This window comes from Lepidothrix coronata, unplaced genomic scaffold (assembly GCF_001604755.1).
Source record: "Lepidothrix coronata isolate B3197 unplaced genomic scaffold, Lepidothrix_coronata-1.0 Scaffold39, whole genome shotgun sequence".
In the NCBI taxonomy this organism is placed as follows: Eukaryota; Metazoa; Chordata; class Aves; order Passeriformes; family Pipridae; genus Lepidothrix; species Lepidothrix coronata.
This window is the reverse complement of record NW_016690219.1, coordinates 4,179,681-4,323,859: the sequence shown is the minus strand read 5'-3', so window position 1 is coordinate 4,323,859 and position 144,179 is coordinate 4,179,681. Positions and strand designations below refer to the sequence as shown.

At 40.9% G+C, this 144,179-nt stretch overlaps 4 protein-coding genes across 9 annotated transcripts in view; 1 reads left to right on the top strand and 3 right to left on the bottom strand.

The window, feature by feature from the left end:
- Positions 1-15,398, bottom strand: part of CLIC5 (chloride intracellular channel 5) — a 75,954-nt gene extending 60,556 nt beyond the window's left edge. Inside the window, exons 1-2 of the mRNA XM_017813083.1 lie at positions 15,390-15,398; positions 14,475-14,845 (exon numbers count right to left, since the gene is read on the bottom strand). Coding sequence (XP_017668572.1) covers positions 14,475-14,840 — 366 coding nt within the window. The 5' untranslated portion in view covers positions 14,841-14,845; positions 15,390-15,398. The remainder of the gene's footprint in view (positions 1-14,474; positions 14,846-15,389) is intronic.
- An 8,608-nt stretch (positions 15,399-24,006) lies between these two features.
- Positions 24,007-31,579, top strand: ENPP4 (ectonucleotide pyrophosphatase/phosphodiesterase 4 (putative)). Of its 2 annotated transcripts, none has more exons than XM_017813074.1 (4): positions 24,007-24,141; positions 25,865-26,723; positions 27,645-27,815; positions 30,351-31,579. In XM_017813074.1, exons 2-4 carry the CDS (start codon positions 25,907-25,909, stop codon positions 30,713-30,715), a joined length of 1,353 nt encoding a protein of 450 aa, XP_017668563.1. In that variant the 5' UTR covers positions 24,007-24,141; positions 25,865-25,906; the 3' UTR covers positions 30,716-31,579. The 2 variants fall into 2 exon arrangements, with proteins under 2 accessions (XP_017668563.1, XP_017668562.1); XM_017813073.1 differs by having other exon boundaries at positions 24,023-24,126.
- Positions 31,580-34,907: 3,328 nt separating this feature from the next.
- ENPP5 (ectonucleotide pyrophosphatase/phosphodiesterase 5 (putative)) lies at positions 34,908-45,990 on the bottom strand. 3 transcript variants are annotated; one of them, XM_017813070.1, is made up of 4 exons: positions 45,933-45,990; positions 43,078-43,929; positions 39,640-39,816; positions 34,908-38,297 (listed from the first exon to the last, which is right to left on the bottom strand). In XM_017813070.1, the coding sequence occupies exons 2-4, from the start codon at positions 43,922-43,924 to the stop codon at positions 37,927-37,929; spliced, it is 1,395 nt and encodes a 464-aa protein (XP_017668559.1). In that variant the 5' UTR covers positions 43,925-43,929; positions 45,933-45,990; the 3' UTR covers positions 34,908-37,926. The 3 variants fall into 3 exon arrangements, with proteins under 3 accessions (XP_017668559.1, XP_017668560.1, XP_017668561.1); XM_017813071.1 differs by having other exon boundaries at positions 43,078-43,932; positions 45,933-45,988; XM_017813072.1 differs by having other exon boundaries at positions 43,078-43,932; positions 45,937-45,986.
- A 1,874-nt stretch (positions 45,991-47,864) lies between these two features.
- RCAN2 (regulator of calcineurin 2) lies at positions 47,865-135,188 on the bottom strand. 3 transcript variants are annotated; one of them, XM_017813101.1, is made up of 5 exons: positions 135,087-135,188; positions 126,382-126,608; positions 64,848-65,021; positions 61,966-62,137; positions 47,865-54,347 (listed from the first exon to the last, which is right to left on the bottom strand). In XM_017813101.1, the coding sequence occupies exons 2-5, from the start codon at positions 126,604-126,606 to the stop codon at positions 54,187-54,189; spliced, it is 732 nt and encodes a 243-aa protein (XP_017668590.1). In that variant the 5' UTR covers positions 126,607-126,608; positions 135,087-135,188; the 3' UTR covers positions 47,865-54,186. The 3 variants fall into 3 exon arrangements, with proteins under 3 accessions (XP_017668590.1, XP_017668591.1, XP_017668593.1); XM_017813102.1 differs by lacking the exon at positions 135,087-135,188 and adding an exon at positions 130,471-130,617; XM_017813104.1 differs by lacking the exons at positions 126,382-126,608; positions 135,087-135,188 and adding an exon at positions 91,075-91,536.
- Between the last annotated feature and the right edge of the window lie 8,991 nt (positions 135,189-144,179).

The window sequence follows — 144,179 nt, the reverse complement described above, 5'->3', positions numbered from 1 at the left end:
ACTGTGCAATACAGAGAAAAGGAGCTAAGATACCCTGAAGCAGTTTCATCCTGACCCAGATATAAAATACTGCAGGGAAGGGTCAGATCACACCTGGTTCAAGGTGATTCTGGACAATGGTGCCCCTGGAAGACCCTTCCCCATCCATTTTCACCCATAAGGCATCACCTTGCTCTCATTCCTTGTCCCAGGACTTGATATGGGATGCTCAGAAGCTACAGAAGCTGTAGACTGAATACCACACATCTGGTGTTCCAGCTGTGCTTTTAGGTATCCATAGAGAGAATAACTCAGCCCACCTCAAAAAAATGCTAACTTTCAAAAATCTCCCTATGGAATTCCTAGAAGAGACCAAACAAGATAGAGTCCTTGTTCATATAGTGCTTTTTTAAAAAAAAAAAAAAAAAAAAAGAGATTCTGAAAGCTGAATTTAGGATAAACATTGTAGAAATCAGTGAGTAGGATATATATATATATATATATATATATATATATATGCACTACTTTAGGAATCTATTCATGCATTTACTGCTTTTCTGTCATATAAAACTGACTTATCGCTTACATCTGGGTGGAACCTCTTCGACTATAATGGTTTTTACTGCCTACACAGCTCTGTTTTGTATTAAGAAATCAGCTCTTTCTTTGGCCAAATTAAGGGTAAGATACTGATAAATAATTAGTACACTCTCATTTTACTGTAAAGAATAAGTCCCTTAGTTTGGGCTATCATTTTCTCACAAGTCAGAAGTAGCAGAGGCTTTGAGTTACACACGAGAACATTAGACACTGAATTATGAACTCCTCATAAGCCAAGTCATTATAGTTTGAGGTTTTATGAGATATATAAATGAATATGAGCACGTCATCCCATTAATAAAAAAAGAGAACAGCTTCGGAAAAGGAAAAGCGACATCTCCACATAAGGCCTATTGAACTGACGCACTATCAGCTTTCACGGGCCTGATCCAAGCTTCACTTCCAGCAAAGATTTGTCCCGAGGGGGTGAATCAGAGGCCAAGCATCCAGAATGTAATTCTATCATGCAGTTCTCCAGCAGGCCGCTAAGTTACCAAGACGGATCAAGGCACAAAGCATATCCATCTCCCAATGCTTCCATCCAGCTCATTCCATAAGAGCAGGGTATTACAAGTTTTATACAACACAGGCAATGTTTTTCATCGTTGTGATGAAAAGAAGTAAAAACTTGGTGCAGCTGCAGTAAATGGTATTTGGGGCTATGATTTTGCCTGGAAATTATTTAACTGCTTAGTTGCCAAAAACCCCACACCTAAGCATAACCAGGTACTAACCCAGCATGTTTGAGTGGGTTATGAAAATATCTTTCCCAGGTTCAGTTCTCAGTTACTGGCAATTTGCAATTGCATTTATTGCATTCTTGTAGCTTTGACATGCTAATTACTTAACAAGTTAAAAACTCCAATGAATCAATCCAATCATTTTAGTTTCCTTTTGAATTACAGTGTGTCACTATGAATTTCTTGATTGATCTTCAGAAAAATCAAAAGGATTTGTCTCAGATATTTGGGACCAGACAGAGTGTTCCCCTTCACAGATGTACAAGACATGCAAGGATGTACAAAGCCCTTCTCATCAGCCTCGTGCCAAGGTTGGGCAAGCAGATATTTTCCCTCAACTCCAGAGACATACAGTACCTCAAAGTCTGTTGGTTTGCTGGAAGAACTGGGATTTTTTTTCCTTCTTATAAATTGTCCCACACTCAAGGGCATAGAACAAAAGACATCAAGTGATACAACAGCTGTGCAGCCTGAATGTCCCAAGAGACGGGATGGGGTGGCAAAACCTAGGCCAGAAAACTTTGCAGTCCATTAACTGACAAATTGGAGATAACCCACTCTATAACCCAGACCTTAAGAATCCGTCACAGGCATGATCTGCAGCAGCTCTCCTTTATCTTATTATGAAAATGCATTATTTTAGCTCTAAAGGTCTCTGGCTGAAACTATTCTCTTTAACAAAAAGGCAGATCACTGGAATCAGCTCAGACTGGAGTTCTGCATAGTAAGTGCTATTCCAAAAGCATGAAGCTATTTTTAAATATAATTATGTTTTCCCATGGATGCAGTACCAGACTTTGCTGTAACATTAGTAAGCATTAACACTTTTAAGAGAAAAACCTGCTGCTGTTCAGTGTGAAAAGGGATTTCATTATGGATAATTATCTCAGTGCTTGCACTGAGACAGCCACAGGTATCCATTCATAAGGAAGTGGCACTAAAAAGGTACAAAATCATCTCCTAATGCTGCATTCAGTGAAGAGGCTTCTAGAGGGCAGCAGTGTATTCCTCTGTTTTACTATCATTCCAAAACTGCCATTTCAATTAAAAACAAAAGATACTTCCAACGAGGACTGAGACTGCTCTGGAAAGTGGTATTGTAGGGGATACAATGGAGAGCATTACAGACTGTCCCAAACTGTGGGCTATATGGATAATGTAACTGATAAAAGGAGGAATGTAGAAATCCTCACTTTTCAAAATAAATCCTCCATGCTGTTAAGCGTGATGAAGAAAAACAGCACCAGGTAAGGGTGATGTACTCATTATTGTTGACTCACTGCTGTCATAGAACTAAAATAACATGATTTTACTTACAAGTCTGCAACAGAGTAACTAGTGCCTATCTCTGTCTTAATTTGCAAGAGTTCATAGTGCAAGTCCCTATTTATATTATTTCTTTTCACTTCTTGGTATGCTTCTTGTCATAAACCAAGTCTAAATTAATTAGGATTTGAAGCATGTACATGCAAACTAGGATTAAATCCCCCCAAAGTAAAGACCAGCACACAACACACTACTCCAATCCCAATTTATGAATTATTATTTACAGAAAGTGTTCAAAATGACGTGTACAGCCCATGCAGATCTCAGGGTAGGTTTCAATTTCTCACAGTAAATAAGGCCAAATAATGCACAGTTGCTGCTGATTTCATTGGATACATTTGTGTTTCACACTCTTGTTTAGCAAACAATTTGGCTGAGAGCAGAAATTACTTTCTACATTCTGATGCACATTATGTCTAAAAGATGAAGCCTTTAACAACTCAGTTTGAAATTGCTCATGACTGAGGCTAATTCCCATGGGTTCACATATTGGCATCAGTACCTGCACAGCAGGTTATGTGCATGGATCTGCACACTGGATTTCAGGATCCTCTGTGGTGTATGCACTATTTGGCTTTAAAAAAGGGCCTCGGGCTTTTGGCTCCCTGATAAACTTATGCTTGATCAGTGTGAAATGGCAGGGATCAACATCCTTACATCTCTCTGTGGAGCAAAGTTTAACCTCTGCATATGGTCCACCTGGTCAGTGGCAGTGCTGTACTCTGGGTTAATGCAGCTGATTGACTCTGAGCCATACAGTGAACTGGAGAACTCTTTAGTTCTCCTTGGAAAATTGCCCTCATTCATTTTTCATTTTACCTTTTGGTATTTCTTCTGTGATAAAGTTTCCACAAAGTTTGCCAGCTCACTTACCTTAGTGCATCGCAGTAAGTTGTTATGAAATGAATAGTGAGTTGTTTGCTCTTTTTTTCCGTCTTATGAACTTCAACATAAGAGTTCAACGTCTTGAAGCATCTGATGTTGACTTGGTGATATCTCAGTTTTTCTTTGCTTGAGGACGCTTTTCACTGAAGAGGTAATTCAGACAACAAGGATGAATTGGAGGAAGGTGGTTAGTTAAGCACAGATGTGAACTCCTCTTACAGTGTCCTCTTACTCCTCCTTCACAGATGTGAATACTCTCACATTAGCAGATTTTTGCTGGTGACCACCATGCACAGGTTATTAGGATTTCACAGACCACAGAGAGAGATGGTAGTGACCATTTTTAGAGAGCTTGGCTTTAGACTGAAAGGAAATCTTAGTGTAAAATTCAGCTTTGAGCATAGTTTCAATAGCAGTGGGGTCTTGTTTAAGTCCATGAGAATTGGGAACACAGGGTAGTCTTAACTAGAAGGACATAAGGTTTTTTTCTTCTTAAATGGAAGATTTTCCAAAAATGTTTTATCTTTTCTCGTAGTCACAAAATTTTCACAGAGCATGTAGCAGGTATCACTTCTCTAAGGAAGGTGTGGACGCTTTGTCACTGACTGCAATACCTGGAGGCAACCTCATAAAACACTGGAATGTCAAAGCTCCAGGGTCCTCTTTGCAGTCTCAGTGTTCTGACCTTGATGATGACTATGGTACAATTCTGTAGCAAAGGGACTAGGACCTACATCAGTTAGAAAAGCGCTGATGAGACATGGAGCCCTTTACTCATTAGCAACTTCAGCCCCTTTCTAGCCAAGCATCAAGTAAGATTTGATGCCAGACTAATTAATAAATACATATAAAGGTATCTCATTATGTCGAGAGAGAGCCTAAATTCCCCTGCAGAGGATGGCACCAATAAGAGATTCTCCAGTTAGCTCTTTGCTACACGTAAACACAGCAAATTGACCTTCCAAGAGGAAAAGCAAAGAGTTCAGAAGGAGGAAGTTAAATGTGTTGTAAGGATTGACTCCTCTCAGCTCTGATATCCATCTATATCACACAGGTCAGTTGTGGGGGTTTCTGCCACCCCTGTCAATGCCAGGTCTCTGGACCAGAGAAAGGCTACAGAACTACCAAGCAACATGCTCTGCAATTACCTTGTTTGCCATGAGACATTGAGCAACTAAGACAATGAAATAAAAGGTAATTGAATGTCCTTATAAGTGAACTTTTCAGAAAATTAAGCATATAAAATCAAAACTGAAGGCAATTTAGCCAGGTCATCTGTCAATCTTGTAAGATATTATAAACCTTTCACTGTATTATTGTAAACCAGAAAAAAATAAAATACTGTAACTAAAATGAAGGGGAATCCACACATACAAACTTCACTGTGCAAAGCTTGACAAAATCACAGAGGAGGACTCAGAGCAACTCAAGTAATATATGTGGGAATAGTCTACTATTGATAGGGCTGATAATGCTGCTGATTTTTAAGACTTCCTAATGCTTTCCCTGATTACATCCTGTTTTCAATTCAGCGTAACTTTTGCCAGACTTTAAAAGGGGAGACTTCTTTATTCATCTGGAGTGCTTCAGATACCCAAAGGTTTATCTTGCAATGCACTCGGTCACTGAAGTCACTGATCCCCCAGCCTACAGCTTAAAGCAGAAGACAGGCAGTGCTTGAAAGGGAACAGAAATGCAAGGAAGTGACCCGATTTCCCCAGAATCAACAGCAAGCTAAGAATAGACTTCTGAACTCCTCAATGCCAGCTTAGTCAAGCCATTGTCAAATGAAAACATGTTTGTTTTTCCAAGTGTTCAGAATTCCAGAATTCGTCACAGAGTATGCTCCCCATACAGGTGATTATATTATGAGTATATTATAACATTCTTGTACACAAAACCACAGATATTCTGCAAGCACACTTCCAAAGACATTCCACCAGCCCACCTGCCATGCTGTGATTGGAAAACTTGCTTGGAAAATCTGACCTTCAATTTGTGTCTTTTATTTTTCCTATACCTTCGTTACTGTCCCCGTGAGTCACACAGTCCGGTGTGTCTTGACTTCATAAGTTAATTGTTAAGTGGGATTAGACAGCAGGGTGTTCTTTGGTCACATATTTTGCAGGGACTTGGAGAACACGGTCTCCTCCCTGGCTGGCAGTCGAGGAGGGAATGCCAGGGCAGCTGAGCCGCTGGCCAGGCTTTTATACCGGTGCTATTTTTAGCTGTTATCAGCCGTGGTGTCGGGGCCAATCCACGCTCGCTCGATGCCGGCAAGAAACTCTTGCTCCGTCCAAACTTCACTCTCAGCAATCTCGCAGGGAGGAGCCAAATGACTGAATTTGCTGCTCTGCACTTCTGCCGTTCATTATAAGGGCTCATTAAAGTGCAAACACCGAGTTACGTGAATAGTTCGGACCACAGTGAAGTTACTGATTTAACAGATAAGCATCCTGCCTATATCTGCTGAAAATCAGTAAATTTAAGGTGCCTCCTAAAATCCATTAAAGCATGCAGTCCTGCAGTGTGATATACATAAAACAATCTGTATGGTTTTTACAAAGGTGTTCTTTTTTTTCGTCACTGTGTAACTATGCATTATGTAACTTGAAACTACTTACTGCTGATATTTACAAATCCATGTGCTTGCCAAAGAAAGGGAGGACAGGCTGGTGCCTCCTGAAAATAGGCCACATGGTGTATAACAGATTTTTGATACTGGACTTTTCTCCAGTATATTTGTTTAGCATATTTTCATGGAAATATGACCTTGTAGTAACTTTAGGCTCTGAGCAATTGATGGTGGGGTTAGACTGTTCAGACACAGTCCTCAAGGGCCTTGTTAGATGCCCTGGGGTATCCTGCCAAACCTCCAACTGCTGCTTTTCTCAGGATCAGGCCTCTAACGTGTCCCAGCAGCTGAATCACTTCCACAAGTAAGAAAGATGCTTGTTCTCAGATGTTATCTGGCCAGATTTATCAGGTGATCAGAGTTCCCCATTAGCCAGGGTGACCTAATGGTGGTCTTCCAGTACCAGAGGGGCTACAAGAAAGATGGAGAGAGACTATTTACAAGAGCATGTAGTGACAGGACAAGGGGGAATGGCTTCAGCCTGACAGAGTAGGTTTAGATTAGATATTAGGAAGAAATTCTTTACTGTGAGGGTGGTGAGGCACTGGAACAGGTTGTCCAGGGAAGTTGTGGATGTCCCATCCTTGAAAGTGTTCAAGGCCTTGTTGGATGGGTCTTGGAGCAAACTGATCTAGTGAGAGGTGTCCCTTCCCATGACAGGGAGGTTGGAACTGGATGATCTTTCAGGTCCCTCCCAACAGAAACCATTCTATGATTCTATGATTTAACTTCCTCTTTAACTTAAACATTGTGATTCTTCCCTACTATGATTCTTCTGTAAAGATTCCCCAGCTTATTAAAAGAGAAGTTCTTTCTATTCCTCCTTACCCCAAAGCAATCAAGTATTTAATTAGAAACATAATTTTATTAATTTTAAATTATTGAGAAAAATGTGAGTTAAAGTTATTTTATGCTAAAACATTAGGCATGCGGTTTATTCGTTTCAGGGATAAGCATCAGAGCATTCAGCAGGCTGCAGCACTGAGCTCTTGGACAACTTACTTTTTTTTTTAAACAACTGGGATATGAGTGCTGTCTTCATTCTTAAGGGCACTTCTTGATGCCCTGTGGAAGAGCCCATGAAATGTGCAAGAAAGGCTACCCACCATGCCGGAGTCACAGTGTGGTATCAAAAAAAACAACAAAAAAACCAAACAAAAAGCTAAAAAAAGGACTCTTGGCTCAACAAATCTACTCTATGAAATTCAGTATTCCTGAATTATTTTCTCCAGTATTTATCTGGAAATTTCATAGCTAATAGATATTAAAATTAGGAAGAATTTCTAACGACATTTCTGGCTAACAAAGATAGGCAGCAGCACTGAAAGGACCTAGGATAGCTGAGGAAATCTGTAAATATGTACGAGAAAGGATCTATGGGAGACCTGTGGCCTTCTGCAGAGGCAGCTGGAGGCCAGGAAGGAAGCCTTAAGACATCTAAACCATCACTGGAAAACTGAGTTAGGCCCCTACTCCATACAATGAATGGAGTCTACTGAACAACTAACCTCACCCTACAGCTGATGCCTACACTTGGTCACCAGAATTAACATCCCATTGTGCTATTTTAAATAGATTTTTATTGCAAAAGGAGCCTAGACATCCTGCAGAGATGTAGTTAATGGCTTACAGACACACCTTAAGTTGGGTAAGTCAAATCTGACCCTTGATATCTGAAGAAAACAAAGAGCAGAGCAGAAAAGCTGCTTTCCTTTTGCAGACTCCAAAATAATTTCTATATATCATTACCAGTTGCTCTGCAGGGATTATGTATTATTTTGTGTATGTAAACATCAGTCTCAGTGGAGGTGCTTTTTAGGTACTTCTGCAATAAGCAATCAGAAATAATATATATTGCTCTGTATTGGACAGAATCCATTTAACAGATGACATAACAGTATTAACTACAGAGATAAGTTTTCATGGGCAGCAAGGAAGTAATCAATCCACAAATCCAAACATTTTCTAATCCTAAAATGTAGGCACTGAACATTCCAAGCTGGGATAACAGTCTTGTTTTCAGAACATCAAAGAAAGCATCACAAAAAGGAAAATACATGGAAAGAAATGAGTCAATAAATCCTGTTTTAATTTTTCCTAGGTATGACTTACATATATTTACATTGTATTTGCCATTGCTGCAATCACTGTGCAGGAGCAATTTCCTAGGTAATCCAGGTCTGTATTCTGAAGCTGTTGCTATGCTACTGCGCTGTGCCCGGCCACCGCCACGACTGGAGCCACACGCTGAGGGTGGCACGGGACTGTCACCTGAAAATTGATTCATGGACCTTCCCACAGGCAGAAAAGGTGCCTGAATGAGCCACAGACCCAGCAAGGGTCAGAAGCAAGACCTTTTGCCCTTTGTATCCAAAAGATTAAGCAAACTGTTCTGCCCTGCTGCTAAAACACATGTTCTGTTCATGACTGATAGTCGGGGAACTGGATGTTATCTGTAACCAAACGGCCACTCGCTAATCTTTACACACACACACACACACACACACACACACACACAGAGTAATTCGGGTGGGCAGAAATCCAGCTGTGAAGAGACCTACAACACAGTTTTTCTCCTCAGAAATAAGATTACATAACTATTAGGTTTATGACTTAAGAGATTACCAGTCTCCTATCCGTGACAGGGGGAGCCATAAAGCCACGCTGTGTCTGCACAGCATGTGGAGATGTGGAGATGTGGAGATGTATCTCTATTTTCTGAGTTAGCAGAGCAAAAGCAATGGTGTCCCTCACCTGGCAGTGGTGTCCCTCACACTGGATTTATATCACAGCACTTGTCTGACTCCAAACTCATGCTGTTTTCAGTGACGAGTCATCAGAGTCCAATCACACCACTAGGAGAAACCTAAATTCTCACAGGAGAATAACCTAATACTCTAAAAGTCAAACAACAGCTGCAAACTGTGCAATACTACTGCATTACACTTGCTTGCACATGGGCAAATAATAAATGGTCAACACCCTTACAGAAGCATTTATTGGGAAAACACCAGGGCTAGATGAACCTTAAATGTCAAAGAATTCAAAAATATGCTACAATACAGCAGATAAAGTGTCCTGACTAGAGAGTTGGACAAATGATGCATTAAAGATGCACTTGCTGTAGTAATTTTTATTGGCAATGCTATATACGCTACCTGTATCTGAAAACTGGAGCTTAAGATTTATATAAATTAACTGGAAAAAGACTAGAAAAGGTAAAAAAAAATCAAACCAAAACACAAAAACCAAACCAAACCAAAAAAACAACAAAAAACAACAACAAAACAGAACAAAAAAACAAAACCAAACAAACAAAACCCACCCCACCAAAAAAACCAAACAAAACCCTAAAACAAACCACAACACACCAAACCACACAACATTTAGAAATGATAACTCAAGCTTGAAGGAAAGCCGAAGGAACTGAAGGACTTTTGGTATCTGTGTTCTATAAATGTAAAGGAGCTATCTATTAAAAAGAAAAATGGCATAATTCAGAGCAGCAGAATTTTAATAAAGGAAAATGTTTTTCTCAGGACAACAATTAAGCACTGACAGAGGCTAATTGGCAGAAGCACTGAATTGGCATCACTGAATGTTTCCAAAGAAGAGTCTGTTAGGGATAGTCTGGATAAGATTGAGAGCAGGAGGACACGTCTTATCACTTGATATTCCAGATATATTTCTATACTTAATTGTACTTTTAAGATCTCTCAAGACTATTTGAAGGAATAATTAACCATTAATTTAATTATAATTATAAAAAAAGATATCACATTAGGAACATTGGCTCTCCATGAGTCATTTCCTGCTGTGCAGGTGTCAACTTCAGCATGTTGCATCTTGGTCTGTAAATCTGCCAAGACTGGAAAACTCCAAAAATAGTTCTTGGATCTTTTCCTTGCTGAAGTTGCTCAGTTAAAACTATTTAAAAGGTGGATTATGAATCATTCAACCTTTCTCTAAGCCTATTCATAAGACCAAAATAATATTTGCTTACTTCCATTAGATTTGTTATAAAAAATATTTTGAAAAGCTAAAATGTCCTAAAAGCCAAACTACTATAATTTTATGTACATATAGAGAGTTACACCTGCCACCTGGCTTCAGCCTGAACTCATTTTACTACCTGCAAACCTCATTGCAGAAGAAATGGCTTAATACTATCCTTATGTGCTCTATTGGAGTCAATTAAAATACCACCTGGTTTGCATTGCTAAAAGGTATTTGGACACCCAGTTGTGCTTGCAAATATCTACCAGCCCAAAATTGCAAATACGGTTGTTTTACTCTGTAGATTATGAGTGTAGTCGTGGAAAATTTGAAAAACTTATACTCTCATCATCACCCTTTATCTGACCCCCCCCCCTGCAGGTTGTCCTACTGGAAGCTACAAAAGTTCATCTATGCTGGGGATTCTTTTACTTTTCATCTTCTACAAAATGCTCAATTCTGCTCAGCAAAGCACCAGTTTAACCACTAACTTATGACTGGACATCCATGTGGTTCTGCTCTCTGCAAATAATACATGCTAAAAATTATCTGTGTTCTGTAACTTCATGTTCTAACCTACTAATACACACTTCTTGACAAAATTTTCTCAACAGATACCAACAGGCTCCATAAAACAAGAGGAAAGCCAACTCAATGGGAAGGAGAGTGATTTTTGCAGTGATACAATAATTAATCCTACGAAGAACATGGTCTGTCATTCAGCTCCACTTTGTGTGTCAGTGGGGAGCTAGAACAGGGTTGTGCCAGCAAGTTAGAACCCTCAGATCTTCCTGACTTGGAAACAAGGGAGTGGGAAGCATCTTGTTGGAAAACCAGAAATGTCCTTTCTTTCCCTAGCATTGACCTAAAGAAATTCTACTAAAGCATGCAATAATCCCAGTGGAAACCCCTAAAAGTTTAATTTCTGATGTAGACAGAAGTTAAAAGCAATATCTTTCTTAAAACAGCATTCTTAAGCACTGGTATCCACGGAAAGGACAGGAGGCAATGAGCACAAATTGACGTATGAGAAATTCCGCTTAGACATAGGAAAACACATCTTTACCATAAGGCTAGGACACTGTAATGGCTCCACAGAGAAACTCTGGATTCTTCATCTTTGGAAATGTTGAAAACTTGCCCAGACATAGCCCTGAGCAACCTGCTCTGGGTGATCCTGCTCTGAGTAAGGGGCTGGACCAGATGATCTCCAGACGTGCCCTCCAGCATCCATAACTATGTTACCCCAGTGCAGTGATCCAACATGCAGGTTCATGATGCTGAACCACTGTAATACATTAGTATTTTTGCATAGCACAAGTTGTTTATTGCTCAGGTAAAGAATTACCTCCGTTTGCTTGGGAACCCTGCTCTTATGGCACAAATGAGTACATTTGTACAAACCTGTAGTCAGTCTCAGGTCATCAATAAACCAGAAGGGCAATAATTTTCTTCTGAAAAGAAAATAGGAGGACGATTGTTTAAATAACAACTCAAGCTTCAGGAAAAAAAAGTTAAAATTTTTAAAGAAATTTAATCCTTCAGAACAAACATGCTGCTCAACAGGGAAACAGAGTGTACAAGTGAGAAGGCTGGACCTCAGAGCTCTGATTAGGCCAGGCTGTCCTGTGCACTCAGGAGCACAGCCTGTGTGTCCGTCATATTTCTGCTCAAATTGCAAAGGCTTTTGTTTGAAGAAATTACAGTGTTATTGAAAGGGCATTATTGTGGCTGTGACAAGCCTGGACTCGCTGGATTCACACAAACATCTCCATGTTGGGACATGCTACGTTCTGCTGTTAAAGGTACAGGGAATTCCTTTTCTGACTTATGGCACATCCTGAAGTCGTCTGCTGACGTGACATAGTAACCAAGTACTGATAAACAGTGAAAGATGATTTAAACATTTTCTTGGTGTCTAACACAGAATGGACTACTGTAAAGATTATCTAGTCTGACTGAAATTATGATCTTAATGTAACAGCACTTACAATATCCTGATGAAGTTAAATTTCTATTTTAGCCAGCTGGACTCATAAGTTAGAAACCATTTAATTTTCCCACTTTCTCTGGTTTTTAGTCAGCAGTGACCTCTGACACTCACATTTCCAGCCACCCACAGAGATTTATTAGTGCTACAAACAAAGGAAGGAAAAAATAGTGCCAGAACTGTCATGACCACTATTGTCCCACAGCAAAAGATCCTGCTGTCCCTGTTGGTGTCTGCAGAAAAGAGCAAATCTAGAAGATGAACCCAATTTCAGAGCAACACTGGCCCCAGGTGAACTAGAGACCGTACAAGAAGGGAACCATCTGTGAGTAATATTTATTGACACAACTGAGATATTGGTTCAACGTGCAAGAAGTAACAGCCCTCAGGTATTTCACTACTCCTGCTATATATCTGTGACCTTCCATTTTATAGGCTGACTTTTGCTATCTAGGTAATTAAAAAGAGCAAAGCTGGATCTGCACTCCAGGGAGTTACTGCTTTATTACCTTGATACCAGAAAGAAAGAAAAAGCCAAAAGCCAAAAATTATATGTCATCAGTTTCTCGTGGAGTAAAACACTGGCACAGGAGTTCAGTTCAGCCACACACCCAACAGTATCCAATGCCCTGCCCATTGGGATCACAGCATGGATCATCTGAGAGCCTCATGTTTCATTTTCCAGCCAGGTAAGGATGCCTTGGGATTCAAGGACGTCTCAAAGGCACCAGGTGCTTATGTTTGGCAAGTGAAGAGAGCACAAAGTGTGCCTGTCTCTCTAGAATAGCTGATAAGCTCCTTTATGGGATAATTAGGTACTCTGCACATAGAGGCAAGGAAAAGGACGTCCTCAGACCTTCTCTATGACAGTTCTTTTCAAAATGCCCCTCTTCTCACTCTTCAGAGATTCAGATTAACCCAAACAACTCTGCTTGAATGGGAGCAGCTGCATCCATTTCTTATTTTATCCATAGAAAAAGAAGACATTATTATTTTGAAACAAGAGGAACACAAAAGAATAAGGAATATAGGTGATTTTAAAGCCAAAACACAACATTCAGTTTGCTTACACCATATAGATGCTAACAAAATATACTCAATTGCTGCAACTTTTAGCAGACACACGCAGGACTGCATGCAGAGATATGAACTAGAACTAACACCACAGGTCTTACTTTGACCATATAATTAACATACTTTTAGCAATGACCATGATCCAGTCACAGAAATAAATAGGAGAGGTGCTGCTTCAGAGAGTCACACAGTGTAAGGACTGTGAAGGTAACAGAAAGGCCAAGGGCCTTCACACATGGTTCTCACAGCCCACTTCCACAGAAATCAGGACAAAAAGTTCATCGTGTGTTCTTGCTTCAATGAACTAAACTAACCAAATAATGACATTGTAAAGACATTCTTACTATGTGTGGTAACAAAATCTGTTCTCCTGCTTCTACAGCCCCCATGGAACTGAGGAACAGATACTGATAATATTATTTATGTCAAAAAGTGAGAAGCTTCATGAGACTTCTCTTGAAATAACAGAGTATGATGCTCATGGTGTGTCATCCTGTTCAAAGGAAACAAGACCTTAAACGTTTATTTCTTATGTAGTTAAAAAGAAGGAACTTTTTTGGGAATAGTTAAGTACAAGTGCTTTTATGATGGGAAACATAGTGTTTATTCAAGAACACAGGTGTTTACAGTTTTGAAACGTACATATTACTTTATAAGGTTAGAGAAAATGTGAAAGCCCCTTCAGTAATTTATACCTAACTGGAAATTATTGAGAAGTACATGTTGAAATTGTCACAGAAATAGATTAAACCAACAAATCACAGAAATACATTAATTTAAATATTGAAAGAAATAAAAGAAAGATTTCTGTCAGGCATGATCTCCACTTAAACTATATATTCAGGTTTCTTCATAGCATTAATAACTATCACTTTTGAGCCCTCAGCTACTAGATAGAAAGTGAAATGCAGGGACAGCTCAACTGGATCAACTAAACTAGTTCAAGTAGTAGCAGTCTAGCTGTAACAGCAGGGAGATTTCACAGAATAAATTAGTTGCAGCAACAATCAGAATACTTTCACCATAATTCCACTCAAAATGAAGAAATCTCAGGCACCTCCCCACAACACAAATCACCTCTTTCTGTGCCTTAAGATGCAAGAGGTAAGTGAAGGGACTGGATCCTTGCAGCACACAGGCAGCAGAATTGGAACAAAGCAGTGGGTAGGGTATTTCCCTGATTTGGAGGACACACACATTGATTTGGGGGTTAAAACTAGAGTCTGCTTAGGAGCACCCAATTTCTTACCTTTACAAAAATGTAAATCTCAAAATCTTCCTGAAGGTTGTTAGTTTCTCCAGAGTTATTGTTAAGGGGAAACTTGAGGGAAGTTGAAGAGTCAGAAAAAGTGCTCTGTCTCAGACGCGACTGGAAATCCGGAGGAAAATGAAGGTTGCTCTCAAGCATCGTGACCTCTACATGTTTCTCTTCCAGAGCTGGGCTCATCAGATCCATCTGCTGGTATGGGTGGTCTTCTCCAGCACCACAGTGAGATGAAGAATCATCTTCTCCAGCACCATGGCGAAATGAAGAATCATCTTCTCCATCATCTCCATGCTGAGAGGCCACAGAATTACTGCAGTTATCTTCTGGGTTCTCTTGACTACCATTCATGTTCTCTGGGATATTAGCGATGGAAGAAGGAGATGCTGAATCTTTACGGACATGATAATAAAGATGACCCCCTTTGTCTTCCTCAGAGTCTGAGACCTCACAGACACTGGTGTCATTAACATTTTCACTGATGTTGGTAAAGACTGGATCTTCCATGACTGCTGGCTGGTGAGATTTGCCTGCCTGCTGGTACCTTAAAAGACTACAATTAAAGTGAGATGTTGACAGACAAGCTCTCCTCAGGAGGAAGCAGAGTCTGTGGCTGCTTTCTAAATGCTCTGCTATACATGGCAGAGCTCCAACAATCATTTACTGAGAGCTTTGAATCAAGTAAAAGATAGGGCTGTCTCACTTTTAACCCCTTTGTTGATCTGACTGCTGGGAATGGTATCTCAGGAGCTGTAATCAGTTGTTCTTCACAATCATTTGCAACATTTCAGTGGTTACTTCAACATCATCAACAAATGATGATCGTTTATAAAAAACTACAAATAAAAAAAAATATAAAGTGGTAAATTTTAACTCTTTCCAGCTTTGCCACTGACTCACTTTGGGGACCACACACTTCACATTTAGCAATTTCCTCCTCTCATCTATAAACCAGGGCCAAAACTCTAAAAAGTCTTGTGAGCTGCCCTGCAATGTAGGAAAAGAAAGCACTGAATAAGTATTAGCTATTATTAATACACTAAATGTGTTGATTAATTATAATCACATTTCCATTATGTATCTCCATGTCATAACAAACTTTTGCAATCTAATTTGCCTCCTTGTCTATGCAGTTCCTTTTCTCTAGAGAGACACACTACACTGCACAGAATCTAAAATGGATGAATACTGCCAGCATCAGCATAAAATGAACTGCCCTCCTAGGAGAGATACACGTTCCAGAGAAACTGAATTCAATGGAGCTGAAACTCCCCAAAGATCCAAACCTGAATTTATCAAATTATTATTAAGTTATCCATTTATTAAAGTCATGAGAACTTAGACCTTACTGACTAAAGGCTTTTTATCTCAATGTTTACTACATCTGGATTATGTAGATTATGACAAGAATTCTTATAATCTAATTATATTTAATCTTTTGGGTTTAAGCCAAAAGGAAAAATAAAGGTATTTTCCTCCTGACCCATCCGTGTAACTTTCTGAGAGATAACTGCCACAGCCAGGTTGGATTTCTTAAAGAAACACAGAGGAGAGGTGAGAGAGAAAGATGGTAATTCCATCCACCCCAAACAGAGCAACCAAGGGAAGACGTGCTGTTTCATGCAGTAGAGTAGCAGGTGCTCCCTGCCTGGGATTTATGGTTGTTAACAAGTTTACTCTTATATTGAACAGTTTAGATTACTACTAAAATTAAATATCAAAAGCAAACCAATATTTCATCTTATTAAACTTGGATCCACCTTCTAAGGCTCCCAGATAACCTGAAAAGTGCCAGGATCATAGTAACAACCAAATTTAATCACAATGATTGTACAGCACAAGATGCAGGTAAGTATCAGAGAACAGTGAGATCTCTTAATCATGGATGCATTTCTGGCCTGATGTAACTCAAGAACTTCAAGGATATCTTGAAGGTCTAATTTCAATTATTCCTACCCACAAATTCCTGCCTGGCACAAGTGGTCCATCAGCAAACAGGACAAAGCACATCTACTTTTTACATTTTGTGTATGTAACTCAGACACAATTCTTCACATGGAAATCCTAAATCAGAGATTCTGAAATGTGGTGTGTAATCTGAATTGCAAAATTCTTGCATTCAAGACCAGGCTAGAGATAAGACTGATTTAAAGTCAAGAGCCTAAATCACTAAAGTTCAAGAAACTTGGGAAAACCAATGAGCCAACTAAATAACTTCACTTTTTTCAATGAATATTTTTTACATTTTTAAGAAAACACTTGGATTTCTTCATTTTTTGTAGAAAGACAAACATATTTCTACCTGTGACTGTTCAACTTGCTCTGAGCATGACCTTGATCAGCAACTCCCACTGATCTTCAACCTCTTTTTACTTGCAGGGTTAAATACGCTGGGATCATAAAAACTCACTCCTTAGTAACTCTGCTGGTAAATAGCTTGAGGAAGAAAAGAGAACACAGAAATATTCATGGCACTAAACAAAGTTGTATTAAATTAAACTTCTGGGGTTTTTTCCCCTTCACAATGACGACATTTGCAGGACGCAGCAGCACCTGCTGGAGGGTTTAAAATATCACAAGTAAACCAAGGAATAAGAGTGTAATATGAGTATTATTTAAAAATAAATAAATACAGTTGATGTGGATTTCTTTATCATGAATTACCCAAGTCCTTCTTTCCTCTGCCTCACTCCAAGAGCAAAAAAAAAAAAATCAGCCAGCTCCAAGATCCCAATGTCACTCTTGTGACAGAGTGATAAGGCCCCAGGGGAAACCTGACCACACTTAAGAATTTACCCAGATGAAAATCAGGTGCATTTCACATCACATCACATTACATGAACCCTCCACTGGTTTATAGCCCTTACTTGTCATTTTCAGGGAAGACAGAACAGTTTTTGCATTACAATTCAAAAGTTATGGGATAACAAACAAGATCCAAGCTGAGGCTCCCACACCATGACCTGGGACAGTGGTGTCCTGACCTGCTCCCCTGTGTCCAGTGCTGCTCCCTCCCTATTCCCCAGCCAAAAATGCTCTGCTCCAGCAAAGGAACTGAACAGAGGTGCTGTGTGCACGTGTGCCCAGTAAAATGGGACTTCTGTCCTGCACAGAAGTGAGAGAGAAGAAGTGGTATGAGGCAGGAGAGCAGAAAAAGATCTCGGCATAACTAAACAAAGCAGAGATCACCAATTTCATCCATTCCCTAAATTCCTCTGCTCCCAAATCGAGAAGGCATTGACTTAATGTAGAAGTTAGTAATAGCAACACTTCATGGTGTTAGTTCTGCAATCCGGGTTGTGTCACGGACCAGTGTCTGTACCATCCAGTCCCACATGAGCCATTGGTAACACTGGTTACTGGCTTTGCAGAAACATGAAGAACCACAAAAACCATAAGCAGCAAAATCCATACAGGGACAAAGAACATGAACAACAGAACTCCTCGTTTTCAAGGTTTATTTTTTACTTTATGACTGAATTTCCATTTTTACTCTAACCTTTATCTTTTTAAAGCAAGACATACCAGAGCTGACATGACTACAACTCCACTTAGCATACATAAGACACAAGTTACAGTTCTGTTAGTGTCCAGTACCTCGAGTAAGCAAATCACTGATTCTTTCTACAGTCCAATGGACAGCAATGGGTACTTCAAAGTATGTAATAAAAAGAGATGGAAATAATAACATCCAAAGGAAATTAAGTATACTCTGGAGAGTATTATTACTGCAAAACCCAGTGAACAGTGGTCCCTAAAACAGATATGTCTGTTTAGACAGCAAAGTTGGGACTCACCTACATTTAGAAGCCCACAAATGGACATCAAAACTCACACTAGGAATGCAGACAACTGCCAGGTTCACTCTGCAGAGAAACACAGAGATCAGTTCAGCAGCTCAAATACACACAGACATTTACTGGTATTTAAGTTGTTCACTTAGACAACTTGATTTTATTTGAAGGACAGCAGATACAATAAGGGCCCTGGCACATTGAGAACAGCATGTTAAAATCAGACTACTGAAGGTACTACTGAAACTTTATCTGTTCACCCTGTCACTCTAACAGAAATCAGCATCCCCACCTTGGACTTATTTTAAAACGACAAGCAGAAGAAATTCCTGCATTGCTAAAGTCAGTTAGCCCTCGCCTCCAGAGTGGAAGAGAAGGGTAGAAAGAAGGAAAAGTAACAAGAATGTCAGACCCCTAAAGCTCAGAGATTAATAATTTGAGGTAAAAAGCCACATGACACTATTTAATACAGATTCTTAAGCCTTTTACCTGGGTAGACCTTTATTAAAGCAAATAACTTGAATGTCTTCTAGAGATTCCACAATACTGGAAACTTCAACTCATCCATCAGTGACACAAGTAGCTTCAGTAGTTCACAGCCCTGTTTAGAAATAGCAACGTTTCTATTGGAATTTCTCAGATCATTTCCAGTTGCTATGATTTTAGTGCTTTAGTTAAAAGAGTCCCTCAGTTTTATTCGTCTTCCATGAAGATACTTGCACACTTTAAGCAAAGAGCCTGTAAATCTTTCTTCATAACCTTCATAACAAATTTTACTGTCCCTCAGAAACTGAGGGATCTTGTCATCCCATAGGATCGGGCCTTCAATTTCACATAAGGGCACTCAATGCAAAAATCATGAATGTTCCTGGTCATTCAGGATGGTTTTACAAAAAAACCCAACTTTTTTCTTTGTAAAGCTCAAAAATTGCCAAAGCTTTGCAACATGTAGTTCAAGAACATTATCAAAACTACACTGTTGGCTCTGGGAGACAGACTGGTCATGGTTTACAGATCTACTACAAGGGGCTTGCAATAAAATCACACCACTTTGTTTTCACTCCGGGCTGCACTCGATACTTGGATGAAATCAACTGCAAACAAACTTTCTTGCATCATTTCCAGCCTCAGCTTTTACTTGTTTTGTTAGCATCACCTCATCTCTCCACAGTTCATCAACAGTAGTGCTTTATTCACTGAAAATGTTGCACTAAACAGCATGAGAATAATACCTTTATCCCACATTTTATACCTTTATTTGTATTCTATTTGTGATGTAGCAAGGAAAACAAAACACACAGAAGAACCATTTCAGAAGAAAGTGGTTTGGTAGATGTTGGTCATGACACCATTTCACACAGGAGTCAGCCCATCCTTGGAGCAGGACTCCAGAAATCCATTTATGGCTCAGCTAACAGTGACCTGGATTCTGCTTGAGGGGCTGGTTCACGAATCCAGGACCCCACTGTAGTAATGGTGATTCACCTTCACCCAGATTTTCCTTTGCTGCTGACTGCATAAAAGACACATTTAAAGCAAACACATCTGTGAATTTGACTCTGTAAGACAGACACTTCTCCACTAGACAAACAATAGAAAACTACTTTGCACAGGACACGCAAATCTCATGTTATCGACAGCTTTTGGTTGTTAAAAATACCAGGAGTCATTGCCAACAGACATTTGAAAACCTGCTGTACCTGCTGCAGAGCCTAAACAATTATTCCCAACTTGGATGTTTCACAGCCCTTTATTTGTGGTTTTCCAGTTCCTTTTATAAAACTTTACTTGGTTTGGTCTCCAACCCCATGGTTGGAAACTCCATTAGAATACCTGAGAGCCTACGCAATACTTTTTATTTGCCCAACTGCTCCAAGCAAAACATTTTTGTTCACCTTTAAAATCTGGCATCATTTCAACACCCTTGTTTATCTCTGAAACCAACCCTTGAAAAGCCCAGCAACCCAGCTTCAAGCCTGTTAGCAGTGGAGGCTCTGGTAACCAAAATAAAGAAGGCAGAGGCACCAGAGTCCCCTGTATCAGCCTGTCATGCAGCCCTAGGGATCTCCTTCCTCACAGTTTGAGAAACTGTTAAGGGCTCTTAACAAGGTTAAGAGCCCTGTTTGGTTTATAGCCTCCATACACAAGCAATGCTTTGGATTAAATGGCCACTAAAAGCTTACTGTCTAATAAAGTTTAACAGCTCTAAGTCACCCAGCCCTTTTATGGTCTCATTAAACCTCTATTTTTTTTTTTTTATCTCAATTATATGAAGATGCATCAAAACATGCTAAATGACAGGTTACAAAACCACTGAGCAAAAAATGGTCACAGAGATTTCTGTCACATGGATAAAATTGAGAACAAAATTGGAAATACGGGAAATATTTCTTGTTCGATGTTAAGTAGTGAAAATGCCATGCTTTTTCTTAAGAAACCACTTAAGACAAGTATCTGAACTATTTACATGCAACATCAAGTTTTCATAGCATCACAGAATCACAGAATGGTTTGGGTTGAAAGGGACCTTAAAGATCATCCTGTTCCAACCCCCCTGTCATGGGCAGGGACACCTTCCACTAGACCAGGTTGCTCAGATCCCCATCCCACCTGGCCTTGAACATTTCCAGGGATGGGGCAGCCACAGCTTCTCTGTGCAACCTGTGCCAGTGCCTCACCAATCTCACAGTAAAGAATTTTTTCATAATTCCTAATCTAAACCTACTCTCAGTTTGAAGCCATTCTCCCTTGTCCTGTTGCTACATGCTTTTGTAAGTAGTGTCTTTCCACCTTTCTTGTAGGCTCCCTTCAGGTACTTGAAGGCTGCAACTAGGTCACCACAAAGCCTTTTCTTTTCCAGGCTGACAATCCCAATTAAATTAATCCAAATTTAAACCCAATTTTAATTCATTCAAATAAATTTGGAGTTGCTTCCCCTTCACAACACTGCCAACAGGAGGGTGTAGTTTTCCATCTAGAAATGAAATGCTTTATTAAACCTACCAAACACAGAGAATATTTTGAGTTTGCCTACGCTTTACTTCCTGGCATTTACTAAGTTCCACTGACACAAACAAGTGCATGCAATGGTTTTTGAGCTGCATATGCTCAATTATACTCCAGCAAAAAATCTGTACAGCTTCTGGCAGCATTTAGGATAGTCTAGTGCTTAGACCTGTAGGCAATTCTATACAATATAGAAAGAGATCAAGGTGATGAAAGGCAAACATCTTGGTAGTTCCCAGTTTTACTTCTTTTAATATAAGTATACACATAACTCACCCATTTCTTGTAGGCAAACACTGTAAATGGAAACAAGAGTTGTATTAAATACATGATTAGATACATACTGGCTAGCCCAGTTCAGAGTCCAGAGTTGGTATGTTGTGCTGCCTGCATGATGTGTCAAATTGGACACATCACATTAGGCTGGGCTCATGAATATGTGAATTCTGCAAATAGGTTTCAAAGCATCTGAGCAGGTGTAAACAAGAGATTACTCACGTCTTCTGGACTGAATAGCTGAGTATGTTGCCAAGCTAGGTTGGCAAAAGAGCCTTGATGCTTAAAATTTGTCTGAATCTGTGCATGAACAAGAACTCAATCGTAACTTGATGAAATTGGCTAAAAGATTGCACTTGTTATGAATTCCCTTGAGCTCTAGTTCACTCTGTGTAATAAATATTTTTAAGGTAATACAACAAAGTAATTTCATAAAGAACACATCTCTCCTCCACATGAGCAGCTGTCACATGCATATGCAGAAAGATGAATTAGAGTAAAAAAAAGGGAAAAAAACCCCAAAGACCTTGACTTGAACCTGACACATAACACGTGAATAGCTGTAAGAAGTCTTATCTTGCTCACCTGGAGTTGTTTTTTTTCCTTCTTTCACACTCTTGTGCTTTGCCACACCTCCTACATTCCATAAATCAAGGTGAATCAGAGGCATGTCACTTTATTCAGCCTGTTGTACCACATCTTTAGAGTCTTCACAGCTGGAACAGGCAGGTAGCACAACCTGCCTAACTCATAAATATGTGAAAGCCATTAGAGAGAAACAAGCTGAAGTCTATGTGGTATTCAGAATAAACATATCAGCAGAATAAACAGAATGAAATTCAGATCTACTTCAGTCAATCATGAAGCTATAGGCATGTCGTTTTCTCAGTTTTTAGGATGAAATTTAAAATAGAGCGATTATTTGTGCTCTGTGCTATTAAAGGATGTTTTACATAGAGCTGATCTCATTGTTACTCAGCACCAGTAACTTAACAGGTTTTGCAGAATTACTAATCCGTCCTCATAATAAAAAGGAAAACCATGGGAATGTAAATTATTTGCCTTAATTTATGAAGCAAACTTACACCAGGAACCAAAAGAGACCTCAACCCATTGTAACCACACACTGCTTTTCCAGAAGCTGCAGTGGCACTCAGAGTATATTCAACAACACATTCACCATTTCCTGCCTGAATTCTGAGTTTTAGGGTAAACCAGTTTTTTCACAAGAGGCCACAAAAAGGTCATATGTGTGTAAGAATATGAAGAGGCAACTTTCAGAGCTGTGTGACCAAAAGGGAGACGGAGTCACGGAGAAGACACGCTGACAATCACCACTGCCTCACAAAGGTGACAGCCTGGGGCTGCTCCGACACGTGGAAAGGAGGCGGGAGGCAGGTTATAGGTGTGCTAGGAAAACACGGAAACTCCCAGGGCCACGTCCCATCACCTCCTCACCTCGCCCCACGGTGTCCTTCAGCCATGGGGCAGCCAGGAAACACCCTGTACCCCCAGTGACCCTCACCCCAGCCCGTACAACATGCCCCTCATAAAACCTCGAGCTCCCCTGCAACCCATCACATCTCCCAGCTTGTGACAGCTGCATTCCATAGCCCTGCTCCCCTCAGCTCCGCTCCTGTCATCCTGGGTTGGATCAGGAATAGTGTGACCAGCAGGACTAGGGAAGTGATTGTCCCCCTTGGCACTGGTGATGCACCTCGAGTGCTGTGTTCAGTTCTGGGCCCCTCAATTCGGGAAGGACACTGAGGTCTTGGAGCATGTCCACACAAGGGCAATGGAGCTGGGGAAGGGACTGGAGCACAAGTGTGAGGAACAGCTGAGGGAGCTGAGGGGCTCAGGGGGACCTTCTCGTTCTCAACTCCCTGAAAGGAGGATGTAGCCAGGTGCAAGTCAGTCTCTTTTCCCAAGTAACAAGCAACAGGACAAGAGGAAAGAGCCTCAAGTTTTTCCAAGGGAGGTTTAGATTGGATATTAGGAAAAATTTTCTTCACAAAAACGGTCGTCAAGCCTTGGAACGGGCTGTCCAGGGAGGTGGTGGAGTCACTATCACTGGAGGTGTTTATAGTAAGACTGGACGTTACACTTAGTGCCATGGTGTAGTTGACAGGGTGCTGACCAGTCAGTAGTTGGACTATATTATCTCAGACGCCTTTTCCAACCGAATTAATTCCGCGAAACTGGAAATCCCCCCTTGCCCCCCCCCACCCCGTGACCCCCCTCGGCGCCCGTCCCTCACTTCCCGCTCCCCCACCCGCCGTGCCTCCCCGCGCCCCGCCCACCGCGCCGGAGCCAATCGGATCTCCCGCCAGCGGGTCCGCAGCCAATCGCAGCGGGCGGAGGCCGCGCGCACTGACGAGCTCCCGCACCCCCCCCAAGGGCCCCCAGTGGCGGTTGGGGCCACGGGCGCGGCGGGTGCGCAGGCGCTCGGCGCCCCCCCCCCCCCTTACCTCCCCCCGTCCCGCTCCACCTCAGCCGCCCCGGTCACCTCCGGCGCCGCCTCCGCGTATCCGGCCCGAGCGGAGCCGGAGCGGGACGTCACGGTGGGGACCGGGCGGGTACGGGGGTGTCCCGCGTCGGGAGGCTGTGGGGGCGGTGAGCCCGGTCGGAGCGCAGTCGCGGGTGTGGGGGGAGCCTTCCCAGAGCGCCCGTCGGGTCGGCGGTGCCGGGTGTCTGCGCTCCGCAGGCGGGACAGCTCCGTCCTGACCGAGCTGCGCAACCCCCCAACGCGGCCGGGAGGTGCGGGGGCTCGGGAGCAGGTGGCACTGGTGCTGGCGGCGTTCCACAGCTGGGTTGTGGTGCTGGTTCTGCCTGGGGTAGAGTTAATTTTTAGTTAAACCGCGGCGTTTTTGTATAAGAAACGCAAGTGCTGAGCAGCTTTGGTGCATTTCGAAGCGAACGCTGTGTTTTTGCGTTTTAGTGCGCTATGGAAAACTCTGGTTCTGCTTTTTAAAGCATCTGACAACATCAAACGGGTGATTCGCTGCTTCGTTGCTATTTTCTTGTCTCCTTTTTATTTTTTTCTTTGAAGGGGCTCCGTGCTCCGAGTCCTCTGTACTAGGAGGTGCCTTAGTGCTGGTTTTGGCGATCATTTCTTCAAACTTCTGTATCTTTTAAAAAAATTTTAACTGTTGGAGGCAGGAGGAATGATTTCCCGTGCTTTGAATCCCCCTCACGGCTAAAGCTTTAGCTAACATTAAAGCTCCTTACACCTTTAAAATAATACAATTGCGGTTTTAAGGAGTTTGAAGGGAAAAGTTAGTGTTACTACAAGCTGGGAAAACAGCTGCTGCTCCTTTAATCACCCACTTTGTGCAAATGAGATAAAGAAGACACTTTCTGGAGCAAGTGGGGCTCTTCTCCAGGAATAAATACACTACCAGCATTGCAGAAGGTTTTTTGAAACCTGGAGCTTCCTCTTTCTTAAAGACTGAGAGAGTCATTCTGGACCTTCCTGAACAGTGCTCCAGGCACACATAATAAGTTTAGGGGGGAAAAAAGCTTACTAATCATACCTTGCATTCATAATAGTAATGAATTCCTTGGTGAGAAATACTTGTCTCACAGCTAAGGTTACTGATGATTTTTTAAATTTTTTTAAGAGAGAAAAATATGATACATAAAAAACAGGTTTAAATACTGTTATGGTAGGTGTACAGGAGGTTAGAAGGAAAGAAGGAGTAGAAGTTAATCCTGGCAGTTCTGTATATAGAATAAGCACTGACTTAATAGGAATGTTGAAAGGCTCAGAAGTCTTCCAGCAGCTTGAGATGGTGGAAACTGTAAAAGGAAAGGCGGGATGAAAAAGAGAAGTTATAATTACAGTAGGAAACAGAATTCTGGTCTGAGCAGGGATGTGTAATAAGAATTTAGAGCTGCAGAGGACTCTTAAATGTGGGGCTGGAATTGTTCAGGAGCATGTGGCTTGAACATGAGGAAGGATACTGATTGTCTGTCTTGGGATGTAGAACTGTAATAAGACACACAGAACAATGGAATAACTGCTCAAAAGAGAAAACTGTTCTTTAAAACTAAATGAAACTAAGTTTCATTTAGTCTGTAACGAAAAATATCTTATTGCTCATTTGTTTTACTATATGAAAAACTATGACAGTGTGAGAAAGCTCTGAGGTCTGTAGGAAAATCCATGGTTGACTTGAGTGGTTGTTTAGACTGATAATTTTGGAATTACCCTCTACAAGGAAGATGTACATAATGTATAGCTAGTTTAACTGGTTCCAGTACAAGTACTTTGGTTACATGCCTTTTTAAATTTTTCAGGTGCATCTGATTACCTGCTGGAGGTACTTTGAAGCCTCAACAATGAGCTCAGTGTTAATGTTACTTTTTGCTGGAATACTTGCCCGTTGTGCTTGCTCAGCTGGTGATTCCAGGTTACTCCTCGTGTCCTTCGATGGCTTCAGGGCTGATTACTTAGAAACCTATAAGCTTCCTCATCTTCAGGAGTTCATTGAGGATGGTGTGCTTGTAAAACAAGTCATGAATTCTTTTATCACCAAAACTTTCCCAAACCATTACACCATAGTAACGGGTTTATACGAGGAAAGCCATGGCATTGTTGCTAATGACATGTATGATGCAGATGCCCAGAAAACGTTTTCCCAGTTCAATGATTCAGATCCCTTCTGGTGGGATGAGGCAGTTCCAATTTGGGCAACAAACCAACAGCAGGGAAAGGGAGCAAGCGCTGCTGCCATGTGGCCTGGTACCGATGTAAAAATTAATGATACGACCCCTCAGTTCTTTATGAAGTACAACTTCTCAGTGAAGTTTGAGGAGAGAGTGGAGAAGGTTGTTGCGTGGCTGAACAGCTCCAACCCAGTGGTCACTTTTGCTGTGTTATACTGGGAAGAACCGGATGCAAGTGGGCACAAGTATGGCCCAGACGACACCCAGAACATGCGCACAGTGTTGGAAGAAGTGGATAAACGGATTGGTTTCCTTATGAGTAAACTGAAGGCATCAGGTTTGTGGGACACTATTAATATCATCATAACAAGTGATCATGGAATGGCCTCCTGCTCTGAAAAGAAGCTCATTATCCTGGACGAGTGCATTGGGCGCAACAACTACACTCTGATAGACAAGACTCCGGTTGCTGCGGTGCTGCCAAGGCAGAGTATGTTTTGTTTGGCTGTTTTTTAAGTCACAGACTGAGAATTAAATCTTGTTTATCTTACCTCTAAAAAGTATGCACTATGGTAGACTGTTCACATCTTTTGCAAAACCAGTGGAGTTCGTATTGCAGCATTATGAATAAGATAAAAGATGTTGGTTTATTTAGAAATCACTTTGTTTTGGTAATCAGTGGGCCAATGAGAGTTTCTTGTCAAATTACTATGGGTTATCATCATAAGGATGATCCTGGTACATCTGGTTGAGAAATTAGATAGGCACACCTGCTCTCTTGTTGCTCACTTAGTCTGTGCAGTTGTAATTCAAGGTAAGCATGAAATAAACCCACATGTTAAGTCAGAATAAAAAAATATGTAAATTTCAAAGTGAAAATCTAAACCCAACTTAGATCATTTTCCCAGTTCTGTTTCTGAGAGTGAAACTTCAGGTTTCATGCTGTAAATTCAATATCTTGGAGTAGTTCCCAACAGGCATGTCTTAAATCAGGACTCTGCTGGCCTCAGTTTCCATAGCTGTGGCCAGACTAATAAACAAAGTGATTTATACAGTAAAAAAAAAAATTAAAAATAAATATTTACTGCATTGGATAAGATATTGACTACTAGGAGGGGTGATTGTTTCCTCTTGATTTCTTTGCTTGAATATTGCCTTGCCAGCCCAAAGGGTAAGTTGAAATGTAGGTCCAAAGCCGCAGCTGTGATGTGTCTGATTTAAAATGAAAGCAGATAGTAAAATCCACCCTGACATATGTTGCTTTTGGTGAGGGACATGAAAAAATCGTTTTCTATGTGTCTTTTAAAATATTATTGTTTTGAAATAATGGATCTTAAGTTTAATGACAGATAATTGTAATAAACAGGAGTTAATGTCCAGGTGTTTCATATGCAGTTTCTTTTCTTGGCAGACAAAGAAGATGTGTATAACTTACTGAAAAATTGCAACAGTCACATGAAAGCGTATCTCAAAGAAGAAATTCCAGACAGATTTCATTATAGTCATAACAAGAGAATCCAACCCATAATTCTGGTTGCAGACGAAGGCTGGACAATTGTACAGAACGAGTCACTTTCCAAGTGTAAGTGTGTTTTCCTCTTTGGTGCTCTCTGTGGTTTATGTTGGTAAACTGACTTGTTTCTATTCCAGCCAGCTGCAGGACGGTTCTCCTTTAGCAAGTGGAGTTCTGGCACTATGCACATTTAGGAACAGCTCAGTGTCTTCTAGAACATTCTCAGCCTGAGCCTGGAGTGTTTTAAGAGATGGGGATATTCTCTTGGCTGAAACACTTTGTCATGTTCAATTTAACTCGTAAAACTGTACTTCAGGCTATTATCTTAGGCAGGTTTGTCTGTCTCAAGCTTTCCCTAGAGTGTGGTTTAACTTCTTATTGTATATAAAATACACATATATAGGGGTGCATAAATTGAGGCATGCAAGATGCAACATTTAATGTTGCAGTACCTGTACTAGGAAACAAAAATGAATGGCAGGAAGTACGAAAAACAATAGGAACACAACAATAATGGTCAAAGAAGCCAGAGTTCTTCCTGTTGGGGGCATCGAATAGCATGTTTGAAAGACAAATCCCAAAACAGGTGTTACTTCTCTGTGCACTGCTGAGCTGTGTACTTTCTTCCTGCTGGATGCTTCCTGATGAAAGTCAAATTACATATATATCTATATCTCTGTGTGTGTGTGTGTATATATGTTTATATTTTTCCAAGTGTTCCACATGCAGGGTTGTTTTTTTTGGCAGGCAAGGGGCATGTATAATTTACTGAAAAAAATCCAACAGTCACATGAAAGTATATCTCAAAGAAGAAATTCTGTATAGATTTCATCGTTGTAATAATGAGATAATTCAGCCTGTAATTCTGTTGTAGATGAAGGCTCTGTGTGTGTGTGTACAGATATATATATGCATATACATGTGTTCAGAAAGGGATTGGACAGATTCTTGGAAGAAAAATGCATTAATAGAAATTAAGTACAAAGGTACCAGCTTCCAGGAAGTTTCTGAGCAGCCAACAGCTCGGGGTGGCTGGTGTGTTTGGTGTGTCAGGGATATCCCTGCTGGATACTCCCCAGACTCCCTGTATGACTGCTGTAAGAGACAGGGTGCTGGGTGGTGGAAACTCCAGTTTTCATCCAGTTTGGCTGTTCTTTCTGTCTGCCCTTTGCACATTTAAGTTCAGGTGTTCTCGTTATTTGTCCAAAAATACTGATTTTAATACAAAATGTGTTTACATTTAAATTTCCCCACAGGTTTGCTACAATTATCTTCAAATTGACAATATGTAGCACAGGAGTTCTCTATTAGAGGTCTCTTGTTTCTGGATAGATTCAATTTCATGTACCTAAAATAGTTAATAACTGTATATTTATAAGGAACAGCATTGTATTAGCTGAAGTGAATCCCTTTTCAAATCAATTTTGTTAGCCAAGGTTTCTCAGAATTAGGCAGGGGAGGTTTTAGCCTAAAAGGCTGTTTAAGGCTTGTTGTCTTCATGGACAAAGTGAATGCCACGTGTACCAACACCTCATACCAGAATCCAACTTCAGAGTGAAAGATTGGGAACCTCATTGGAGAGGGGACTTGAAAGAGCTCTGCTCAAAGCAATTGAGTAGCAAAAGAGGGAAAAAAAAAATCAAGAAACATAGTATTGTGTTAAACAAGATGCAGTGCAGTAATACCTCTGTGGTAACAAACAGAATGGTAAAAAACATTAAAAAGGACTAGTGGAGGTTCACTTAAGTGGTGTGACCTAATCAGTCAGAATATGGACATTTTGCATCAGAAACTTCAGTGAAGCACCCAAGGAGACAGTTCTCAGGGCGACTATCAATTGTTACTAAGAAATGGACTCAAATGCAGTCACTCACATACTGTGCTGAGTGTGCTGTGAGAAACTTCTGGCATCTTGGACAGGTTTTTCTGAAATGTTGTTAGGAAATTTGACTATGGCTGCTTTTTAGCTCTTTATCTTCAAAACCTACTAAATGTCCAAGTACTGCTGACTTTGTAGCCACAGAGGTTTTGTTGTTTGCCTGTCAGAGGCACAGTGATCCTTTGACTGTTTGGTTTTGACTCTTTGTGCGTCCCTTCACCTGAAGTACCTAATCTGATAAATGGGATTTGAGGGTACTTAATATGTTCAAACCAAACACTATCAAGGGAAGGGTGCTTGGCTTTTAAGAAGTAATTAAAGTGTCTGCTATGCAAGGGAGAGATGACTTTCCAAATATCTGAGAAGTAAAAATTTCCATTCCAGCTACTGACTCATGGTGGAGTGGCAACCTCCTTTTACAACTTTGGCATGAGGAGTGGGAAGGGGAAAAGCTGGAAATGTTAAGGACTGAAAGGAAAAGAGATAATGAGAGGGAGAACCGTAGCTGAAGACTGGTATTGGAAGAGTCTTCTGGGGTTTGGAGAAGGAACTCTGGGTTCCTTCAGTGCTTGATCTGACATGTTCAAACCACTACAACACGTTATGTTCAGCATTAGCCTTTGGTTAAAATACATACTTTTGGGGGTGGGGGAGAGAGAGAGGGAGAAGAATACAAGGTGCAGACAGACCCTGTAGTGTTAACTGTTACCTTTTGCTCCCTGCAGTGGGTGACCACGGCTACGACAACGCTCTCCCCAGCATGCACCCATTCCTGGCTGCGCGCGGTCCCGCCTTCCGCCGCGGATACACACACAGCTCCATCAATAATGTGGACATCTACCCCATGATGTGCCACATCCTGGGGCTGACACCACAGCCCCACAACGGCACTTTGGGAAACACCAAGTGCCTGCTGGCTGACCAGTGGTGCATCAACCTTCCCGAAGCTATTGGGATAGTTATTGGGGCGTTCGTGATCCTGAGTACTTTCACCTGCATCATAGTCATCTCCAAGAACAGAGTCGTTCCGCCACGGCCCTTTGCTCGGCTGCAGTTACAAAGTGATGACGATGAACCTTTAATTGGATAGCACAGAGGGAGCCCAGCCTCACTTGCTACACTGTGATTTCAGGAAAACAGTTTGAACTTGCACTGGATGGCATTCTGTGATGCACTTTATCTGTGTAAAATACTGTACGGCCAGACCTTGCTGACTCGTTTGTGTGCTGCCTGACTAGTGTCCTGTAAAAATATTTTCAGAACAAAACAGTGGACTGGTGGCTTTTCACTGTAAGAGATGCTAACAAAATAAAGATGCTTAGTTTTTCATTCAAGCCTTTGAGCACTTTCAGAATGAAATTCCAGAGTATGACTAGCCAGGATAGACTAAGTGAATTTTAATATTTGTAAATGATAATTGCTTTTTTGTATTAAATTTAAATTAATATTGACTTATTTTAGTGTTCTTGTACCTGTGTTGGAAAGAAGATCGTTTTTATGAGAGCTAGAAGTTAGTTTTGTTTGCAGAGTATGTTCAGGTTTGCCATTTAATTTGGGGATAGAGGGTATAGGGAAGATCCAAGACTTTTGTTTCTACCCTAAGGCAGCAATATGACATGAAATTGCTGAGAAAGAAAATGGAAGTCGGTGAGGAAAGAATTGGTGCATATCACTTCTATTTTGAGCAATAAACCATGTGGTTCAGCAGTTACAACACTGGACAGGTGGCTCTGACATTTCTGGGCATGTGTCTGTGGGTGACTTAGATCCACAGTTCCTGCCCAGTTCCAGTTGCACTGCTGCCTTATCTCAAGGATGTCAGTTTAAATCTTTGAATTACCCAGTTTCATGGGCTGTAGGTGTAAAATTAATGCCTCTAAATCCTGTGGAAAGTTTCTCAGTTGTAAACTTTGCTGAAGGTGTTTTTGTAATAAAGGTGGTTCTGCCCTGTGCACCAGCTGATATTTGTCTTTTGAAGGCTGTCATGCAAAAAAGCAACAATTGACAGTTTGATGTGCAGTCATCAAACAAGTCTTCCAAACTCTTATTTTAAGCCCTGGAAATTTAAAGAGAAAAGTTAACAGATCTTATCTCAAAAAAATAAATACTCTGTAGCTTTTGAGATATATAGATGCAAATTTCTGGTGAAGACCAGTGCTAATGGTTCTTCTAATTGAAACTCTTGATTCCTTGTTAATGGTCAGGTTGTAACTTGACGTTAAAATTTGATGTAGAAAGCCTTAAATGATACCTTATCTTTCAGTGAGGAGAGGATGTGAGGTTAAATTGTTAATGCTAACCCAAAAGAGAACTGTGGTTACCGAGTCCTTTTCCTACAAGTTTGATGGTTTTAAAAAATAATTTGATGTGACAGAGGTACATGGTAGTGTGCAATGTCATTTCTCTTTCACAAGCTCCAATTCAATGCAGTTTGGTATTGGCCCCACACTGCCTTTTAGTGATCCAGCAGGGAGGGGGCAGGGACTTTGGGACAGAAAAGCTGCTTCTAACTGTCCACAGAAAAAAATACATTGGAGTTTTAGAAATGTGTGGAAGCTTTACTACTTTGTGTCTTCCTCTCTGGGTATTCTGTTGTACTGATTAAAAACACAAACCAAAACCTAACTGGTTCTGGTTTCCCCTCCTTCTTAAACTACTAGTTATTACTTACTAGTGCTTTACTCTGGATTAATCTGAACTTGAAAGAGACTCAGGCCCCTTGAAAAATCTGTTCTGTTACTGACAGGGTACTGGATTTTAACCTGTTGCTATCCTAGAGCAGTAGCTGGACTGAGCACAGAGTCACCTTCCCATCCTGCCAGAAGTTTGAACTAATTAATTACAAGCACCAAGAGGTCGAGTTAATGAGTAACTACAAAGGGAATGTTTTGCAGGGTAGGACCCAGGCTTGGATATGCTGTAAAGGGGAGGACATTGGAGAAAGTTGTTTGTTAGGTTCTCATAATTCTGCTGATACAGGGTGGGATCCTCAGGTGGTGATGGAATTTTTGGGAGATGCTTTGCATCATCTGTGTTTGGAAAGGCTTGACTAGACTGAATTAATCTTCCCAGCAGACTGGGTCAGATCAAACTGTACTGTCTCTACATGTGAGTTCTAGTGTTTTTTTTCTGGAAGCTAAACCTGATATAGCACAGTGTTTGCTCCACTCTGTTCTCCCCCTTCTCTGCCCTCCCCCCAGCAGTTGTCACACAGCCTGTGATGGATGTGCTCTCAGTTCCTCTGTGCATCCCCCTCACAGGCAGGTGGCAAAGTTACCACCAAGATTTTAATGGCCAGAAATGTAAATGCTGACTGAAGTGCAGTGTCATCTGAAACAGGAGTGTTGTTACAGATGGGGAAATCAAGGTTTAAGTGCATTTCTCCTTCTAGCTCTAGGCAGCCCCTTCTGATGAGAATTGCTACAAGTCACTGAGCTGCTGTGAAACCAGACAGTGAGTGGTTGTATTGAGTGGAAATCCCTAACACCCTCTACTCCTCCTCCCTTAGCGTGGAGACTAAACAGTGCTACTCTGGAAAGGGCTCAAAGAGGAAATTTAAGTACTAAGAAATAGGATAAACTGTATTCAAGTTGCATTGCAGATTATTTTCATTTCCAAAGATGTGGTATGGTCTGTAATGGTTCTGAGTATTCTTCCTGGCACAACGGGTTTCAGAGTCACTCTTGTACATCCAGGATTTCACACAGATCATGTACAGATGAAGAAAACCTAGAAAAACACCTCTTTGTCCTTAAGACACAAAGTTGATTTATTTAAAGATGATTATTTTTTTAAATTCTGGCAAAACACTTCAGCTGCCTCATTACAGTTTGTGTTCTATTTCTTACGAAAGCTGGTGGCTGATTTTCTTCCCAAGAGCCAATTCCGAATAAGAACGGCAAAGTTGTGGCTTCTGCTTCCTTAGAGCTGTGATAAAGGGGCGATAGTTTGTGGCAACAATTAATGACTTGCTAAATAGACACAACTCAGCAATGTTCACACAGGGCATGTTAATTCAGAGGACATTCCTAACACTTAAACTGTCAGAGAAGTTTAGAAGGGGATAGGAGGGATATTTGTAGCCACTGCCCTGCAGTGAAAGCTCCTGTTTCATTATGTTGGCTGTCTCCATAAGGGAATGCAACACTGGGTACAGAAGCCCTAAAACGTCCACCCTCTGTGGTTCTGTGCTTTTTTGGCCATTAGCATCAAGGAAACAGTTCCAGAATTGAGCTGACTTCAACTACAGCTCTGAAACACTGGTTTCAGGGGCAAGTTTAACTTGCTGCCTACACGCTGCCTATGAAAATAAACCAACATCATGTATCTCCAAGGATCAGGCCACAGGGACAGATGTTTGCTCTAACATGCATGGTAGCATTTTTTATTGCAAAAAAACCAGTAATGGAGGTTTGTTAATAGGATTCAGATTAGGATTTAATTATGGACAGGCTGATAGCACTATTGGATTTTTCATTTTCATGTGCTTGCAATAATTTTTGTAGCCTACCACCTAATAAATGTTTACACCACTTTTACTGTAGGACACACATGCCATGAAAGGTTTGTACAGCAGCACAGGTATGGTCAACACAGAATCCTTCGCCATTATTTTAGCAGGGAAGGAGACTGGGAAGTAACCCTGTTAAATTTGCATTTTACAAAACAGCAGGACCCAACCACTGCACATTTGTTCTTCTTCCACATTCAGCTTGTGTTGTTCACACTTGTGACAGGTCTCTGCCCATGATGGGGGGGGGGCAGTTGAAACCAACCCAAACCATTCTATGATTGTTTGAAAAGTCAGGCTGCACAACCCTTCATCCTACAACAGGCTTGGCAGTGCTGGGTTGATGGTTGGACCCTTATTGTCGAAGTCCTTACCAACCTAAACAATTTTATGAATCTGATTTTTCTGCCTTTTTTTAATTATTATTTTTCTTGTGACTGCACTTCTTGTAGCAGCATTTACTGCAGCTCTTTACCAAGAAAGTCTGGAAGATTTTTTTTGGTAAAAAAACCTGTATTCCCACCATTGGTAACTGATAGCTGGTTTTTCCATATACAGCAGCAAGGGGGGAAATGAGATCTATTATAAAAGAACTTTCACTTAAAATTCCTCAGTTCTATCATACTTCCAGTTATTCTTAATAAAGGCATAGACTATGCAGAGTCCAAGAAATATTTGGGATGCAAGAGTTAAGGCCATTCTCCCCCAGTCACTCCCTCCCCTTCAGGTTTGTTTCCCAGAAGCGTTTTTAAATGAAACCAGCACTCCATGCTTGGTAGGACTACAGCAAAGATGTATTTCAACTCCAGCAGTTCCAAACACGAAAAAACAAAGAAAACATTTGACATCTGTACGCTTCACAGGTCAGTAATGAAGCACAACATCATGCATCACTCTTGGTTTCCAAGCTTAAGTTACAAGCAGTACACAGTGTACTCAAATCCAGTTTCCAATAAACTTGTTTGCACATCATAGAAAGTATCATATACACAAAAACCAAATCCCATGTCCTCCCCACCCAGAAAGATAGTCTGACAAAATGTCACATCAGAGAAAAAATTGCTGTGCTTTCATCATCTGTGCTTTCAATTCCATTAAGCTCACACCCAACTTAAAACAGTGTTTGACACCAGCTGGGCAAATATACTAACAAGGAACTACCCAAAAGGTACCTGCAAATACTCCAAAGAACAAAGGAAGTGTTTAGCCCTAAACTGAAATACCCAAATGCTACAAGATTCCCTTCTGGTTTTTTTACAAAGTTTTATTTTACCCTCCTCAAAGAAGGGCCTCACAGTGCAATACAGAACAACAACACACACAATTCTCACATCCATGTCCCCAAATTATTTTCAGTATTATTGTTCCCAAAGCCTTTGTTGCAGGAAACTTACTGCTTTCCCTTGTTGCATATTTGGGCAGGTAAATCTAAGTCCAGGATGACTGAACAACACCAACTCTGGCCCCTCCTTAAAATCAAGATTTACTTTGGCTGATAGAACTACACCTGCCACAATTAAAGTGGGGGTTTAATGAACAACTCTGAGATTACAACCCAGTTATTTTCACATCTGCCATGATTACTGCTATGAAATTGCTGCAGTAAGAGCAATTTCTATTAAAGCAGCATGTTCCAAAGTGCATAATTGCAGTAAATACAAGAGAGGGTTATGGCATCTCCAACTGCCACTGTTATTGCCTTATCCAAGCCTGTAGATCTTTCCTTAAACACACACTAAGGCATAGCTAATGGCCAGCTCTACTAAGAATCAGCTTTACAGACCTTTTCCTTCAGTGTTTTCTTAAGTAAATGGCAATACAGGAAAAAAAGACAGTTCACAGCATAGCAACAGCACTGAGTCAGATAAGTTCACAAGATTTCACATATATCTCCCAAACTGAGAGCTGTCTCCCAACAGATCTGCATGTTTCCTGCCTTCCTAAAGCTACCATTACAGCTAAACTTTCAGCATATCCCTTAAGCTGGATTATTTCACTGCCTTCCCTCTCAAGCATTTGCTGAACCCAGGTGTGGCCTCTGGAAACGTCCACATCTGTCTGCAAGACAGGTTGGGGTTGCTAAGCAAATGTCCCTGCCATTACAGAGGAGCCCAACAGATCATCATTAAGTCTGGAATTTAGTCCAGCAAAACGAGTTTTGTACTCCAAACCCTCCCCTTGCAGTACTGACTGTCAGTCACACTGTTTCCTCGGCAGAGCACAACCAAAGCCGAGGTGTTCCCATCCTTGCCCTCTGCTGGGGGCTGTGGCTACAGCTATAAATTGCACTTAAAAATACTCAGTTTGCTATTTCTGCATGAATTTTAAAAGTTTCTTTCTCCTTCAGGCATTGTACTCAGCATCAAAGTGATGAGAAATACTATCTCACAGAGGGAGAAGGGGAAAACTCTGACAATGAGACAACTTTTCTCACTTCAGACCATGTTTTTCACACAAACCTTAGTCAGCAGCTTCTCACCTACCATTTAAGTGAGCTCACAGAAAAACCCCACAACTACACTAGCAAGAAGATTTATTGCCACACACAAAAGGATCAGAATAACATGTAGCTTTGTTGACTCAGAATTAATATTTTTCCCTGACAGAGGCTTTCCTCCAGAAGAACAAACTCCAGTCTTACACCTTTTTTTTTAATATTAAAGTGTGCTTGTTCAGTTTTAAGAGCATATATGGCTTAAGATTTATATGGCTGCTCCATAAATTGCAACTCGAATCCTGCTTATCCAATTCTAGGGTCCACCAGGCACAGCAGATAAAGCACAAGACACAAGTCAAACTCACAGTAACGAAGAGTCTCCGATAACAGATGAACACCCAGGAACAGAACTCTGAAACCAGCCTGAATATCATGTTCCTTAACTGATCCATCTCCCTTAGTCTGAAAGAACCTTCTTATCACAGAAATATAGAAGACTCCATTTGGATATACAGGTGTGGTGCTTTTAAGTGTCTTTATCCTGCCAGCTGCATGGAACTTCTAGAAAATTCAGTCCAGTGTACAGGAAATAGAAAATGTGAAGACCTAAATTTACTTAAAATCATACTTAAAATGGTAAAGACCTGTATTTACCGAAATAATATTTTTTTAAAATTAAGAATCAAGCAGTTTAATACTGATTGCTAAAGGCAATACCACTTAGATTCATATTCTGGGGCTACAATTAACAGAGTAGTTTGAAGAAATATGCCTAATTCTAAATGTAGAGACTTGGCACTCGTGACCTAGCTGAACAATAATGTTGTTTTCCACAGGATTTAACCCACTAAGTTGTCTGTAATGGTGACCAAGAGCTTCCTTGGGCAGGGAAGTTAAAAAAAACAAACAAAGAAGTTTAGTCCCATTCAGTGACTTGTTAGAATCGAAGAGACTCAAAAAACCTCTCAAGGAACAAAAAAAAAAGAAAAAAAAAGAAAGAGGGTGGGAAATTAAATCACCATTTAATAGTCTGTGAAATGCACCTCAGCTGATGTTATTTATCTAAAAATAGCTATAATAAGGTATTTGAGGTCTGTTGTTACTACATGTCTACATACATAAACAGCTTTCCAGGTTTACCTACAATATCTTTGATGCCTGGAAGATGAAGTGGCTGCAGGGTGAAACAGGAACATGCTCTTTCTCTGCATCCCTGGTCTGTACGTGCCCCAGAGTACCAATGGATCAGCATCCACCTCCTTTTACTTCAGATATTTATGCTGATCCATCTCTTATTACTTATTTTCTCTGTATAAGCTTATTTCAAGCCTCAGACAGGAAATAATCCCAAGTGTTAATGATCTTGCAGCAGTGGCTGGGCAACTTCAGTGTGTAGGATGTGCATGGAATTTGCTTGGGCAAGGACAAAATGCTTAACAAAAACTGCAGTAAAAACCAGAACAAGCAAGCTGCCCAAGAAGACTCCTATGACCGTGGAACAGGTGTCTGCTCCAAAGGCTCCAGGAACTTCAGCAAGGATGTCTTTCACGGAGTTGAAGGAGCCGTTGTTTGGCAGAGGGTCAATACGAAGCAGATGACACAGCAAGGGGTACAAGTCTGTAGCATTCATGGCTTCTTTGGTGGCATTCTTTCTGAAAGCAGGCCCAACTGCCACAAAAATGGGATGCATTTCTGGTATGATGTTGTCATACCCGTGGTTACCAACTTGAAATAAAAGATAGAGAAAGGTCAGTATTCTGAAGTTGCAAAACAAGCAACCCTTTCCTAGAATTAGCAGAATGCAGAAAAGGCACAGCCATCAGTTATTCTTGCAAAGGTTTAGAAGAATTCTTTTGATCCATTTGTCTCCTAGCAAATATGAAGTCTCAGAACTACAAAGAGAAAATGGTTTAAAAAAACCCAATGGAGAGCACTATTTGAAAAAAAAATAAAAAGAGCTAGGAAAAAAAGGTAAGCTCACATGGCAGTAACCACTGTCAATGACACACTACCTATAGCCAACTTTCCTTGATTTTTCTCAAGGAAAAGCTCCAATTTTGCAACTGGCCCAGATCTCTTAGAGAAAAATAAAAAAAAAAATATGTAGAGATAGATTGTCCATTTGACTCCAAGTTTGACACTTTGTCCAATTTTGTGCACTATCAACTCATCAACAAGGAAAAGACCTCACTACTGGGTCTCCACTGCCCCTTCCCAACAGGGGTACTAAAAACTCTGAACATGCAGAACACACAGGCATGAGAAGCTGCTCTCAGCACCTACTGACAAACTTGTTACATCTTGCAGGTAACTCTTTGGAGCTCTTTGGAGTCATAACCTGCAGCAAAGTTTAGAAGGTTTTCAATTAAGAAACTTAAACACCGACCACATGACACCTGTATTTTTCCTCCTATGTAACCAAAAAGTTACAGTTTAATGTCTCCATTCTATCTATAATAAATCTCAAAACCCCGAAGTAAGGAACTTAAAAATCTTGGGGTTTTTATTCCTCCATATCACCTAGAATGCATTTTATCCTCTAAGACAAGCGAAAAACACTGGTGTGCAGAAACAAAGACTCTTTGTAGCAATAGAGCGGGGTTACTGTAAGTGTAGCACGCACAAAAGCTGAGGACTTTCAGAAAACGTTTTTGTATTTCCAACCCAACCTTCTCCAGTAAATAAGTAGTATGTGATAAAACAACCCTATTCACCCTCTACTCAACAAATTCAGTTACAACTTTCTTTTTTAATCTCTCAGGAAGTGCTTGTCAGTTTGCTACATCCTGAAAGACCTCAAGTATGAGGCCACTAAAACATGTGACTGATCTTATCTCAGAAAGTCTAATGTTTAAAGAAACACTAAGTGTGGATTCTCCTCCCCTAATAGTAGGGTGCTTCCCATCCCACCAGGGGAAAAAAACAGAAATTCTACACACTTCAGTTTTCCCTCCCAATCTTAAAGAAAAATAAAAAATGAACATAGGTTGAGACTGGGAGAGAAAGTACCACGTAAGGTTCCTGACTAGGAAGATACAGCAAACCACCATAAAGGCAAGATACTTACCCAGAAAAATATCAGACTTATTATGTACGATTTCCCATCCGTTATCAGCCACTGCTAAAATGGGCTGAATTTTACTGTTGTGTTTGTAATGCCATCTATCTGGAATCTGCTCCTTTTTATATACAGTCATGTTGGGATGAGCGTTGGCCAAAGCTTCATATACTTCATCCAGTTTGCCTTCAAATAAACAAAAGAGACAAAAGACAAAAATTAAACATACCAATATGTTTACTGAACTAATCAGTAGTTTAAATACAGCTGAAAGAAGAGGACAAAATGCACTTCCTTAGTGAAGTGAATTTAGTATAATTCATGAAGTTAATTATAGCTGTAGGAGACAATGTGTGCATATATGTTGCTGTGAGAAATCCAGAGGATCATTCACGGTAAGATCCCACCTGACACCAGACTTCACAGCCTGTTCCCAAGCAATAAGTGCCCTGCTAATTTTAGAAAAATCCCTCATTTCATAGTTGTCAGAATGTGAGCTTCTCACAGGAATGAGCTAGAAGGCATTCAGTTAAATCCCATGGAAAAGGAACCAACCCCTCCCAGCTTCATGCAAAGCCTGAAAGCAAGAAGATAGCTCCTAAACCTGTTCATGAGGTAATAAGGGCATTCAGGTCATATTCTGTCTGTCCCACAGTTGGCTGTGATGACAAGTGGCACTTTTTATTATTTTTTTTAATTTTTTTAATTTCAAAGCAGTCTCATTGTTAGCTGCTTTCCTTTAAAAGGGGAAAGAGAGAAGCCACTTTGTTTCTTGGCATTGCTGAATCATCTCGAGCAGGGAACACATGACAAGCACACCAAGGGACAGGCTGGAATGGCAGATGAAGGTGGAACTTTTGGTCTAGAACTGTCAGCCAACTGTATTCAATAACAGCCAACAGCACAAGCTACTCCTCTGTATTCCCAGTGCCTGCTCCTTTCCTTTCCTTAGTCACAGTGAGTGCAAACCCTCAAGCCCTGTACTACCACTGAATAAATAAGCATTTCCCACCCCCAATTCTTTATTTGCTTAATTCCAGTTTCTGAGCTTGTCTTTCCAGTAAAAGCCACTTAAGAGCCACAACCAGTTGGACAAGCTGGAACATCAGTGCACAGACAGGAGGAACCAGAACACAGAGACAGAAGCACAAAAACAAGTTCAGGAATTGGCATTTGAGCAAATTTCTTCAATCCTTCCCCTCCATTTGAGGAAAGACTCCTACTGAGGGCTATGCAGTGCATACAACAGACTTATGTGAAATACCAAATCCCTCAGCTGAGCACTTTGTGCACTCAGCTGCCCCACTGGATTGGGCACAGTGTGTCTGCAGGCCCATCTCAGTGACCATTTACAGCCTACGTGGAGTTTGGAATGTACCTCAGGGAAAAAAGGTCGAGAGGAGGTGCCCAATGTCTCTAAAGAAAACGTGTTCATTTTCCCCCTGAGTTCCTAGAATCCAGTATAGAAATTGTGAAGGAAAACTGGAAATCCATTAATGTATAATGTTTCTTATCTCAAACTGGCATAAAAACTTGAGAAACACAATAGAGGTCAAGATGAGACAGCAAAAATGCAGATATGATAGAGAGAGTTACAGCAACAAGGGACTCCAATCTAGCATTTCTAGGACTATACTAGTAATAATGTTAATATTGTTATGCCACTTTTCTATATAGGATGGCAGGGAGGAGAAGCCCCAAATACAGCAAACTATGATTTTACACTAAATTAATTATTTTAATTATTTATATCAAATGCAAGGAAAAAAGCCAGCATCAGCAGCTGTGCTACAGGTACCTTCTTTGTGAAGATATTATTACTTCCCCACACACTGTAATACACCAGCATGGTTAAATAATGGCTTTAATCCATCTCTCGGGGAAGAAATATGCAGCCAGTTAAACTAAAAGAAATTGCTGCATTTTTAAGCATTCAAAGTTTTCCCCAATGTCTCACTAAGTTTTACCATTCCCTTGGCTTAAGCAAGACAAATGGAATAACAAACAGGTGAAGAATCAGTGTTTTGTACTTAAGCGTATGTCAGTTCATAGCTTAACTGACAGTGAAACTCACTGTTTTATAGTAAAAATCATAGCTGCTAACACAGAAGGAAGGAATTTTAGCTGTGCTCAAAACTCAATTCTTGTTTACTGGTAATGTAACAAATACCTGAATCTCTGGCCAAAACCAAATCCAAGCTATTTCTGAAATCCACTGAAATGTCTGTTTTACTATTCTGTCATCTAATTGCTGCCTAGATACTGTTTCTTCTCAGCATTTAGCAGACAGGAGAATCAAGTTACACGCCTTCAAGTTCTCATTTACTGCATCAAGGACGTTTCAGCACCAAAGTTTACTTTTACAGCTTTTTTACTTGCTTATGAGAACATCCTACTCAACCATGTTGTCTCTATGAGGATGGAGCTCCCAAACTTGGCTTTTTTATCACCACTGAGGGAAACAGCACCCAGCTACAAGCACCCGAGTGTGCTCAGGCAGCAATGATCTCAGTTTGGACATATTAACAATTTAGTCTGAAGTATTCCTCAAACTAAAAATGACAAGAGACATTTGTTTGCACATAAAAGTCTGCAACATACCCTCCCTACTGGGACATTTAAATACAGAGCGCTATCCATTAGTGATGCAAATTTTACAGAATTCTTAAAAAACTCCTTTTCAGAAAGCCACCTTAAAACTCAACTTCCAAATCAGCATTTTTTTGTGTGGACAGGGTTGCTATTTTCCAGGTTAACACATTTGCACCAAATAGTTATAACACTTGATCATCAAAATAAAGAGCAGCACCTTTGCATTAGTGACACTAAACATCAGCTGACACTTCAGCAACCCTTCATGACTGCAACCAGACTTCAGATTTTGATTCCAACAATATTCTTGCTCATCATCACAATAAAAACAGTATGAATATAAGTGGATGGCTGTTCAGCATAACAGGGGAAAAAAACTAGTGAACTACAATAGCTGGCAGCTAATCAAATAGCCAACACAAGCTTTCTTTTTATCAAAGCTCCCCATCTGGTCTCAGTTTAACTCTGTTTGAGTTAGAAATATAATTCTTCCACTATGGCTTCAGCACCTTGATGAAAGGCAAGATATGTAACATTCAGGTGTTATCTATCTAGAACACCATTCAGCCTCGATAATGCCATTATATTATCCTACTTCTCACAAAAACTGAAGGATCTTTGGCAACATTACTCAACAAAAGATAGATTTGCTCCCTTTTCATTTCAGAAAATTAATCCAGGCTTTTGACTGAGCTAGCAAAAAGAATAAAGAAGTGATCCTGCAAGTACTCCTTGTTCAAGGCTGATGTCCTACTGGCATCAGTGCTGCTACCACCACTTCAGTTAGGGAATGATGTCTATAAAGTTTGGATACTTAAGTATCTCTTCAGACAATTTTACTGCTGTAGCTCCTACCTTCTTTTGGCAAAATGGCTACTGCGGGAGAATGGTCAATGACTTTATAGAGGTCTCTGTCCACATACTGATCAAGCTCAATGACCCTCTCTGAGGACAGCTCTGACATCCCGTGATCACTGGTGATGATGACATTTATCACACCCCACAGCTTCGCCGCCTTCAGCTTGGAGATGAGATATCCCAGTTTGTTGTCAATATCACTAATTACCGGTCCCATAAGTGGGTTGTCTGGGCCCAGAAAATGTCCCATTTCATCAGGCTGTTCCCAGTAAAGGAGACCAAAGTTTATGGGCTCTTCTGATGTAAACCACTCAATAAGCTTGGCAACTCTGTCTTCGAAGGGAACGGTTTCATTGTAGGGCATATAATGTGTGGGCAACACTCCGTGTATTTTCACGTCTGTTCCAGGCCACATGGCTGCGCCGGACTTGTGTCCTTTCCTCTGGTTCGTTATCCATATCGGGCTGGCCTCTTCCCAGAACTTGGGGTTATAGGTATTCATTTTGGTCAGAGAGAAGGTTTCATTCAGAACAGGATCGTACATCTCATTAGCGACGATGCCGTGGCTCTCTGCGTAGAGACCAGTCACCAGGGTGTAATGGTTGGGGTACGTTTTTGTTATGAACACATTGGTGACCTGCTTGACATGAACCCCGTTCTCCATGGCATAATGGAAATTGGGAGTTGAGACTTTATAGATGTAATCCCATCGAAATCCATCGAAAGATACCAGCAGCACTCTGGGCTGGAGAGACAGCGCACTTTGAAGAAATAGTAATAAAATTCCCAGGACTTTCCAATAACAGCTCATGGCTATTCTGGAAGGTATCTTCTGAGGCAACATGGCATCTGCTGAGCAGAGACAGAAGGTTTGTTTGTATTAACATGTTTTGTTAAAGTCATAACTTAGTTTTAAGAATGAGTAGCTAAAATATTCCTTATGTATTTATATCTTATGTATTTTACAAGAGCATGGACTGGCAGGACAAGGAGGAATGGCTTTAAACTGACAGAGGGCAGGGTTAGATCAGATATTAGGAAGAAATTCTTTACTGTGAGGGTGATGATACTCTGGCACAGGTTGCCCAGAGAAGCTGAAGATGCCCCATCCCTGGAATTGTTCTCAGCCAGGCTGGACAGGGCTTGGAGCAACCTGGTCTAATGGACCCTGGTCTAATGGCACCCTGCCCATGGCAGGGTGTTGGAACTAGAGGGCCTTTAAGGCCCCTTTCAACCTAAACCATTCTGTGATTTTAATTCTGTTCATACGACTCAAGGGTATTGACTCCTACCTATGACTGGAATTCCTTAATTAACAGCATGACATAATAGGACACATAATTTCACATTGTATTGGGTTGTGCTCCCCTGCCCCAGTTTCCTTCTGCCCTTCCCAAACACCCTCTTGTTCAAAACTCAGTTATCTTCTCAAAGCAAGATCACTGTAAGAATCCTCACATGGGACTTCCCTGTCTGTAACTGACCTAAAGTTTCATGCTTATATTCCCCACTTCTTGCTCAACAGCATCATTTAACCACAAGACCAGATATTCCTCAATACAATCTTGCACCGATACTCCACACAGTTCCCTTTAGGTTCCCACTTTTCAGCAATCCTCTGAGACAAGTCACTACCGAAATTCAGCTGGAAAACAGCAATGCATAAAATCATCTTTATATTCAGAGTACATAACTGTCCTAGTTAATATAAAAAGTTATACTGTAACAAGCATCTGAATACCACTGCAGTGACGGAATAGGATCTGTCATTCTGGCAGAATACAAGATATATTCCATGGGAAGTTTTACCACTCCAATTCCCCAGTTCCTCTGATTCTCCTCAATCTCTCTCTCATATATACATTTACACTTGAAAACAGCACAAGCACTGCTGACTGCCCAGAAAGGTTGTGGTTTCCCCCATCCCTGGAATTGTTCTCAGCCAGGCTGGACAGGACTTGGAGCAACCTGGTCTAGTGGAAGGTGTCCATTCCCATGGCAAGAGGTTGAAACTAGATGAGCTTTACGGTCCCTTCCAAACCAAAGCATTCTGTGATTCTAGGATTTTAAGAACTGCAGGCAGTCAAATGTTACACCAAGCTTGTGTGCCTCCCAAAATTAAAATCCAGGCCTTGAGTTCTGTTAAGAATACACTGACACTTCGGAGATGTAATTCCCCTTTCAGCAAACAGCACAGCCCCAAAGGCTACAGAATCTCCCAGTTTCTCCCGATGGAGGATTTCTTCCAGCTGAACATGAAGGAAGGGAGAACATGCTGCTGTGTCCATCTGAACCCCATTTGCCAAATTAAATGTAGCCCTTCAATTTCCCTTGGGGAGTGACAAATACGGATTTAAGTCCTCTCAAGCAAAATCAAGTCTTTACTTCTGAACTTTACACAGTTAATGATCTCCATGTGACCTATGATTCTATTATTCTAATTCCTCAATTGCACGCTTTTAATAGATAATAAATGATGAGTGGTTTGTTGGTTTTTATTTTCCCCTAAGGCCTTCCTATACCGGTCTTCCCTGGATACAATCTAAACCCATCTACTGACGCGGGTCTCTCCAGAACTCCGCAGAACAAAGCCCTGGGGACCAGAGGGGCTCTGGGGGGACAAAGCCACCGGTGTGCCCATGTCAGGAGTTGCCACACGGACACACGGACACACAGACACCGCGGGCCGCGCTCGGCGGCCACCGGAGCTCAGCACTCGCGAATGCCGAGCCCAGGCCGCCGCTCCCCGCTCGGCAGCCCCCAGAACCTCGTGTCAGAGCCGGGCTGGAGGACGCCAGGAACCCCCACCCCACCACCAGCACCCCCCTCTCCGGGGCCGCTCCCCCCGTTACCTGCGGGCCCGCGGAGCAGCGGGTCAGGCTCCGGCACCGCCCCGGGCGCAGCGGCGGCGGCGGCGCCGGGAGTGGCCGCCGGGGCCGTCACTCAGCGCGCGCGGGGCGGTGCCGGGCGTGAGGCGGGTCCGGCCGTGAGGGGGTCACGGAGTCGCGGAGCCACAGAGTTAATTAGCTTGAGAAGGGCTGTGAGATCGTCGAGTGCAGCCTGTGACCGAACGCCACCATGTCAGCTAGGCTACGACACTAAGTGTTTCCTTAAACACCGTCCCTGCACCACCTCCTTTGGCAGCCCGTTCCGATGTCCAGTCACACTTTCTGTGAAGAAATTTTTCCTGAAGTCCAGCCTGATCCACCCCCCCCGGCACAGTTTGAAGCTGTGTCCTCTTGTTCTGTCGCTTGTTTCCTGGGAGACCGACCCTCACCTGGTTACGCCTTCCTGTCAGGGAGCTGTAGACAGTGAAAAGGTGTCGTGTGTCCCCCCCCACCAGCCTCCTCTTCTCCAGGCTGAGCTCCCCCAGCTGCTCCTCACATGGACGTGCACTCCAGACCCTTCCCCGGCTCCGTTACCCTTCTCTGGACACGCTCCAGCACCTCAATGTCCTTCCTGAAGTGCGGGGTCCAGAACTGGACACAGGATTTGAGGTGCCTCAGCAGTGCCGAGTAACGAGGTAGAATCCCTGCCCTGGTCCTGCTGCCACACTATTGCTGACACAGGCCAGGTGCCATTGGCCTTCTTGGCCACCTGGGCACACACTGGCGCATGTTCAGCCACTGCCAACCAGCACCCCCAGGGTGTGAGGTGACCTCAGGACAGTGTTTGCCCACCATGATGAGGTGGGAGAGGAGCTCGCTGGAACAGCCCTTCTGCAGGTGTCAAGAGGGGCAGGTTGTAAGGGTGTTGCTTCATATTGTAAATTAAATAGAAATTATATAGAAACAGGGCCCAGGCAGGGCTAGATGGGTTATGAGCATTTTTTCCCTGCCAGATACTTTTTTCCCGCATTCTGGTGTTCAGACCCACAGCCATGCCCTGGAATGAAGAGCAAAATGAGTTTATCCCTCTTCATCTCACGACAAATTGAACTGCTGAATGTGATAAAAATCCAAACTGGGTTTCCCATTCCCACCTTTCCTAGTTGAGGATCTGTGCCATGTATGGGTCCACAGCCTACGCCCTGTATGAACACAAACCCCACCCCACTTCACGGCAGTGTACAAAACCAGTATCCTCTTAATGATGCATGGGTACATGCACCTTATTAATCACTTTATAGCTGGCATGCCTATCTGGTAGATATGTATGTATGTGTGTGTATATATACATACAGGTATATGTGATACCTTCCTCCCCCTCACCCTGCTCTTTTAGTTCTTTTAGTTGTTTTCTTAATGTCTCTTTTTTTCCTCCTTCATTAGGGTTCTGTTACACATGTGAGCCTGAGACCAGAACAAGACTAGAGGTGTACGTTGCTGCTGTGGTAGTAGGCTGTTGTACAGTTGGAAACTGAGCTGGACCACATGTATAGGACAAAATTCATGATCCGATTCCCCGTCGTGACCTGTACCAAAAGCTTTGGAGAAAGCTGTAAAAATAAAAGTAATTAAAGAACTCCACCTGTGTGTACTGAAATCTCAAGTTGGGTGTCCCTCAACAGCAATGTGCTGTACCACAGTGTTACTTTCACTAGCTAGGAAAAATTGTGCTCACATTTACTGTTGTTTCGGATTTGATTTTGGCTTCTCACTCAGATCTGGACGTGTGGGGAGCTGCCTCTGCAGTGGCTGGGATCAGTCACTAGAGGGTACAGGTGTACCTGGATTTAAGGAACTGCTCTAAATAGCTGGAAGTGATAATATTTGTCTTGGATGCCAGAAAGGGCTCAGCTGCTTAACACCATTATAAAATGAAAACAAAGCACAGGCAAGGAGTTTGCTAATTCCACCAAAATGTTTAATACCATAGTAGATTTTCATTGAAGTACAGAGCTAATGTGAATATTTGTACAAAATATGTGGTTAAAAATAGTATTGATTTATAATATATACAGATATGTCACATCCGTGTCAGAAGTGCAGACACTCGAATGAAACCATGAGTAATGCTTTTAAATCTACAACAACATACACGAAATATTTCTGCAGCTACCCACATTAGGACAACTTGCCAAACTGACACTTAAGGATCCGTCAGTCGTTACAGATGGCATTTCTTTCAGAAGTTTCTGAACAAGAACTCTGCTCTAAAATGGATTCAAAACATTTACCTTCATTAACCCAACAGTGAAGAGAACACATCTGTGTGACACTAATGTAGACACAACTTTCTCGCACTAGATAAACGATCAGTTACAATAATTTGGCTGATTTTCTGGTGAGAATAATAGAGAAGTTTAATCCTTCTTGCTGGATACTCTTACTGATGTGAGGAAACCCCTGACCCAAATGGGCCCTTAATACAGCTCTCAGTTACGTGGATCTGAATCTTGAAGTCTGTCTTAAGGTTCTGAATAGCTTTATTTTTCGTTTGAGACTACTCACACTTCACAGCTTTCCCCGCCTGACTCCAGTAAGAATCTCACTAACAAACAACCCCCATCTAGGCTTTTGCTGCACCAGGACATACTCCTGTATTAAGATGACTCTTGCTGCAGCCTCAGAACCTCTGTGTAGTGACTGAACAAACTGACAGAAGAGGAGAGAGAATTCAGGCTGGTGTGGTTTTTAAAGTTTTCTGAGCATCTCTGCAGTGGAGGCATTCGAGGTTCTTGCCCATCCTATGGGAGTGCTGCTGCTGTTCTGCCTCTAACAGTGCCAGCTTCCCTCCCCTCCAAGCCAAAGCAAATATACTCCACAGTTCAAACAGACCTGTGGGAAAGAGCTTTTACAACATTTCCTCCCGGTCATTTTACCCCTGAATGTTGCAGTTTACATGTACTTAGAAAAAGAGCACAGCTCATATTAGAAAAACATCTCCTTTTAAGAGGAGGCTGGAATATTGAAAGCTGCTGTGCTCCCCTAGAAGATGGGCTAAACCAGGAAAAGCCATGTTTGGATTTTTTGTGGGTTTGGGGTTTTTTTGGTTTTGTTTTTTTTTTTTTTTTGCTAGCGTAACAAATTATTCAAGAGCTTTGTGTGAGGGCAAGTATAAATGAGGGTCTAGCTGGGACTTCAGTCCATACCTGGTTTTGATTTTTGGTAAAACAGAACTAAATGTAATTTCTTAGGCAGAGAGGAAGCAAGGAAATGCAAAGGTCTTAAATTCATACTGGTATGTGAGAGAAAGCCTGAAGCAGCTAAAATTTTAGTGGTAAAATGTTTGCCACTAAAGGAGGACCAATAATAAATTCAGTAAAGGTTCTTTAGAGCATCTGAAAGCATAATCAGCCTCCGATCCTTTGGGACACACAGCTCTCTGCCACTCACAGCTGAAGCTCTGAAGCTCATTTCCCAGTGCTGCATCCAGTGCCAAGTACCATGGAAGAGCCACAACTGGCATGTCAGTAACAGAGCATTTCAGTTGGGTTGGATGGAGAATCTCACTGTAGTAGGGAAAGCTCGTGTGGTGCTCCAAGTGAAGAATAAACCAGGCCTCCTACATTTCACCTCTAAAGTACTCCAGAAGAAGTTCACTATTACTGCTTTTTCTAATAAAACACAGTGGTTAAGGCCTGTGTTTTCCAAAGGAGTCAAAGAGCTCATAGTTTACATCTCCAGCAAGATTTCTTGAGCAGATCTAATTTTTGTAATCATGAACAATCATCTTTTGAGAAACTAAGTCTTTTATGCCAGGCACACAGAAAAAAAATTTTTTTCCAAATCCAATATAAGAATTTCACAGGACAGTTATCAGCAAACTCATCTCCCAGTTTCCAGTCCTTTGCAAGATCCAGTACAAACTGATGCAAGAGACAACGAACAATTAATTTGAATTTTTATAACAACAAATGTTATTAGAACTTTCCCCAGCCTGGCTGGCAGCTGAATGCCATGTTCCTTGTCCAAGCACTCATGCCCACTGCATCACCCATGACTATAAAAGCATGGTGAGAACGACATCAGGTCAGGGACGTGCTTTTGTTCACCAGGGACTGTGCTACAGTTCTTCTTGTGTACATTGAGCCAAATCCACAGCAAACCAGAGCAAGTTCACATGACTCTGAAACTGCAGCAGCTTAAAATGGAACATGGGATATCCTGCCAACTCCTTTTTCTCTAATTTCTACTGAAACGGAGTTTGGCCTATGTCACACATTTAAGCATTTTCAGTTCTACCAGAGGTATACACCACACTACTCAGTTTACTGATATAGTTTAACTCTTTAAATGTTGCTTTTCCAAACGCCAATGCAAGCAGAACACAAAAATACTGTTTGCCATATTTATTATTTTAAACTAAGCTCTGAATTACACAAGTGTAAAAGTGATTAATTAGGCAGTAGCTTTTTAATAGTCCTATAAAATATGACTAAATAGAATATTTCAAAAGTATGTACAATGCAATGGAAACGCTCATGGCATCTGTGGCAGTGCTCAGACAAACCACTGGAATCACATCTTGTGAGGTGGTTCGGTCCATTCCTCGGTACAAACGACAGTCTGTCTTTTTGCAAAAAGCTTTTTCGGTGTTGCTGAATGGGAGGGAGGGGGGAAAAGACCAAAATATAACTAACCCACCCCTCTCACCCAATTTAGGATCAAATAAATGCTACACAGTTTATCCATGGGGAGAATTTTTATAATATAAAGCACTTTACAGTAACTATGTCTGGTGTCTTGTTATAGTAGAGGAAGGGATGATCTTGCCGTGTTTTCCTGCCAAAAACGAAGTGTACTGGAGTGTGCCTGCTTATGTTAGGAATGGGGGTTTGTACTACCTTGTCTTAATTTCAAAAATCAAGGCCACAGAAATTCTTTGTTGTTCTCTTTCAAAAGAGGAGATTCCAAAATACCCCTTTTCCATGCACTGGAAATGTTTTCATGCTTTAACCTGTACTGAGGAAGTAATTAAAATTTCAATTTCGTATCTGCAGAGGTCAGAAAGGACAAGCAGGCAGCAGAAACAGCAACTGTACTCCCCTGATTTCCTTCTTTTAATTTCCAAGGAGCAGCAGGAGCGCTGTCCACCCAACAGAGGCCTCAGGGCATTGCCGCCAGCTGCTCCCACTGGCTCCTGCTTTGGGAAGGAAATTAAAAGGATGTCAGCTGTGTCACTGTGCCTCAGGAGCTGTAATGTAACGTTCTTCCAGGGTTAAGACATAGGAGAATTTACTGACACCTGTGAGAAGTGCAAGTCAGAGCAACTGAGCTCAGAGATGCTACAGAAAAGCAGATTCCCACTGGGAAAGTAGGGGCTTTGCCTCTGATTTACTGAATTAAATAGGACAGTTCCCCTTCCAGATGGTCAGCATTTTTTGAAAGAAGCCTTCCTTCCATACCAGGCAAAACCTAGCCCTTAGCAAAATACCAGTTTCTCTCAAGAGTCCCAAATGCTGTGACTTTGATGATAAGGACATTATTTCATAACACCTGAAACATTTTCCTTCTGATGACCATTATTTTATCATATACAGGTGATATATAACCTTTGACCATAGTTACAACAGGCTGCTTTGAATTTTCCCGTTTGCAGTTGTGTTTCTATTTCTGTGCTTTAAGCAATGAGCCGTGTCCCAGTGCCTCCTGGGTAGCACTACACAGCCTTACACAGCCCAGAGTAGTCAGCAAACAGGGCCTCATTTTAAATCTGTCTGAAAATGCACTTTGAGGAAAGAACATTTAAGGTCCAGTGATTTAATCTGCAGTATAGTTTTACGTCATTTGAGGCCAAAGTCCTTGTGTTCAGAACCAGGTCTCTTCAAAGTTTGAGAGCATGGATACAAGGACAAGATTCAGCCTCCAACAGTCTTGCCTATAAAAAAACCCAGAGTATCACTTTGATTGGTGATGATCTCTGGTCACTTACGTGTTTAAATCTTACTGTCCCTGTTTATACTGGCCTAAACCCCAAGTACCTCAGCATTCTGTATGTTCTCAAAAAAGCCAGTGGTGTTACTCCTGAAATACCTTGTGCGGCCTATGATGGTTTTTTCAACAAGAACATCAGGGTACAGTCTCAGGGCTGTGAGTGACAATTTGTTTTCTTGAACCAATTCTAAATACATCACTGAAAAAATAATTGAAGTGAAACCTCTAAGGAGTTACTTTAAGAAAACTTTACACAGGCATCATGAGGATATTAAAGCCCCATTTTCCGTTCAGTCTCTGCTGTAGTTAATGTGCTTCTGTGAATGTAACACACACACCACGATGTCCATAATGCAGTAACAAGTATCACATTATAGATATATGCTAAGTAAAGCACTGCATCTCATCAGGAATATCAGGGGGCTGTGGTGGTCAGAGAATGAACTATATGAGAATGACAAGTTCTCATTCTCAGAACATCCTCACCATGCACATTGGGAATGCCATCTCCTGTCCTCACTGACAGAGCAACACTCTTGTTGTCCTGGAAGTGCCACAGAGGCCAAGACCACAGCAAAGGGAACTTGACCCTGCTGAAGCTTTGTAGCCTTGCTGCTAATTAAGGGCGCGATGGAACCCTCCCTCAGAAACCAGATCATTAGGTTTTATGACAAAAAAATCCTGATTACAGAACCTAAGCTGACTTTTCAGATCCTAGAGTGAACTTCCAAGATATATTTACTTATTTTAACCTGCAAAGGATTTTAAACTGTGGAATCTCACTGTGCCATTTCAGAGTCACCTTGGGGAGTACAGCTGCAGCTAATTAGCTTAAAAATCCCACTGTACCTTAGACATCTGCAGTATTAATTTCAGTGGAACTACTCATGTGCATAAATTAAGCGCATGCTTAAATATATGCAAAATCTGAGCTCAAATGTCTAGAAAATATGTTCTCAAAATGACAAGTACGCATTAAAAAAATAAATCATCATGGAAGATCTGCCAGACAGGGAATCCGGGATCTGTCTGCTGTCAGCCATGATGCAAACACAGAACAGTTTTTGTAACCCAGTATATATTGCAAGTGAAAGAAACATGCAGGACAGAGTGAAAAAAGGGGATTCAGTTGCATGCAGTCTAATTTCAAGTGTGTAATTATGGTCCTGTTTTCTTTGGCCTAAAAAAAGAGAAGAAAAAAAAAACCAACAAAAGAACTCCAACTAACCTCTCCTCACCTCCACAAACCCAAACTGCATACAGCTCAAAAAGGGCTTTGAAGCACAGGAAGTGGGAAGGGAAAAGGGCTGAATATTAGAGATGTACACGTAATTACTGACAGCTATTCACCACACCACTAGGAAAGCATTCAGCCTGTATCATTACTGGAACTTACAGCTATGACAGAGAGCAAGGAATCCCATCTTAAATGAGCAGTCAGTCAGCTTCTCTTCCTCAGACTCAGAGAGAAGTACCACTCATACCTTGATGGAAGATAAACCCACAATCCCTGTTGATATTCTGTCTCCCTCCTCCTCAGAGAGAAGGACTGACAGACACCAGACCCTCCAGGAAGCTGCTGCCTCTCCCCTGAGCCCAGAGAGCTCTGTCTCACATCCCTGCCACAATGACAGACCAGTGTTCTCTACAGCTGCTGGTGGAAGAGGGTGGCTTTCTGCTGTTTCTAAAAATATTGCAAAGATAGTGTTCCTTACAGAAAATTCCAGGGGATGAAAAGGCCACCAAGCTGCTCATCATGGCTAGGCTTCGCGAACGAAGATTTGGGACCAAGCTGCTAGTAGATTAAAAACAACACACATACCCCCATTTAAAAAAAAAATAAAAGAAAAAGGGAAAAAAACTCTCTGCTGGGAAGTGAGGAGGGCAGAGGAGCAGGCTGCTTGATGAAAGGCAGTAGCAAGTATCCTGGGAGTTTGAATATCAAGCCTGATATCAGCCTAATTTCCACCTTGAACGATCTCTCTGGTAGTGGTGTTTCAGCATGCAAATTATAGCTGTGAAAAGATCCTCAGACTGAAACCCTCCCTTGTTTCTTCAGCCTCGTTTTGCCCTTTCCAGCTAGATCTATTAGTTGGTGTGATATGGTTACATGTACAAAGATCTTTTTCCTAGCCCTTTTGTTACATAGGCTTGATTACTGTGAAGGGGTTTCAATGACCTTAATGTCCCGGTACTCAGAAGGCAATGGCTGCCTTTGAACAGAACAAAGCAAACAAAAACCAAGAGCTGTGCTGGAGGAGAGAAGTGCTGCTTCTGCCGGAGAGGCTCAGTTAGATACAGGCGGCGGCAGACCAGGGCGTCGAGTTTGAATGATTTTTGGCTTTGGAGAATTCTTTGGGTCCTCGTCTTCTTCCATGTCGCTGTCGCAGACGTGCACTACCACACTGGGAGTGGACTCTGTTCCCGCGTGCAGCTCGTATTTCTCTCCTGGAAGCAGAGAAAAACAAAATATCAAAAGCTGGCAGTCTGGGTAGCAACACAGGCCATGGCACTCCTGGACTGCAGAACAGTCCTGCACTTGGATAGGGTAGATGAGAGTGTGCTGCTCCTAAATACAGGTGAGGGCCAGCAAGGCTGGGCTCTGTCAGCTGTCACTACAGCTCCTGAGGATCCTGCCCCGGGGGCAATGTGCATTGGTCTGTAAGGCACGATAAAAAACAGGCACCCTGGTTGTCTATAATGGTTGTCTATAATGGTGCTTTGCACCAATATTGGTGCCGACAGCACCAATAAACCCACAAAGTAGGAAGAAGAGAAAGAACACAGAAGTTCATGGTTAAGAAGAGGAACTGGAACTCAACATATCAACCCTTTGGTGTGAAGTCATCACACCTTTTGGGTTGGGGCTGTTCTTTATTGTTGTTGTTGTTGTTTTCCTTCAGTTTAGGGTGGCTACAGTCACCCTTAAAGTCCACTGGATTCTGCAACTTGTTGCCCTCAGACAGACTTCAACACTTGATCTAATTTCTTCAGAAATAAAAAAACATGCATCTCTGCTCCAGATGGATTTTGAGTTTCAAAGCTCTTTAGCTGGGGCTGTAACAAATTCTGTCTCTGCAGATGAGATTAGAGCACAGTTTGTCAATTGTTTAAGCATTTAGCAGGCTAAATGCTTAAACAATACATTACATTTTGTAACTATCTACATTCCTTATTTAAGTCTCCACTCAGTACTCCTGCAAGGAAGATGAACATGGTTTGGGTGGTTTCCTGCCAGAGTCCACAAGCAAACAAGGGATCAGTCCTGCATTCAGCCTGCTGGCACTACATGTGTTTTGGATTGTACAAGGGATACAAGTAGGTATTGGTTATTAAATTGCAAGGAATTAATTTAAGACTTTAAAGAAAAAAAACATTTCCTGCAAAATGTTCAGAGGTGAGGAAGATGAGGTGCCAGGACACCCAGCTGACTTCTGTTTGTGGCACAGCGACTCCTAAATGCTGTGGCACAAGCAGAACCCAGCAGTGAATCTGGGTATTGTACAATGGAAGCAAACGGCAGTTCCTGCCTCAAAGCACTTATAGTTTGGTCGTGGTACGAATTTGGATATTTATTTGTTAGTTACTTTGTGGCAGAGTCATTCATGTGAGGAAGGGGTTGCAGGTTTGGCTCTGAACTAGTACACGCAGTTCTGCTACTGTGCTCATGTGCTGTTTGTGCTGGCAAATTCCTGGTCCAAATAAGCCTGGGTGGCTTGAGACTAGAGGACTTGATGTATTTTTGCCTAAAAAATAGGAGGCAACTAGTGAATAATAGCTATAAGTCAGGCATCTTGCTGTGAGAAATATTTTACTGCTGTGATACCATTAATGTTGACATTTAACTGCTCTATTTTTGGCAACCTTTCCTCTGAATCCAAATTGAGCAAAGCATTACAGGTCTTGCTGATAGGCTAAAATATAAAAAAGAGAAATAGCTCGGTTGTGCTGCATTGAGAAATTATATGGTTTTTCTTTGCCCATTTTCCCTGCAGGCTTCAGCTAATTTCTCAGCTCTGGGCTGACGTCAATGCTGCCATCCAGCACCGAGGGCTGCATTGGTCACTGTCAGCGACAGGCAGCTCTGCAGTGCCACAAACACGCAGCACCGGGCTTGTCCTCCTACACCAGCACCGCCGAGTAAATCAGATTCACTGCCCTCTTAAAAGGTAATAATCCCGGTTCAAATGCCACATTCTTTTACTGCTCAAATCCTTCCCAGAAGGACTCTTTCTGCTGAAAAAGAACAGTGGAAATAGGTACAGACACGAGAAAAAAATATTCAGATGCCTCTGGCATGGGTAACTGCAGCAGCAATTAATGTCACTTTGCAAACCAAAATGTGATGCACTTGTAAATTAGGTTTTTAAGGCATACAGTTATTCCTGAACATAAATGAGCTACAGACTCTCTTCTGTACTCAGGATTATTCATGCCTGCAGAACTGTGGCTCCAATGGCACAAAACCTTTTCATGGATGAGCTAGGAACAGGGCAACAGTAACTCTGGGACTTTTGTACAGCTGTATCTTGTTCCAGAATGTAACTATTTTTTGCAAAAATACACTGAAGTGGTAAGTACAAAATAAAAATCCTATAGATACAGCCAGATTAGCCCTTCCCTTCTGCTTTTTCTACATTTTTTTTCTTTCCTCTTAAACAACACCTCCAGCATAATAAAAAAAATGAGTTAAATTTGCAGCAGTTCAACTACTGAAGCAATGGTTGAGTCACTGCCATTGAGTCATGTTTACAAGATCTACGTTGTCCCAAGCTATGAGTAGCAAGTCGAGTCAGCATAGTTAAAAGTCACCAACTTCTGTAGCTAATACCAGTCCAGCGTTTGTCCAGTGATCTCATCCAGCTGTCTCTGATGTGGCCTCCTTTGTGTTCTCAGGTCCTCCACTGCCCCATGCTCCTACTAGTCCCACTCACCCGAGGAACTCTAAGAGGCTAAGCCAAAGGACTCCTGGGGACAGGGGTCTTTCTCCTTCAGCAATCTTTGGCCTATCTCTATCCTTTAAAAATTAGTTTAAATATTCACATGAGATAGCAATGGTAACTCATATAAATTTACTCAGAAAAATACCACAAAATTTATCAATTTATCCTGCCTTCAGGATGTAAAGTAGGGAAGAATTAAGCTGTGGCATCTCTACCACACAGATTTGTCAGAAAATGTTTCTGACAAACCTCTGAAAAAAGCATTGATGTTCCTCTATTCATTTGCTTCACATAAGGAAAACAATAAGAATTTGAAGTTTCCCCACTCAACAAAAAGCACAGCTACTTTTATGTCATTGGGTGAACCTTTGGTGACCACATGAACCATGAGCAAACCCACAGCCTCAAGTGACACAAGGAAGATGACCACAGGAACAGCACAAAAATGACTTATGGCATTTCAGAATTAAAAATAATGGCATAGGATTTTCTATCCCTTTGTGAATCAATACTGTGACCTTTCATTGATAGTGCAGCTCCTGTCTAATGAGGCTCTTTTGTCCAGCAAGGACGATGCTCATATACCTAATGAATAATGAACAAATGGTAATAATACTGTGTAGCTACCTCATCCCTGATTCAGACTCATGAGCAAAGGTTAATGGGTTCAGAGCTGCCCATTCCACATTAAATGTGGCATTAGCATCATAAAAATACCTTCCACTTATAGTCCCTTCATCCAAGTATGTTACAAATACTTGGGTGCAAATAACATGCAGTCCTTTGTCTAGGTGCATGTTTATGATGGAAGAGCTACAGCCCATCCCACTGAATACCTCTACAGCATGGATGTGTCATGTGCAAAATAGAGGAGCTGCTCCCTGGAAGCCCATAACTGATGTTGCTACAGGAGCAGGGCACCCTCCTCTCCTGACCAGAGGAAAAGTTTTCTCCACCCACCAGTTCCCCTGTACCCTGCCCCTGATAAGGGGAGGGAAGGGCAGAAGCAGCCATGGAACAGCAGGGAGAGGAAGAGCAGACCTCCTATCTATTACCTTTTTTTTTTCCTCCATCCCCTTTTAATCATCTCTGGGAATCATATAAAGTATTTAGGATTTCCTTTGAATTAGTGAGAACAAACACGAGACTTTGAAAACACCTGGGGACAGAAAATTTGCTGCACGAGACATGGTTTGAAATCCCTGTGTGTGGCATTTCCTGGGCAGAGTCCTGCTCTCTCCTGTTTTCCTCTTCCCTGAAGAAAGGTGAGCCAAACAAAGGGTGGAGCAGGGGCAAAAGCTATGCATGCTTCTCAAGAAGCCCAACTAGAGCATGGCAGGAACAGCTACTTCTGAATTGCTCAGAGACAAAAATGAAACCCAGACCCAACAGCCAAGTGGCACAGACAGCTGCCAGGTCTCCTTTGTGACCCAAGAGCCACTACTGTGGACCCAAGAGCCACCATCTGTGACACTTCAGAATGCTGCTTTTGTAATGTGAAAAATGTATTTTACATGACTTGGAGTGTAGCTTGAGGTGCAAAGCCTGCTGGAATGCTGATGAGGGGCTGGGAAATGTGGAGAGAACCCAAACTGGTACAGACTTGTCTATATGGACTACTAGAGATAGTGCCCAGCCTGCACAGGTTTTCCAACAGTGCCTGAAGCTGTGGAGGTGAGTGGCAACTGAGAGAGTGCAAAATCACACCGGGGAGTGTATGGAACAGATAAAGTGCTCAGCACCCTGACCTGTATTGTGTGTTATTGTATAGTGCAGAGCTCATCAGTGGAGCAGTGATCTCTGAATCAAAGTCATGGGACAAGGGGAATTCGTGTGGGCAGCAGGCAGAAATTGAGGTTGGCAAGGGGAGCCCAGGGTGGCACCTGGAGAAAGGCATTTTGCAGTGCACAATTAGAAACTAAGGTAGTACAGGGCAATCTGTTGTGAAGAAATTGGGGTGACATGTTTGAAAGAGGCAATGGGGAAAGGAGAACAGATATGGGCAGGTTGAGGAGTGGATAGGGAGAGGGTAAGACTGCTTTCCAGAAAAGAAAGGGCATATTCTCATCCCAAGAGGATGGTTTGTAGATCACTGTAGTAATAGTTGGCAGAGCAAACAGCTGCCTTTCCTTTGAGAGGAACAGCTCTGATGTAGATACAGTTTGGACCTGGAGATTCCCCCTTCCTCCTCCTACAAGCATTTCTCATATAAAATTATTTCTGGTCTTCCTCAGTGGGATGAAACTAAGACCTTATAAAATGTTATGGAAAAGACATGAGGACCTAGACTACACAACAGCTTGGTAGGTTGCAAGCATTCCTGTACGAAAAGGTTAGGTCCAAGTCAGGCCAGGCAAGGATGCAACCTGGACCTGCCAGGCAAACAGCCAGCCAACCACCCCAGCTCAGCACAATGCCTCTGAGTCTATACTAGCATTTCAAATCTGGAAGTTCTCTTGACAGTGGGCACATTTTCCATCAAACTGATTAATGACCACACACTTCTTTATTTGCAATATATTGAAAAATTTATAGGCTGGTGGTCAGCACCAAGCACAGTCACAGTTCCTGGCTTTGACTGATCTACAGCATTCCGTTCATGCCTCATTTAAAGCCTAATTTCTGCATCTGCAGAAAGTGAGAATATACATCAATCAACCAGGATCTTAATTAAATATGCCATGATCTTCCCTAAGAGTAAATGCACCCTCACTGATCTCAATTTAAAGTGAAAGGAACAAAAACCAGCTTCCTTTTGAGTACAGCAGGAAGAAACCTGTTCCGTTAGATCCCTGAGACGCCAGTCGGTCACTGCTGCAGCAAAAACACCTATCCAAAAACTGAGCTTGCAAAAGGAGGGCACACAGTAAATCTTTTAACTCACCTACATATTCATTGTACTCTGGAGCAAATCTCCCAATGTTTTGCAGCCAGGGAAAGTTTTGGTCTCTAATTTTGTGGCTATGATGATTATGGCAGCATACTGTGACAGGAGGTGACCTGTATTCATGGAATGGGAAAGGAGCGTGTCCAAGTGGTGCATCTTGCATTCCCAGTGAAGTAGGTCAGTAAAATTCACCTTGTGCCGAGGACATACAAAGACACTATTCACTGTTTACAAGCTCACATGAGTTTTCCTGGTCCTTAGATATTTATTTTACCAAATTGCTAGATTTAACATAGCAAAGATTCCCTGCAAGTTAAAGACCTGGAAGTCAGGCTCTAACATTCACAGCTCTGTAAACAACTGTGCCAGTGTTTTTCAATAGCCGATAAGCCATAGTTACATTTCTTAATTGTGTTTTTGAATGGAAAAAATATCTCCCTTTGCTGCGGCTACCAGTGCTATTTGATTCCCACCAGTATGTCTTACTGCTGCGATACCAAGAAATGAGTGTCAGTGGGATTTGTTTTTCAATGAAATTCTAAACATAGTAAATGTACAGACTGAGAACAGCAACACTATTTTAAACCCGCCGCTGCAGTTAACTAAAATTGATCCCTCTAACGAGTGCTAAAAATAGAAAGAAGAGAGCACACAGCGACTTTTCATATTGCTCCCTTCAGGCTCCTTAAATCCTGGTGAATTTGACCTTCACGCAAAGCTGTCCCAGTGTGTGGGACAATGAGTGATATTTCACATTCCACTGCTCCAGAATAGGAATTGATTTATTACCCAGCTAGCTCAGGAATTCGTTTACATGTTTCCATTTATAACATTGCTGCATCAAAAGGAAGAAAAAAAAGGTTTTTGTTTTTCTTTTATTCAGCAGTTTAGAAGCAAAGTATCAATTCTGGAAATAATAATATGCTGTATAGTACGAAGCATTACACTTCACTGCCTTTTTCTGTGGGCTTTCCTGCTGAAGGGGAATAAACCACAGGAATCTCTGATGCTCTCCTGATATTTATTTTCCCACTGTGAAGGATCCCATGTCAAAAAGATAGGAGATAATCCAGCAAACCTTGTGAATCATGAAACATCTTCCTGCACCCCACACACTCCAGCTCTGGGTTACTCTGGTGCAGTTGCACAAGAGCCCCAGTGATAAGATGTCTTCAAGTGGAAGTTGCTCTCAGAGCGAGCAAGCAGCATCTCCTGTACCGCTGGGGAGAAAACAATTCTCTCATCCCACAAGAATTTCAAAAATAAACTGCTAAATTTTCATAAGCTCACCCCTCCAATTGTTATTAGATTGGATCTGAAGTGTTTTATTTTGGTATGAACATAATTTAATAAGCTATTTTTTCCTTGTGGTTTATGAATGTAAATTAGATTAATTTCTAAACAATACTGCTTAGACCTGAAACTGGAACCTTTTCCATTTTGAAATTTTTAGAAGAGGATGCTTTAACAGCTTCGAAAGAAAACCATTTGTAAAGATGACTTAATTAAATCAAAAGTAACCCTCTCCTCTGAAAACTTTTTGTTTTATCAGATGAGCATTTTCTAAGGGAAAGCACTGCTTGAAAATCCCAGCTATCTTCAATTACTGGCATCAGCTGAAGATGGGAAGACAGAAGAAAGCCTGTCTGCCTTACCCATTGACATCTGTTCTATGTTAACAGAGGCTACAACTTATCCCATTCTACCTGCCTGCAGTTTTCAGCAGAAAATGAGCATTCCTAACAAAGCAATCCTGCTGGGACTGAGGAAGGGTAGTTCTCTCTTGACAAATTTGTTAATGTGAGACATTCTCCACTCCAGTGGAGGTGCTGTAATGCCTAAACATTTGATGAGGTATCTGCATCTTGGAATGCAGTACCAAGCAGATGTCATTTAAGAACTCCTCAAGTTCACGGCAAAACATTTGTCCAGCCTCCGCCTAAACCATCAATTGTCTCATCTAAGCACAAACCCCAGCACAATAAATTCTGTAAGCAAGCTTTGATCTGCTGTTCAACCCAACAGCACTCATGAGCTGCAGGTAACATTCAATTCTGTACATACATATGGCAGAACTCATTCTGAAGAAAAGAACCAGTTGATATCCATCAACTTAAATCCAAAGCATTAAAGTAACTTATAGACTTTATGCTAATTCCCTCTACAGCTATTATCTATGTTGATATTTCTTGTCTTCTTTTTCTGACGCATTTTCACCCAAGGGCCACAAGCTTACCTGGTCCAAGCTTGGAAACTGCATAAAGGAGGTCGTAGTTGATGACAGGTGTTGCATCATCTATTGGTTGCCACCCTACAGGTGGGGAGGCTGGAGGCGAGATGAGAAACTGTTTTGCAGGCTGTGGTGGTGCCAAATGAAGCTTGTCTCCATCTGTCTCAGAGGTCTGAATCTTTAAAGCATAACAAAAGACATTGTTTTATACAGGGTAGAATCACAGAATGGTTTGGGTTGGAACGGACCTTTAAAGATCATCTCGTCCAACCCTCCTGCAATGAGCAGGCACATCTACAACTAGATCAGTTTGCTCAGAGCCCTGTCCAACCTGACCTTGACTGTTTCCAGGGATGGGACATCCACAACTTCTCTGAGTAATCTGTGCCAGTGTTTCACCACTCTTATTGTAAAAGACCTTCTCCTTACATCTAGTCTAAATCTGCCCTCTTTCAATTCAAAACTACTCCCCCTTATCCTATTGCAATAAAAGGTTTGTCTCCGTCTTTCTCACAGGCCACCTTCAAGTACTGAAAGGCCACAATAAGGTCTCCCTGGAGCCTTCTCTTCTCCTGGCTGAATGACCACAGCTCTTTTAGCCTGTCTCCATAGCAGAGGTACTCCAGCTCTGTTATCACCCTCGTGTACCTCCTCCAGACCTGCTCCAACAAGCCCTGGTCCTTCCTGTGCTGAGGACCCCAGAGCTGGATGCAGCGCTCCAGTGGGTCTCATGAGGGCAGAGTAGAGGGAGAGAATCACCTCCCTCTTCCTGATGGTCACTGTTCCCTTTATACAGCCCAGGACACAGTTGGCTTTGTGGGCTGCCAGTGCACATTGCCAGGTCATGTCCAGCTTTTCATCCGCACAGGATGGCTAAATGGAATGATTACTCAAACCATACACTTCTAATCCCAAATACCACCCAGGCAGGGTTTCAACGTCAGTCTCAGCAGAGAAGGCCTGGAGATGAATTTCATCTCAGCCTTACAGATGGTGCCTCTGCAGTAAATGCACAGCAGAGGGCTGTTACATCAGCAAAGCTACACTGTTTGTGCCTATTGTATACCTTCTCTCAGGATAAGTACAAAGCTTTGATATCCACAGCTGCTAGTTTAGAGATCTTTGAGGCTGAAAAGATGCTGTTGTGATCTCCTGGCCTAAATGCCTAAATAAAAAAAGATATTACACAAGAAACCAGTAATTCCTGCATCAAGGCCTCATAAGTAACTTCAGAAAGGTTTCTAAATATTTCATTTCTTTAGTTGAAGTGATAAAGAAATCTATCATGTTCCTTAGTAATTTGCAACTGAATGTTCTCATCTTATTTCCATCTTAAATTATCTAGTTTAATTCCTGATCTTTTCTTTTATGTTAAAGAAGCCTCAGCATAAGTGAATTATACTACAGCCATACCTGAGCAAGGTTACAACCACCTCGAGCCCAGAACAATAAACTGCATTTCCATGACAGTAAATGCATCAGGGTGCTGACAATCCTGCCATACTGGAATGGGTTTGCAAAGAGCCAGTCTGGGTCTCTCAACTCCACGTTCCCCAGAACTTCTAGGTCTGGAAGTTGTTCTTCAGCCTGGCTCAGGCCATACACTGCCCCAGACACTGTGCTGCTTCCACATCTTCATCCCTGGACATGACTAATAAGCTCTCTTAAGGCTGAGTGTACTGGAGAGCACAGTGCAGATGCCAGAATGGCTCTGCAGGAAATCTGCTTAGATAGGGAGACTAATCACTATTGTGCACATTTTTCTTTTTCTTGTTATCCCAAATTTCCAATTAACCTCTTGATTGTGCAGGAAGAGTGAAATGGTTCTCAGATCTGCTTAACTGCAAGTTTTGAAACCTCTCAGAAAAAAAAAAACCCAGGGCCAGATCTAGGAGATTAAGGCATATAAAATGGGATTGAGGCGGATTCTCAACACGTAAATCCAACTGTAAGATCTTCTGAACTCATCTCCTGCTGAGGCTCAAAACAGCTCCTATTTTGACCAAGTACTTTGGATGAAAAGGATCACAATTTAACAGCCTCTTGGTTTTGCCTGGTACCTTCAAATGAGTCAGCCCTTAATCTCAGACCTCTGAAGGGCCAATCTGGCAGCCCAAAGCATGCTTACATTGCTCAAGCATGCTTACATTGCTCATAGACACTAGTGGGTATCTCATATGCCACAGTGGCCACAGCAATTCATTAAAATGCATTCAGAAGAGGTGGTGGTTGGGCTCTCAATCTCTCTCACCTTTCTATATGCTGGCTGGGGCCTGTTACCCACCCAGGCTGTGGAAGGTCTGTGTTCTTTCTCCCTTGTCCAAGGAGAACTGAGCCCCCACCTGACACTTCCAGTAGACAGATATAATCATCTATGCCCCCAACGTGAGAGTGTTGTTCTTCCCCTACCTGCTTCCTTTTACTTGAACTTAATGAATTCTTTCTAGAGAATTCAATATTTGTAATTCATGTATTCAGTAAGGAAAAAAACCCAAAAGGCAGGAGGAAGCCTGACTGTGGCTCAGGGTTGCAGTCAAATAAGTAATCCAGCTTTTTATTTTTAATTATTACTCATTTGGATTCTTTACATTAGCACTTTTTTTATGGTTGGTTTAGAGAGTTACCCACAGACAACACCCACTGTTGTAAATCACCTCTAAGCTATGTAATTCTGTGCCTTGAATAAGCAACTTTAGTCCTAAGTGGCCCTTTAAATTTACTGCCGACCCTCAGGGCAGGTACAGTTCAGTCAACATAAGGAGGTTTGAGTAATCTTTCAGAAGAGAGATTGGGCATGGGATAAACCTTTATTACTTTTATTTGGTGATGCTGCACAATATTTCTATAAAAGCTCTTCACTGACAGAAGTAGATTCCAGATTTCATTACCTGTGCAAAATACAACTTTAACTTCTTCCCTCTGAACTGTGTTTCATGCAGCTCTATTCTGGCACGAGCAGCTGATTTGGGACTGCTAAAATTTATCCGCACACGCCTGAAGCTTTTGAACAGCTGGAATGTCACACAGTCATCATAGGCACGGAACAAGCCTTCGAATTTCTCCTGCAAATTAAAAAGAAACAATGCTGAGGATTAATTTTGTGCTCCGTCACATCAGTCTGCGTCAAAGGAGAATCTGAAACTTGACAACCATTTAACCAGGAGGTTTCAGACTGTGGCCTTTGGGGGCAGGTGTCCATAGAGTAATAAAGGCTCTGTGAAAACAAATTGAGGAAAGCACTGGTCTGGTAGTGCTGGACTCTGCAAAAAGTTTGGGGGAAGAAGACTGCAAATTGAGAACCCAGCAGCTATTGAACTTCTCACAGAAGTTGAGCAAAACTGCCACAGTGACACATGAAATGAAGCTGAAAAGGGCACATGACTGAAAACACCAGACAACTGTGGGTTCATCTCTACAGAAGCAATCATTGTGCTGAATTACAATGGAGTCAGCAGAGAAAGGCTGGAACTGAGGGTTACATCCACATCAGCACTGACACACAGTGTCATTTGTATTGCATGATATGTTTGTTCTGGATGTTTTGTCATTTAAATACTTAGTGCAGAAACACAGTCATTCCTTGAGAGTTCCTGTAGCATCTGGGAAACAAATTGGGTAACTGAAAACAGTGACCTGTCCCAAAGACAAATTTCAGGCTGTAGAAACACTTTCAAAAGAACATGACAAAAATATGGATATTTCAACATTGTAAAAGAAAGGTCTGAAGTGTACCACATCCACGGACCTGGAGATGAACAGAAATTCAAGGTACGTTGGCAGCCTTGGAGGCTCAGACCCTCTGTGATTTCTCTGTAAGCTGTGAGCATGCAGAGGACCAGTTCCACACCATCAAATAAAAGCAAAATCCTTAAATCAATTCTGGTACTTGCACAGGTCTTTTCATTCCCACAAGTACAGATTCATAAAATATTAAGGCCGAAAGGGGGGGGAGTTATCATTTAGTCCAGCCTTTGCATTTACCCAAATTTCAGACTGTCATCCACTGAGTTGCACATCAATTCCAAGCATTTGAATTACTGCAACCAAGATTTGAAGTCTTAGAAGATGGACAATCAGCCAGAGCAAAGCCCTTTCTCTTAAGAGTGCTTTATCCTGAAAAATCCAGTGTTTGAGATGATTTGCAACACCATTTCATACACTGAGGGCTATTATGTCAGAGGTTTGTATAATTACAATAACCTAATGTATAATTACAACAACCTGATGTGGTTGCCCCATCCCAGGACATGTTCAAGGCCAGGCTGGATGGGGCTTGGAGCAACCTGGTCTAGTGGAAAATGTCCTTGCCCATGGCAGCAGGGTTGAAACTAGATGATCTCTAATGTCCCTTCCAATGCAAACCATTCTGTGATTCTATGTTTTCTTTGCTATCTCTGCAAGTCAGTAGGGTTTTACGTGTTTTAAAATATGACTTCTTTTCTTCTCATCCAGGAAAACAATTTCTTATCCTTAGAGTGAATAACTGGCAAAGACTGCAGAAGATAAAAAAGAAAATGCAATTTATGTAATCTCATCAATACTTCAGTTCTCATCTGTTGAGCTTACAAGCAAAACAAAAAATTCAGAACTCAGAAAAAATGTATCCTGAAGCACAGTGCAGCTGCATTAGGGAGCACTAATGGCACTGGGGGAGTAACTACTGTCAGCCTGAGATATCTGTTAAAGAGTTAACTGAGAAAACAGACCAGGGCCATGGCAAAGATTGTGACACACCAATGCGCATGTACCAGATCTCCTTTCATTCACTGCCAACTCTGTGGTCTTCTTCCCCATAACTGATATTCCATTTCTGGCACCCTTTCAAAGGAACCTCCCTGTGGTCTATTAAGCTTTCATGCTTTTCATTTCATTCTGCCTGACCTCGCTCACCTCTTCCTCTCACCGCAGGAGACACTTCGGAGGAATAAAAAAAGAAAAAGGAAAGAAAAAAGAGAGGCGAGAGCTCCGTGGTTTGGCTGAGGGTGACTAAAGGCACACAGCTATCCCCAAAACAGTGTGATGCTGTTAGGTTTGTACAAGCGGGTCTAGTCATACCACCTAATGTACAAATTGTCAACATTTCCCACGCGAGTTACGCTTTTTGTCTGCTTTGCTGACATTTTTGAAAAATTCCATTTTCCTGAGCAGAAGTCTTCATCCAGTGGCATTTATATAAAGGTCAGCCAGAAGCAGGAACCATTTCAGTCCTGTCCTGCTTGGAAATTTGATGCTACAACCTTCACAATGACCAGGCTAAATGGGCTGGGGGAAGGGAGAGAAAGGGACAGGAGCCCAGCATCCATGTAAAGTAGGACTCACACAGCATTCAGAAACATAGTCCAAATTAAAGTGACTAATTAAAACTCATGTCTCTATGACACCTATGTTACCTATTTCAGACTTCTTCAGTACATTTTGAAAAAGCATCTTGAAGTAAACAAGCTTTAATACATATATAGACATGGTTTAGTAGGGGACTTGGCAGTGCTGGGTTAATAGTTGGACTTGATGATCTTAAAGGCTCCTCCAACCTACACAATTCTATGATTCTATGAGAGATATCAAGGTATTTATATTTATATATCTAGTCCCCTGTAGTAGCTCTCATTTTCCCTACAAGTCAAAAATGAAATAATTCATCATATTAAAAAAAAAAACTTTCACCAACCATGGAAGAAACCATGCATGGACTTGTCTGAACACTTGGAAGTATCTGTTATGAGTGACTATTTATTAGGAAAGAGATCCTACCTGTATGGATGCAGCAGTATTTGCCTGCATCAGCCAGTGCTGTGTACCCACCCTCTTTGTAACACAACCCAGAACCCAGGTCATGGTTGGAGTCATAATGCAAAAGAAGGTAGGACACAATTTCAAACGTGGGTCCAAGAACAGGGAGCACAAGGAATTTTCTGGGCATGTTCCTAGGCAATCCCGAAACTCTTTCTCATTAGGCACTGAAAGGGATAGATGGAGTATCTCTAAAAAAAGCTGATTAAGTGCTGGATGCCACTGCTACACTGGGAGAACTGTAAAGCACTATGGACTTTATTCTGCTTACTTTTCAATTTGATACTGGCACAGCTTCAGAGATCCAGCTTTGATTAACACTCCTAAAAATGCCGTGGGGAGGAAGAAAATCAAGCCTCTATTTGATATTAATACAGGGCAGTCTATCCACAGTGGGGACAATTCTACTGCACCAACTGAAACTGCAACTCCTATTAAAAAAAGCCATACATCTGGATTTTTCTATGTTTTCAGCTGATAATAATAATGACCTCAGCAGAGGTCATTAATCATCAACTGAATTTAATGGCCCTCAGCTGCATCTCGAGCCATCCCAACTCCTCCCAGCTTCACATTAATTCCCAGGAAACGCCTTATGCCTTAATTGCTATTGCCTGTGACTTCTAATAAGTGCTGAATGTACTTATCTGGATAAAAGTCTTTCAGAGTCGTTCCAATCTATAAGAAAATTTATCATATACATTTTAAAGACCTAAGCAAATTCTCTCCCTTTCAAGTTTTGTGGATAAATTATTCAAGATTCATAATCCTCTCAGTTCAGGACTTTTAAAGTGCTTTTAGGATTCAGTACTTTTAAAATGCTTTTAGAAAATAAGTCTTTAAACTTTCAGAGCACTTTGAAAACTTATGAAAAAAAAAGGGACGTCCAAAGTTAAGCAGCAGAGATGTTACTCTTGAAAAGTCAAAATGCAGAAAGTCATGAGTTAATCATTTATTTCTGGGATTTTGGAGTGTCTTCATCCATCCCAAGTATGTCTCCATGAGGCTTAATTAATGCTGTGGAAAACGTGAGGAGCCTTCATTTGATCAAGTTCTCACTTCTCCCTCGTGAGCTCCGCGCCCCCTCTTCATCTCATTCCTGTGCCTAACACTGGGCACCTTTCCCCAGTTCTTTCTTTCCTGTCACCTTCTGTCAGCTCCCATCACCCTGACTCACCACCTCTAACAGTTTCTGAAATTTCTTTTTTTTCCCTAAATTAACAAAATTATCACAAAATAGGACCATACTAATTAAGGCTGCTGATTACTCAAGCTTGATGGTTATCATTTACGACAGCCAGTGCCGAGGACAAACGCAAGGAAGAAATGAGGGCTGGAGTGACAGACATGAGCTAAAAGCCTCTGAGGACAAGGGCAAACCTATGCTCTCCTGGACTAAAAACTATTTCTGCCACTAAATGAGAGCTCACCTTGACCAACACCGTGTGAGTTACATGATAACAGTGATCAGTGAATTGCAGCCATAAGGAGGCAAACAAGATACTGGATGTATCTGGAAAAGTATTTCCAGTAAAGCAAGGAAAGTATTAACAGCATTATATAGAGCACTATTGCACCTCATTAAAAATGCAGGTTTGTTGGCTATATCCCAAACAGATTAAGGCAAATGGGAATAGATTCAGATAAAGGTTACAAGGAGCTGGGGGCAGGGGGGGGGGCTCATCCTGGAGAAAAGGAGGCTCAGGGGGGACCTTATTTCTGTCTACAACTCCCTGAGAAGAGGGTGTAGCCAGGTGGAGGTCAGTCTCTTCTCCCAGATAACAAACAATATCATAAGAGGAAATGGCCTCAAGTTGTGCCAGGAGAGGTTTTATTTGGAAGAATTTATTAATGGAACAGGTTTTCAAGCATTGCAACAGCCTTCCCAGGGAAATGATGGAATCACTATCTCTAAAAGTGTTCAGAAAACATGTGGATGTGGCACTTGGGGACATGGTTTTGTGATGAACGTGGCAGTGCTGGATTAATGGGTGAACACTTTTAGAAGTCTTAGTCTTAAAAGTCTTTTCCAACTAACCATTCCATGATTGTATGAATGAACAACTCACTGAATAAGAAATGAAAATGCTTGCCTTATTTAGCAAAACAAAGCAAAGCCTGACAATCATCAGTTGTTTACCAGAACTGTTCCGGAGTCAGGACAAAGGACACTGTGTAGAGTAGAAACTAGAAAACTGTTGGCATAAAACAAGTGGGAACAGTTGGCATAAATAGGTTCAGGCTAGAAGTTAAAGAAAGTTTTAAACATCAGAGTAATGATCCAGAAACAACCTTCCATTGCAGCAGTGGCAGCAAATGATTTTTTTTTAAGATGGAATTTAGTTAGTTCATGCGAGGGACTGTGACAAAGCATCGACAAAACGAGCATTGTAAAACACGACTGCCAGAATTAGCAAGTGAATTGGGTTCTGACCCAGCAAGTTCCTGTGATTTATTTCCAAACATTTCTTTCATGAATAGCTCCACTGGTATTGTGTTCATTCAGGACAAAAGCCAAGGCCTAATTCAAATCAATGGAAGCCTTCCCACAGACATCAGCGAGCTTTGGATTAGAGCCCTAGAATTCAGAACCCAAATTACATTTTATTATTCAGTGTGTTTGCACTCATTATCACCCTTGTTACACATTTGATTTAGGAGATGGCTGTGATTTAAAACTTTAGTCTAATGTTTTTCCTAGAGTTTTGCAAGCAAACAAAGCAAGCACTTTTCCTATTTTGATTTTTCCTGTTCATTTATTAAAAGATACTCCAAGGAACTAACTACAGTAGGGAAAGAGACATAATTTACAATTACAAAATATGTTTTTCCTGAAATTAGTTCTGCACTGGATATAAATATTCCTGTAAGACATAAACTCATCTCTCAGAGTTGAATATATCTGTTTCCACATAGCCACACTGGTTGCAACACTGCAGAGTTCTTGTGCAGCACAAGAAGAAAGATGGAATTTGATAGAACACATGGAGGCCAAGCACTGAAGAGTCTCATAACAAAAACAATCTACCAACAGATTCATTCCCTGTTTATAGCAAAGAGGATGGGCACACTGGTTACTTCTAGGGGTATAAAGGAGTCACTAAAGTGACACACATTTTAAAAAAGAAAACCAAAAAAAGAAGCCTAGAAAATATCAGCTGGAAGCTACTTCACGATTGGGATATGTAGATGTCATATTGATGGTACTGTAATGACCTAGCCAGGATATTGTGTATGGCTCTGCTCATCCTGGATTAAGGAAGATAGAGGCACACTGGAAGAGCAACAAATGATTGCAAGGATGATCAGAGAAGTTGTGAACCTGTCACAGGAGGTGAAGGTAGATGATCCCCATCCCTAGAAGTGTTCAAGGACAGGGTGGACAGGGCCCTGAGCAAACTGGTCTAGTGGAAGATGTCTCTGCCCATGGCAGGGGATCGGAACAAGATGATCTTTAAGGTCCCACCCAACTCAAACCATTTTATGATTCTATCATCTTGCCTTGGGAAACAGAAACTAAGGTATGATGTGTTTCCTGATACATCCAAGTACAAGGAAATCAGTAAACTATGTCAGGGAAAAGGGATTATCTGAATTAAAGTAACAAACAGCATTGCCATGAAACTAAGACTGACAGCTAAAAGATTCAGGCTTAAACTGAGGAGGTTATTTAGCACTAGACCCATAACATTTCAAAATGCCATTGGCCCAGAAGTAGAAAAAAGGCTAATTACATTTATGAAAAGGATAGGAAGGAAGGAGAGATTAGAGAAGGGCAGTATGCATTTCTGTGGTGAACGGAGAAAAGAGACAAGAGGAAAAGAAAAAGGGACTCTGATTTGTCTAATCAGAACTTTAAAGACCTGGGTTCATCTCAAGCGCTTGTAACAACTATTTCATGAGCCACACAAAACAAGAAGCAGCTTGATGCAACTCATAAGTGAAAATGCCTTAAATGGCAGGAACTCCCAGAAGTCACCAGTGTAAACAACAGCTTCATCAATTATCAAATTCTCTCCTTCCAAAAAAGGTGAAACTTATTGGGAAATTCTGGAAGAGCATATGAAAAATCACTATTGATTCTCAGTTAAAATTCCAGGAGTGCTGTAAATAGAGAAAATATTTTAAAATGATGATGATGATGATGATGATGATGAGTAAAGAGTTTCTATTGTCCTATTGCCTTTAAGAAATGGCAGAAGAATAAAATACAAATTTACCATTCAGAGATCCTCTTAAGGCACAGGTCTCCAGGTCATAGCTTTTTATTTTTACCTTTCATTGGAGGTAGCTGTAGCTGTAGCTGAGAGTGTGGGATCTTTCTACTTCCCTACTTATAAGTGGGACAAGGTATTATTTGAATAAAATATTCAGACTGAATACTAGTGTCTGAATGTTGGCTTGCAGGAAGGGAATCCCTCATACAATCCCATAGCTGTAAACAGTAACAGAAAAATATGTCCTTCCACCTGTCATTTGCCAGGGTACATTTCACGATGACAACATTTCTAGATGTGAGACATTTTGAAAGGGGGGAAAACCAGGGTATTTTGTCAAGTAATCAGAATTACAAAGTATTCTCCAATGACCACTGTACTGTCTAAAAGTGTGTTCCTCACATTGGAACTCAGTGAAAAGCTCCGCTTATCTCTTAAGGTAAAGGAGAGCATTAAGATAGGATTAAAAATAACTTGGGTTTATTTTACATTAAACATGGCAATAATTAGCATCTTCCAAAATTGAACAATTGTCTCAGGATATGAACAAACCAACCCAGGTTTGCTACCCTGGTCTGTTCAGTTTGTTGCTCTGTGCTTGGCTTTCTCTTGTTTTCAAGGGATGAAGGTAAATTGTGAGCCAAAGATGAAATAAAATGGCAAAGCCAAAATAAATTTTACAATTGGACTTTGAGAGGGGCGGGTTAAAATTTATTAGAACTCTCTCTTTTTGGTTAAATTAAGGCCAATTTGCTTGCACTATTGCAATCATGATAAAGGGGATCCCAGTACCTTTAAGCTTTACTATGTAAGGGATGTGCAGTTTGTATTCCAGATGTGACGCTAAATGACTTTGTTGCTCTGCACTTTGCAGGGAGCAAAGAGTCCCACACTGGCCACAAAACATGTCAGCACACTGTCCTGCTCCATGGTTCACATATCCTGCCATGTTACCCTCACACGCTGGGGCTGTTTGGAGGCATCTGCGTAGAACTTTTAGACCCTGAAGGAAGCGTCAAGGGTTTTGCCTTCACACTGTGCCAAAATCATTCTGACAGTAGAAATATTTGATACAACGCTTACTGCTTACAGATTCAGTGTCTTGTTCCAGAGACAGACTTTGAGAAAAGTATAACAGATGTTACATAGTGTTGTGAAGACATTTGTAATTTGTTATCCCTCAAAAAGTTGTGATGACAAAAGTAGGTCAGAAGCTGGAAGTTCTCTAGTCCCACCTCACACTGGCACTAAAGCAACAAGAGCCATCCCTCACTACCAGCCCTCCTGCATTACATGCCCACCAAGGCATGACAGCATTGCAATGGCACAGCAAACTTCCTGGTGAACAAAACAACAGATTTTTCCCTCTTGAAAAATCAGCTGAACCAAATACATTTATGTTCAGCTTCCAAGTCATCAGCACAACAAAAGGTACAGAGATAATATCTGCCCCAAAGCTTAATGGAAATGGCATTCACATTTCGGAAGAGGCTGACAAATGTCAGGGGCGCAGAATTTTGCTGTGTTGCCTTTTCTGTTTTTAACCAGCTCACATCCCTATTTACCTCAATGTGACGCACATTCCTCCTGCTTAGCTCCGCTGATCTGGAAACCAAAGGCTCCTTCAAGATGAAATAAATTGTTCCTGTGGCAATGCCAAGGGGGTGATTTAATATAGTTTGGAGACTTCTCAATTCAATTTCACACCCAACGATTGAGCTAAAAGAAAAACCCACACTTTACATTCCTTCTTTATAGGAGCACTGTTATTTTACTGTATCACCAGGCTTAGCTTTTCTGAGCACACTATATCTGAAGTACTCCACTTCCAGATGCTGTATGAGCTCCCTGAAACACTGGAAGTGCTCTTTCAAACAGGCTGGCCAAGTGCACATCCATTAGTTTTGCCCCCAGTGCTAGGGAGTGTTCTGTAGAGACATCATTCTTTGTTCCCTGAGATGTGATTCCTGGCTACCATTTTGTGCAACATCACTCAACAGTTTCCTTTTTTTTTTCTCTTTTTGCAAAAAAAGTATTTGGCAGTGAAAAAAAGAAAAAGAAGGAATAGGTTTGGGGGGATTTAATGCAATTTGTTTTCCAAGTAGCAGCCTTACATTTTGGCTTGAGAGTGATAAAAATAAGACACGAAGACAATATTCAGACTGCCCTGAAAAAAACAAAAAAGCCTATTTTTGTTTGCTTTAAGATTTCAAACAATAACTGAGTAGATAATGTATGTAGTGATCTCCAAGGAGCTCATCTCTTTTGGATTTACAAATGTACATAGTACAATACTCACTATCAATTTTGCCTTGTTGCTGCAAACATTTAAGCCCAACAATTAATTGGTAGCAAAAGGATCAAATTCCTGTGTATATGTTTCTAAGTTCTTATTATCTTAATGTAGCAAACAAAATAAGGAAATAAAACAACCTTAGTTAAGTTTTTACTAAAAGCTGCTACATTTATATGAGTAAGGGTGTTCCAGGAGCAGATCTCTACAGCAAAACAGTTGGTGCTGAGGACTTTCTGATCAGGTGCCATAGACTGAATGCCCATTAGCTTTTGGAGCATATCAGGCACGCTATTAGAGTGCATCTTCTATATTCATTTCATCTGAAAGGCATCCAGTTCGTGAACTGCTCTGCCATGTGAGCAAAAAGTACAGTTAATGAAGAGCAACAGGAAAGTTTCCTCATGGAATCCCCAGCTCAAAATGCTAATGGAGATGCAAGCTGGTATCTCTCATAAAAACAGTTAGCTGGTACTCATGGAAAAGAAAAAAAAGCAAACCACTGCAACCAAACTGAAGTGCTAGGGACAGTAATAAATAAGGGATTGGTGGTCAAACTTGTGCAGGAAACTAGGATTGAAGTTATTCACGAGGAGAAGCTATGTGAAAATTATTCATATTCAAAGAATCATAGATCAGTTTGGGTTGGAAGGGATCTTAAAGACCATCTCATTCCAACTCCCTGCCATGGACAAGGATACCTTCCACCGTCCCAGGTTGCTCCAAGCCCCTTCCAACCTGGCCTTGAACACTTCCAGGGATGGGGGAGCTACAACTTCCCTGGGCAACTTGTGCCAGGGCTTCACCACCCTCAGATCAAAAAATTTCTTCCTCATATTAACTATATAAACTTTGGGGCCATAAGAAAAGCTACATAAATATCCATCTTCTTATAACACTGCTCTTCACTATTTTACCAAGCTGTTGAAGTGTCAGGGGACACCTCTGTTGTCAGTGACGCAGTATCAGGACGTCAGTGTGCAAAATGCTAAATGCAAGAATGAAATATCACAAAGGGAACAGTAAGAGCTGAGAAACTGTGTTTTATTTATACTCTTGGAGATGCGATGTTGTAAAACAACCATAAAATACATACTATTCATTCCATGGCTCTGTCAACCCAGTTAAACTAGAAAAATAAACAAGAACAAGCCATGGGACAGTTTAAACAAATAAAATGCTTGCCTTGCCCATTCCTGATTTACTATTTTGCCTACAGTGATCAACATTTATAGCATTTCAGCTGTTTCTCATCAGTCATGGGGAATGCTTTTCCCCTTCCCTCTCCCCGACACCACAAACTGCACGAACATGACTAAAAATACAGACTTGTCTGGATTTCGAAAGGACACTGTCAATTTTGAAAGTAACTATGAAAAGTAGGAGAGTGGAATAGAATCTAATCTCATGCCGCTCCATAAATGTTATTTAACCATGGCAAAACAGTAAAAGGGAACCTACTGACCCACCCATAGACATCCTCTCATCATCCTCTCTTGCCTTCCTCCCTGCCACTGCAGCCCACAGTCAGTGGGCACAACCAGCAGTGCCGTGACCATGCTCTGGTTGTACTGTTTGACTGTTTCTTACTCTTGCCAGTCTGTCTCGACCATCTGTCATTTGCTGTCTTACACTTCATCTGCAAATTACTCAAGCAGGTCTGTTGTCTGTACATCTGAACAGCTCCAAGGAGTTACAGCCTGAGACTGGATGAAGCCTCTTTGTACAATGAAGATAACACCAAGGGCAGGAATACACTGCCTCCAGTTGAGTCTGTGGCAAACTGTAAATAGCATTTCGGGCTTAATGGTTTACACAAAAGTATCAGAAATAAACATGTAAGGAGGAGGTAAAAAGAGAACTAGGAAAAAAATCATCACTGGGTTGGAAAAGAGCAAAAACTGAAAGAAACCTTCTGTTTACAAATGTGGCAAACAGAGGGATATTGACATCATGTTGACAAATATCATGCTTGACATGAACCATCAATGTTCACTTGTAGCCCATAAAGGCAACTGTGTCCTGGGATGCACCAAGAGCAGTGAGGGCAGCAGGGTGAGGGAGTGGATTCTGCCCCTCTGCTCTGCTCTAGTGAGATCCCACCCAGAGTGCTGTCTCCTGCTCTGGGGCCCTCAATGTAAAAAGGACATGGACCTGTTAGAGCAGGTCCAGAGGCGGCCATGAAGGTGATCAGAGAGATGGAGCCCCTCTCCTTCTGTAGCTTGTCAGTGAAAATCCACATTCATCATCAACAGTCTGTTCCTCCTAAATTCAAATGTCAGAACTGCCATAGAATAAAATGATTATATTTATACATTGCACTGAAAGAGTTCTAAAAGACTGCAAGTTTCTCATTCTCCCACATTCACTAATTTGGTGCCCTCAGATGAGCTATAATCTGCTGGGTATAATTCCTCTTAATGCTGTTATCACTCTGAAAAGTTTAACTGTGAATTTGATTTTGCAGATCACGGCAGAAAATGGATGGAAAGCATCTGCATAAACAGAGATGAGACAATCTTCCCTCCATGCTGCTTCTATATTGTCACTGGAACCCCCAGCTCAGCATTGTCCTACAAAAAACAGACAATGCTTTCCAGTTTGAACAAATTTTAGTGAAAAAAAATGTGCTAAAAATACTTTTACACTTGGAGAGGCTGTTTTCTCCCCTATCAGAGGTCACACTCTTTAGAGGACACAAGGATCCCAAATTGCACAGATGCTGAAATACCAAAAGAAATGCTATACAGTGCTTTACCTGCCTAATGAAAAAGATTTCAACAGCGTATTTTCATTTCCAATATATACCAAAATGCTTAATTAAGCCTCTAGAACTTTATAGTGTTATAGTACCTAATGAAACCAAGAATTTAGCACACTGCAGAAAACTGGGCTTGTGTAGGCCAGAAAGAAGGTTTGTGTGGACTTGGTAAGCAGCTTCCCAGCACCCAAAAAGGGGTTGATGGGATGACAGACCCAGGCTCTGTATCAGGTACAGAAGGGCAGAAAAAGAGGCAATGATTTCCATCTGCCTCAACAGCCACTAGTACCATCCACTTCCAGACAGGACAAGGACAAGGGAATTTCAGTCTTACAGTGATATAATTGTTTTATTAGGCAGATGGAAGAAACCCCAGGGTAAAAAAGCAAATATTCCTGACCGAACTGCTCCCATGTCATTTTTCAACCAACTGGATAATTTCCAGTTGGCACAGATTTCGTTTAGAAACAAGAATTGGAAAGTAGACTAATCCTATCTTAGAGCTAAAACTAGAACTGCTCTTCATCAAAATCATTTTCATTTCCTGATGTGAAAAATATATCAGTAACAGCATGATATTAAAAAGATACTGGACTGGCATTATGAAACTGAAGCTGCTCTCCACAGATCCAGAGCAGTGAGTAAGAAGGCACAAGTCCTGTGACTGGCAAGCAGAGTGGTACCAAAATGAGATTTTGTTCTTTTTATGAACATGTTTTTTTTTAAAATAAGTAGGACACATAAAAATTATTAGTATCCCACAGAGTTTCTTGCCCTGTGGCACTGTTTCACACTGCCTGTGTGTCACAGAAAGGTGTCTTGTGAATGCCCTTGTGCCAGTGTGTCATGCTGGAGACAGACATATAGAATCAGATAATATCCAGAGAAGGAAGGGACCTGAAAGCATCATCAAAGTCCAACTCTTGGCCCTGCACAGGACTCCCCAAGAGCCACATCATGTGCCTGAGAGCATTGTCCAAAACCTTCTTGAACTCTGTCAGGCTTGGTGCTGTGACCACTGCCCTGGGGAGCCTGTTCCAGTACCCAATCACCCTCTGGGTGAGGAACCTTTTCCTTGTATCCAACCTAAACCTGCCCTGACACAGCGTAGACTCAAAGAGTCTGACTTTGAGGTCAGTGAGATTTTCAAAGCACTAAAGTTTGGTGCAAATAGATTCTAAATGACAGGAGAAGAAGTGGGACTGCCCATTTTGGGGGAATTAGTCAGTCAAAATAATGGGAAGCAATTTTAATAACCTGCTCACTGCTGTGGTTTCATTTTCAAATGCCAGAGGGTCTCCCAGACCACTCAGCCTGATGCATGGATTGTACCTGCACCCAGCTGCACATCACTGCACAGCAGAAGCAGCATCAGTTGTAGCCTTAGAATAGAGTTTACACTTTTCAATTGAAATTGAAAACTATGTACTTAATCAGAATGGGAGACTAGTATTTAATTAAGAAGGGCAAATTATCAACTAAAAGTAAACAGGTTCATCCCACAAGTCCCTCAGCTGAGTCCAGACTCTCTTTAAGGGATACTCAAGTCAGAAACACAACAGAACTGGACTTTCTACATACAAACCTCAAATTTTATGTTAAACATTTAGGGGAGAATAAATCAACAAGGGTACCTTCCTATAGGTGAGTGGTCTCAACAGAAAAGGGGCAGGTTTGGTTGGACATAAGAAAGAAATTCTTTGCTGTGAGGGTGGTGAGGAGGCCCTGGCATGAGTTGCCCAGAGAAGCTGTGGATGCCCCATCCCTGGAACTGTTCAAACCCAGGTTGGAGCAACCTGGTCTGGTGGAAGGTGTCCCTGCCCATGGCAGGGGTTTGGAATGGTCTTCAATGTCCCTTCCAACCCAAACCATTAAAATAGAGTAGTTTATTAGGTATCAATCTGCACCCATTATCAGCCACATACTTCATTTTACACACAAGTGTACACTCCCCTTAAGCATCATTTTACCATACTTACACCAATTACTTATTTCCAAAGTAAATTCACCTTATCCAAGACTGTTCTTTCTGAAACTGTTAATGTCCTTTGCTCTGCTTCTGTTTCTCTATAAAATACATAAACTATAAAACTATATAATATAGTTAAAGCTTAAGCAGAAATGTTAGCAAACACGGAGCCAATGACATGAAAAAATACTGTGTACTGTTTTCTAGGATGCAGCATGCATTGAGTAATCCCCTGTTTTGTGACTGCTACTGTATGCCAAGCTCTTTCCCCTACCCCCAAAAATATCACTACCTTGGGAGTCAAGATTGTGGGCAGGTAGCTTACATCACTACACTTTTTCAACAGTTTCAGTCTAGTTATCTGCTACAAAAGCATGAAGTAGATACCTAAACATCTTTCCTCTTTATCCATTTATTTAAAAAAATCAGGCAAAAACGCATCAACTTCCCAAACCTCTAAAATTTTAAGTACACCAATTATTTATTTCTGTCTAACATAAGCAGCATACGTACTACTGTTATGGCCCAACATTTGGCTTTACTCTCAGCTGTCTTGATTAATAAGAATTCTTTTTAGTTCAACGATTCTCAGATTCTGGTTCAAGGACTAGCAGTCGCCTGCAGAAAGCTGGCTGGTCACACAGCCCTGGAGTTCCTCTAATATAATCAGCTGTTTCTAAAGATAAAGGTACTACATTTCACACTTCAGCGGTTTTCTTCTTAGGCTCTGGAAACAAGTTCGCAACGTGAAATCTCATTTTTAGACCAAAAAAAAAAAGGTGCATCTGAAAAGTCTGACCAGTTGGCAGAGATAAACAGCACATGTGCAACAGCAAACGTAGTTAAACTGACTTAAACTGTCCAGTGGCCACATTAGCACAGAACCCAAACTAATGAACTGCCACTCAACAGAATCAACATGCTCAAGAACACAACAATATCCATGGCTTTTGCTCAGCTTGACAACAGTTAGAAAGCACCTGTCTCTTGCAAACCACTGTCCAAATACTAAGAGGGACTAAATTTTTATTTCACAAATCCAGGCTCTGTTACAACTTCAAAAAATGGAATAACCCCTCACACCAATAACGAGCTGTGACAGAAGAGCGTAAATGCTGCCAGCCTGGCCTCTTTGCCAAGCTTCTAATGTTCTTGCAGCTTCACCACGTCCTCTCCAGTCACCTGCCTTCCTTTAGAGCACACAGAAAACCAGCTGTGGTGGCCCAGCATCACTGTACCAAAGAGAGAAAATAAGTGACAGGCACTGTCTCCTGTGTGTCCATGAATTACAAACAGGGAATTGTATCCTGGGCTGTATAAAAGGAAGAGCCAACAGGTTGAGGGAAGTGATGATCCCCCTCTACTCCTCTCCACTGAGACCCACCTGGAGTCCTGCATCTAGTTCTGGAGTTCTCAGCACAAGACATAAAGACACGGACCTGTTGGAGCAAGTCCAGAGAAGGCCACAAGGGATCAGAGGGCTGGAGCACCTCTCCTGTGAGGAAAGGCTGAGAGTTGGGGCTGTTCAGCCTGGAGAAGAGAAGGCTATGGAGAAACCCTATTGCAGCCTTTGAATACTTAAGGAGGATATAGAAGAGAGATGGAGAGAGACCTTTTACCAGGGCCTGTAGTGACAGACAAGGGGCAATGGTTTTCAAACTAAAGAGGGCAGGTTTAGATTGGACATAAGGAAGAAATTTTTTACATTGAGAGTGGTGAGGCCCTGGCACAGGTTGCCCAGAGAAGCTGTGGATGCTCTATCCCTGGAAGTGTTCAAGGCCAGGCTGGATGGGGCTTGGAGCAACCCGGTCTAGTGGAAGGTGTCCCTGCCCATGGCAAGGGGTTGGAAAGAGATGATATTTGAAGGTCACTTTGAACCCAAACCACGCAGTGATTCTTCACTTGTTTTGATCACAGAAGTACAATACTGCTATTACCCACTGCAATTCACTAGAACTCGAGATACGTGCATCACACAACTGCTTACACATGAGGATTTCTTTATAGAGCTGTGACTTCGATTTCTTTTCAGGTGTTCTCTTTTGCACTAAATTTCATCCTGTTGCTCAATTAAAGATTGTTCAGAATTTTGACCCTGTCCCACTGTCATCCACACGTTTTTTAAGGTTTTTCTCTGTTGACTACTGTCATTAATCTCAACCTGGTTCCAGGAAGAAACATGTGAGCTTATCTACTTAAACGTCTTCACCATTTGAGAATGAACTGGTTCTGGTTTAGACATCCTGTAAACAACTATGCACCCACCTTACGGAAATTATATTTAGAATGTAGATTACTTATGGAAATTATTTGAACAGTGTGAAAGTTTCAGTCAAAATATCTACATTCCCCATCTCTTTTATCACACTTATCTTGCTGCCCTGTCAAACAAGGAAGGCATATTGGTTTCACATGATTTGGTCTAGACAATCCAAGCCTAATTACTTACAAAGTACTTACAAACTTATTTCCAAAATTCAAGTCAGATAAAAATAATCTGTAATTATCCAGGCCTTTCTCCCCGTCATCCTTTTAAACACAAATGCTGTTTCTTTCTTTCCATCTCCCATCCTCAGCGGTCTCTTTATAACCTATGAATTCTCAAAGATAATTTCATATAGTAAAAAATTATTTCAACTACATCCTTAAGCATTCTTAGGTAGATTTTAGCAGGTCCTGTACACTTAAATAAATGTCTTACTGATGTATTTTTAGCAGTTTTTCTCTGCTCTGGCCACTACTAGGGTTGGGGTTTTTTCTATTAATGTAGCTGATTTATCTTTCAAGCCCTTTATATAACACACATGAAATCAGTCACACCATAACTTCCCCCACATTATGTATCTTGTTGTTAATGGATTTGCACATTGTTTTTTCTCTTAATTTTTATACATCACAAAACTTTCCTTGTTCTTATTTAAAACCTCTGCTAATTGAAATTTATTTTGTGATTTTGCACACTTGATATATGTATGGATGTGTATATATATATGAATCCTTAAACTGCTGTAAAGCAAAAGGAGTATCTGATCTAGCTCTAATAGTTTCTTAATGTACATCCCATCTGTCCTTTGCATCAGGATAGATAATCTCCATTATGCATTCAAAAGTGCCTCCTTAGCTGCTAATTCTCATGTACTTCTTGGTCTCCCAGATAATCTTCTTAGGAAACACTATTTACCAGCTCCATAAGGTTGCTCAAAATGTCTTTTCAAAACAAGTTTTCCTTGTTCATCTGATTTCAGACTTTATTTCAAAAGCTTACTTCAAAATAATTTTCCACACCAGTACTTGCCACTATTAATTTCTTCTTTAATTGATAAAATCAAAATAGAAAATCAAATTAAATTACCTACCTCCATTTGCAAACAAATGCACACAGAACATTTTCATTATTTGATATATCACATCTTACTGTATCACTTACTTTCAACAGTTTAAAAATTATTATTTATTTCTAATATCATCTACCACACTGAACAAAAACAACATGGGAAAACACACAGTTCCTTCTTGCATTCCAGAAGGATGAAGCAGAAATAAAGACAAAGAAGGTAGGAATAAGATATATTAAAAAAATAGATTTGATTTTCTTGGTAAGCTTTCCAAAATATTTTCTGTCCCATGCATGCATATGTAGTCTATCCATGTTCAATTATTTAATTCCTTGTGAGACATTTAACAGCAAAAAATTTTGAGGAGGGTGTTGAAAGAAGAGCAGCAGCAACCCAGAGTAACAGTTCATAAAGGGATTTTGTTACCTGTAGGTGGAAGATGCTTTCAGGAAAGTAGAAAGCTGTCAAGATTAATTTAACTAAGGTTTTAATGATGCTAACACCTGCCTGCTGAAAGCTTTGTCACGAACTCTTCCTTTTTTAGACTATCAATGGGTTTTCTTGGCATCTTGTGTCATCTACCCTTAAATAATTCCACTATAGCAAAGAAGTCAAAGTCATCTGTTCCCACCTTGGTCTTCCATTGATTATTCTTGTTTTCATCAACTCTCCCTCCATCCTGACTTCCCTGCCATTGTCACCCTCTTGCTCAGAAGTCCTGCCACAACCTGCCTTCCCTTCCCCAGCCTCCACAAGGGTTTTCTCCACTCCTGGTCTTTCACCACAGAAGCACTTCTTCACAGTAACTTCCATCCTCTGACACCCTATGCTCCCCTTCCTCATTTCAGCCACATTTTGCTTAAACAACTTCTTTCCTCCTCCCTCAGGTTAAAACCACAGCTCGGAGGACTTCCACCTCTGACCTGCCCCTTAAAGATATTTGCTTCTCTTAAAGAAATGTTCCTCTTTGAGGGAAAAAGGCCATTTCTCATGGTGGGTGGGTTTTGTTTTTGTTTTTTTGTATCAGCACTAGCAAATAAAATAATAATCCCCCAAACAAAACACAACACACATCACATCACCCCCAACACAACTAACAAGGACCCACAACAAAACAACAGCCACAGAGAAGTGGTGGTTAAAACAAATTTCCCAGTATAGGTCTAATTATTTAGACAATTAAAAACCTTTTATTCTTAGTGGTTTAGTTATTGGTTCTCTCTAAGAAACATGGAAAAGTAGCCAAAACTGAATGAACCTTATCATCGGGCAAGAGAATACATGGCAAAGGATGATGAAACTTGAGGCTGGTAAAGCTTGAATAAGATTTGTACAGCTAATAAAACAATAATCTTCTTATCTCCTCCATAAATGGAATTTCTTTTATTGAGAGGATTAGCAGGGTTTTTTTACCATAAGTTGTTCATCTGCCTCACTCCAGCACATCTGACCTACATGAACAAAAGAACAAGTGAGATTTCTGCAAGGTTACCTCTTCTCTGGCCAAGTCATGAGTATAACACAGCAGAAGTCATGCTGCATGATTCAGCTGCATGAATCACCTCCACCTTTTCATGGCCAGCATATTACTCACTACAGGAGAGATTCTTCTGTGAGTGACAAACTGAGCTGCAGAAATTCCCCTGTACAGCTGCCTCTTGCTACTGCTCTGAGCACAACAGGTTCATTGGGTTTCTCAGCTCAGTGACTATTATTTCAACAGATGGGAGTATCTGGTGCTACAAAACTGGAGGCTCTTCCATGCTGCAGAATATTGCTCCTGCTAAATATGAAGCCATCCTGCAAGATAAAGTCAGCTTCTCCATCCAGATGCTGCCAGAATCTAATGGAGATTCTGAAAAGTAGCAAGTTTGGGCTAGTTAAAAAATCAAACAAATAACAAAAACAACAAAAAACCCCCAACCAAAGCCAGCTATTAAGTAAGCAAAGCTCCTTGCTCTCTGGAAAACATCAACTGCTCAATAACATTTGAGATTGAACATCTACAGAACCTGATTGTTAAAACCAAGGGCTACTAATTACACCAGCTCTGATACATTCCAATCCAGTTTCCTAATCAGAAAACTTACTTCCTGGTTCCTTAATTCTCCATCTGCAAGTGAGAATACTTGGAATTTTATCTATTTTATCTATAACATCACTTTGAGGTTTTTCAGCAACTCCAGGTGTACAGAACAGACACACTGCCATGGAGATGCTGCTGCAGCACCCAGCCCGTCCAGCTGGTTTCCCATTCTGCAAGGACAATTGGGCTGTTTACTCCATCAGAGCTGCTACAACCAGAGGCTTCTCCTTGATTCAGCAACAACAGAAATTCCACATGGGGACAGTTAAACACATCACCAGAACACTGATGTTATGAGAAGGTGGTCTGTGCTTTCAGGAATTGACATGAACAAAGCAAAAATCAACCTGAATTCTAGATGGAAAACAGACTGGAGCCAAACTCAATGAATGCACGTGCATTTTAGAAGCAATGGCAATCAGGGAAAAAAAGGGGAGAGGTTTACTATTTGGCAAAAAAATTTAAATGTGCAATATCCTATAGTGCAGTTAGTGCAGAGAGCAGCTAAGTCGTCGTGCCTCACACTGGCATCAGCTGAGGCTCATCTGTATGACCTACAACAAACACAAGAGTCAAGACTCAACAAAAGAAGTCAATAAATACAGTTACTTCAAGGAGGGTTGGACAGCACAGTCTCAGAAATCTCCCAAGGGGGAAATTTTAATTCTGTTGGCATTTCCAAGGAGAAGGTGCTTATTGACACTTAGTCATATTAATGGGGGAAATTTTCACGAAAAGCTCTTGCACACAAAGCTGGTACCACTGTAAATATGGAGATGGAAAACACACACTCTTCCAGCAACTGAGCACTGACTGGAAGCTTTGCTTGGCCAGTTTCTGGACCTTGGCAGCCTGTGTGTTAGCCAAGTGTTTGATAAACTGTGGTAGTCTTCTTCTTTAGCATCTCTTTGCCAAGGAAGAATTCTCTGCTCAAGACCACACTGTCACGGTTGTCTGCACGCCAGCACACGATTAGATAACATCTTCCAAAGCAAACAGGCTGTTCAGCACATGAAAGATCAGAACTGAGTAGATTATTTAAGGTTTTTGGTAGAATCACCCCTAGAAAATATTAAGGGAAGAACTGTCCAACCATAAAGCATATACATTAGTCTATGAACAAAAAAAACATTAAAGATACAAGGTTGGTGCAGACCTCTGCCTCAAAACCTGCAACTTCACTCAGTATCAAAGCTTAGTCATGCTAAGCAGCAGCAAACAGCATCAGTAAAATTTGAGACAAAAAAGTGCACATGTACAGCACCTTTAGAGGAGAATGAGACTAGATCATTATAGACCTGAAAACATGTCCTAGATTTTATTTGTTTTTGAGAAAAACAAAGAATTTCGATACTTCACCTCTCTAGGTTCTTCTGGGAATTCCAGCCAAAGTAATTATTCAATGACAAATCAGTATCACACTTACATCTGTATTACAAGTGCCTCAATCTTTAGCTGTACTGATTAATTCTTCAAATCTGCTGAAGAAAATCATCATCTCTTCATTGCTCCTCACATAGGCTGGGCTATTTATCAGCATAATTACAAAGTCCATCTTACTGTATTACCTGCCTTGGATTAATGCTGCACCTTCGACCAACGCATTCTAGCTGTTATTTATTTTCATTTGAGAAATTGCTCATTGTCTAGTTATCCTTATGAAGGGGAAATATCTTCATGTGACTTCCAACAGAAAGGATGATCAGAGAGAATACAAAACTGCTGTTCCCTGTTAGCATTAAAAGGGTCAAGAAGGAGAAACAGAAAGCTTGTCCATATTCCAGCTGCATAAGAACCTGCAGCTGCCACTGACCTCTGGTGAAACAGCAGCATCCCCTTCTTCTTAGTCAAGGGAAAAGCAAACACAAGTAATTGAACGTAACCCCAAAGGGCACATAATGACCCTTAGGTGTCTTACCACTGTTTCACTTATTTAGAAACTTCTTAAAGAGTTTAGTTGCCTTCACAAGGGGCTGTTGGAAGGACAAAGGCAAAGCCTAACCTATGTCTGTAACACAAGTTATCAGCAGCACCTCGGTGAGCCCCAGGTTTGCTGGCTCAGAGTCTCTCAGGGCTGACACTGAAGCCCACAGCAGGGTCACTGTGCTGGAAACAGCACTGTGGCATCTGGGAAGCTCCTCTTTAATGCTTACTCTAGACGAAGACAGACAGTAAGCAGAAATCAAAAGACATCTGTGTCTTTTCTCCAGCAGAACTATTGGATCCTGCAGATTTCACAGACACAATCTTATCTGCAAATAGAAATAACTGCCAACTACAGAAAATGCCAACAGAAGTTATAAAGCAGACCTTCCTAGCCATCAGGGTATTTTTGGTAGTCATGCTGTTGTTTGGTTCCCTCCTTATAGCCTGTCTGTGGAGTCTTATGACTGTGCAATAGTCTCTTCCCACAAACCAAGCTCATGTGGCTAAGGAGAAGAATTTAAACAAAGAAACCCAGCAACTCTCCCAGCAAGTCAAGCTTTCTGCCACTGGACAGCTGGCAGCATCTAGAGGGGCAGCTACACTCCTTTTCCTCCAGCTTTCTTCACTTGACTCTAATCTTAGAACAGTTAAACTTTAAACCTCAGAACATCTTTGTAAATGAGCCACTTGTACAAGCAGAGAATTGAAGTGGAAAGCAAAAACCACAAGCATCTAGTGTGCTTTTGCCCTCTAGACCTCAGAAGTTTAGTCTACTAAACCTCTCAAAGGCAACTGCAGGGCAGTGACTGCCCTCCAACCCATCCATCCCAAACAATTCCTATTAGCAGGGTGCTCGCTGGAGCTGAGTAACGAGTTTACAGATTGACAGAGATCCCGCTCCAATGGGATTAATGCTCCAAAGCAATACAGTCAAAACAGTGAAACTATTTCTACTATTTCCCTTTGCTGCCTGGCTCATGTCCACGTCGGTTTTTTCTGCATTAAGATAATGGCCCCATCCACATTACTTTACATTACAGTCTTGAGATAAAAATGTGATCATTAGTGCCAAGTTGTCCCAGTCCTACCTCGCTTCTGAGGAGAACAGTGCATGTGAGCATAACTGAAGAGGGAATATGTAGAATTAATCATATAAGAACACGTTGCTTAGGGTAAGAAGCATGAGTTTAAATTCTCTGCCACTGTGTCAGTGATGTCTGGAATTCTCTATTAGAAAGAAACAAGATATTAATTAACTAATTGCTTATATAACAAAGATCATTACATAAAATTATCATCTAGAGGCACTGAAAGAAGAATTTTAATTATCCAGGTGAACTTCAAAGCAGAACTGCACTTCATGACTTCTGTGGTTGCCTTCTCAACTTCACCAGTTCCTGATCTACAGGCACTGTACAGTCAGTAACATCTTGATTAGCCTGACCCAATTTTGGATTAGAAAAGACAATTCAAAGCAGCAGCTGATCAAAACTGAGAGACTGGTTGGACGGGTTCATGGATGACAAACCAACAGTGCCAGTGCTGTGAGCCAGCTCCCATTTCCAGGGCAGCCATACAAACCTTTGTTTGTTGAAAGGATGAGACTCTGCAAATGCTGCAACTAAAAAGCTTTGCCTTCAGTACTAAGCAATTGCTCCCCTGTTCCAGAGGCCAAATGGAAAAAAGAGTGTTTCCAAGCCTGACTCCCAGATGCTAAGAGCACAGTGCCTACAACAAGGTCGCCTCCATAGGTGGAGAAGCAGCAATAAGCTGGAGAGCTCCAAGCCCCGTGCCGAGTGTCAGCTTTGTGTAAGAACTGCCCAGCACTGAAGGGTCAGTGCTCTTGAGAACTGGCAACTTCAAGGAGTCCCCATTGCCACCTGCAGCAAGAGCTGCTGCTCCAGAGCCTGAACACACTGAGCTCTGCCACTGCAGGCCTGGCACCCCCTTCCATCTCCCAGGAGTGGCCAAAACACACACCACAAGTGGCAGAGAGATGGCTCCCTGCAGCCAACATCCTTCTCCCAAGCTTCACAGGAGAATCGTGGCTCCCTGCAGTCAGCATCCTTTTTCCAAGCCTCATGGGAGAACAATGTCTCACTGCAGACAGTATCCTTCTCCCAAGCCTCATGTCAGTTCTGAACCTAAACAGAATTAAAGTGAGATATGCTGTAAGCATATCCTAAACCCTAAACACAGTCCTTGCTGATATCAGAGAACTACTTCTACAGGACTAAGAGTTCATTTGAGCAAATCTCCCCAAGCACCACACGTATCGTAAAATCTTTAATATCTGTTCCACCACTGAAGGAACGTTCTCTTCACACAGCCAGAAGGTTCCCTACTAAAAAACTTCCCCCTACACGAAAAGCTTTATTGGAGAAGAAAATGGAAGGCACAATAGCCTAGACTTCAGCTGTCAATGCTATTTGTGCCTTCCTGCTGACCTGCACAAGGGCTGGACAGAGGGGTGGATACTCATGGGAGAACAGGGCAGGGGAGAAGGCAGGATTTCTGTGCTTTCTTTTGCTCTTTTAACTTCAACTTCCATCCCCATCGCTTCTCAGAAACAGCCTCTTCCCATTTTAACCCTAAAGCTTGATGTTCCCCATCCTATCAAAGTCACAGAAACATTTTTATGCTGACTGGACCATACTGTCACAACAAAAAACCCGACCTTGAAGTGAACCCCTCTTGCAGACACACAAAAAGAATCCTCTTTTTTTCCCTGATCTGAGAGCAGTAGGTCTTTCCACCTTTAAACTATCAGTAGCACTGAAACTTCCACAGAGAGGATGCCCACACTGCTGGCTGCTGTGTGGAGAGCCTGGGGATGAGCACAGAGCTGGCCAGGCTTAGGCAGCAGTTTGGTGACAACTGGGTGAAAATGAGCCTGCAGTGAGCTCTGGGTCACTCAGGACACACTGCTGGCAGCATCTAAGCCAGGCAACTTCGAAGTAGACTTAGCATTTCTGAGCTGCAGTGCAGTCTGCAGTGCAGTCCCCACTGTAAATATACCCAAAGTCTTTGCAATCAACATTTTAATTCAGACATAAGGAAAAAAAAAAACAAACACAAAACCCAGCAGTTTTAATCAGAGCAAGCAAGGTACAGGAAGTCCAAGTAACATGAAAGGGATTGCAATTCCTGCAACTGCAATGTTTCTGTAACCCTTTTGTTCTCTTTTATCTCATGTTTCTGGCCCACACTTTCCAGATGCTGCAGCTTAAATGAGGCTAATCAAAGTCTTGCCTAAGTCAATGGAATGCTTTCTGCTGATTTATGGAAGCCAAAATTTTGCTTTTTCATTGCTACTGAAATATGATTAAGATAAAAGAAGCTCACTACAACTTTAATTTCTTTGCATAGTCTTACACTGAACGTGCACCATATAATAAAAGACAGTTGATCCAGATATGAGTTCATACCAATGCAAGTGTAAATCCTACATGTTAAAAAATATGTTCTTAAGTTAAAAAAAAAAAAAGAAGAAAAAGAGGAATAAGCAGATGAACATTTTACTACTTCAAAATAATACAGGAAACATGTCCCAGTGCAGGCAAAACTGCTCATCTGAATCATTCCTCTGAATTACTCACTATTTCATCTCTAAATCCAGTATGAAACTGCTAGGGAAAAGCTTCTTAAATTAAGAAGAATCTCTTGCTGCCAACGCAAAAGCATTTTTACAAACTATACATGATCTCACCTGGTAAGAAACTAACAGGGAAATAAAAATCATCATAACCTCTTGCAAATCAAAGTAGTTTTATTTCCAGATATTTCCACTGGCTTCAATGTTTGATTCAGAATCAAACAGAACAGAGATTCAAAGTTTGACCTCCAATTTGTAAATCCTTTTTACCCTGTTCCATTCTTTCAATACTAAGAACAATCAGATTAGAAACTAATTTTCTCTGTACCTTTGTCCTTTAAATAAACTGCTGAATAACACTGTATTACGCCTGTGAGCTCTTTCAGATGATCTGTGAAAAGCATACTTAAAATTCCTCTTTCAAACTTAATTTGCAGTGATTTTCTTGCAGTAATATGAGAATAAATGAAAAAGATAATTGATTTCAAAAGTAAGCAATTACACACAATGACTTTTCTACAGCAGTTGTCTAATTAAGAGACTATGAGCTCAACCTTAGATTTAAGCACTGTTTATCAAGTAATCATATGATATGCAAGATGCACAACTTTTTGTGTTCTGTTACACTGCAGATGCACCAAAACACTTGCTACAAACTTTTAACCCTTTGCAAAAATTTATACCTGCACTCATGATTTGAATCTGAAGGAAAGAAACAGCTACTGTTGAACTGCGTAAAAATATCTGAAGGTTATCAGCATTGATAAATAACATTTATGGCAAGACTGATCTAAAAAGTGACACTGGACTAAAAATAACTTGACAAAATTAACAATGAAAGATTTTTTATGAATATGAAACATGCATATGCACAGATGTCAGTTATATAACCCATTTCTTATATCATTAAAGAGTAAACACCAGCCTATTCTTTCAGCTTATCAAAACACAGTAAAAAGCAGGCACAATTCCTCTCCCATATTCCTCTCTCCTAATTAACAGATTTTTTTTTAACTGCAAGTCTTTTACTACTGCAGCAGAATCTCATCTGCCTCCTTATTCTGAATGGCTACATTCAAGTGCCTATTGCTCCCAAAGGCTTTTCTAAGAAGCATCTGTAACAAAAGAACTGAAGGCTCATACCTTAACCTCTTGGTTGGCAAAAATCTCCACATCAACCCCACAGGCAACCAGAGTGGAAACATCACAGTCCATGCTACGGGCTGGCATCCCCCGCCTTTGAACACAGAGTTAGGCAAGCTCAGAGTAACAAACGGTTGGAAGGAAAAAAATAAATAAATAAAAAAAAAAATCTTCAGTTCAGTACTGCAATTGAACAGTCCAAAATTCTGTCTCAATGACTGCAAGCTTCCGGCACGAGCTCTTTGCACTAAACTGAGAGTTGCTCCTTGCCTTTCCCCCGTACACCCACCAACTGAGCAGGCACAGCATAGTAACAGCGCTATTCCATCTCTCATGGCAATGACATCACCACAAAGACTGACATAAGCTAAATCTATTTTTTCAACCCTTTTATCTCTAGGCAGCACGGTGGATCAAATTGAACATGATTATGTGCTAAATCTGAACTCGGACTAAATCAATTCAAGCAGCGTTCACTGTCAACTGAGTCATAGCTGTTGTTTCAGCTGAGTGCTTATGTTGGCAAAAAAAAAAAGATCGCCTGACACTGAAAGCTCCGCTCTGAGTGTAAATTAACCCAGCATTTAAAGCCACCAAGCTCAAGGTAGCATTCGCTACTTTATTGTACTTTAAAATCTACAGCAGGGCACTAATGAAAAAAAAAACAAACAAATCAACAAAACCCTCAGCATTCTGGTTTTAATAGCTTTAAGTATTCTTTTTTAATAAGGCACGCTCCGTAACCCCACACATGGGATTAGAGAACATCCAGTCCTATCATCAGGAGTGATCAACACACTGCAGATTTGATCCCAGCGCTTCGACATACACGTTGCACTGTGACTCATCCCCAGGAAGATCAGAGGCATGTCGGTGTGTGATTTGGAAGTCAATACCCCTTCAAAGAACAGAACATGAAAATTTCCTTGAAATTAGGGCTCCGCACTAGGCAGCCTCTATACCATCCATCCTTGGGGTTAACCCTTCACAAATGTAACTGTTCAACTGAAAGAAACAGATATGAGTAAAGTGAAGATGCTTCACACCTGCTGACTCAGGGGTCGGTTCATTCTTTGCAAGTTTATTTTTTTAATTATAGAAATAAAATATCTACAAATTTGGGACTTCTAAAGTGATCTTTATCCCAGACTGGCACCATTATTTCTCCTCTACCGTTTCATTCTTGTGATCCATAATTACCCGTAATTTTTGTAGGCCTAGAATTGACATTTATGGATAAATCAGATTAACAGGCAGAATTAAAACATGTAACTATTGATATAAACCCAGGAACAGTTGATAGCTCAGTCTAAGAGACTGCTCTGTTTAACTCCACTTCATTGACAGATATACTTACACCATCTATATTTGATGTTAGGAAGAAATTCTTTACAGTGAGGGTGGTGAGACACTGGCACAGGTTGCCAAGAAAAGCTGGCAACACCTCCATCCCTGGAAGTGTTCAAGGCCAGGCTGGGTGAGGCTTGGAGCAACCTATTCTAGTCCTGCCCATGGCAGGGGTTTGGAACAAAATGGTCTTTAAGGTCCCTTCCAACCAAACCACTCTTTGATTCTGGTGTTGCAGCTTGTACCCCGTTCTGTGATGCTGCACATAGTTTGCTACTGACACTTAAATCAGGTTGTCTAAAACTCCCTCAGTCACATACATTGAGCCACAGCCGGTTCAGGTTGCAAACTGACATACCCTTGATGAAATTCAAAATGAAGACACACAGGGAAAATACATGAAGTTTTTTTTGCACCAAAACTGTGCATTCAGAGATCTAAAAGCAGACGTGGCTCCAGATAAGCCTCCAGCCAACCCAGCTTCTTGCCTTACTCTTCTGCCAGCACTGTAAATTTGTTAAGTGCTGGGAATTCCAGATTAGCTGATGACAGGCCACCCTCTGACCAGTTACACACTCTTTATCCCTGCCAGCAGGTGGTGAGGTTAGATGCTGATACAGAAAAGCCAAGATGTCTTATCAGAACATTGTTTTCTAAGTTCTATTAAATCATTTTCCCACTTTTTAACTTACATTTATAGTAATCTCCTCATCAGTAATCACAAACTAAGATCCAAACCCAGGTCAGAAACATATCCCAGCACTAAAGATTTTACAGACCCAGACTACACTAACCAACAGAAATGGCAGCACAAGGCAGCAAACGAATCCATATTGTGTATTATTATCAATTGCTTTGTACACTGGTTACTTAATCACTGTCATGATTTCTCATAAACCATAGGAAACCACCTTTTAGAAAGAATCTGAAGTTAATATTTTTATGCATGTTTAGAGGAACTTTTATTCATATATTCAAATATATGTGATAACAGAGGAAAAAGCCATAAAGATGCCTGAGTGAAGGTCTATGCAGACAGCAATGGAAAAATCACGGCACCAGAAAACTGAGAATGTAGTAAGTAGTTATCAAAGAGCTGGGAGGAAACACTGAAAGCAAAGATGAGTCATGTGCATCTGAGCCTACTGAAAGTTTTAGCAGTAATGGACCAACAGGACAAAAACGTAACAAACATTTTAAAAAGGAAAAGATCAGGAATTAGACAATGCTGGTCACTAAGGTCTGTAAAGGCATCGACAGTGAAAGCAATATCCAGCCTGAGAGTGGTTCCACATTGATGGAAAAAAGATCTGACAATATAGAGCTACACTGGATAGTTCCATAACAATTTCTTCCCTTTTTTTCACTTTTAAAACGGTCACCTATAAACTGCAATAGCCTTAATTTTCTTAAAAAAACTGGTACCTAATGTGCAAACTGACCTGTTCCACTTCATGATTATTCCTGTACTTCTACTATTCATCTCCTTTCAAAAGAGAATCATCACAATTTTTCCACTCCATATGAGTAAGGAAACCTTACTGAGATCACAATTACTGTCATTTTTTGCTTCTCCTTGCCTATTCCAAAGCATAACCTAATTCTTCCCCTTAAAAACCACTCTAGCTCACTAGGGTATTTTAGTGAGCTCTTTACAAAGATAACCTAGTTGGTTTTGCTTCTCAAAAACAAAGATTACCTAACAGAAGAACTCTACAAAGCTTTTGAGTACTTCAACTTACATCTTTCAATATATGTCATATTCTATTTGTTACTGCTCGCTTCTCATTTGAAATCAAGACATAGTCCTATGTGAAATTTTTTTCAGGGCATTCTACAACTGCTTATAGCCTCATCTAATGTTAATAAAAAAATATTGGACAATTAAAAATTAATTAATATTGACTTATTTCTACAGTTCAGGAGACTTGTTTTTCAAACAAATTTTTAAAAAAGCATCTCAATTTCTTTAAAAAAAAAATCATAACTCTGGCTCTAGATGGGTCTGGCCAAATTCAGTTCACTAAACTCCCAAGAAAAAATGAAGCCATATTTCATGTATATTTAAAAGTATCAGATTTAATAAACAGAAATTGATATAGACACACGTACACTTCAGCATATTACTAGTACACTTCAGCATATTACTAATACTCATGGAGTAGGTTCTCCTGATCACAAACTTCTACTAATCACAGCTTTTGCACTAACATGAGTCCAAGGCAATATATATAACTAATAAATACTGACCAGCACAAACAGATTTTTTTTCCCAAGTAAAACAGTTGGTGCTGAGGACCTGACATCAACACTCTACCTATTTCAAGAGGGATTCTTTCAGGCTGCCTCTAGTAAGCCCTGTAGACTGGAAGCCAGCAGCAGCACAGTAGAAGCAGCCCTGGAGGCAGCCTTTGGTGTAGGTTCATCTGAAGGAACAACATGCAGAGTGCTCTGTGACGTGAGCCAAAGCACCAGAGGTGGAACACCTTTCCAAAGAAAATAACTTGAACCAGAATGCAAATGTGAGTGCATCCAAAAGTATACAATGCCACTGCCATCCCCTAGCAATTTTACAGTGGGTTTAAAACCACAATCACTAATTCTGAGAATGGAAAGTAGAGAGTTTTGAACAGTCACTCAGAAGCTTCACAATTAATTTCAGGTTTTGTGCATAGTAACAATTGTGCAGAGAATTAAATGGGCACTGCTCACTATGTGTGATTATTTTGGGGGGGTGAATTTAGGAGCAATTAAGACCCACTTGTATAACTAGGCTAAGCACAGAAATACCAAGTTTTCACAGTTACAGGTATAGGCATCAACAGGTTCTAGAACTCAAGAGTAATATTCCAGTTGGTATTGTTCCTTCACAAGCCCCAAAGTAACCCCATAGCATCACCAGACTGATGATTAACACTTGATGATCATATCTTATACTTGGATCAGCCTTTAAAAAGACAAAAAGCTTTCCCAGTCAGAAGGAAAATAAGCCATGTTGTTCCAGACAGGGACAATCTTGTGTTCTGGATTTGTACAGAGCCTGAGATAACACAGTCCTAGTCTACAACCTGGAGTTGTTTTTCTGCTGTACTTATGGCTGTGTCTCAGCTCAATACATTTAAGTAGAACCACAGACTTAAGACTTTTCAAGCTCAACTGTCAAGTCATCGAAACAACTTTTGCAAAATCCCAACCTTCATTTTGCAAACAAACTACTACTGATTTAGCCTCAGGGAAACTTCACTGGCTCTGGACCTCACAGTAACATCAGCCACGTTGCGAACAAAACCAGCAGCTAAATTAAGAAGCAAGCATGATTTTTTTTGCTCACTGGATGGAGCTTGTGCTCATTATTACTAGTACTAGAGGGGTTATTTCTGTAGCAGCTCTTCTTGCAGGTGCAAACCACATTAAGTGAATGTACAAATCCAGAAAAATAAAAAGTAATCCCACATCAATGACCCTGCAAGGCCTGAATGGAACACTGCAAATAGATTCACATTATGGCTGATTCAAATGTTTTTAATGATGTGCATCTTTATTGATCTCATTCAGCCTGCTACACAAGTCAACAGTATTTAAACCATGCTCCTACCTGTTGCTAAGAACTTATTTTTACAAATACAATGTACAAATTTACAAATAATATACAAAATTTACAAATATAATTTACAATTAAAAATAATTTTAATGGAATTATAAACACTTTAAAACTGTATAAAAATTTAGTGACATAAGAGAAAAAAAGCCCAGGGAAAAAAGCCCAGAAAAAAATGACAGTTCTTCCAGTTTCTCTGTCTGCAGCAGAAGATAAGAAAGGCCAGCCAGACACATTCTTCAGGAGCAAAGTTAGCTCCTTCAAAGAGGTGTTTCACAAAGACTTAAAAGAAAATGGAATGCTGAAGACTGGGTAGGGTTCAGCTCAGCCATAGAAGGAAAATGAACAAGCATTTTTTTTCTTATGACAGTGAGCACTGGCTCTTCCTACAGTAGATTACCCCCAAAAGGATGGAAGTACCAGATAAATCCAGCCAGAGGAACACATCTGGGCCAAGAACTGGGATCTGAGGACAGGAGTTTTGCTCATCTCTATCTGTGGTGCAACTTACACTCTGCACATATTAAAGGTTGAAAAGTTGGCACTTAAAATACATTACCTGATGCTATAAGCCAGCATCTCCATGCTAGATGAATTCACTGCTACCTGGAAATAATATTCCCACTCTCAATTCCCAAACAGAATGGCCATCAAACTGTTTGGGAATATATCTTTTAGACAGCAAATTTAACTGGCATTTGCAGTAAATAATGAATGATGAACTAGCCAACAGCTGCAAACCCACTGATTTTTCCAAGATGAGTTTGATCCCTAAACTAAAGTTTCTACAAATCCCAAATTGGCATCAATTGTGGGGAAAAAAAGGGCTTTAATTAATCCCTTCTCATAACAAATAATCAGTCCTATGGTTTGAAAACTTTTAAAGACACAGAATTTTGTCCAGACTAGAAAAGAAAGCAAAAGTTTAATTAAATTTAGAATAATCCTAGAATCAATAAATTCCTCATGCATGCAGAGACTTTAGAGCTTGGAAAATGCCTTGTCTGGCCTTGATTTTTGGAAAAGTAACTTTTCTGTAAGTGATACTTTGCTTTTCTGTGGGCAACAATTTCTGTTAGTCACACTTACAGATCTCAGAATCTGAGCATCTAAGAAAACAAAACAAATCATTAACATTATGAAGGATTTCTCCTTCCTCAATAAAGAGGATATGAAGCAACTCAAGGACCCACATATGCAGTGAGAATACTTCAGTGACTGCATAAACAACTGTGTCATTTAGCCCACATCACTCTGCTGTCTCATTTAGCTACATACAAGTTTCAACTGTGAGTCAGAATTGCTCAGTTATTTTAACCGTATCATTCATAGTCCTTTGCTTCCAAGTATATGTGGGGAGGTGTGGGGGGTGGAAATCCATAGGTGTGTCTTCTGTCTACTCAAAATGGTTACAAATCTGTGCCAGATCCACACACAAAAAAAGAACTGTTATGGTTCCAGACTACAAAGCCCTCTCTCTTGTAAAATGAACTGCTGCAGTTCAGAAGTCAGGATGCCCTTCATTCATTTGGTGAACTGATGGTCACCTACAGAATACACAACACACACACGAATCCCTGATAAGAGAGGAGGATCATAACCCTGCCGCGTAAGCTAAATTTATTTGCAGCCTATCTGCACAGTATCATTAATAAATTGCACAGGTTTCAGTTTTAAATTAAGAGAACTAAACATCCCGGTATATGTATATATATATATATATATACACTGCCAGTATAAGCAACAGAACTGGGAATTAATTCCATTGCTCCAGCATGGATCGTTAGTGCAATGATGCTATTGGGTAACCAAGCCACATGCATGGGCTTGACAAACGTGATCAAGGACTTCTGGAAGACCCTTCCCTTCTGAACCACCAGCCAGAGGGCTCCAGGAGGTTCTTCAAGATTTTTAAATTAGCATTTAGTATTTGGGCCACTGTTCAATACACTCCTTGCTCAGTACATTCTATGGACTCTCAAAGAGGCATTTTGCTGACCAGGCACTTGCTGTGCAGTTTAGGAAGGGCTGAATTGCTCTCTAACCTCCAAATGCCAGCAAGGTTTCCAGCAACTACAACAGAAGCATGTAGTGCATATGGATATATGTATGAACTGGCATTTAAGTTTTATTTAATTTAATTGATCCAAACTGAATCCTACATATTAAGTTACCATTGTGCCTCAATTTCTTCAACAGCTAGACAGGATTGGTGATACCTGCTAGTAAACACATGACAGTGTTAATAAGCACGTGTAAAACAGATTTTCCCAGGCAAATTTCTAATCGATAGATTTTTATACTGTCTTTGATTTTGTAAAAGTGATAATGACCAAAGACTAAAAGGAGGTGAAGCGCTTACATATGTTTCCTCTTGCAGAACTTGAAAACAGAATTAAACCCAGGTCATACATGGATTCTGTAAGGGACACACACACACAGGATGCCAGGCCAGTGGTCCGAGCTCTGCAGGAAACTCCAAAATTTCAGGCACCTTCTCAGTTCCCAGTGGGAAGACAGAGGTGCTCAGAGGCTGGCACAGGAACAAGACACTGAAGTAATGGATTCAATCCTTCACTAACTACCTTTGTGACCTTAGATGAAGAGCATGCAGGAACACACATTCAGAAGGGCTCAGAGCCTTTGTGTTTTATTTGGATTTTAAGTATAAGCTGGGCAGGACAAGTACCCTCCATTACTAGTTGTAATTTAATGGATGATGCCAGCTGGAATAGGTCTGTAATACTCCTGTCTAAAACTGTGATTTGCAGTTACCCACAAACTCTGTTAACAGTTTCAAAATGTATTTCTAAATCATTTCCATTTACCCTTACTTGTCTCAGACTAGCAAAGGTATTTAACATGCCTGTATGTTTTCCTTGTCATTTCAGACACCTCATCAGAGCAAAATGCCCTTGAAAGGAGAGCCTGGAATACCAATGCTCACTGCTGAGAGAGACCAACCTTATCTCTCAACTGCAGCTCTGCACAGGACACGCAGGTGAGAGATTTAATGGCTGTGCTGAGAGAAAACAGTGTTTACTGCCAAGCCAGCAAAAGCAGTCCAGTTCAAAGGGGGAAAAAAGTCCACCGTCAAACAGCATGCAGTCAGACAGCAAATAATGAAGCAATGAATAATAGATTTCTTACATAATTGCTGTTTTATTGTGATGTTATAGGGTGGGTATTTATTTTGCTGCAACACTTTAAACCAGACAGTCTCTTCTCCTGTTAATTCCCTGATCCAACTGCAGACAAAAAAACCTAAGTGTTGATACTTAAAATTTGCCATATACAAATATTAATTCTTGTTTTCATTACAGACAGATGACTCTGGCTTCCATTTTTTTATTTACATTCAAAAGACAGCTGGAAATTAGATAATATGTAACCAGAACTCAGATATAAAGCTTCTCCAGGGGCTCTAAAGTAAAATGAAAAATCTGCTAAGGAAGTTTTTTGTTTCCCCTAGAGCATGATCAGAAAAAAACCAAAAGAAATCTGATTAATTATAAGATACTAGTGAACTTGTAATGTATTTATAAAGTGGATTTATCCTATTTCCTCCCTAGAGACTGATTTCATGATTTCACAAACAGAAGAAAAGACCATGATGGGCCATTTAAGAGCTTGTACCTTGTGAAGATACAAGAGATCAGATTCAGTTTCTCCTTTTGCTCTCCCTAAAACCCAGATTTATTTTCCCACCTAGAACTTAAGAAATAGTCTCCCATCGATCCATACTAGGAAAGGACCAGAACTAAGTCCATTCCTATATTTTGCATTCTCAGTTTACTTAATATTTCCATATTTTTTATGAAGTGATACAGCTCTAAAGAGACATTAACAAAAATAAAAGAAGAAAAAACTTAAAGCAGAGCTAGTTCCCGTACAGGCATCTCATGCCTTAAGTATCCATAGTGTGGTCTCAGAAGGTGAGTATTTAATACAGTTCTAAACCATTTAGTCATTCCATATGTTGGTTCACTCTCTAGTAAATGCATTGTCAATATTAAATTGACAGTAATTAAATAGCAGATACATTAAAATACAAGCGAGTGACAGAAAATTGATCCTATTTCAAAGCAACTGATCTATATTTAAACAATCAACTTTCTTCTGAAACACGGAGCTGTGAACAACGAACCCAAATGCGTGCTACTCCCCAAACCAAGGCCTTTTCCAGTAGAATAACATTTCCATAAAAAAATTGCAACTCATTCTAATTTTGATAGTCTCCAGGGGAAAAAAAAAAAAAAGTAGTATTTCTGAAGTAAGTCAGCCAGATCCATGGGAAGTCTTGTCTGCACTTGATATTCTGGCCAAGTTAGAATCACTAGACCTCGGTAAATGCTAACAAAAAATTCCACTAAGTCATAACTTAAATCTCACAACAACTGCCTTTGATTTCTGCTTGTCCAGACATACAGAGGCCTGTTAAACTCATGTGGAGTTGTTCCCATAGTTCAGACCTTCTGCAATTTTCTCCAAGCTAGATTTAAACATCCAAATGAAAGCGTCTTTAACAAAAATTGCAGTTAAAATTATCTGATAGGGCAATATGATTCTACCTACTACTGAATTCTACATTTCTGATCTTGACCACTTGTGCCCCAGTTAATGCCATTCTGAATTTTGCTCACAGCCTTATCACAGCTTACTTTACCTCATCATCAAGTAATGCATATTTAGTTATGTTTATATTTCTTCACAAGTAAGCTCATAAAATTATCTGAGAATATTTATTGATGACTTAACTTTAATTTTCTAATTATTTTTGTCATCCGTTACCATGATTTCAAGGTAATATTCTATCCTAGTTATATGAACCAATTCATAGAATGGTTAGGAATATAGCTTTAATTAAAGTTTATCACACAGCTATAGACCACTTATTTGTCTCTTTAGTCACTTAAATTAGAACAATGCAAATAAGCTACAAATGGAGAATGCCAGCACTGAAGCACTCAAAAAATTTAAACCATTAAGAGTGAATCCAACAGCCTCACTTTTCATAGAAAGCAGAGTATCCCAGTTAAGGGGAAAAAAATGTCTTACTAAAAACCTCCCACTCCTCTCCCCCCTGTACCCTTTGATGTAAGGTGCTCCATACCAATGTTTACCATAAAATAGGAACTTGAGATTGTATTACTTTGCAGGTCATTATTTGTTTCAACACTTTCCTCTGTAAAGAAATCTTTTCCTTTGCAACATAAAGAGCAAGTAGGGTTTACTGTAGAAGGGTGGTTTTCCTCACGACTGAAAAGATAGAGAGATAGAAGTATTAATTTGTAATTTAATATGAATTTCTAAAATAGTATCTATACATTTTAGTCATGACTTTTTACAGTCAAAACTTCATTATCATCCTTCAACAAAAGATGGACAAGCAAAATCCTACTTCGGTTCACTCAAGATATCACCAATTACATTACAATTTCCTCAGGCCACAGAGATAAATTTAGGCTCAAATATTACAACACAAAGCAAGAGGCACCTTGGGTGTACCACCTGCTCTCAAAGGATCACTTGGAACTGCTTTGTTTTATTACATGGCACTGGTTCCATCAACTTGAACAAGAAGAAATTCATGCTCCAAAATGCGTGTAACGGGGAATTTCACAATTCCTTAAATTAGCACTTAAAAGACTGATAAAGACTGTTCTAACATTGGATGATATCAAATGATAGCAACCACTTCTCATGGACAGGATACAGTCTGCAGCTAATACTGTAATTTAGAGTGGGAATGAATCTAAGTGTGTGTGTGTTTCTACGACACAAGGAAGTAATTGAGTACAATCATGAGCCAAGAGACATTCCTTGAAGATAACTAAATTAGAACTTGAACAAAAAATAATTTCTTATCTTTTGGACAGAGCAACTGAAAGAGTTATATATTTCCTGTTCTATGTGCTTGCAGCATCTTCAAATATTATTGCAATGTCTAATTGCTATTTACAAAGTGTTTTACATACACCAATGAACACAGACAAATTTCTGAAAGGATATGTACCAGCCCACATACAGTGAGCAGATTTTAAAAAGAATCAATTCTCCAATGAAACAATTCCTGTGTCAAGTTGCAGATTGTTTCAGGGCAGTCTGCCCCATGTTAGGTTGTCCCAAGAGAAGGCACTGAAGTCTTCAAGGCATCACATTCACTGTAGTGATGGACATGATATAAAAAATTTGCATCTAAAAGATTAAGAGAGCACAGAAAGACACCTCCATCAGTGTGCCAAGGCTAGGAGCCAAGGAAGCACCATGGTCATGGACCAGGGGCATGGTACAGTCACAAGGGCTTAAACTGGGCTTAAACTGAGCTTAACCTGAGTCTACTTGGGCAGCAGTATAAACCAACTAAAAGACATTCATTCATAAAGGCACATATTCTGGCATCCATAAAGACAGTCCCAACTTGCTGCCTTGCTCCTGTAAAGATACAAAAGAACAGGTGGATGGCAGACAGGTTTCTATATTAACATCTACTTATTTGTGGAGCAGTAACTGCAAAATAGATGTTCAAAAGCTACTAAATATACAGAATCACAGAAGGGACCTTTAAAGGTCATCTAGTCCAACAGCCCTGCAATGAGCAGGGACATCTTCCAATCTTTGAGCAGGTTGCTCAAAGTCTCATCCAATCTGGCCTTGAATATTTCCAGGGATGGGGGAAACATTTCATGGTATTTTGAAAGCACACAGAAAACAAAAGCTTTTCCTGAAGACAGAGTAGTTACCAAGTACAAAATCATTTCACAGAGAATCTTCAAGGCATTGAGAGGTTTTTTAAATGCCAATTTAAGATCTGGGACAAGTGTTTAAATTTTAATGGTGCATCTCTTTTGACTTTTCCTCTAATGCCCTTGAATGCCCTCTAATTCCCCAGTTACAACAACTGATGCATTTCAATTTGCTAAATAAACTCTTCAGTTTATGAAAATAAACACAAAATTATTTTTAGTGGTTTATTTATTACCATACCAATTTCTGGAAGTAAAGTCTTTATGCAAGCTTAATGTACAAAATCAAAAGAAGTTCCTTTGCCCCTAAAATACAGAAGAGATTACAGGTTAAAAACTATTCTAGCACTACTTCTAGAGCCAAAGCTGAGCAAAGAAATAATACTTTAAAAGCAAAATTTAAAAAGGCAGAAAGAGAATCCAGAGTTATCTTTTCCATTGTTTATAAATCAGTATCCTCTGTGATTTTAAAATCCACAGGATAGGTGCATGCTGCAACCAACACAATAATTTTTTTAATATGTAATAACTCTCTGAGCACAACTTTTATTGTATGTTATACTGATGGAGAATTCAGTTGTACAGAATTTGCTTTGTCTGGAATTGAAGTATTGCTTCCTTTGTTGAACGGGAATTTAGAGGTGCTGGTATTTTCAACACGAATTTGTTAACTAACAGAACACCGCAGAAGAACTTACATAAATAAAGATTACCTGAAGTCTGTGGACTTTTAAATTCAGAGTAAGAACAAACAGATCTCATACAGAGATTTCAGTCTTCAAAACGGCAGATAACAGAGAACCAAACCCAAGCTCCTTTCTTTCCACTATCTCAGACCTCCATTTATCAGTGTACAGAATCTGCTGCAATCTGGGAAGCTACTGAAAATGGATAAATTAGAAAAAGGGACTCTTGTTTACCTTCTACATCCTTGTTTCGCAGAATAATTTTCTAACCATTTTATCTTGTCTCTTGCATTCCTTTTGAGATCTCACTATTTGAGTGCTTTCTTGTTTTAGTTCATTGTTTATAATTTCTAATAAAAAATATCCGAAACTTTCACCTCAAATCAAAGGCAGGGGGTTGGACAACCTCAAATTTCATCATTCTGGAGTTGTGTCACCAAGTCATAAAACCCTCATGACTGGACAAGAATAAGCTTTCTTCAATAAAGGCAGAAGAGCAGTAGGCAAGCACAAGCCTGCACAAATTCATGAGATGTCAGGAAAGGGTTTTGAAAGAGATCATTGCAACCCATACACTTGAATGCTAAAAAAAAGGCAGCAAAACTTAAAGTTGGTCTCTTTTTGAAGAGAATCTTTAATAGATTTTGCCTAACATGGTTTATTTCAGATAAATGAATGGGGGGATCATTTCACAGAGCAAATAGCTTAGTGCAGAGAAGGCAGGACTGGTGTGGGAACTGCTCAGTGCAGAAGAGAATATCCCTGCAGTGCCAGCAGCGGAAGTACCACACCGGGGGAAGGATATTAACATGCTTCTATTGAAATTCATTATTAGGAGTAATTTTATCTGGCATACTAATGACAACCCACACACAACCCACAATAACCCATTGAACAGATCAGCACTCACAAAACCTCCAGTAGCTTAAAGCCTTCGAAGCACAGGAAGATCAAGATTGGGACCACAAGTTGGCCAAGACCAGCAACATGGGTTGTTTTGCAAAAAACATCTGGAAAAAGCCACTGCAATCCTAGGGTTTAGCAGCAACACTTCCAGGTAAAGAAAGACAAATGATTATGTCACTTCCCAACGCCTCAGCTCAATGCTCAGCACAACTGAAGGAGAGACAGATAAAAGATGACGGTGGCATAGGAAATGAATACACTCTTGTCATCAAAGAATGAGCTCCAAGATGTCTGTGGGAATGCTAACAGGACAGGATGACTGGCATTGCTGTTGGAAAGAAAAAGACAGGAGTAATTTGAAAGATTTTTACATGTGGGAGGGAATAAATGCAGAGCAAAGTAGGCGATACATTTGAAATGGAACTGTAAAATAGCGGCATGAACACGTAAGAGTGATCGCATTGGAGAGAGGAAAAAAGAAGCCTGAGCACACTCCTATTTCACACCATTTTGCATCTTCCAATTCATCAGAATCACAGGCACAACGATTCATGAGGAAGATGCTCAACAGCAGTGCTGAATAATGAAATAGTCAGGGAGAAAGTGTGGGAGTCGTGATACTCAAGTGCATGGTCAGCTCAGCTCAGAGGCTGTTTTGACCAATACATTCCTGCTGCCATAGAGTCAGGGAAAGAGCAATTTTTAAAGTTGAAACTTGCTGAGCATAGACAAACTTCGATTGATTGTCTGGGTCTGCCACCTGGAATCAGGGCAAAGATATTGCGACATATTCAGCAAAAAAGAACAAAAAAGACATCAGAAAAAGAAAAGGAGTTTGGTTTCAGTCGTTCAAGTTTTTACATTGTCAGCAAAGCACATGTAAGTGTCCATTAAACCGGGCCAGCTGGTTTTATGGAGCCAGATGGGGATTGGGAAGCTGAATCAACTCCAGCTTTTGTGCTGATGACTCAAGTCAGGTGGAAAAAAAAGGAATGATCCAGGGTAACTTAAAGAGGGGTCCTACGAAAAGAGATACTGAGGCACAGACAACAGTGGGTTATGTCTGATCAGCAAACTGGGAATACAGTCACAAATCCAGATCTAACAGGAGCTTGTTAATAACCCACAGTAGTAACATAGTGGAAGCTATTTTATTTCCACAGAGCCTGATTTTAATTTGGGTAAAAACTTGAAAAAGTGGCAGTGAAAGAGGTGCCCAAATATGTGGAATAGAATTATTCTAATGACTGCTAAATCAGTACAAACGATTGATCCCTTTAAGTCAAGTGGTCTGCAATGATAAATTCAAGTGTGGACAAACAGGAACCAGAAGTCTGATACCAGCACATCAACACTCCTGAATCTTACAAGAAAATTCTACTTCATACGGAGCTCTTTTAGGAATGCTTTATATGATCAGTCTGAAGTTGTAACTTTTTTTATGAGGGGAGGAAGATGAGTAAGAATCAGAGAATAGCTGCAACTGGAGGGCAAGTCTGGAGATCATTTAGTCCAACCCCCTGCTCTGCAGAGTGCCAAATGAGAGCAGGTTACTCAGGGTCATACCCAGTCAGGTTTGGAGCATTTTCAAAGACTGAGAGTCCACAGTCTCTCCAGGCAAACTGTGCTAACACTCCACCACCCTACATTAAAAAAAATCTGTTATTATAAAAATGTTTTAATATTTAAAAGTAATTTCTTTTTTTTTTTTTTCAATATGTGCCCACCGTATTTCTTTTCACTGAACGATATTAAGAGCTTGGCTTCAGCTTCTTCACTCCTCCCCATCAGATGCTTATACATACTGATAAAATCCCCCTGAGCCTTCTCTTCTCCAGGCTGAACTCTTCAGCCTCACCCTGCTGCCACCACCCTACTGAATACTGCCCAGAATGCCCTTGGCCTCTTGGCCACCAGGATGCACTGTTGGCTCATGTTCGACTTGGTGGCCACCTGGACTTCAGAGCTGTTTCTTTCCAGTCAGTCTATCCCCAGCACAGCCTGGTGCACTGCATAGTGTTCTCCAGGGGCAGGCCTCAGCACTTCCCTTTGCTGAATTTGTTGGCCCATTTCTCCAGCCTGTTGAGGTCCCTCTGAATGGACACCCCATGTGGCCTATCAGCCACGCCTCATGGTTTTGTGTTGTCTTCAAACTTGCTGAGGGAGCACTTGCTCCCATCATCCCAGTCATTAATGAAGATGATGCACAGTATTGGCCTGAGCATCAGCCCCAGGGGTGCACCACCAATGACTGACCCCCTGCTGGACTTTGTGCTGCACCTCACAACCCTTTCAGCTCAGCAGCTGAGCTGCTTTTCAAACCTCTTCACTATCTACTCATCCATGTCATTAGTTTGTGCATGAGGATGTTACAGGGGACAGTGTCAAAATACTTAAAGTTATGATAAACAATATCTACTTCTCTCCCCTCATCCACTGAGATCATCATCTTCACCACAGACCATCATCAGGTTGCACATATTTAAGATTTTACACTATAATTTAAGGAATGAACCAAACCCATTATTTAACATTTTTTTTCACTCTTCCATTAGTTGCATTTATGTCCCCTCTGGTTTTTACTCTCTCTCTCCATGTCTGAAAGTCAGCTAAGCACACCCTAGCACAACATATCTGCAGATGGCTACTCAGCAGCTTCATAACACAGACATACAAAGATCAGAATATAATCCATAGTAGTGGGATAGTCACTTGTGTATCAAAATTCTATTTTTCTTTTAAAACGTTTGAGAGAGTTTACAAGACTAAAGTTCATGTTAATATGGCCCCAGGAATTCTTTACTATTCTGTTTTAAGTCTCCCCAGGTAGGTAAGAAAAATCTCGACTTCAACAAAATTCACATAAACAACAGTATTTTATAGGTGCAACTGTATTTGCATTTAGTTCAGATCAGGATTGTGCTTTTGAAGCAAACCTCCTGACAACCCTCACCTATCACACTTTGTTCTACACCAGTGATTAGGCTGAGTGTGCAAGTTGGATTTCTTTGGACAAAATTGAAGTGGAAGAGGCATTCCAGGCATGCTCAGTCCAAAGGACTTAAACTAGATTAAAAAGTAGTCTGAAATACCAAACCCACACACAAATACAACTGTTTCCCTCTACAGACCCACCCTGGCTTCGCTGTCCTGTTCTCTAATGCAGATGCAGCCCATGAACACTTGCAAGATCTCAGTCCAGAGACAGCTTCCTTTAGCACAGGTTGTCAGGAAGTAAGAACTTTAACACATGGTACTTGGCCACTACGTGGAAAAAAATTAAATTTAATCAACAACGCAAGAAAGATTAGGATGGTGTTGGAATGCTGGCAACTATTTTCCATCTCTTCCCAGTCATGCAGGAAGGAATGCAAAGAATGAGAACTTCTTATCTGTAGTAAGAACAATGCACAGAAGGATGAGGAAGCAGGGCAAATAAAAGCATGATTTTATGAGACCTGTAACAAAACATGCTCCATCTACGGCAGTTTATACACAAGGAAGCTCTACATCTGCCAATCAGACAACAAAAAGGCTGATACCAGACACAGTGAATCAGTTTTATTCAGCAGATGTCAGTGTTTGGATGTAAAGATTAAATGCTTTACAAAGCCAATACTAAGAAAACCACAGCACAAAGAAATAACTTTGCTGAATGATCTTCAAAAGTCAAAGAGCAGAAGAATAACCATGTACCTGAACCCACATTACTTTCCAAGATACAGCAATAAAGTGCCATGTAAGTGTACGTCTCATAGGCCAGTAGAATAATCTACCTTGGAAAGGACTTCTGGAAGTCATCTAGTGTAACCTCCTACTCAAGGCAGGGAGAGCCTTCAAGTTAAATCAGGTTACTCAGGGCCCTGTTCAGTCAAGTTGCAAAATATCTCCAAGGATGGAGGTTTTTCAGCCTCCTTCAGCAGCTTGATTCAGTGCTTACACACTGTGAAAACTGTTTTTCCTTGTACTTTGTGATGTGGGAAATTCTGACTGGATTTATTTCAACCATGAAATGGTGCACCTGCAAGGAGAGTCTGGCTGTCTCCCCTCTGCACCTGTGGTAGAGGATAACAATCAGGTTCCTCCTGAGTTTTACTCTTTTTCTCATGCTGAACAAACCCAGCCTCTCCACATGCTATGTGCTCCCTTTCAGTGTCTGCAGTTTGTCTACATCTTTTTTTTGCACACAGAAGGCCAAACTAGGACACACTATCCCAGATGTTGCTTCGCAAGTAAATAACATAAATCACCTCCTCCAGCCTGCTGGCTCTGCTCCTGCTGACGTAGCACAGGTCACAGTTATCTGTGACTGAAGACTAGAATCTGAACATTTTAAAATACAGAAGCCTCACAGTGAGAAAACAGAAACGAAACACAGTTGGAAGCAAATTTACCCCTGCCTGCTGCATCCTTCGAGATGGAAGGGTTACCCTGCGGGTGACTTTCCATCCAGCAACAAAGTGGCTTCCTGCACTGCAGGAAACTCATCATGCTCTCTGGTTCCCTGGGAAGTCCCTTTCCAGTATCTCTGCAGCTTGTGCTTCTGCTCCCACCTCTTCCCAAAACTCTGTTGCACCGCAGGTTTCTTCCTCTTCAACTTTTTCTCCTGCTAATTCCCATTCTGGAAGCCTGCTTTTCCTAGGGCTCAGTTGCTTCCAAGGAAGAAATAACATCTCTCTGGCTGTCCAGTAGCTCACAGAAGGCAAACAGTTTTCTCTGTAAGTCAGTCCCAGACATTAAAAAAAAAAAACAAAACAAACGCACAGATACAAGAAATAATACGGTAATACCAAGCATTCAAATATAATGCAAATATCACCTGTTTCATAAGCACTTTAAAGAGCTTTGAGTAAGACCGACTTATCTAAATCCTGACCCAGTGATCTCATTTGTGAGCTGAGGAAGTAAGGGCTGTATGAACAGACTGTTTAAATGGGTTGAGAACTTGCTGAACTGACAGGCTGAAACGCTAATTATGAAGTGCTCAACATCTCCTTGACAACAAATAAGCAGCAGAATATCACAAGGGTCAGTATCAGGGCAGACACTGCTCAGTATCTTCCTAAGCACTCAGACAACAAGACAGCTGCAAATTTGCTGTAAATGTAAATGATAGTAAAATAGTAAATAAGGGGTAAAGAATTCAGTTGCAGAACATTTTTTTCACTCGAAGGGTAATACAGTTGTCATCTGCCCAGAGAGGTGGTGGAGTTTCATGGAGGTTTTCAAGAGCTGATGAAAAAAGTGTCAGAGCTGACCTCAACTACTGTTGGCAACAGTCCTGAATTCTGAGCTAGAAGCTGGACCAGATGGCCTCCAGAGATCCCTTCCAACCAACATCTCTGCGATCCTGTGAAGATACAATACAGGCACTTAATTGCTCAGGACAGCAATGATAATTTGGGGAACACTGCTGGGGAGGACAAAGCATATGTTGGTCCAGTATGTGGATGCACTAAATAAAACACTTGCCATTCTGCTCAGGCACATGGGCACTTGTTACCATTCTCAGACTCAAAACAGACTTTATTGCTCTCAGACCTTCTCATTACAAGTTTTTATTTATTATTTGCACGAGGAAAAACAGGGAGCTCTGCTTGCTTGGAGACTCAGAAAAACCCTTGAAGGAGAGAGAAGTCAAATTCAAAGTCAAATAATACAATATACTTGCCAAGAGCTTAGAGAAGAGTCCCTTGCTTTTGTTTGACAAATTTCTTGCCGACTCCTCCTTGACTGGCACTTAAATATCACTGTAAGTACATTCAAATACCTCACTGCATTTACCCAAACTTTGAACTACAATGTAATTCTTCACAGGGACTTCTAAACATGCAAAGCCACCTTTTTACCTAGTTGGCCTATAGGCTCTTCCAGTATTGCCAACAGAAATAAGATGTATACAGGACTGAATTCCAGCTATAGCAAATAACTTTGCAAATAAAATATAATTTTATTAATTAAAGTAATCAGAATTATTTTCCTGAAGTATGCACACACACAACGTGCATGTGTACACGCAACACAGAAAAAAATAGGCAAAATAAAAAGAAAACAAACTGAAAGGAAGGTTTATGATCTGCCTTTACATACTCAGAAAAAAGTAACACAGAAAAAAAGCAATTGTCACATTCAGTTCACGGAAATATAAAGCTAATTTTTTTTCTACTCACATTAAAACCATTGTTAAATACTACCTTAGAGCAGGAAGTTCATAATTAAATGGTCTGGCTTAGGATTCATTGAAGAGTCAAAGTTGTATAACTATGAAATGATATCAGCAAGATCATTAAGGTATTACAGAGGGACATGAGTCATATCTACCCAAAAAACTGTTCCTGGCACTGGTAGCATTGTATTAATCATTTTAGTTGTGTTTATTCCTCTAGGGTGTAGTACATTGTATTAGGTGCTGTACTAACAAGCATCACAGTCCTAACATGCTTAAGATAATCAATAACCACATCAAAGAGATCAGTCCTCCTGTTTGCAAGGCTTGAAAATTATACTTTTTTTTTTCTTTATGTTTTATGCATTTAAAACTATTGATGTATTCAAATATTTCAGGAAGCATTCTCTCCAGTCCATTCATTTCTTTAACTATCTTTATTCATTAGGTAGTGACTGTACTCATTAGGAACCAATTAGCTCTGTTAAGTATTTCTGTGCATATCTGGAGGACATCCTTCCTCCCCCCTAGAGATAAGAATACCAAAGATTTCTCCCCATCCCCTAAGCAGCCAAGTGGAGAAGATAAGTGATATATTCTTAAATTAGAAGATACAAAGCTAAAACGAGAGTATTTTATCAAGTTATTTTTAACAAAAACCATCTCCTTAACAAGGCTGGGATAGGAACAGCACAAGTACTCAATCTTCTCATTTTGCTCAAAACACACTGTAAATGTATTTAAATAATTTACTACAACATATTTTAGCTGATTCCATTCATCTAAGCCAGGCTGAAACTTTATCCATCTTATCCATTACCTTGCTTTCAAATAATCCTATATACTTCAGTAGGGCTTTGACGAATAAGACAATAAATATGCATAAACATGGATCAGACTTCAATCATCTTAATGCAACAGTACTTCTCCTCCTTTACCAAAAAGGAAAAAAAAAAATCAGTCAGGGCTCCATGTAACAGCCAGGCATGTCAAGTGCCTTAAATCATTCTCAAGATAAATTTGCTCTCTACAACTCCCTGAAAGGCGTCTGTAATTCAGGTGGGGGTCGGGCTCTTCTCCCAGGTAACAAGTGACAGCATGAGAGGAAACAGCCTCAAGTTGCACCAGAGAAGCTTCAGATTAGATACTAGGGAAAATTTCTTCACTGAAAGAGTTGCCAGGCCCTGAAATAGGCTGCCCAGGGAAGTGGTGGAATCACCATCCCTGGAAGTGTTCAAAAGGCACGTGGATGTGGCACATGGGGACACGGTTTAGTGGTGGAGTTGGCAGTGCTGGATTAACGCTTGGACTTGATGATTTCAGAGGTCTTTTCCAACCCTAATGATTCTGTGATTCTATTTATCCTAACAACATCCCACCTACAGTAGGTGGGATAGTAATGGAGTCCCGGTCGGGAGAGAAAGATAAACCTGTGAACACAATTTGGGTCCCAAGTCCCAAATAGAACCATAATCATTTGGTTATGCTTCCCCTCCACAGCATGGAGAGCAAAGCTGCTCCAAGGATGAGAATTAGCTGGAAGCTGAGGTGACCACAGTGCAGCAGAGCCCTCACAGGTCACAGAATATGCTGAGTTGGGAGGAACCTACCAGGATCACCAAGTCTAATTCCAGGCTTATCTGCAGCATCTCAACAGCCTGGGCTGTTCAGGGCACTGGTCACAGCAACCACTGACAGCCCTGGCCACAGAAAGCCATGGAAACAAGTCCAGATCTATCGAGGGATTCAGGAGGAGAAAGAGATGGGATCAGAGCCAAAACTAGAAAGCAATGCAAGTCCAAGGCTACACTGTGTGTCCAAGGATCTACATAAGCAGGCCAGGAATGAAGGCCCACCCTGAGCTTAAATGGAGCTCCTGGACCAATACACAGAGGTGGGAGTGGTCACAGTGACTGCAGCCTGTTGGTGCACTTGGAGCCCCAACACAATCACGTGATAAAATTATTTCAAGGAAACTATTCATCTTATCTCATGAAACGGCTATTGGGAATGATTGCAGGGACCATGCAGACCCTCCAAGCACACCTGGAAGTTGTTAGGGAAAGTACTATTTTTCTTCAGCCAAAAGCATGTTATGGACCACTGTAACAATTCAGCTGAAAACATTATCTCATGTTATAGTGGTGGAGCCCTTGCCAGAACATGATTTGATTTACAGCAGCCTAAGACTATGGCATTAGATATCACACTGTCATGCTTATTAGGATTGAACTCCTCAGTAGATGCTCACCAACATTCAGCTGAGTGACCCAAAGCAATGAATTGATTTTAAGTTTTAAAGAAAGCTATGACAAGCAAGACAAAACAGAAGCTGCCTTTAAAACCAATTTAATAAGTATGCTATTAACTACTCTAAGTTTTCCCTAAACTGCTCTCCTCCAATTTGTCCCTTCTCTCAGCTTTGTTACTAAATCAGGTGTAGCCACCTTACCTGGTAGTGCTGCTGGTCACAAAAGACAACAGAGCCTATTTTACCAGGTTTGCATGCAAGCACAATGATGATATTATTTCAGTCTGATTTCCTAGCTATATACAGGATACCATAGATGGAATATAACATGTGGAATGAGGAAAGACTTCAGAACTGCTGAAGATAAAGTGCAGAGCTAGAAGCTGAGTGCAGATTCTGAGCCACGATACACAGCAAAAATTAAGATCTAGGTCTACTTTAAACTGCAAAAGATAATAATAATTCCTCGTTGGAACTATTTTGCAGGGCCGAAACGAAACTGAAATTCATTTAGAGTGAGCACTGTTGTTCACACTGCACAAACCCAGGAAGGATTAAAACCTGTATTTTGTATTTCATATTTGAGTGGCAGGGTATTTAAAACTACATTCCTTTCTTCCCACAGTGAAGAGCTGTGTGGTGCATGGAGGAGTCAGCAGATGGCACCCATGGCCCTCGGTACAACCAGAGCACACACAGCCTGATGGCCTTCAATTCACACAGTGGATTATTCCCAGAAAGTGTGGAATTTTTTCCTGTACCAGACAGGATTTTCCTTTATGCAGTGTAAATAGTAGAAGTGTGTATAAATAAGGTTTATCTTCACTCTCAAGGTGACTTGCTGCATGATTATCAGGTGCAAGGAAAGATCAGAAAGAACTGGAACAGTGTTTTTCACTTTTGTAATTTTTATCCCAAATTCAATAATATTGGTGGTTTTACTCCAGTTTTCAGAAGTGATGCTTCTGTGTGAGAATGCCATTTTCAAATACTCCCTTTCACCTCACCAAACACATACCTAAGGTATGACCTCAAAAGAAAAAAAAAAAAAAAAAGGAGAGAAAAAGAAACAACCAACATACAGATAGTGACTCAGGTGTACCATAAAGCTCAAAAACACAAAAGGCATTAATAAGAATCTAAATTTTCCTTAAAAATCAATATCACAATACTGACACAACTCATGTTTTATAGGTCTGGGGTTAATAGCAGTGCACATACTACAAGAACATATCTAAAGTATAGGTGAAGGTTCTTCAAAAACAAAATAAGGTAAAGAAGGCTAATGTAGAAGTAGAAGAAAAAGCAAGGCAGGTACCAAACATTTCAAGGAGATCAGCCTATCCAGAAACTGTATACTGCATATTTGCAGCGCATGAAACACATGAAATCCTAAAGAAGCCGCTGTTTTCATATGTCTTCATTTTTCAGCTTATGAAGAATTTTATGAGAATCCAGTGCCTGTTAATGTTTGTGTTCAAACTCCACCACTCCTTCTCACCTTCAGTTACACCACCAGGAAGTAGTTGGTTTTTACATGAAACTAATTCTCATACCAAGTGCAGATCTGTGCAGCACTTTTTTTTTGTCCTGTTAGTAAGAGAAAAAAACGGGCTGGAAAAATACAAGGTTGTACTGCGAATGGAAGATACGAGTTTGAGAAAAATCTCATCTTCAGTATAGATACTGATAAGGCTTACATCTATCTCTTTCTGTTTCCAGACTGACAAATAACAGATAAGGATTTAATTCCTAGACCTGAAGTAAACACATGAAACACAGAGGCATAGTTTGGACAAACTATTTTAAGCAGTTGCTTTTAGTTGTCACTACACAACGTCAATCAGATCATATATTTTAGATCAACAGAAAGACTATGGTGCAGCAGGGCTTTGAATAGATAATCAGAAATATGCTTCAGTAAGTGACAGCTCCACAAAATTTTTCCAGAATCTAAATACATGCACAGGACACACTGCATCTGCTATATGTAGGTCATAAACCAGCAGGGAGTCAGAAAAACTTCCATTCAGAACTGTAAGGGTGATAGATGAAGACAATCAGTAATGAATAAAACAATTTATTCGGGAAAGACTTATAAAAGGTACAAGCTTTTGTTATTTAAACCATTTGAAACTGGAATATAAAAAAGGAAGACAGATTTTCTTCCTAAGAAACACTCCTGTACCACTTGTGCTGTGTTTCTGCCTTCTAACTTTGAGAAACAAACAGCAGCAATTAGAAACAGCGGCATCACAGAGCACACAGCAGGTATAATGGACACTACAGGTAAAGAAAGACATGAAAGGAAGATTTGTAGTTACAGATACAAAAGATAAAGGGATTTACAGAAGGACACAGGAAGGAAGGACAGAATAACACCACTCAGTGACATATTTCTGCAGGTCCTGGTGTTAGTAGCAGAATTTAAAGGAACTTGGAACTTGTTGTGACCAAAACCTTCAAGCTGTATGGTGAGAAGCAGCTGCATGTTTATTTAGAGGAACAGGATCACCAGCACATAAGAACTGAATGGGTCTAGAAGTTACTTATTTAACCATGTATCAACCTGAATTGTCTCTTTGCTTGTTGAAGTGGAGAATCCATCCAAAAACTTTACAAAGGCAAAAAAGCGAAAGCAACCAGTGCCAAAAGAAGTAAACTTGCTAATGTATATTAAAAGTGTTTGATATTGCATAGGAGGCAGTCTCTGGGCCAGGGCCTGTGCTGTGTCAGTGCTCCCACTCCGTACGTGGCCCTGCACCAGGAACTAAAGAAAAAACAAGTAAAAATTACTCCAGTTCCCAAACTGGCAGAAGGCTGATTTAGACAGGCCTGTGACTCAATCAAACACAACCTCAGCCATGTGAAATACCCATTCCCTTCGCTTCAACACTTGAGTGAACTGACTATATTTTCAGTCAGGGATACCACAAACTCCGGCTGTTTAACAAAACAAACAAACAAAAAAAAAGCCAAAAAGCTTTCAAGAAGAAATATCTTGAGAAATAGAAAAATAATCAGCATTCAAAAGAGTAATGAAGAATAAAAACAGAAGAGACATTGACTTCATCGTGGCTTTTGTAAGTCAGCCCCATAGCACACACCAGTCCGTTATCGAGGCCTTAACGCAGGGGCCAACCAGTCAGTAGCTGGTACCTCATTTCCTCAGCATCTTCTGAAGTTTCCAGTTTTGTTCTTCCCTTCTAGGCCAGCCACACACTGGAAACACAGGGATGAAACTATCAGATTTCTCCCCAACACTAGTTTCAGTAACATGAATTGCAAAACTTCTAAATGATTGCACGCTGCAGTCTTACAGTATCTTTAAATTCACTGCAAGGCCAGTTAAATATAACACATGCTAACTTGAGTGCATCTGGATGCAGTGTAAGAGATGCTTTCATTACTCTCTTGCCAGAGATACTATAAATTCTTTTTCCCATTCTACTGTCATCTTAACTTCCAGCTCATTAGTCCCCATCACATGGAAGGTTTCCCTTATCCCTCTGACACATACACATTACATCTAACATATCTGCAAAGCCTCTGTCTCTCTACTAAGTTTCAAAGCCCGGTTCAAAAGTCATGTAACTTAAGCAGGGTAGAGTGTCCAGGAAATGCAACTGAATTAGAAGAAAAGAACATAAAAGTAATAACATTAAAGCAAGACAATTAAAAAAAGTACAAAATACATTGTTTTTAAAACCATTCACACATTCATAGTACACAGGAAACTGAGAACCTGAACAAAATCCTCACTGATGGAATGGTACAGTTTATCAGCAGATCTGTTGCCCAAGAATTGGATCTGAGAACAGTTGTGAAGAAATCCTTGCGCTACTGCAACAAATCCCAACACTTCCATCAGCTGGGAAAAAAAAAGGATTTATCTGGCACAGAAGAAAACATGTTTTCAAATACACAGAAGTAACTGATAATTCATTTTACCTTGATTTAACTCTGATCTCTCAACTTTGTACTCAAATCTATTGCAGATTTTGTCTTAATCAATGCTACAATCTTAAAGCTGCCATCTCTCCCTTCTCCACTCTGTATTACCTCAAATCACCTTCCCATTCCCCTTATTTTCTAAGACAATATTCCTCTTCAAGTGTTACTTTTTACACACCTCTATAAAGCATTAATTTATTAATTATGTTAAACCAGTGCAGTATTCTTAACATATATTTCATATGAAAGATTTAAGAAATTTCCTTAAATAACTGCTAATTAGAGTCATAAATTTATTGTTTTGAATATGATTAAGCCAGAATGTCCCTTCTATAAACGCAGTGTCTTCATGCACTGCTAATGAAGGGTGACCTTCATTTAGAAGCCTTTTCCTTGGGCCAGAAAACTGATATCAGAACTTGTGGATGGATTAGGACCTCTGATGGTATTAAAATAAAGAACAGCTGCTGCCCTAACCACATTAGAATGGCTTTACTGCACTTTTTGATTACTATCAGCTAGGAAAACAGTATTTTTGTTGACTTCAGAGTGACAGTTTGCTGGAGGAAGAAGGGCAAAACTGTGTTTGATTATTAGCAGATATGTGCTGATAAGAACTACTTAGTGGGACCATCCAAAGACTTTTCTATAAATTACATAAAGGCAGCTTTTCCCTTTGAGAGCTGTGGCTCTTGCTTGTGTCAGCAGATACCAGGAGGGTTGACTTCTTGCTTTAATATGCAATGTGCCAGCATCAGTTTCGACTAGATGCAAGGCAGTTCCCGTAGAGTTCATGACTGTGGTTTATTCCAAGTGTGACCTGGTGTCTTATAGTCTTGGCTTTACATCACTTTACAAAAACATTTTGAGATTGCCAGACAAGAAAAAAAAGGGAAAAAACAAACAAACAAAAACCAAACAGAAGTAATGCTGATCAAGAATAGCAACTTTCACCAGTTACAATAAATCTTCCCATCTCAGAACAGAGCATATCCTGCTATCCTCCTGGAAGAGAAAGGCTCAGTATTCTATGTACACGCAGTCAAACTCTCCAGTATTTTCAAGTAGGATGATCAGAAGGAAAAAACAACCACCACCAAAACCTCTCTGTCAGCAGAAGTCCCCAGTTGACCTCCCAGTTCCATCTAACACTGGTGGAGTTCAGAGGAAAGCCACACTGGCCTCAGTATTCCAGGCCAGATCTAACTTCCTCAAAGATCAAAAGGCATTTGAGTCCAGGAATTTAGTTCAACCTATTACAGGAGACAGACAACTGCAAAGTGGAATCTTAATCTAAATCTGTACAGTGTTTAGGGATATCTTAATCAGACCTACCCACAGTTTATCCTACAGTGTCCATTGTGCCAGAGGAAGAAGTGATTCAGAGACTTACACGCAAGACCTTCCAATTCCCAGTGGCTCCCAGAGCCTGTTTTCTCATGCCATAACAGAAGGCCCTCATAAACCTTGGCATGGATTTACTAACACCTTTGTTAAAATGTCTCAGTATTCAAGTAGAACTGATAAGAAAATTATATTCCTGTATTAAAAAAAAAAAATACTCTGAATGGTCCTTTCCCAGGAAAGATTTCCCACCCACCCTGGTTTGAGATAACGCATTCCCTCTAGACTGCAAAGTAGAACACAGCCACAGAAAGCCAACACTAGAAGAATTTTTCCATAGCTGCTCTTAAGGAAAAAATACGTTTCCAAATTTAAAAAGCAGACAGTAACTGCTGCCTTGTGTGTTCTGGAAAGAACATTAATCAGTTTATTTTTGTAATTTACAAACAACTAGTACAGTTAAATGCTTTGAAGCACTACTTTGAATTTCAGCTGCAAGGAATACAGGCCTACCTTTAACACAGTTGGCCTTTTGCCAGGCACGTTCTTCCACCAAAACAAGGGCATTTGTGCTACCAAGCACCCTGAGCATGGATGGGAAAATAACCTCAAGTACTGTATAAATTAGAAGACAGCATCCACATTACAGGCAGTGGCCTTTCAGGCCCAGAAATACTCATTACTTTTTGGTTGGTTGAGGGGGTTTTGCTGTTTAAAAAGAAAATGACAACAAAAAAAAAAGACCAACACATTTTCAGAGCAGGAATTGAACACTGATTTAACTGAGGAATATTCGGAGTTTGGTAGTTCCTGGATGCCAGCAGGATAACTGTGGCCAGCTGTACCTTCTACTTGCATGGGATGGCTTATGCATCTTTCCAGAAAGACAGCAGAAATGCTGAAGCCTTTCAGTAACAGCCAGGACCACCCAAAAGAGAAGCTGGAAGGAATGCCTAAACTAGACTAACAACTCCTTACAGCTCCTTTAGAAATTCAGCAGATCACCTCAGAGAAAATTGCCATCAGACCCTATATACATACATAAATGCAAGTTGTCTTGTTAACAGCTACGAGAGCAACCTTTAATAAACTCCTCATAAATATGCATTAAAATTCTGAATATGCAAACTGCACCAATCAAAATTAGTTCATTTTCTTCCTCCAAACCAGAATGAATACTCAATAGATCCCAAATGTCAATGAAAGTTAATTTCCCTACTGCCCTTTCTCCAGCGAAACCTCAGCACCTCACCCCGTGGTTTGAGACCTATGGAGCTCCAGACACTCGGATGCTTTAGGGATCTTACTGCCAGTCATGTTAAGATAGTTCATATCCTACAGTATGTTCAACTTTATGAAGTTACTGCTTTTCTTATCTGAGCTCCTCAACATAACTCACACCTGACCTGCGAGTAAAACACAGGAACAACAGCACCACCCACAGAAGAGCTGCTACATTACATCCCATTCCAGGTGCCAATACAGAGCTGACTAACAAGGTCTAGTAGCTGTACCATGGGAAAAAAAGTAAAGGAGGTTTATGAATGACAAATATAGAGTCATAGAATGGTTTGGATTGGAAGGGACCTCAAAGATCATCTAGTTCCAACTGCCATGGGCAGGGACACCTTCCACTATCCTAGGTTGCTGAGAGCCCCATCCAACCTGACCTTGAACACTTCCAGGGATGGGGCATCCACAGCTTCTCTGGGCAACCAGTGCCAGGGCCTCACCACCCTTATAGGAAAGAATTTCTTCTTATTATCTGATCTCGATCTACCCTTATTCAGTTTAAGGCCATTTTAATGCTAAATATCAACAGCTCTTTTCAGTTGTAGAGAGAATTTATATAATGAGGCTGAAAAGTCAGGATTATCACTCCAGCAATCAGATGGGGTATCAAATGCTGAGCATGGAAGGTCACAGCTGCTTTCAAACAAAATACTGTATTGCATTTAGATGGTTTGTAGGAAAAGTATTTGAAATTTGTTACAGAAAAAAAATATGCAATGGAAAAAGAACTTTACACTGCGTAGTTCTTAGAGCAAGATCAGCCTCCTATAGCTTTATTTTAGTGCTTCCATGATCATACAAAAAAAGCACTACTTAGCTGTCTGCAAACCACCACCCAGGGAAGAGTGCAAAATAGGATTCCCAGAGGGCAGATATGATTCATGAAGGACACTGCTCCTGCAGCTTTTCTTTGCAAGCTCTCTGTATTTTCATTTTATTAGATGCATAGACAGCATATAGTAAAGAAACACTTCCATTTTTCCAGAAAGCCAGGGAATAATATTCATCCCATTTATAAAGCAGGACAAAGCAAAGCAGGTAGAGATTCCACAGCACGAGGCACAGTCTGCTGCAAGTGGCAGTTTCTGATAATGTTATCATATCAACCACCAACAACCTTAAAAGGTAGAAAAACTGAAAGTAAAACAAAGCAACAGCAAGTGTACCAGGAAGGCAGAATGAAGATTGCATTCCTTTCTAGCCTTGGAGCATGACTTCATCTTTGCTAGGGTGACCTTCCACTGAGTCCAGGCTTGAACACTAATATTAGACCAAAAAGAAGTGTGCCACCCTTTAAATATAATGATTACTCAACACCTAGAGGCTTCAGTGATGTAATATGACCAGAGAGATTCTGACTTCACAATCTAGATGCTTAAAACTGAAGTCAAAAGGAACAGATCTTCCCCCACAGACACAGAGCCTGTCTAGAGCCTCCCAGAGCATCTTCTTGAATTAGCCTGTAGGAAAAGGGAACCAAAGAAACATTTCACACATGGCAGCAGACACACTGGCTCCACTTTGTTTAAAAGGAGCACTGAACAGACACTTCTCAATTATCTGCTTCAGAGTCAAAACATCAGCAGAAAGTTTCAGTTCCAGGATTAGCATATAAAAGTTAAAGACAACACAGCAGATCACTGAGCAGTCCAGTGCCTTTTACTGCACCTAAAAAATAAAAATAGCTGCATGAAGATGTGCTTTGTTGAAAAAGCTGAATGCAAGTATAAAGGAAAAAAGCCTTTCCATGCAAAGCTACAAAGCTCTCTTAAAGCATCACCCTTGGATAAATATTCCAGCACTCACCTGAGGTAGCCTTAAATATTTTTCAAGGTCCAAGTTAAATAACACATCTTTAAAAAAAAAAAGTTAAAGGAAGCCTAACAAGGCTTCTGCAGTAAGAGCAACCAGTCATCCAATATATGTAAATAAAGTTGTAATGTGAAAGAATCCCTCATGAAAATAGTAACTGTTTTCATAGTAAAGTCCTTCTATTAAAGTAGGATTATCTTTTCCATTGATTTGTTAGTTTGACTTTTCTCCTTCCTTCCCCACCCTGCCTCCATTAAGCTCACAGTTCAGGAAATGCATTTTTAATCACCTCCATTCCCAGTCTTGCCTTCACACACTGGCTCTCTTCATCAGAAGAATTAGGATACACTTCAGCAAATGTTCAATGAATCAGACTGGTGGAGGTTGGAAAGGACCTCTGGAGATCAATACATCCCCCTGGCTCAAGCAGGGAGATTTAGACTCCACATGCCTTAGGGCCATGTCCAGACAGCTTTGGAATATCTCCGTGGAGAGACAGACAGACTGCACCACCTCCCTGGGCACCCTCTGCCAGTGCTCAGTGATTGTCATGGCAAAAAAGTGTTTCCTGATATTCAGCGGGAACAGAACCTTCTGTCTTTTAGCTGATGCCCGTGGCCTCTAGTCCTGGCACTTGACACCACTGAAAAGAGCCTGAATCAGCCTTCTTTGCACCCTGTCTTCAGGTCATCCTTCAGGTCATCGTACACACTGGTAAGACCCACCTGAGCTTTCCCGTCTCCAGCTCAGCAGGCACAGCTTTCTTGGCCTTTCTTCACAGCAGACAGGTCCAGTCCCTTCCTCTCAGTGGCCTCTCCCCAGTAAGTCCATGTCTTCCTTGGACTGGGAAATCCAGAACTGGACACGTGTTTATCACTGTATTTTTTTCACGCAGAAATAATAGTAATATTTCCTATTGGTTTAAATTACATTGGCAAGAAAAGGCACTTAATGGACTTTGGCTATCATTGGCTAGGCAGCTTCACCATGACTAAAATGTTCAGAAACTGATGAATCATTCTTTATGCGAAATAAAACCATCAAGCTTAACCGGTGCTCCTTCCAATTTGAGCCAAAAGAATGGGATAAAAAGGGAGCATACAGCCTGTAAACAGCTTTAGGAAACACATCCTTCCCTCACGTAAGCATATTCTAATAATGACAGCTTTGCTTAAGCACCTCCCCAGGCGCTACAGCATCTAAAGAAACTATCTTAAGAGACAAAGATGCTTCACTTTGACAGTGTGTTTACCAGTCTCAGCCTGAAGGAAGCTCGAGTCGCAGAAGAGAAAGGATGGCTTTACAAAACAGTGATATATGCACAACAAAAGCACAACAAAAGGTTTACTACGAAGAAAGTTTAAGGGCTATGGGTAGCAATTAACTGCTGAAACACACCCTTAGGAATTATTAAGAGTCGTGCCCTTTGGCTCACCAACACAATTGCTTTATCAGGAAAGCTAAAAGGAGCTGCACCTCCCATTCAGTCACACTATCAGCCAAAAATAAGTCTCAGTTTTGCCCTATCTTGCCCACGTAAGCAGTCCCCTCAGTTTTTCCAAGAGATGCGACAAATCCCAGGGTTTAGAAGTAATTTTATTTTTAGCTTCTTTACAATAAGACTTCCATGACCCAACCAAGTCAGTCCTGTATACTCCAAAACCCAAAGTTATCTGCCCCTAACAAATGATCAGAACACAGGCCAGTGATGGGGACGAATTCGATCCCAGATTTGCAACAGATTATCCTGTTAGATAATCTTCTCCACACCTTTGCTGGTTTTTAGAAACTAAAAATCCCCATATTTTCTCACACACTATAAAGAAGGTACAATTTCATTTTCTGTAGAAAGGAGTAGGCTGTCCATGATGGGAGTGGAGATAAGCAAAGCCACCTCCCCTCAGTAGTAGAAGGCTGTTATGGCAGTGAAGCTGCTAAGCCATCCTGCACAAATCCTTAAATGCCCATGTCATCAACCCAGTTATCTGGGGCACCCTCCTACCTAAGTACAAATTTCTTTCCAAAAACACAGGCCTGGAAGGTAGGGAAACATTTTTTGACCATATGTTGTTACTGTAACACAGTCAGATACGTGTAGGTAGTATTAATCTATATTCCCCCTTTCTTCAGTGTTTAAGGGCAGTGAGTTCTGAGCAGCTTCCTTGGAGCCTGATGGCATTCATCTCCACATCCCAGGCCCCACAACTCTTCAGACTCACTCTGGTGAGACCTCAGGGTGCCAGCCAGGATTAAAAACAAACCTGGCCTGACCCAGTGTCTTTGCCTGCACTTCAGCTGCAAGAATTCCTCATCTTCAGAAAACGGTGGTCAAAACTCAGGTTCCCTACAGGTGCCATCACTGCTTTTGACAGGCAGCACAGAATCCCTTCTAAGAGGGATTGCAGAGTCACAATACTGGTGAAAGGGTATTTCTGACACAGGACTCGGTAAGAACAGGCAAAGTAAATCTGATTATCCACAGCACAGGTGTACTGGCAGCCAAGTGTTCCCTCTGGGTTGCAGGAAGTCCTTACTCCAGCACAAACTGGAATTTACTCTATTTCTGATACAAAGGAGTTACACGCCTTCAAATTAAAACAAAAAATATTTAAGCCCTTTGCTTTTAAAACCTATATTTATTCAGTATATTGCTTAGATATTTGTGTTAGAAGTTTGGACTTGATGGTTCAGGCTTCTTAAACACTTCAGGTAATGTAATTTAAAAAACTGAGTGTAAATTCTCTACATTAAGACTGTTGCATGTTAAAGCCACTCAGAACTTTATATTTGAATATTATTTATGTAGGAAGTTCATACACCAAATCAACCATTTTCAAAGACAGGTTTCTCCAGCTTTATTTAATAGCTAAGTTGTAACTTTCAAACCAATTAGACTTTTGCTGTCTTCTGAAAAGTGCAGGCCAGGAGTAAAAGTCAAAGATACCTTACAAAAAACTTTACTTTCTGTAGAATGAATAACACAATGAAATGACTGTAGATGTAACCATTACTGTAGTATATAATTTTAACAAGTTTAGTGTACCTTTACATATGCTTTGGATCAAATATAATTGAAGATATGATTGTTAGCAGCATTTATTATGATGGTGTGAGATTTTAAAGTTTAGCTTAGTAACTTTACAATATTTTATATTGAATTCACGTGTGCTCTTATCTTGCAGCAACAGTTATTAATAGAAAGGATTATGGGTATTAATCAACTGGGAACACAAGTACATGTTCTACAGGAATAATAAAACCATAATCAACTCCCCAGGTTGTTGAATTTAATGAGAAATCTGAAGGTAATCCCATCTCCATAAATATAGACTTACAGGAGTAACTACTTACCTGCAAACAGAGCTGTTCAATCCATGGCATCCACAGTTTACAGACCTGCACGTGGCTTAGAATATCCACCTCCACAAACCAGCTGCTATTCTTAAGACACATCCTTAAGTCCTGCAAGTCTTTAGGGATTGCTATCCCACATACTTACATAATCACCCATTCCATTTCCTAACTAAGCCATCAGCTAAATACCAGAATGCAGCTCTCAAAAGGGAAAGCTCAGGAGCAAGTGGGGATAGAATCTCTGCAGGATGAAGAGAGATTCTCTAGTTCTAGGCAGGCTTCTGTCCTTTAAAAGTGGACTTTCAGATCCCTTCAACTCATTAACAGCTGGTTAGAAAATTCTGCAAAATGGCAGAACATAAATTCAAGATGCTTATTAGCAAGAAGTCTTACATACAATAGGGCACTATTTTCCAAAATTGTAATTTAGAGTGTGGGATTTTTATATATATAAATATGAATATTTTGCTTAGTGCTGTGCTATGAACCTTTACATTCTTTTAATCTATATTACTCAGCCATACACAAGACATCATTATGGAAGACAAAGATGCATAAAAAAATTAAACCGAAACAATTCCACTTGTACAACCTCTACAGACACCACTTTTGGTACCTTTAACAGGAAGCCTGTGTCCTCAGAAGTTTTGTTTTATTTCTCTTTCATCTGGCAATTTCACCACTAAAGAGCTTGTCCATCCTGGCAAGCTCTGGTCCCAGTGAATTTGTAGTTTTATCTGGATATGTCAGACAGTTCCAGCCAAAACCCACTGTACCACTGCCAGCTTCTTTCTGAATTGAAAATTCATAACAGGATACTCATGTAGTCTCAGATGTGCCCATAACAATTAGCCCAGACTCATTTCATCAGACAACAAAGCCCCAAGCTATTAGTTTTATATTCCTGAAGTCTCAGTCAGGAAGAACACTAGACTAAGAAACAGGAACTGAATGCTTCCTACACAAGTTGGTTTTTTTTTTAATTATTATTTTAAGAGCACGTTGTTCTCAACGTTCTGTTTGAGATTAAAGTTAAAAATATTTTCATAAAGTTTCTCTTTTCTTTTTTATCTGGAAAATCTAAAAATGAATGATAGTGAGAACACAGTATTACAGATAACTCAAAATACTTCAGACCTTAACTGTCTCTCTACAACTATGTGAGAGGAGGTTGTAGTGAGGTGAGTGCTGGTCTCTTTTCCAAATTAGCAATTGATAAGACATGAGGAAATCGTCTCAAGGCATGCCAGGGGAGGTTTCGATTGGATATTAGGAAAAATTTCTTCACTGAAAGGGTCACCAGGCATTGGAACAGGCTGTCCAGGGAAGAGGTTGAGTCACCATCCCTGAGGGTATTTAAAAGATGTGTGGATGTGGCATTTGGGGACATGGTTAAGTGGTGGACTTGGCAATGCTGGGAGAATGGTTGGACTCAATGATCTTAGAGCTCTTTTCCAACCCAAACAATTTTCTGATTCTATGATAAATACAGAAAGGCAGCCTCCCATCACAGTGCTACGTGATCAGCAAGGGGAGCAACCATCACATGTTTAACTCTGCCATCACCACCATCACTGCAGCTGCAGCTGCCACAAACACATGAACCTGCATTGCAATATTCTGCAAATCTGAACAAAAGAAAAACATTTTTGTTGACCTCAGCTGACAAAAAGGCTTTTCAGCTCTTGAAACAAAGATCATGGCAGAGTGGCATTGTCACCATAGAAAGAAGTCATATTTGCGATCGAGTTTCTTCGCATAAGACCCATTAAACTGTTTCCCTGACTGCAATAAACAAATATAAAGCATAGGTTTCTCTTGCACAGAAAACATGGAAACTGGCACAGTACCTTACTGTCCTCGTCTTCAAACACAGACTGGTGAACGTTGCAGGCGAAGAGAGAATTTGGGAGATCGTTGAAATCAATTATTTCATGAAAATCTTCCTCTGCAAAACATCTCTTCAAGCTGTTGTCTCCATTTATAGAGTAGAGTAAGAACTGTCCTCCATCCTCCGGGATGCAGCCATAGTGACCCAGGCCTCGCATTCCAAAGAAGTAGGAGTCTCCCCTCATCCCTGGCAGCATGGAGAAGTGACACACAGTTACACTACATTTTCAAACACTCCACATCCACAAGTTAACACAGAGATTCTTAGTTTGGGGGCTTCAATTGTAGAAAGTAAATTTCACGCTATTTTAAGGCAACAACTGACCTCTGACACAGGTCATTGAAGACCAATCTCACCAAGGGACTTGGTTTTAGCTTCATTTTTTAGCACAGGAAAGACCTGAACATATCAGCACAAGCTGCTGGACACAATAAGAAGCGAGACTTTACCTTCAAAGGAAATACTATGTTGTATTTGGGTTTAGGAGTGCCATGTTTGTTACTGGTAAGGCAGGCTGGTGCTTTTGAGCTTTCAGCCAGCTTTGGAAGTGTAATGCACTGAGCAAGAAGAAAATGAAAATAACTTTGAAAATTATACCAGGCATCAACTCACAGGAGAAAAAAAAAAAAAAAGACCCTGTTGGAAAGCAGCATGAAAACAGAATCGTTGAAAAGCAATATAACATCTCTATTAAAAAGAATAAAGCCAATTTTTTCTACAGTTTCAGTACAGAACATACCTTGTTTTTCCATGCTCATTAGCCCATGTCCATCTTAATCAGATTAGGAAGCAAATAAAGTTAAGGGGTGCACAGACTTAAGATGATTCTCAGCACTTTCAGAAAAGTCTTGCTGACTTTTGGAACCTTTACCCCAAATGCATCAGAATAGAAAGGTAATTTTAAGACACACAGAAGTAACATACCAGTCAAGGGGAATAAGTCAAGGTCCAATTAATTATCAGTATGTTAATTAGTATTAAATCAGGTATTTAGCAGTCCTTAGGACCCATGTATTTGACATCTAATTCCACTTATAGAGCTCCATTTAACTGACTAGAAGCATACTGGATAATAATTAATTCCCTTATATTTGTTTCTTTCAATAACAATATGCAATCATTAGCTGCCTTTTTCTTTGTCATAACACAAGGAGTTAGTTACATAAAGGCAGAGTGCTCATCTGTTTCAGATTTGCCCTTGCTCTCTTGCATACTTGCTATTCTCTATAAATAGCTGTAAATATTAACTCAAACACACAATATAGAACTAGTGTCCAAAATTAAACCCTATGGGCTTATTACATTTAATCTCAGCAAAGTAAAGCTAAATTATGGAGCTAATTTGCTATGCCTGTGTCTTTCATATAACCCCTGCTCTGCTGCTGCTCTGAAATTATATTTGGCTGATGACAGAGCACATCATTCCATAACATAAGGTTATGGAAATATCAGTAATTGTTATTGCTGAAGTCTCGGAGCTAATGACAAAAGTTCTCAAGAAACCAAGTTGAAGTCATGCTTAAAAGTATCAGTTTGGAGCAGAGTCCACACTTACCACGCTCCCAAATCACATGAGAGACAGATTTATTAGCCAGTATTAGTCAGAATCACTAAGGCTGGAAGGGGGATGCAGAGGTCATCCAGCCCAAGCCACAAGGTCACACCAGGGTAATTCAGGACTCATCCAGAGGTCTCTGCTGGACAGCAACACCACTCACAGTGCACACAGTGATGTGCAGAGAGCTGGTAGGTCACAGGATCTTAGCTGTCCTCCTTCTCCAGGTAGTAAAGTATATTACGCAGCTAAAACCAGAATTGTTTTCTAGTTCTGGACTCTATGCATGCAAATTATGAAGGAGGGGGTTAAACCAAACAAGGATGCTTGTTTGGAAGCTGTGTAGGAAGCAGGTGTAGTATGAAAGCCTCAGGACCATCAGCTCTTTTTACTGTGTTAACCTGAGGACAGGTTTTTCAGCTATCAAATACATGCTATTTTTTTTCATCAGGTCAGTCCGATATTAGCACAACTATATCCAACTAATCTCAGTCTAGGAACTTAATTCTAACTGAAAAAAAACAAGCCCAAACAAATGACAGAGGAGATGGTTCAGTATGACACAACATTGCCTCTGGTATTTAAACCAACTCTCTTAAGCCTAGTACTACTGTACAGTTCAGGGTAAACATATCCAGGCAAGTACTATAAAGAAATCCTCACAGCAGCGAGAAATTTCACTTCAGAATGCAATACTTTCTCTACCAAAAAGCAGTAACAGATCATCTCCTTCAAGAATAACCATCTCTAAGTGTGTTTGTCATGACGTCTAGCCTGTGTCATTAGGTTTATGAAAATAAACCTCAAACCCAGTGTGTTACAAAACATAATTTACATGGCAGAGCAGGCTTCTGTCAGTCTGTATGAAGCATTTCATTCACAACAGGCAAACGACTTGCAGTCGGGGAAGGTACTGACTATTTGATAGTCACACAGGCTGACACTCAAAACTTGTAGGAATTTGGATTATGAACCTTAAAGCTAACTTCATGGCAGCTAACAAGTTTCATACCTCCTTTCCCAATGCACAACAAAGCTATTAGGGTGTGCAGAGAAGTAAACAATCTCAGTCTATTAAGAGGCGTCAGAAAAGTCTGTAGGTTTCCTCACTAAAGAGTTTTTTATTTTTCCCTCCTGGAAGAGCCATATTTTTCCTCTCCTGGAAAGTACTAGATAGGAAAGCTTTCAAGCTAGGAAGTCAGCAAAACCACTATGACAACCAACAAAACAGAACAGGATTTTAAGTTACAACTATGAAGCTCAGGTTTTTAACCAGTAACAAAATTAGCATACACTACAGCAGCCAAGATTAGAAGTTAGTAAATACTTACATCATATTATGTCAGTAGTTTTGCTCAGCTACTCGGCTTTTTCTGCTCAAGAGAACGGGAAAAGCCTGTTTCTTTTTTCAGCCAATTATTGAGACAGATTTGCCCGGTAGGGCTTTGGTATTGGACAAGCCTTTTTAAGAAAGTCACTGTCACACATCTTTTAACCATCTCTTTTCCACCTTGTAGGTAGGTGTGTATACCTTCACATGCCTCTTCTACACTTCAGATACACCCAGCATGTTCCCTCCACTAGCAAGTCAACTTATATAATAATGAACTGATTATTATATCCTCTGCCCAATTTATGATGGGACCTGCACAGTCAAGAACATCTGTATGAAATAACAATTGTTTCAGAAAGTTTACTTTGTCTTATACAAGGGCCATGTACTGCACAATATTAAGCCCAGCACCACTAGTGAGGGAAATCTCACTAATAAAATACATTTATGTTCCCCAAGAGAAATAAACTGCCTATGAGCCTGAGCTCAACCATAATCAGAGGGGACAAACATACCTGAATCAACATGTGTTGGCACACTTTAAGCCCTAGGGCTGTAAATTCAGACTCTGACTGGACAAACTAGCACTTCTAGTTGCAACATCATCTGTCACACACACCTTGGGCTGCTCACTTCCAAGGCCAGTCACTTCCCTATGCTGGGAAAGGCCCAATGCTGCCTTTTCTAGTGGAGAAAGCATCTCCTGCTCAGATTCATGGCACAACCACACAGACTGATTCAGTCAGAAGAAAAGACCAGGTCCAGGGAAAAAAAGTTTGGGTTTAAGTCCACTAGGTAGGTCTATTTGGTAGGTAACTGACCTGAGTCACTCCATGATTGCATAAATATTTGTAGCAACCAGGAAAATCAAGGCCAAGTTTGGGAATGGGCAGACAACAGCAAAGGTCAGGATTGCACTTTTCAGCACAAATCTACTTAAAGCATTCACGGAATTATAATCCCAGTTTCCACAGCTCTGCATGAACTTCATAAATCACCATATCAGAAGTTATCCTCAGCCAGTCATGAGCCAGAAATCTTACCTTTTTCCACATTATAAGTAATATTACACATTAATAATGTCACACACACAAAATTTTATATATATATATATGTGTAAAAATCATAACTATGTATGCTTTATTATGTCTGTTAATCACCTTAAGGTTCAGGTGTTCTGTTGGCAGTAGTGTTTCATGGCTTCTTTGAAGTTACTTAGCCACTCCAGGCAGTCCTCTGGCAAAAAAATATTTTCTTTCCAATTATTCTACTAATTTAGAACAAAAGAATTTACATTTCAAATCCCTTAAAACAATTAATCCTAAGTCATGTATAATCCATCAACTGGATTTCCATATAAAATAAGCCCAATTAAAAGTAATCTTTTATGTAACTGTAATACAATCACTGGATCACATTTCTGTTTATATTAAAGCTCCTTTCCACAGCTTCTGACAAAATAAGTTAACTTCCCCCACTATTAAAAAAATTTTATATTAAAAAAAATACATCCACGTAAGAGTAAACCATACTTATTTTGTTTTTAAAATGCAGTGAGTTCAAATTGAATTGTGCATTTGCTTCTCCATTCCCAAATCAGGAAATTTTTCAAATACTTAAGATATCAGAAGCTGTCATACAGAATTTCAAACAGAAGAGGCAACATCATGAAAAAATAATGCAGTAACAACAAGGCATCATCCAGCACCAATATTGATGTTAAATTATCCAAGATCTGAACTGGGATCACACCAGCAAACTCTGTAGCAGGATCCCTTAAGAAGTCTGAGATACTGAGACATAATCAAGCCTGAGCCCATGTTCATGTAACCTCCAGCTAATGCTGATCACTTGCCACATCCATTTATTCCCTTTACTTAAAGTTCTCCCAAATGTTATCTGTGTTATTTCTGAATTTGGTGTAAGGTTTTGACCCTGAAGTTTCAAGTCAGAAAATACATCACACAGAACAGAGAACCCCACGAGTGCAGCAAGAGTGCAGCCCCTTCCCCTCCAGACCCTACACATCACTTTACACTGATGTAAGTTATTTCAAATTTCTCCTCCTATGGTCCAGGTGTTCAAGGGTTCCTTATTTGGGATAGCTCAAAACGTGAGGCAAACACCCTTACCACTGGAACAGATCAGGTCGTGTCAGTTCAACACTGTAGATACTGTGTCCAAATGATCTGTAGAGATTCCAAGTGGGAGCTCTGTTCATGCTGTTACCTCACTATTTTTAGACACAGCACACCTCTAATTAAAATTAGCAGAGACCAGCAGAAAATTATATTCACTGGCAAACAGCAATAGCTCACTGAAGTTTCTATTTGAAAAATTACACTTATTTAGTGAAAAACTGAAAGGGCATAGATGTACCTCTTCCCATGAAGTTAGATCCCTGCAGAGCCAAACTCTTCAGAAAAAAATTATCTTCATTCAACAAAATGAGTACATGAAGTGTTTGAATGGACCAGTGCCTTATATACCACCAAGCACATACAGATTTATCCACTGTTTTCATGGAAACTAATACGGCATTTCCTTGGTGAACATTTTCCTGTCTTAAGAGTTTTTAAAAAGAGTTCCTGAGGGACATCAAGAAACAGGCACATATCTCTTGAAATCACTAGGAAACTTTACTTTTTTTTTTATTAAACACTGCTTGCCATGACAAACAACATGACTAAAAATAGAATAAAGCAAACAAAATGTTACAAATAGAAGCTTTAAATATAATCGCTATAAACTACAAGTATTATTGAGTCCTGAGTGCAAACCTGGAAACCGTAACCTGCAGGAATTAAGAAAATGCTGGGGAAAAAAAACCCAAAGCAAGTTGCAGTTGCTCTTCTAGAAGAGTCCAGGAAAAGCATAGGGATTCCATCTTGGCTCCTACTGCAAGAAAAACCCAAGCCCCCAAAAGCCAGTTTTACCATAATTCAAAGGTGGGGGGGAGTGGGAGAAGAGGGAAATCAAACCCAGTGAGTAAGATTTTACTGAAACAATCAGGCTTTACTTAAAATATTCACTGACTTCACAACAGCAGTCACCAGTTTCAGTAGTGTCAGCCTAGGGATGCAACTCCTGCCGAAGTCAACTGGACCCACACTGAAGACTTTGTAAGGAGAAATGAGTATAACAGGGAAGGTCACACAGTAACCTACTGAAATTCCATTCCACTCTGCACAATGAGCGCTGGAGATGAGCATTATTTTTAATGGTGCTAATTCTTTACTGTGGAAAGCTCCAATAGACTTAAATGGAGGCTTTTTACTTAATTAGAAAGAGCAGAACAGGACCTCACATGACAGGATTAATGAACCTTTGCAGTCTCAAAAGCAATATGGACTAAAGTCACCCCCTCCCCTTCCCTCCTCAGCCTTCACTCCTGGTCTCCCACCTGGGCAATGATTATCCCCCTTCCAGGAATCAAAATCACCAGTACAGGTGTCCACTCACATTTTAGCTCCAATTTGCCTGGCACCACACAAAAACAGTCACTGTCAATCTCCACTTTTCCTCTTACAAAAGTGGCAGATATGAGGAAGAGGATTTTAATTTTTTTTTTTCCTAAATGCTAACTGGTGCAAATCCCAAATGTTCTAATCCTTTCCATTGACATTCTAGCCGTATTAAATTTAGCTGAGACTTTGTAACTATTTTTGGAAGCTTTTAACATCCAAAGGGACTATTCAGTTTTATTCCTCTAAAGCAGGACTGGCCAGCTCAAGCAGCCCAAGATGTGCACAATGCACCAAAGGTTCAGCTGTGCCTCCCACGCCAGGGATGTATCCTGTGACCAGCAAAGGGACTCAGCTGGCATTGGCTTGCTGAGCATCTGCATCTCCAACCCTGGAGAAAACAAGCCAGGAGATGCTGGTGAGCCCAACTAAGCCAAGATTCCAGTCACATTCCACAACTGGAAGGTGATACTTTGGAGCAACCAATGCCAGGTGTGAAGATTTCATGTGCTGTTCTTACCACCAAGAAGCTGAGCTCCGATCAATCGGGCACCACAGTTACCATGGCAACATTAAGGTATTCAAAGAACAAAAAAAAAAAACGCCTCCCCAAACACAAAGAAACCAGAACAAGCTTCCTGATTACCTTCACTTGGCCTCTATGCTAATCTATTTAAAGCAAGCCCGTTTTATAAGGGGTATTAGAGCTTCGCTGGCCTTCAGCCAGAGCTGTCACCTCACACAGGGGTCAGTGGAACACTCGTTTAACAGCTTGTAACCTGAAATTCATAACCATACCCCAATTCTTACCAAAACCTACTTTCTCTTTCCCTGTCAGAAGGGGGGGAAAAAGGAAAAAAACACCTATGTCAGAACTACCTGCAACAGGAGCTGTTCACAGTGCTTTAACTCCTAGAAGAGACTCAAGGCACCATGATGACTTGGAATAAAATTCCAAAGTTTCCTCTAAAAAGGATTTCCTGCTGGCACACACGAGTAATTTATAACCTAAAAAAGCCATTAAGGACACCAGTGCAATGACAAACATTTTCAACACAAACAATGACAGACCAAGCCACTGAATCTGAATGCACACTACAATATTTGGAAGAGGACAGAAACTAGATCACCCAGCTGACAACTTCTCAGAACTTTAAGGAGGATGGAACAGTTCCTGCTGTTAAAGGCACCAGTTACTAGTCAATAGAGCCAATCATCTACAGAAAATCTTCTTCTGTCCTTGCTTACTGTTATGTGTTTGCAGTTTTAGTCATTGTTTTATAGTCTCACAGTATTCAGACTTTCATCTGTTCAGAAATGACCTGCAACCATATAATTTAGTTTTAGAATAAATGCAGCAGTTTCTTCACAGTAATTATGTATTTTCATAGAAAAAGAATTTTCCTTTTCTAGCTAAACAAAGAGCAAACCATTTGTAAGGACAAAACTTGAAAGCCTAAGACAGAAGCTGATATAAAGCACAATCCCTGCTTAAACTACAATTCTCGTTTGTATGATTTCTCTCAGCTGCATAAACCTATCATACATTTTCCTTTTAAGAAACTTCATTAAACTTCAAACTCAAGCAGTAAAGGACCACAGTATTTTAAAGAGTAGCAAAATAATCTAGGAGAGGTAGGGAAAAAAAACTGAACAAACCAGTAACTTTGGAGAGCTACCTGTTATATAAGCATCAAATGACACTGGTGTGGGATCACTGAATGGTTTGGGTTGGAAGGGACTTTAAAGATCATCCAGTTCCAACTCTCTGCCATGGGCAGGGACCCCTTCACCTAGACCAGGTTGTTTAGAGCCCCGTCCAACCTGGTCGTGAGGACTTCCAGGGATGGGGCATCCACCACTTCTCTGGGCAACTTCTGCCAGTGCCTCACCTCCCTCACAGCAAAGAATTTACTCCTAATATCTAATTTAAATCAACCCTCTTTCACTCGAAAGCCATTCCCCCCTGGATGCCGCAGCCAAGTTCAACGCAGCCCGTGAAGAGTCTCCCGCAGGGATTCGGGCTCCCAGCGCACTCCAGCTCGGAGCTCCCGAGTACCTGGTCCGGGTTCGCACCGCTGCAAACCCCCTTCCCATCGCTCCCACTGCCTCCTCACCCCGCTCCTCCGCATCCCAGTGGGGCACGCACCGCCCGAGGTGGGGGCGACCGCGGGCGCCGAGAGCCGCGGGAAGGTGGAGGGACCCCGAGGTGAGCGCGGCCGCGGGGCGGTTGCGTAACGCGGGTCGGCGGGGCAGCGCTGCGGCCCCGCTGGAGAAGGAGGAAGCCCCCGCGGCGGCGGCCCTGCCCTTACCTGCGGCTCGCTCGCTCCGCGCTGTCGCTGTCACAGGACCCGCGCCCGCCGCGCCGACAGCGCCGCTCGCCCGCCCGGGACAAGGGGGAGGACGGGCAGGAGGAGCCGCCAATGGGAATGCGAGGAGCGCCTTGGCCCCGCCTCCTTCGTGCCTTTGGCCACGCCCCTCAGGTGCCGCGCCTCCGCGACGGGTCTGGGGGAAAGGAGGCGGTGGTGAGGGGACAGGGGATGTGCAGGGACAAGTGAGCCGGGACAGGGGACAGGGGATGTGCAGGGACAAGTGAGCCGGGACAGGGGACAGGGGATGTGCAGGGACAAGTGAGCCGGGACAGGGGACAGGGGATGTGCAGGGACAAGTGAACTGGGATAGGGGACAGGGAGAGGGGACAGGGGCAGGCGACAGGGGATGTGCGGGAACAGATGAACCAAGACAGGGGACAGGTGAGTGGGGACAGGGAATAGGTGAGCGGGATAAGGGACAGGTGAGTTGGAACAGGGGCTGTGTGGGGATAGGGGAGAGGGAACTGGGAACAGATGACAGGTAAGAGGGGACCCCCCAGGACAGGGGCCATACGGGGACAGGGAAGAGAGGACAGGGGAGCCAGCATAGGGACTGTGCAGGGACAGGTGAGGCGGGACAGGGAACAGGTGAGCAGGAACAAGGGATGTGCAGGGACAGGTGAGTGGGGACAGGGGATGTGCAGGTGAACAGGGCAGAGTCTGGTAGGAACCAGGCAGCGATTTGTGTCCTTGTGGCAAAGCTTCCCTCCTTCAGGGTGTCAGCCCCCCCCCCCCACTGAGGGTGAGATGGGGTGGGATGGGGTGAAGTCAGGGGGGACAGAGTAGGGAGATGTGGGGTGGGATGGGATGGAATAGGAGCAAGGAGAGGTGGGGTGGAATGTGGGTGAAGATAGCAGAGAGATGGGATGGAATGGGAGCAAGGAGGGGAGACATGGGATGTAGAGAGAAGTGGGGGAGGCACAGTGCCAGCACACCTCGCCATGGTTTTAGTGACAAACCCTCAAATGCCCCCTGGGATGATGTTGTAGGGGGGCTGATTGCTCTGGGGGATGGAGCTTCCCAGAACATTCCCATCTCTGACCACTGACACACGAACTATCCTTTGCAGTGAGCTCCATCTGGAATGGATTCAGTTGTTGCTCACCTCTTCTTCAGGCTAACAGGTGATTAAGGTTCCACATTGATTAAGATCTCCACATTGCAAACGAGGCCAGAAGGTGCATTTGTAGGACTCTTAAGGAATGTCACGTTTGCAGTGGAAAAAAAGCTGATGCTGGCCATGATTTTAAAAAGAAGAGAAAGCCCTCAGATGCCCCCAAGGCACACTTTATTAAGGGAAGGGCTATTTTCTCTCTTCCAGCTGTACATCCGAGGCTGCTCAGTGTCAGAGGCTAATGCTGATTTTCTGTGGTCTCTTTGCTTTGGAATGTAATACAGAGTGATTTAATCAATAGGGTGATACAGAAACTTAAAGAGGTTTCTGTAAATATGGCTTTGAAAATCTATAGGGTGTAATGGAGAACTAGAAGACTCCTATATAATTATTAAATACCCAATAAAAATCTATATAAGGAATAATTCTCCATTAGTTAAAAATATATAAAAAGATGTGTGCCATTTATAGCAGCACTTTCCAATAATAGCAGAAAAAAAATGGTGTAACATTTGAAATCAATAGCATATCCCACCTCGTCTGTGCAAATAGCAAACAGCAGTGCATTGGAGATCGTTCTACTTGCAACAGAGGAGTTTCTTCCTGGTCTCTTAACGAAGGACTGACTTATGTCTCAATGCATGTCTGGTTTAGACCCCTTTCAGGCTTTCTGCTTTAGTTCTACTTTTGTTTTTGAATAGTAATAGGTAACTTAATATTATTTTTATTGGTTTGTCCTTATGTCTAAAATATCAATCCCTGACCATGATCTCACTGCTTTAGGCACTGTGCAGAAGAGAAAGCAAGCTATGGAACCAAAGAGGTAACAATACAAACTAATTAGGCTTTAAATCAAACTATACACTTGTTGGTTTTTGTTTTAAGAATTAAGCCTGGTAGGATATCTTACATTGTCTCCATTTACATGTATTCCCTTAGCATGATGTGTTATTTTAATATTCTGAGTAGGAAGAGCATCCACTGTGTTTTATCTGTCCTGCATTTTATGTTATACAATTTCCTTGTGTCTTCTTATCCCCATCCTCTTAACTGTGTCATGTGCACAGCAGCTTCCCCCAATTTTCATTAATTTTCATATTGGGAAGAGTATTTTCATTATGATTAAGTTGCCCTAGCATATGTTTTCCTTGCAGTAAAACAGGAATCTTTGCAGTTATGAAAGCAAGCTAATCCATGTTCAGGAAAAATCAGGAATATCAAAGTCAGCACTTTGGATTTATATGCATCCAGACATTATCACTAAAATAAAGGTGAAAAATCCCCATAACTTCCACTGTTTGCAGAAAAGTGTCCTTCAAACTAGATAATTATGAGAATGGCAACAATAGCAGGGTTTTAAGCATTAAAGATTTCTTTTAGGAAAGGTCACAAAATAATATATTATTTAGACACAGAAAAACGGTGTTGCCAAAATAAGAGATTAAGAGCAACTGGGACAATGTCCTTCTTGGAGTCTCACCCTTTAGCCACGTGGGCCCCAGAGCTATTTGGGCCACGCACCCTGTGCTTCCTAAGGGCTGTGAGCATCTTCCCTCAACCCAAGTAATTGTAGAGTGCAAAACCTGGAGGAAGCTGAAATTCTGGAAAGGATACCAAAGGAGGTGATAAAACAGCTGCTACTTGCAGGATCTGCAAGCAGTGCTGCAGACCTGCTCCCACAGAACTGAGTGGGAGTTTGTTACTGATATCCGAGAGCACAGGCTTAGCCCATCTCCTTCAAATCCTGAGCTGCTCATTATCTTCAGTCTGCACCTGCTTCCTATCTCCAGATTTAATCTGTAAGCAGAAGTGGCCTCTCGAGTGTGCTGAAGCAGCCATGGTGAATTTCAACACAACTGAAGCAGTCTAACCAAAAGATTTTGCCCCCTGTCATATTACTCTGATTTCTAATCATCAAAATACAACCCCCCTGCTTCAGTCCTGCAGCCTTTGCAGAAGCTTGGGTGACAAAGTTTCTTCTTTTCAGATTAAACAAGTAAGTAGTGCCTCAAAATCTGTATCTGTACATGCTCAAAAAGTGAATACTTCATCTTTTACATTTCTGCTCACTGGGATAATCCCACATTCTTTGGCCAGATATGGATTATGATTTTTTGCAAATGGCTCAGTCTGGAGATTAGAGTGGATAAAGCAAGTAAAATTAATGTTGACTCTGTCAGCATTATCATACCCTTGACTGTTTCTGTTACTTTTTTAGAATATAAAAAACACAGTTGGATCCATCTAGCTCTGTGTTTTGTCTCCAGCAGCTAAGACTGCATGCTTAGTAAAACAGTGTAAAAATAGACCCTGTATTCTTTTCCTATTTACCTTGTAATTTTTCAGCAACTAGTGAGATAGAGATTTCTGGAACTCAAGGTTGTGTCCAAGCTACTCCACTTAGTAACTACCAGTGGTCCTGTTCTCTAGGAGTTTAAGCCCCATTTGTGGTTTTTCTTTCCACAATGTGCTGTGACAGGATAATTCTTCACTGTTTAAAACCAATTTCAAGTCTTATTCCTGAATAAGTGTTGCTTATTCCTGAATAAGAGGCTGTAAATTTATTATTTTGACCTTCTCACCATCATTATAAGATGAGGGGATATGGCCTTAAACTGAGGGAGGGCAGGTTTAGATTAGATATTAGGAAGTGATTCTTTACTGTGGTGAGGCCCTGGCACAGGTCGCCCAGAGAAGCTGTGGCTGTCCTGTCCCTGGAAGTGTTCAGACTGGATGGGGCTTGTAGCAACCTGGGATAGTGGAAGGTGTCCCTATCCATGGCAGGGGGGTTGGAACTGGATGATCTTTAAGGTCCCTTCCAACCCAAACCATTCTATGATTCTAAGATTATTTTCCAGATTTGAATTGGATTGCCCTTCAGATGTCTCTCTTTCAAGCTCATGTGGTTTTCTCTGTTTTCAGTGGGAAACTTTACTACCATTCTCTCTAGCCTTTCTAATTTTACAAGAAAACACTACTTTCTTTAAAACTTTAATTCTACTAAAATGACTTGAATTTTGCTGGATCTGAAGTAGGCAAGAGCTGCCTGGCCAGGGGACTTTGAAGAACTCTGAGCATCTGAGTGACAGAGTCCTATGACTCTGGTGGTCTCCTTGTCATCTCAGGGAGGAGCTACTAATTCTTAACATTCAGTTCCTCTTTTTGACAACTTCTTAGCCCCATACTGACATTTTAAGAGCGCTTTCCACTTCAGCCTCCAGATCTCCTGCAGCAGAAGTGGTAGCTGGAAAGAGTGCCTATGTATGTATGGCTGGGGTTATTTTTTCCCCTGAACATTACTTTACACTTATCACTGCTGAATTTCATCTGCCAATTTATCACCCAGTCACTCAATGCAGTGAGACAACATTGCCTTGACACCTCTTCAGTGCCATCCTGTGTGTGTACAGCAACTACAAAGCAGCTTAGCTACATCATGCTACAGAAAAAAAAAATGTGCAAAGCAAACACCATCTCTCTGTTTTGTTGGTTTTTTTTATCTACAGAGCATTTTGCACGGTTCTGGGCACAAGAATAATAATGGCACAAATGAAAAATTGATGCAGAAAAGGAGAATATCCTTCACTTGTTGTAAAATGTCAGTGCCTGTAGTGCCCTTTCATGTGATACTCCACGAGCAAGGTTGATTGTGGAGCAGAGCTGTTTCCTTTGGGGGTTTGGAGATGCAGAGAAGCACATGGTTCAGCTGTGCACAGGGCTGCCTCTCCAAATCTAGTATGTTGGGGTCAGGCAAGTATAATTAAGTACCTAAAGGGGGCTTCCAGAACTTGGAAGGGCTACAAGAGAACTGGAGGGAGTTTTCATGAGGGCATGGAGTGATAGGACAAGGGACAATGGCCTTAAGCTGAAGGAGGGCAGGTTTAGATTAGATATTGGGAAGAAATCCTTTACTGTGAGGGTGGTGAGGCTCTGGCACAGGTTCCCCAGAGAAGCAGTGGATGCCACATCCCTGAAAGTGTTCAAGGCCAAACTGGATGGGGCTTTGAAAAAGCTGTTCTAGTGGAAAGTGTCCCTGTCTGTGTCAAGGGGGTTGGAACAAAAAAAAACAATTTTTAGGGTCCCTTCCAACTCAAACCATGCTATGATTCTACAAGAACCTGTGGCACTGTTCTGGTAACCAGTGGGAGAATTCCTGCATTTGGCTCTGTTGCTCCCTAAACTCTGTCTCTGGTATATCCGTGTTGTTTCTGAGCATCTTCGGGGCAGACAGGGGTCAGACAAGAGGCTTGTGTCTTTTAAGGCAATGAGAACAGGAACAAAGAGTCTTCACATTTTCCATCCACTTCTGAGAGTGAGAGTTACCTGAAAAAAGGTCTTTTGGATTTGACATTGCAAAATTCCCTGTCTAACATGAAGTCGCACAAATCGGAACTTTATTATCTTACAGCCAACCCTGAGTTTTGAAGACAACAAAAATGACACGTCCCCATTTTGGGTTAAGGAATATTTTTAACCAAGGGATGTTTTTTCAGCCTAGATGCATGATAGATCAAGGGGAAAAACGGGTTTCATTGACTTTTAAAACAGTCTCCATTTCAAAACAGAACGCAAACTTTTTGTTCTGTAACAACATCCTTAAAGCACAAGTACAGTTCTCTCAGATACAAAATATTATGGTCAGGTATGAATTCTCCCATTTGAGTGAGGCTGCTGAGAGATGAGAAGATTTTCAGTTTCTTCCTTGTTTCTTTAAAATTTTGTGTTTTCCTCCTGATGTCCTTTTCCCAGTTGTCTTCTCTCTGCAGAGTCCTGGACTGTTTATTCCATAACTGGTTCACTCAGGCCAAGGCCTGTACAAGCTACTGTGCAAATTCAAAAGCAGTCTTGGAGGTGTAGCCACAATTCAAGAGTGTGACTGATGATATCAGCTCAAATTGCTCAAGAATAAACTGTGGTTTGCTGCCATGTGTTAACAACTGGAAGCACTTGGTGTCTCGGATTTACCCAGTCACAATACAGGAAGCTAAACATCTGGCTCTTCAAATTATCATAATGTTATAGAGGGAATGACAAAGATGCCAGACAAATAAAATCCAGGATATGAGTACAGTTTAGCCACAACACAAGTTCAGTCTCTAAACATCCTGTCTTCTGATGCACTGATTTCTGGTTTTCAGACTTTAATTCACCGTGAAGGAAACTTAATGTATTTGAGGAAGTGCTAAGCATCATGATAGTTTTTAGTAAGTAATTCTTACCAGCTATCCTGCTATTTCTTACATTTGTGATGAGAATTATTAGAAGTGACTTGCCCATTGTGACCCAAATGGAAATAAAAAAATGCAATGAGCCATAGCTATGTGACCTCCAGCCAAACGCTTCAAACTCATGTACCTAAATATAGACACCTAAATAAATGGCCTGGTTTTCAGAAGCACTGTGTAACTCTCAGAGTTGTAGGTGCTCTGAAAAAATCAAGATGCTTATTTAGGTATCTAAATACAGACTGAGCTTATGAATATATTAATTAATTTGCTTCAGAATGTAAACAACTAAGAAAACAAAGCTACTAGAAATTCTATTTTTATATGTGCTAATTAGAAGACCACAGAGTGCAATTCACTGCAAGACACAATTTACTCCTATAAAGCAAATAGTGTGGTAATTATTGTTTATTAATTGTTGAGAAATAGAATTTTGGAGCCCTTGTTCTGAAGCAGAGCTAGACAAGTTTGATGGAGAAGTCCACTGTAGTAGATTTCTTTGCCTTTTATTAATCTTTATCCACAATTACAGAGATTGACACAGAAAGACTTTCCAAAATGTCATTTTAAGGAGCTTCATTTATATTGAGAGATCATAAAAAAACAATTTATGTGTTTCAATCTCTTCAAGTGTGATCCATAATCTTGAGGCTTTTTATGTTTTTCTTTGTTGCTGAAATTTTCATTTATTATTCTGACACTTTTAGGTGACTATTGAAGGCATAATGGGAGTATCATGGGAAGCAGAGGGCTGTGAATGATGAGTTATTAGTCAGCACATGGCACCACATAACCATTCAGTTAATAGAAAATAAGCAGCTCAAGCAGATAAGTAACAATTGAGACTGTATTTCTGAGCCTGAATTATGCCTAGAAGTAAAAATTTACTTCTTCAACACTTCTATTAAGATATGTTTTGCTTACACACTTTATCTGGGTTTATGCTTATTTTATTATTTTTATATGTCATAGCCCTGATCTTCTAGAAATCACATCAGTGATTGACAGGTGGCCCCTGGATGGTGCCAGTGCCCTTGTTCTGCCAGCCCTTGTGCAAGGTGAGCACTGGAGATGGCAAAATGTAGACGGGCCTGGTGACACAGATATTTTTGGGCAGTCACAGCTCCCACAGCATTGAGTTACTCTGGCAGAGCAACCTCTGAAGGGTGTCCTTCTTCCACATCAACCAGAGGGAAGACTCTACCCCTTCCTCCTGCTCTCTCAGCAGGGTGATAGGACTCCTAAAGAGGTAGCTAGATCCATCCAGGCATTTTGGCCTACCCAGGGACTGATCTACCAGGCTTAGCCTTGCAGTACTGCACTCCAGCTTTAAGCTTTTTAGATATTTAGTTATCTGAAAATCCTGAAGGAAAATGTAAGCTGAGCTGGGAAGGGAGGAAAAAGGGCACTAGTGAAGTTCCCAAGGAGGACAGGAACAGTAAATGGAAATGGGAAAGGGAAGGGAAAGGGAAAGGGAAGATGAAACATGGCCTTTAGTCTAGATTGTGCCCTTGGGCTGCCACCTTGGGAAGAAACCGCTGTGCCATGAATTCATTATGTAAATCTGTTTGCAGAAGGAGCCTGTGCTAGAGATGTCCTGTTCAGACAGGCAGCCCACCAAGACATCCAGTGGCACAGCACAATCCCAGGCTCTGAGATACTCAGAGTCCAGAAGGCGGGACAGCCCAAGCTCCCACGTTTTGCCCAGCTTCCACCTTCGACCCCTGCACAAAGATGGCAACACAGGCATGTCTCCATGTGGAGGGATAAATGTACCTTGCCAGGTGCAGATCCATGCTGGCAGGTGTGGCAGCTCAGGGCAGATGTTTTAGTGATTGCAAAAATCACTTGTGGCTTGTGGGTCTGTAGAAAACTCATTTCCTACACACCCATGCATGTGCAAATTGTGCATGTCCACAAAACCTCTGAACCAGGCTGCAAGGCCAGAGTCTGTAAGAAAACTTCAGTTGAATATGTTCCTTAGCACCCAAAGGACAGACTATTGCTGATTTGGGCCTTTTTATTATTTTAAGGAAAAAACAGATCATTGCGACGAAACCGGCTTTTAACAGAGGGGTGCTTGGTTTCAGTTTGTGGTAAGCAAAGAAAGCAAAGACCAGTTGCCAGGTTTTCAGATAGTAAAACATTCTTTGGTTTATTTTTTCAGAAAAAGGAACTTCAAACCTCAGCTTTAATGCCTGAAAACACCCTTGTAATCATCCTTTTTTATCTGTGTATTATTCCAGTTCTATAAACAAGCTTAAAATAGTAAATGATAATACCAAGATTTGGACAGAAGAGCATCAAAGGCAGTATCTTCAGCTGTAATGAATTACTTAAAAAGCAGAACTCTAAGTATCTTGCACTGCTTGTCTATTAATTTTAACCTGGGAATCACACTTGGGGAGCCATGTCGTGATACTGGAAGGCCCTTGATTTTTTTCTGGTATCAAGCAAACAGGACACACATGATGATTTTTCTGCGCAATGATGGTTTTCAGAATAAAGGCCAGATAAGAGGCCAGTGCCTTGAAATTGCCTCTGCATCTGTGTCAACAGTAAAAAAGACCAACACTATGAACCCAGTGAAACTTTTGTGTTTAATTTGAAAGAGTTAAGTGTACAGTTGAGACCTTTGACATGAGAAAGTGTGACAGAGCCCCATCTTTAGCTTGGATCACTTTTTACCAGTGC

Bases quoted from the DNA above. Each gene is read 5' to 3' on its own strand.
- ENPP5 (XM_017813070.1), bottom strand. From the start codon at position 43,924: ATGTTGCCTCAGAAGATACCTTCCAGAATAGCCATGAGCTGTTATTGG. The intron at 39,817-43,077 runs GTAGGAGCTACA...GTTTATTTGAAG, and splicing joins AGCCATTTTGCCAAAAGAAG to GCAAACTGGATGAAGTATAT. The intron at 38,298-39,639 runs GTAAGTATCTTG...TTTTATTTCAAG, and splicing joins TAAGTCTGATATTTTTCTGG to TTGGTAACCACGGGTATGAC.
- RCAN2 (XM_017813101.1), bottom strand. From the start codon at position 126,606: ATGAGGGGAGACTCCTACTTCTTTGGAATGCGAGGCCTGGGTCACTAT. The intron at 65,022-126,381 runs GTACTGTGCCAG...TTTAATTTGCAG, and splicing joins TTGAAGACGAGGACAGTAAG to GAGAAATTCGAAGGCTTGTT. The intron at 54,348-61,965 runs GTAAGCTTGTGG...CTCTGCTTCCAG, and splicing joins AGTTTCCAAGCTTGGACCAG to GAGAGAAATACGAGCTGCAC.
- ENPP4 (XM_017813074.1), top strand. From the start codon at position 25,907: ATGAGCTCAGTGTTAATGTTACTTTTTGCTGGAATACTTGCCCGTTGT. The intron at 26,724-27,644 runs GTATGTTTTGTT...TTTTCTTGGCAG, and splicing joins TGCGGTGCTGCCAAGGCAGA to ACAAAGAAGATGTGTATAAC. The intron at 27,816-30,350 runs GTAAGTGTGTTT...TGCTCCCTGCAG, and splicing joins GAACGAGTCACTTTCCAAGT to TGGGTGACCACGGCTACGAC.